The following is a 103301-nucleotide window of genomic DNA, read 5'->3' as shown; positions in this document are numbered from 1 at the left end:
AATATAGCGCCTTATCAAGTCATTGTGACGTCTCAAAGTGCTTCACAGAATATACCGCAAAGTTAATCGACTGTACATTTTGTAATTAAATTATAATGTTTAAACTGTACAATTATTCCTTCAATTTGAACGAACAATGAGGAAAGCTCCCCTCAAGCTATGATGGGTTGAATCTTGGCTGTGCATTGTTCAACCTTTACCACAGTGGATTTGGTAATATAAAATGAGTAGGATTTAAGACACAACATACAATTTATTATTTCTGTGGAGGACCCTATTGTATTTTTTTCCAGTCAGTTAGCTAACAGCCATGTTTGAGCAATGGAAATAGAAATCCTTCCAATTTCCATCAATCCTCATGACCCAAGTTGAAAATAAGAAACATACTATGTTCAATTTAGATGGTTCAATGTGTTAACTCACTGATTAGTTTTTGCCAAATCTGCTCAAATAGGTTCTACGTAGTTACTGGTTTCTGGATTTTTTTTAGAAAAAAAAGTTTAATGATAAGTCACCCATATGTCATTTACATTATAATTAAACACAACAGAATGGTAACACAAGGTAGCTGTACACAAAGACAATTATTTTAAGGCCATGTTTAAGTGGGATTAACCGAAAGGTCAACTAACCTTTATGCGATAAATCTGTGAAAATAAATTGACTGCAGAGATAAACATGAAATAACGGTTTCTCATCAGCATTTGAAGTCATATTTTTAATGAACAAGACGTCATTACAAAAATGAATACAAAATGATTAGATAAAATGACCACATTACAATACAAAAAATCTAGCTGCAATGGAATTCTCTCATGGCAGTTCTTAAAGACAGTTTTATCTGCAGTGACTCACTGTACAATGAAAATGAATTTGAAAAGAACGTTAAAAAGAGTACCTTAATGCAGACAGAAGCAAAATTGTTAAATTTGCATTTTTAATACAATCGAGTAGTATTCCATTGATTAACAATAATTATCGCTGTGTATCTGGCTTGATAATAAATTAGGAAAATAAGATTTAGTTGGAATAGATTTTTTTTAAATTAAGGGGGTGGGGGAATAAATTAACACTTCTATGCTCAAATATTTATCCAATGTACAGCAGACCAGGCAAGTAGCCATTAGCATGACTTCAAAACCAGACACTATCAATATGTTAGTCTGAGAAAATGTGCAGTCATTTATAATGGGATATTAAGTCAATTTTTACATTTTTTAAAAAAAAATCACAAGATAACTGTCACATTTTCACAGGAAAGGTTGCTCACTTATACTTGTCACCAGCTCATTTTGGAGCAGTTTGTTTCTTTTTCTGTGGTATTTGCATTCAAGATCCTAACATGGGTTGCTAGTTCCAATTCTGATGCCTACTCATCCTCTTCATAATTACTTTTCTAAGTGAAGCAATGTTGCAAGTGCTCCATCCCATCAAATAACAAATTACATTTATGTAACGCCTTTCAAGTCTTAAGGACGTCTCAAGGTACTGGATGTTACCACTCATTGAGTTCAACAGTTAAAAGCACATAAAGTGTTGTTGACTAACAGAAGTTACAATTTGGTAAATAACTGCAGTATGACCAAAAGAAATGTTGTCCTTTAAAATTGCATGAATCTCCCACTAACTCCAACTTTGAGCCTAATAGTGCTACTATTTATACTCGGATCAGATTTAGCTAAAATTTGCATCTCCCTCTGAATGGAATTTTAAATCGAAATTGTTCAACCTCATAAACATTACATTAATCATTAACTTTTTTTCAAAACGTGTGATAGAATAGCATCATTGAAGTGTTGCTTTCCTATTTCTCACACTTGAAAAGCTTACAAACTGCTTCAAAGTTGACTCTGTTCCTAAATATAGGGGTGCAACAATTATTCAAATGCTCAACCACTACAAAGAGCTAAAATGTGCATTTTGATGAGCAATTTCTAGCTTGCAAGCCAGGAATTCCAATCCATTTATCATGGTTATCAGTAGTATATTACAAGTCTCTTAAACCTGCAAATTCATTTCAGTGGTTGTAGTTAAAAATTGTGTTTAAGGATTGAGGATGTGCAGCTCTTTTAAAAAATGTTTTGACTGAAAAGACTAAAATGTGCAGCCAGATCAGTAAACTAAAGAAGGGCAGAATATTCAGCAACAGAAATAACAAAATCACCGAACACCATCAAACGTCTAAATTTGCCAAAGTGTAAAATTTAATATCCTGACAGACTAGTTCTTAATTACAACTTTCCAATGGTTATTCGGTTAATCTTTGCACTTCTGACCGAGTTTATCTTGAGCCAGAAACAATACTGTATATTGTAAGTTTGTATGGTTATACCAGAACACAGCAATATACAAATCAATGCTTAACAATAATGCCTTACTGTTGCAATGTGTCAGTATACAAATTACAATGATGTGTGCATTCACACCAGTTTTATCGTTGGAAATATTTTTCACACAACACGCAACTTAATGTCACATTCCTGCTCACAACGCAAGGGTTAGAGCCACTTTAAGCTTTCCATCACCACTCTTTTATTAAAAAAAACATGCCTTTATTAGTATAAAAAAATTCACAGTAAAACAATGCACAGCTGAACACTACTTGAACTGAAATTGCTGTAATGGTAATAAACAAGACAAGCTGCCATGTGATGTTACTATTCTGAATCTTGGTGAGCTTCAAGAAAGCTTCAGAGAAAGAAATCTGTAAGTTATATGAAGTAATACAATTTGTTGATATAAAGAAGTACACCCTCAGTAATTATCTGACTTAGCTCCTAATGTTTTTTTCACTCCAGTCCCCAATTCACCACAATTCAACTATCAAATGACTATAATCATTGGAGCCAACATTGTTTTAATTAGACATGTTTGTAATAATGGAGACTATACGTCCATTTATAAAGATGTTCCTAGCAATTCTAGTGCTGGTATTGATTTAAAACCACTGTGGCCACGAGTCATTTGGCAAAGGCAATCATTTTTAATTTCCGTAGACTTGTGAGACTAATCACTTGAATCATATGAACAATATTATAAAGTACTTTTCCATAAACTGGTTAATTTTTAGCTACAAATTGTATTACTTCCACTGCATGATTCAATGAATATGTGTCAAGCCAACATTATTTAAAATGTACAGTGTTGTGCATTTTTGGAAAACAGTCAAACGTTCCTTGAGAATTGTAAAATCACCCCCACCCCCTCCCCCCTTTTCCTTTTCAGTCATAAGTAATTTGCTTTAAAGATTGGTTTTGCAAAAATACTCAAGATCCTCTATAAACAGCATTGCAAAAAAAAACATATCCCAGTAGTTGGGGGCAGTGACTAGAAAATAGATCTGTTTATTTATACCTGTTGAGAAGACATCCATTTTGGAGAAGGTAATTTTGATAAGACACTTAATGGGGCAACAGTGAGGTGAGAATCTGAATTACCAAAACATCATCGCTGTCTAAACACCAATGATTTAATAGGTGCTCAAGATCAAATTAAATAATAAAAAAACAGCCCAATACAGAGTAAAATTTTAATGATTTATTAAGGCTATGTGAAAGGACTGGTTGAACTAAATTCAAACTCTTCCTGTAGCTGCCTTTGTATGCTGAATAAAGATTTTTACACCCCCAAATGGAGAAAAGAATTTAAAACAGCAGACCTTTACTGAAATTCTTCTGCAGAACTTCTTGTGCATATTAATCGACTAAATGGAGGAACTGGGACACATTCCCAAAGAATGATACAAGTTGTTTTGAACAACAGGAGTTTTTGTTTGCTAGATCTTCGTATCAGATCATTCTTTAGTTATGGGATCCTCTATCATTCCGTATACAATCTTCATCAAGGAATTTGACTGCTTATTTCCCATGCGAAACATTAAAGAAAATATCTCTATTAACCCGCTTGTGAATTGTGAGAAGCCTGCAAGATGCCTGGTCTCTCTCAAAGTGGTGCTCAATCACAATGTTTCACGTTTTGGGTGCGAGAATGTTTAAGGGGCTGTAGGTATGTTTTAAAGGGGCTAACATTACCAATTAATGAAGACCAGTTTGTAGAAGCGCAACCTTGAAAAATTCATCGAAGAGCAATCTCAAATTCTGTGAGGCTGGAAGCTTCCAGGAAGGTGCCTTTCTGAAATAAGCTTCAAACCTTTTATGCATCACAGGCAGCTGTTTTTATTACCAAAATCTGAATTCATGTTAGCCTGGTTTAAAAATATTCGGACCTTATTCAGTGCAATTGTTGTTCTGTAATCATACGTGCTTTCTAAGCAATAGTGCGGAATCACCAAAAGCAGTGTAAAGATTATGAAACTGGTAAAGCAAGAATGTGACTGCTCACATAATCCAGTGTGCTGATTTTTGTAATATACTGTGACCTCCACCACTTCTGAAAATATTGGAATGATTCTCTTTGTTCTTCCATTCAATTTACCCTTCAAAACCTCCATTCAAATAGTTGCAGTTTCTGTAGATAGCTACGTTGGTGAAAAACAGAATGAGTTTCACTACAATCAATTATAAAAGTAATATATCAATGGGTTGAGTTCCAGTGCTTGACAGACTTATATTAAAGCTAGCATTACAATCAATTTCAGCTATCCTAATAGCCGATGACCTGTTTTTTGGTGCTGTGGGAACTTTAATCTTTCATATTAGGACTTTACATCTTGACCGACCGGCAGCATCAAGCTTTCAGTCTGCTATTCAGAAAGTTATCCTTTAGCTTTAAATTTGTTGCAACTGACTGGTCAGTTTGGGGATTTTTGAAACACTGCTCTACTCAAAAGTAGCAGCTTTGATAGTGCAAAATATGCAAGTAGAGGAAACAGCTTATGTAATGAAAACTGGAATCTTTTAAGAACTAGAGATAAAGTAATCTTAAAGGTAAATTGAACCCACACTACAAAGTTGTCACTGCACATCTGCTAATGGTATAAGCATATTGACACTGGTATAAGCAACATTTGCACTGGTAAAGGTCCGTCATCTCCAACCATCTATCACAAGTTTGATTAAAAACCAGTCAGCATGTTTGTGTACATGCTCAATTGTGGTGCTGCATTAAGGTGCACTGGATACAGGGGCGTCCGCAGGATACTGTGATGCAGTCTTATTATATAAGGAATGTACCACCATGCGTGGGAACAGTTCAATCCAGTTGAGGACTTTTACATTTGCACCCACTGAGCTGTTGCACATCTTCATTCAGACACAATGAATGGGTTAATAAATTATGAAATTTACATTGCTTAGTAACAGTATCCCTCTTTTCTTGGTCCTATACAAAATGCATGTAAATGACCACCAAAAATCATATCTGCACACCATTTTAAATCAACGATAGCCGAAGTTGAGTTTCTATCATTCCAAATCAAAATTAAAGTTTACAGAAACCATTGCATAATATAACAACTGGGCTAATGTTTCAGAATGGAAATGTTTACAGAAGTATGTTGTAGAATGGTCATATGTAGACTCTGTTTGCTGTACTCTTTCTGGCTGGCCATCTACTGAACAGCAAGTAAGAAAGTACCAGTTCTCTTCCGACTTCTACTTTCTCCTTTAAAGGCAGTTCAGTGGCAGTCTGATCAGACAATTAAGAAAAAAAACCTGAATCAAACAGACCAATATACAATGCAGAAGAGGAAATAACCATACAATATCCATTTGTAGATCTGCCCTAAAATATGTAATATATGTTACCAGTTCCCCAAAACATTTTATAATTGGTCTGTTGAAAATTGTAGGGTTCATTTCTTCCTACTGAGGAATTCTACACTCTAATTATTTTGCTGTGAATGAATGAGCTTGAGTTTGCTTTTTATATAAAAAAAACTCACGTAGATTTTGTTCATGCAGATATACATTTTTCATACATAAAAAGGAATACTGTATTGAAAAACTGCATTAAAAAAACACCTTCCAATAAATAGGAAGGTCACACACTTAAAGAACGTAAGCCTGCGGACGTCCAAAACTGGATATGTACACTTGTAACTATGAACAACTAGGCAGTGAAAAACAGTTATGTTCTCACACACAAAGACACACCCAAAAACATACAAAAATACTATATCTTAAACTACCAAGTAAGACAATTTAATTTTTTTATCTCATGCCATGACTTAAGAGCAATACACTGAAACGAACAAGGATTTGACAACAAAAAAAACTTTTATCCCAGAAATATACCAAAATATACATCTAAGCTTTGGAATTACTGAGGTTAGACTAATGCCTGCTGGGTAATTGCATTTAATACACAATTCTAAGGTTGCGAAGAAGAAATAAATCTTTGGTATCTGCATTAGGCGAATGTTAACATTTGGATTTTGCTTTGGGATAGAGCTTGTATGATCCTACAACCCCCATGTAGTACTCAAAAAAAAATCACTGGACACAAAAAAAAACCATCTTTCTCCACACAAAAAGTACTCTGGAGTTTCTATCTAGCACAAGGTTGAGGAATATAATGCATAGTCGCACAGTGGTATTATGAAAAGAAGATGAAACCTTTGTAAGCAAGCTGCATCCTTTATAGTCCATTTTTCTTTTGCAAAATGAAACGGCAGCTTCCAGCTAGTTTTGAAGAGCACCTCAGTGTGTATTAATCCATATCACCCAGCCCACAAAGTGATGCCCCACAGAGGAGCCAACCCTACCACTGGGGTCCCCAGTCTTTTGACCAATCAAATAACACATTGGGCTCCACTTTCAGTTGTTCCCCTAATTCTTTAGAGGACAGTGCAAAGCACATTTCTTTTACTTTCCAACTCTCGTTACTGTAAGCAATTCACACTTTTGAAATAAGATTAGTGTAGGACTGAAGACTTCTTAAAAAAAATTATTTTTAGTTCATACAATCATTAGTAAGTCTTTGGTTTTATCAGCACAATGTAAGGTTGCTGGCATGTAGCAAAAGCACTGAGCATGGCAGGAACAACCATCACTAACATTTACATTCAGAGAATGAGTGCTATTCTCAGGGTATTCTTAATGATGGGCATAATACCCTACCCGATCTGAAACAAGATTGTCAAAACTGAACAGCATTTGTTAGTAACAATCACTATTTGGCTAATGATACTAATGTGCAATAGTCTGGACTTGAATTCAAATACATCTGAGGGATGAAGCCCATGGAGAATTACTCCACTAAGATTACTGTAAATGGGCACATTATGAGTTTAATGCGTTTCCCAGAGGACACAAAAAAAGCACATTAATTGCCACTTTTGCATTCAAGTGTGGCCTTTGTGGAGTTTGTGAGAAAAACAGTGAAATTCCTATTCGAAATGGAAATAATAACCAAAGTATTGGGCTGATGCCCGAGAATTTAGTTATTCAGCTGCTTTTTTTCCCCCTAAGTCAGTAAAAACTCAGCAAGTCAAATAATCAGCCTATAATTTCAGTTCTTATCTAAACAGGATTAGCGGTTTGGCTAAATTTGGAGGGGAATGATGCTAATGATGAAGGGAAAGGAAATTAAAAGAGTTAAGGGATTGCAATATGCCCATTGTTTAAGAGTTTAGTTATCAAATTTGACTGTTGTTATTCTCCTGCTGTGCCAGTGTTGATACATGCCAGATTTTTTTTCAAAAAGTACAGTCAGTGGGCAGGTTCAGCCACTCTGAGGGGGGAGAAGATTAAAGTGAGTTACTCAGTCACAAGTTAGAAATGAGGTATAAAACAGCTCCTGTACCTACAGCAAATGGTAATGACACCATTTTAAGCAAGAGGAAGAAAATGAAACAACCATGCCTAGTGACTGACCGGACAGTACAAGTTAATTCCAATTAAAAGTTTTGCAAGATCCTTGAGTAAGGAAACAAAAAGTCGGCAGACGAGGTTCACTTCTCCTTTCCCCATAATTTTCCATTAACCAAAGTCACGTGAAATCTTGCTGCACTGATTAGCCAAATCCAACTTCAGAAAAACACCATGGGAGAGGGCACAATCGTCTCTCACAATAGCTTGCGAGGCTAAATTTTTCTCCCCTCTCCTTGGTGACAACTAGAGTCAGATTCCAATACTGTATCACAATTCAGTTATCACACCATGATTAGGGGTATCCCAATCTATTGATAAAATCTGGTGGAACGCCGGTTAACTGGCCACTTTTACGGCATGTTTGACATTTCTTTATTTGGGTGACAAATCACTTCCAAACTCAGTTGAAATAAATTGCCACTCTCAATTTCCGTGGGCTATAATTAACCTTTTTTTAAAAAAAACAGTTGAAATTGAAACAGTAATTGTAATTTTTGCTAAAAATCAGGCCTGTAATAAAAAAGCAAGCAATTCTGATTGATCTATAGTAGTAGACATGATACAACTTGTCTGGATATTTACAGCAGACATGGGAATAAATTGTTATGAGATTTCATTTTCTTCCTCAGATTTCCTTCATTCATTAATTTACTGTACAACCTGATCTATGCCTTTGTTCCAAGTGCTCTTCTTACATAACTGAAATGGATTCATCAAGTTTTTTTTACATCTTTCTCCAAGACAACTTGGCTCTTCACAAAGAGAGTCCCTAAAATGAGAATCAGTTCTACCTTCACAAGCCGCTAGGGCAAAAGTCTCCTGGTTAAATCAACACTATGTGTTCACAATTCTCAACTTAGTCTGTTGCTAGTTTATTTACTTCAATCCAATATTTCACACATTCAACGACTGAGCCACCAGATTGATTTATCCCCTTCCCCATCTTCCCATACCAACCCACATTAACCCTTTCATTACTGTAGCAGTATATTGGCATTGAGTTTTATGCGAGTATAATTTTGAGATTAAAGCAGAGGTTGTTTTGTAGACTTTATGAATTCTTTGGAACAGCTATAAGGATTGATAGACAAAATATGATTTCAGAACAGAAAATATAAGAGTGTTCAAAAGAGAGAAAGGAAATACAGTATTCAAAAGGTTAATATTGGTGACTAAAGCTGCACAAATTCAGCAGCTAATCCTAACAATGAGTCAACAGAAATTTATTTTGCTTTCTTTGAGAGCTTCCCTATGAATACGAGATGGAAGCGAAAGCAATAGGTGTTTTGAAAATACCTATTGCTGTTTGCATTTGCCATTAAATGAGGTGTGAGATTGACACCTATAAGTCACTCTTCTACTTTATATGCTTATTTTACATTTATATAAAACTTTGACCAGTAGTACAAATTGCTATTCCATACCTCAGAGGTTTCCAAGGAAATAAATAGTGATGTGTGTACCAGATTTTACCGAACATGAAAACACAGAAATGAAATCCCTGTGAGTAACTGATTACCGTACAGTAATAGAAACAGTATTATCATATAATTGTAATAGTTTTTCAGGCTCCAGTATAGGCACCATTTATATATGTACCCAGTTTATAAGAAAATGCTGGGAACATGTCAAAGAAAGCATAATAAAGGTAAAATGGCTCAGACGTTCATTGCTTCCTTAAATTGGAGTAAGCTGCAACACTTTCATTGGGCGCTTCACTTAACGTATCTAGAGCTGGGCGATGTTTAAAAAAAAATGCATAAGGAATGAGCAAAACGTCTGAATATTTCAAATTTCTTCACATGATGTTGATACCTTATGGGGGAGGGGAAAAGAATGAAAATCCTTTATGGCAGATAGTTGCTACAGCAACATAGCTCTAATCTCCCCAAATCTTTGTCATGTTACCTCATATGGTATTCAAACGCATGGAACAATTTACTGGCTCGTATTTTTTTCCTGAAAAAGAAGTCCAAAAACAATGAATGTACAGATTCAGCTGGATGTGAGGAATAACAGGTATGATAGCTGTTTTTTTTAAAAAACCTATTTTGTCTATAAAAAATGAAAATACTAACAGTAGTCCAGCTCAAGAGAACAAAACCTCCTGGTGGAAGACTCAAAAATTACAAAAGCAACAGAAACATTTGTAGACAAGGCTATTATGCCTTCATAACTGGAAGAAGAGGGCGCCATCAAGCCACTAACTGGTTAACTCACTTGAAATTTGTTGGGAGTAGGCATGGGACAAGAATGATGAAAAAAAAACAGGATAAAGTATGATGTTTGAAACAGATTTTTTTTGAGTGTGCAGAAATTGAAAATCGATACAATTAAAGTTGCCTTTAAAGTCCTTAGGAACTCAACTTTTTGTTCATCCTTATACAAGTTGCAATGTAAAGCGGTTTGGTAGGCATTGCTTAAAAATCACCACGGTACGAATAAATGGATTGATATTTTTGTTGCAGCTCCATTAGTCTTCGGTGGAGAAGTTTAGTAAGATATTGTATCGCCCAACTCTAGTACTATCTTGAACTGACCATACATAGCATTAAATGTTACACTATTATTGATCTATGCAATGATATTGGTGATAATGATAAAGGGCACAGAGGTGTGGGTCGACTGTAACACTGCTGCAACCCTCAACCAGAAGTTTTAATTGCCCACAGCACTGTCCAGTCTTGCAATAACTTTGGCCATTAGCGCTGAACTATTAATGAAAATATACGAAATAGGTACGCAAATCATGGTAGCCACGTGCCTCGGAAAGCAGCCCTTCAACTGAGTGAGTAGTAACATTTAAGGTGTGCAATATAATAAAATTCTTAATATTTTACCATTGTGGCAAATAAAATTACATTTAAATGGTGAAAACACAACACTATTTCAGCATATAACCAGTTAGGTTTATGTTTTGCATGAAATTTAAAATGAGAAGTCAAAAAAAGACGAAGGCAAAAGCCCTTAAATAAACCGAACAAATAACCAAAGATCTTGTAGGTAAAAATCAGATTAACTGAATTGGTGGCAATTATATCCAGATGAGGTTACCAACGCAGTTACTATTTGGCATAAAGCTGCAATCAGTTACCAGGACTTTTCAACTAATCCTTGTACAACACTGACGCAACAGATAAAACATTAAAAAAAAATTGCACACCCTAATATTTACCATTCAAAAGTCAAATCATGCCACTGAAGATTCAAAACCACATCTGAACCCAAACTTTGGGTTTAAAATGGCTGCTGAAACCACCTATGGGGCACCACCTAGTTTGGTGACTTAAGATCACAACCAACAAGCTGCTGCAAATTCTCATTCCACCAACTGGATGCAAAAGGGAGAGTTATGATAGTCAAACTGTTATGGACCATTTACTCCAAGACATCAACCGAATGCCTGGAGCCAACCTTAACCACTTATCAATACAACTGTTCTTTGATCAGTCAAGCAGGTGCAAGGAGCAGGATATATTTTTGGTCTAGACTGAATTATTTAGCATTGCTATCAACAACAATAATAATACGAAGTTAAAAAATTACTCAACTATTAGTGTGACAAACACTACATTCAGTTTACAACACAAATAAAACATTTTCACTTTTTCCTTTTAATTTTAGAAAACATCATTTCTATAGTGGAACCCTCCCCCATCCCAGATATTGTTGATCTAACCCCTTTCTAACAAATGGCCAGTGAAACAGTACTGTACTGTTCAGAAATGTAGAAGAGCTACAATACAAATCTTTACTAGGTTAAAACAATGAGATGAGGCATGCTGAAACTCAGGCCACGTTATAAATTGATCGAGTTGCGAAAGAAGGAGTTTCCTTTGGCAAATAGAATCACAAAGTGATTGACTTTTTCTTTCTTCAGGAACCAACATCACCCTTTTTAAAAGAACTAAACCCATAACCAAAATTTTGTTTCCTAAATTTTTTTATATACAGAATATCACCCAAGAATCAACATCTACATTCTAAATCTACAATCATATCCAACAGGAAAAATTTTTGCGTTTGCAAAGCAAGCCTGTAATTGCTAAGCGATGCTGAGGTATTTATTTTTTATATGGAAAGATTGCAATGATGAAAAATTTTGCTCACGTTCTACTTATAGGGTCCAAGACCTGTCTTGTTACTTCCCAATGAAAATGTTTGCACAGCTAATGTTTCTTAGAAATTGAAGTTCATAATACAGTGGATAATATTGGTAAAATGCTGCAATGTGATTAATTTTTAATTAAATTGATTTAAAACAGATGGGCAATATAGGATTGTTTTAATCCTTAATTTATGCTTGTTCAACTGAAACGCCAAATAGTACTACATGAAGCTCAATCGAAACTCAGTGTTGCAATGGGACTGGTTAAGTTTCATCCTCTCATTCCAAAGGTGGAGTATTCTGGCATGGTGCTCATCAATGTGTTACAGTTGTGATAAAAAGTATTGGTAACAACCAACAGAATAGAGAAATATAAAGGTTATGACAATTTCTTTGTTTTGTACACTAGAGTCAAATTAATTAATCAAATCAATACATGTATAGCACTGTTCTTCTGTGTCAATGGATTTTAAGAGAGAGATGGGCATTATTTCTATAACGCTTTGATCAACAGAACTTGGGTCAATAGTGCTTTCTCATATCCTAAAGAATAAAGATGAAAATGGCAGAAGGCTGAATTCTGCAAACAACTGTATAACGTCATACAGAGTCAATTTAAGTCTGCTGCTTTTGCAATGGGTTTCAAGAGAGATTACATACTCTCCCTGTAGTTGCAATTTCAATCCAAGGTTGAATGGCCCACTGGCACTCATGGTTTGAAATACAAATTCACAGTTCAAAAATGGCACCCAGTATCCTAAGTCGAAAAAAGCAAATGGCTTTGGAGTGGAAGTAGGAGTAAGAATAGCGCAATTACTGTAATTATTTTCAGCATCACATTGATTGAGCTTAAAACGTACAAAAGCAGTCTAGTCCCAGAGGCAAAAAAAAAGTCCTGCTTGGAGTCTAAGGATCGATCGTTTGTTACAACATTGGCCTTGTCTACAGAGAAGAAGTCAAATTGAAGAGAGTTAAAAACTAAAATAACATAGACCAAAATTACCCACTGCACTGCACTTAATTTGTCAGAAACAATTTATGAATGTTAAATTCATATTAAAGATGTATGAAAATGTTAAGTATGTTTTATTGGCAGAGTTCTAAATCAAAATAACTTTTCTCAAGTCTCCTGATTATTAGCTATCAGCTAGTTTATGGTGACAAAATGTGATAATACTCTTGTATTAGAAATGTGCAAAAAAGAAAATATTATCATCCTGCATCTCAATTCTCATCCTAAAACCGAAATGTGGTGGATCTGCATGTTAATGTACACCAACATTATTTGGCTTTTAAAACTCAAAAATATATAATACATCTGAAATATGAGAAATAAAAACTTCACATAGATCAGATTCATCTAAGTGTGCGAGAGCGTGAACAGATCCTAGTTAATTTTAAAATTAGCTGTTTCTCGTTCTGTGCATCTTCAAAACATATCATTTGCACCAACAAACAGAGGACGAGTTGTGGTTATAGAGACAAAGAACTGTATTGAAATTGTATGTAGCTTTTACAGCTCCAGTATTTGGCATTCAAAGTCTTCCGACTTAGCTATATTTGAACTGATGTCTTGCAAGTGATTGGATAGCCTTTAACACAATGCTCTGATGTGGCTAGACTTTTAAAAAATATATCAATTTCAAAGTTTGGATATGTGAATTCACGACCATTATATAATCAAGCAAGGGCAGGCCTGTTTCATTTTTAAAAATTCTCTCCTGGCCAAAATGTAAATACTGTATTAATCTTAAAACAATACAAGCATATTTTGATGAAAGAACTGAAGTTTTACAAATTTGCTTTAAAAACAAAGAGGTTTAGAAAGATGGACAAAACAATCCGTGAAGATCAAATTTATGGCTAATTCTTAGTAAACGCGCTTCCAGGTATGAATTTTCAAAATGTACTTTTTCCAACAATATATCATAATAACAATCCTTGCATTTGACATAGAGTGGATTAATATCCAACTTCTTCTCACTCTTCATTCCTAGCTTTGTTTTCAAATCTTTATGAACTACAGTGAATTCAGCAAACTAAATAATATACTAATAGGTCAATTAAATGAATTACCAAATTTTAAGCCATGGAAAGATTCATAAAGGCGTTTTCTTCTACTAAACATATGGACAGTGAATGACTGTTAAATTGATCAATGTGAACTGAGGACAAATAACTATCAAACTTTGTATTCACTTGTTACCCAAACAGTATATATTTTTTTAAATAGATGGAAAATTCATCTAAATCTATCACTACCTTGTCTCACATGATCCACTGACATCCCCTCATCATTGGTGCAAATAGAATTGACCAGTTCTAATTTGTACAAGAGCATATGAAATAAAATCACATTTTCTCCCCTCACTCCAATGTCCTACCAACTAAACAATACTCTCCTTTGCAACAGATTGGTACAGATTGCCCTTGGAATAATATATTAACCCTCTGAGGACCACAGATTAGAATTTATCTAATTTCTCTTCGGTTTTAAATAAGGCTGTAATGGAGTATCAACATTTTGTTTGTGTGAACTGGTTCAATCGGGTAAAAGATTCACATCAGCTATATTTTTATTAACAAAAATCTATAGCTGAATCTCCAGACCCAGTCCAGTTCTCTACCTTGGCTGATGACTTCTTACTTTATATTCAAAATTGAAACAGTTACATCTTATATTACTTTTGTGTCATGTTTTAAAATATTTGCCATTTATGAAACATAAGTTGACTCAGAAATTATAAATAAGTCCTCAAAAGGGTTAAAAAATAAACGAATGAAACTCAAATTCAAGTCAAATTTACTCACTATTTTGACAGAAGTCCCTTATTCTGTGAAAGCTGTCAGCAACCACCATTTTCTGGGCTGTTTTCAGTTGATCTGAAGTCTGAATCATGAGACTTACTTCCAATCAGTTCTCTTTCTCTCTTACATACTATTTCCAGAACAAGACACTTGTAGGCCAACCTTGATCCCAAGTCACACTTCAATGAGTAGGAAGAAGGTGTGTGAATGCCACAGGATGATTCAGGGGAAAGACCTTGCTTCCAACCAAACAGCCAAAATAACTTCAGGAACTCCTCAAGAAGGGACATTCTTCCACTCCATGGGAAAATAGATTTAAGCACCAATACAATTCAGCATTAGGCAGCCCCTCTTTTAGATCAATTTATTTAGACAAGACAACTTTTACTGAATACTTACTGTTTCAGATATGCATTAACAGTGCCAAAGACTTAAGTTTAAACTATATCTGGTCTGGAAGCCATTAACTCTACGTGTAGAATTTATTTGCTTATTTTTAAAATATATTTGGTGGCTTTATAATAGGTTCCAAATGGAGGTATCAGTTGGACAGATATCTCAAGCATCCGACCTGAATGGTTGCTGGAAGCATACAAAAAAAGGGGAGAAACTGTATGTTTTTGCCATCAGAGAAATAAGAGACTTCATTTGTAACTTCTGATCAATCACACTTCAGAAGAATATTCTTAGGTCTAGGATAATTACAACATTTTCCAAAGTGTGTGATTACCCAGTGAGAATTCTATATTACTTTATTGTGCTGCGATACAGAACTGGTTTGCTGTCTCCAATACACATGTAACAACAGACCTAGAAGCAAGCATACAAGTCCTGCAGCAGAACACTTCTAGCAATTCCAACACAATTTGTCACAATATCTGTTCTGCACAACTTAACACTCATAGGACCTTATATCTTGAAATAAAGTCTTCAACCCCTGTGATCTCACTGCAACACCAGCCTATATTAGGTTGGCCAGTCAATTTAAATTGCCCAATGAAAACTGGCTGCACCAAACTCTTGGCTACTTTGCAACAACATGAAGTCCAAGTTTGAAGATTCCTTACCTGCAAAACTATACTTAAGTAGAAAATAGCAACAGTTTTCCTTATACGAACAGTAGCAACTAAATTACTGATGCCTATTAACTGCACTCATGCAAACAATGTCATTGGTACAGCAGCTAGGTAAAACTGACTTTGGTTCAAGCTTTAATAGCTAGCCATATTTGGTAGGCAGCCATATTCATTTTGTTTGCAGTTTGGTAGTGTAAGAGTACCAGAACTGCGATTTTTATGCCTTGAAAAGGAGATGATTACAGTTTCTGACAAGGGGAAAAAGGTGTCTGTCATTTATTTTAAGTTGAAGGAATTGGTTTAGTTGTATCTGGTTACTATTACTTATAGGAAGTACAGCACCAGTCACACAGATTTCAATTGCAAAATCAATTTAATAGCCAGTTAGCTAAAGCTAATGTATGCGTAGTCTAAATATAGCATTAAGCTTGGTTATCAGTATCACCATGGGTGGCTACCTTTCAGTAAAATGACAAACACCATTTTACTCCATATGAACTGCAATGCTCTCCTCCAGTCCTTTAATATTTGGTTTCAATACGGTGCACGCTTACAGCAATGGGTCAAGCCATACTGTGCATACTGTAAGCCTCATGTCTCAAAACAACCCTATTTTCCAATACAGATGAACAAACTCCAAACTGAGCCAACATTAGATATGTTATGAGGCTCTACGGAAAACATACATTATCCAGTTTCTATAAGTAAAGCAGTTTCTGGAAACTGGGTAATCAATTTTCCTATCAGAAGCCTATATCGCCTTTTATGATTGGCCAGTTTGGATTGCAGTTTGCTCATTACTACCATCTTCCACAATGATTCCGATTGATTCTCTAGTATTTGAGTTGACAAAAACTTCACATACGATCCACACACGATAAAGTCTCCATTTCCAGTTGTTCAGCCATGTAGATCAATATTCCTGGTGGAATCAAATTTGTTGTTATTACCCAACCACCATGTTTAGGTAGTTCAAACACTGTGATCTTAAAAACAAGTATCATTTGAAAAACCACCAGTTCGTGAATTTTTGTCTAGACTTATCTATCCTTGCATCTTTCCTACAAAATAACCGACAGTAAACCACATTATACAAACGGTGCATAAATCTACAGTGTACCCGACAAAAAAAAACAACCTTTATCTTTGAAAGGAAGCCATTCCAAGAGACGTTAGCAAGAAAAAACCCATAAAAACCTAATTTTCTTAACGGTATACACAAGAAGAAAAAAAGATGCACAAGTACAGGCCTGCCTAAACTGTACCAGTTAAAGAAACCCATGCTATTTATACATGATATAAACACCTTTATGAAACAAAAAGGCCTGTACAACAGACCCAATTAAAATAAACACACAATTAAAAAAAGAACTAATAAAATAGATACTAGGAGGAGACAGAACCCTTGCCTATGCATTGTTAATGACTCCTATATTGTTATGACCGTCTGAAACGATAAATATTCACGTGTTTTCTTTTTTGGTAGAAGTCTTTTTTTTGTCATATGTGACACAATCCTGAAAAACAAGCAGGTTAAAAAAAATTAGGCAAACATCAGTTTTGCTTTTGCTGGAAGCAGCCAAATACACATCCCATCGCTGGATCAGTTGACCCATTCTGGGAATCGCATCTCATTGAGCCTTGGTGGTGCTGGTGGCCCCGCCTGCTGAGGTCACAGTGAACGAAGAGTTCTGGCTGGAATCAGCTGACACAGAGGTCATATGGAGACTGGCGGTATGTCCAGTTGCCCCAGCAGCAGATACCAGGCTTACGGCTGGGTTGCTGGTGAGCAGGGAAAGGTTCTGTGGGTTCAAAAAAAGTGGGCCTGTAACAATGTTTGGAGTGCCCCCTTGGTGAGCTGCATTGGCAAGCAATAGATTTCCACTGGCATCGAAGGAGGTTATAGGAAGTGACCCACTGGATGCAAGTGCTGAGGAGAAAAGAAAGAAAACAGGTAAGAATGAAAAAATCAAATGCTCTGAATCAAAGGATCCATTTTTATACCATCAAAGAAATGGAGCATGAAATGTTGCTATGTAATAATAATAATCCTTACATTTGATATAGCATCTTATCAAGTCTTCAAGACGTCTCAAAAGTGCTTCACAGGATATACTGTAAAGTAATTGACTGTATATTTGGTGGGCGAAACGCAGCAGCCAATTGCGCACAGCATTGTCCACAAACAGTCGTGGATTGAGTGACCAATTTATGTACTAATTTTGCTACAGGTAAGCTGTACTGCAATGTATCTTCAGCAAAATATCTATGCAAAAAAAAGTAGATTTGGTGAAAAAGATTTAAAAAGCAGTCTCTGAAAATGATCATCAGAAAAATCAGAATGTTACGCTATAATTTATCATTCTCTCTGGCTGACACATTGGAATATGTAAATTCCAGATTAAGATGCTGTTATCAGTACAGTGCGGCACTGTTAACCCACCTTTTGTAGCACCTATTTAGTTACAAGATGGTTGTGACATTCACTATGCATGCACTAAAATGGAGGTGATTGGGTCTCTGCCAACATCACTTCCTGTACGCTGTGCAGGCACAACACACAGAAAGTTAAATTGGGGGCAAACCTGATGCCCAGAAAGGTGGCTTTTTTTTATAAAGTGCAGAAACCAGCTGGCATGCAACAACAACAAAATTACATTTGTATAGCACCTTTCACGTCAGGAGGGTGACCCAAGGCTCACGACAATCAATGCTTTGGACCCAAGCTGAGGGTCGGGATCGGAGAGGGTGGAAGGTAGGGGGGGGAAGGGGGGGTGACTAAAGACACGGTCAAAGAGGAGAGTTTTGAAACAGGTCTTGAAGAAGGCAAGGGAGAGGAGTTCCAGAAGTTGGGGGCAGAGTAGCTGAAGGTCTACTTGCCAGTGGTGGGGCTGATGAGGGGGTGGGACATGAAGCAAGCCGGAGCCGCGGAGCCTGGTGCGGGAGAAGACACGGGCTGCAGAGTTCTGGATGATCTGGATGTGAGCTGGCTTAAGACGCATCCGGCGTGAATGGCGCTATATAAATGCAAGTTGTTGTTGGCCAGCAGCATGTACCAGCAATTAAACCAACTATCACATCCTTGTTAAGAGTTGGGATTTTATGGTTAGAACGAGGGTCCATTGAACAATTTAGGGTATGGCACTGCATAAAAAGGAAATATTTGTTTTTTTTGGTAGAAGTCTTTTTTTGTCATATGTAATAATAATAATCCTTGCATTTGATATATTGAGACGACACAAAGCTCTTCACAGAATATACTGTAAAGTAAATTGACTGCGTGTTTTGTGGACGGACTTCACTCCACTTTACAACCTTGGTGTTTTGTTCGATCCTCAGCTCTCTTTCAAATCTTGTATCCAGTCCTTGAACATGATCATTTTTCTCCATCTCTGGAATCATCCATTTTCATCCACAACTCCTGCTCATTGGAACTCCCTTCCAAAAACACCCCTCTAACGATTTTCATAACCCTTCTCAAAACCTACTTATCTCTTCGAACATCCCTTGGGTCACATTTCTCCCTGCCCCTTCCTCTCAACTTGCTCGGTGATCACAAAGCACTTCACAGAATTTACTGTAACATGTAGTGATGGCTACATAATTCCAATTGAGATAGGAGTTAGCAAAGTCATAATTCAAAATGACAGTGCCGAAAATATTAATTTTCCATAAGAATGGACCTTTTTAAAGATAATGAAATGGTGATTACATTTCATTTTTCTTATATTAGCAAACCAAGATGTTTGACCAAGGGGTAGGCAATATGCTAATCACAGTCAAGACTCACACATTAATAATCTGTTGGATAAATAGACTCCAGCAATACTGACCTTGAATAGTCGCCAGTGTGCTATTACTCATTAATGCTGGGCTGAGAGCACCACCAAGACTCCCTGGATTCAGACTTAGTAAGGCACCTCTGGAAAAGTGAAAAAAAGAAGTTGACCTTGTGCCAGTCAACACAGTACATTTTTCAGAAAATTACACAGAACTGAGCAACGTCATCCTGTCCCAGACACCAGAAAGAGGCTTCAAGGACAGTGGGTAATGGGCTGGGCCAACAGAAAAGTGTCTTCCGCAGAATCCGCTGCAAACACCCACCTTCTCTACAAACTCACTGTAAATGTGGTTTCTGGCCCGGGGGCCTCCTGGCTGTTTACCTGACGTCACTTAGTATTAGCTGACGTCACTGAGTACGGGGCGACTTCGGACGTGCATGTGTGGCGCAAGCGGCATATGAGAGTGTATGATTGTATATGTCTCTCTATATGCATTTGTGAGTGTCTGTGTGAGTATGTCTGTGTCTCCCTCTCTTCTGTGTCTCTCTATATGCTTGTTTCAAAGAACAAACCAATGCCCCTTCAATATGAGAATAAGGGAGCCATGTGGGAGAAGTGCACACCAAAGCTTTTATTTATGGTTAGTTTTCTCTAAAGATGAAGCTATTGGCAGTACCGCAGGAGACTACATAAAACAGAAAGTACTGCAGCATTTGTATTACTTAGATCTTTGGAGCCAACCCTTAGAGACAAAGTTTTAGGATAAACCTGCACTTAATGGTTTGCAGTAGATTCTATGCTTTAAAAAGCAAAATATACATCAAAATCACAATCCACCTCAGTGATGAATTGCAATAACACTTACCCAGCTGCAAACTGAGGGGCTGCCATGAGGCCAGGATTGGCTAGACCTGCAGCAGCAGCCATGGCGGCTAGGCCTGGATTGGTGGCAAGCCCAGCATTAGTGGGTATCTGCGTGGCTATTCCTTGTAGCGCAGTGGCAGCTGTGTGCAGTCCGGGGGCTGATACCATGATTTGGCCCGCGCCCAGAGGGGTTATAAAGCCAGCTGAGGTTGTCTGCGTGGTATGTGTATCATTGGTGCTGGAAGCCTCCGTCACTGAGATGGATGCTGATGGCGAAGGGGTCAGGGACGGAGAAGTCACTGCCGATGTGGAAACTGACGAAGCTAGGCCGGTGATTACAGAGGCTACATTTGTTGGGGCCGTCCCTGATGCAGTTGTACCTGAAAGATCAATGACATGTTGAGAATCTCAATGTGAAGTTCAATTTGATTTTTTTTTAAATATTTTTTCTTACAATATAAGATATACAGAAGAATTGACTCAAGATAAAGGAAAAGAAAACAATTGCTTGATTCTGATTGTTTCTTTCAAGAAATAACAGTGCGATATCTTTTCTCCTTATCCATTTTAAAATCAGAGTAGATTTCACATAGAAATAAATTAAAGGTAAATTATGTCAGATTATGTAAAATGTATTGAACAAAAACATAATTGTTGCTATCATTTCACTTCATTCTAAAATGCATTAAAACAGAATTGTCAATCAATTAAGCATCAACATAAGAACCTTTGTTCAAACAACATCACACAGTTCCTTAGCTGTCATCTATAGTATTTTAAGCATCCAACAGTGTACCTGAAATGCTGAAGCTGGTCACACCAGCACTGGATACAGGCATCTGCAATGCATTTACAGCCAGAGTAGTTGGTGTACTACTTGACACGAGGTTACTAGTGCTGGCCACCTATTAAAAACAGGTCGAAAATCAAGATACAAAATCCAGCCATTTAACAACACACAATTCACAGTATTAATCTGTAGGACATGAAATAATGCAATTACACGCTGCCTTAACCCATGATCATTTTTAAAAAAGAGTTTAATCTCAAAGCCACGACAGATTTGGGGGGCTGGTGAGAGGAAGGAACTGAAGTTCCTGGATTTTGCTCAACATTGTATGTACCAGTTAAGTCATGGATAAAAGCAATCTGGTCTAGGAATGCAGGACATTCTAAATGAACAATTCTTGATTAAACAAAAACACCCTGATCCAGAAGGTTTGTATTTCATAGGCACAATTCTTACTCAGTTGCTGCAAGTGGTCAATTACCAGATCAGAAGATACAAGTCCTTGAAAACAAAAATAATAATCAGTTTTATTTCCACATAATCAAACTAAGTAAGCCAGCGCTTTCCAGTGTACTTTTTATTGAAGCTTACAACACTGTTTTATGATGGTAGATGTACTGGAATATATTGTGTGCTTATTTAAAAGAAACATTTGAGGACAAATTTACTGGTTTGTGCCTCTCAATTCCTGACATACAACAATGTGATAATGTCAATTCTAGGTGGCTAGCATTATTGGCTGAAATTGGGCTGTAAAGATGGTTTATAAAAAATATACTGTTCGTAGGCAAAACTATAAGAACACATTTTTTATGGTTAAAAAGGTCGTAATAGGTAAAGTGTAATAATAAACAAAATTAAAATTAAGAGAGAACAGGAGGAAAGGAGGATGATGGGATACGCACAAGTGTTTAAAATATTTCAATTTAATCCTCCCTACCTCTGTGATCTGCTAGCTCCATACCGCCCTGTCCGCTCCCTCCATTCAGCAGGCTCCGGCCTGCTCCTTGTCCCCGCCCTGCCCACCCCACCATCGGCGGTCGGGCCTTCAGCCTTTTTGCCCTCTCCCTTTGAAACTCCACTCTCCATTCTCCTCAACCCCTCCCTTGCCTCCTTCAAGGCCTGCTTCAAGACCCTCATCTTCGACTGCCTTCGGTCACCCTTCTACCCCCACCTTCCCTGCCCAACATCTCTCCCGATCCCAACCCGCAGCTCAGGTGCAAATCCTTGACTGTGCAGCGCCTTGGGACGTCCTCCTGACTTGAAAGGTGCTATGCAAATTTAACTTGTTGTTGAATAGAGTTATCACCTCTTGTGGTGATCCTTCTCACAAACTTGCCCTCACGATCACAATGTTTCTGGCTTTTCCCATTTGATTAATGCTAATTTGGGTACTGGTTCCTTTATATTTTATTCTCTTAATGCTCACAAGGATTCCTGTAGCTCAGTAGTTAGAGTACTCGCCTTGCAAGCGAGAGACCTGGGTTCAATTCCCAGCAACGCGAAATGTCGGGCAAGTTTCCTTACTCCACACGCCTTTGTTTACCTAGCAGTAAGTAAGAACCCGGTTGTTAGTCGATTGGCAGATCACTTTTCCAGGGGTAATAATTCCTTAAATAAAATAAATAGGTAACTTCAATCCACGACTGTTTGTGAGACATTGTTGTGCGCAATTAGCTGCCGCATTTCGCCAAAATATAGTCAATTCACTGACCAGTACATTTTGTGAAGCGCTTTGAGATGCCTCGAAGACGTGATAAGGCGCTATATCAAAAGCAAGGATTATTGTTATTATTAACCTCCACCCATGTTATCATCTACTCACTGGGAGAAATCTAGAATCCTCAAACTGTACTAGTCCAACTCATTTTCTCATTATGGCAAACAAATGATTAAACAATATACTTTAACTAGGAAAGCCACACCAATTTAAGCATTAATGTGTAGTCAACAAAACTTTGTGGTGAACTCCATCTGCTGTTTGGTGAGAGGTATGCCCAAGGTTATATTTCAAATTATGCACAAATACTAATGAATACTTGAGACTTTAGTTCTACGTAGAACAACAAATAATAATTATTGCCTTCATATAGAATCTATATTGCAGAAACATCTAAAAACGTGTCATTAGTAACTGCAATCAAATGTAGTGACTGTCTAATTATAGCCAAACTCAGTAGCCATTTCTGCAAAGGGGGTCCCTCGAACAGTCATGAAGTGACTGACCAATCTATCTAAAGGATTGTTAATCAGGAATCTGGAGAAACGTCTTTTTCTTTTCGATAATGTCATGGGATCTTTAACATCCAGCAAAACTGGTAGCTGTTGAGACATGATGATGGATTCTATTATCTTTTCATATTTAATGATACATATTTATTTCCAAAGTGGCAGTCTTGGTAATGGCTATAGCCTATTCTACCAAGGCATTGCTCAGAAGTTTAGATTGCACAAGAATGCTTCTTTAGCGAACTCTTGTCACCCCTTTTGCAGCTCCTTTCAAGGCTGGTCTTGATAATGGTCTCTTCAGCCCACATTTTATTCTGTGAAGCACTTTGAGATGTCTCGAAGACATGATAAGGCGCTATATCAAATGCAAGGATTATTATTATAGGCATCAAATCATTTTACACTAACTACCAATCCAGCTTCTTCATAAAGTGTGGAGGTATGGGGATCACTGGTGTTGGGAGAGTTTGCAGCATCTGTATGGCCTATAGTTTAGGCATGTATCATTGCATGTGGACTGCTAATTGTATTGGTGGATATGTTTAGCTTGATGCAATGAAACAGCAATAATTATTCCATGTTCTGCTGCATGTGTTGTCATCATTCTTTACGTTAAGTGTAGATTTCTCATACTGTGTGGCATGACTTCATAGTGCTTACAAATTATTGTTGTGACAAAGAGGGTTTTATGACATATTCCAGGAGGAGCTCACGTCTATCTGGGAGGGATCTGTTCCCTATGCGTGGTGGAAATCATAAAGCATGAGCTGATAACCTATCTCTGGGTCAAAAGGTTATTGATTCAAGTCAGGAGAGTGTTGCATTGTCTGAGCTGCTATCCTTTGCACGGGCTATTAAACCAAAGTCCTATCCGCCTATTCAGATGGATATTAAAGATCCCACGACACTTCAAAAGTAGAAGGGAGTTTCACCAGGTGTCCTGGCCTACAATTCTCCAGTTAAAATTGGTCATTCACACATTGTAGTGGTTTGTGGGACATGTCTATGTGCAAATTGATTGCAGCGTTCGCCTATAAATAGTCATCATATTTTACAATAAAAACTGTGAAATACTTTGAGATGTGACATGATGAGGCCCTATATGAAATGCATGGTTTATTATATAACCCAGGCTGTGTTGATTCCAGATGGGTAGTATTTTTATGGGTAATAAAAATAACTTTTTATTGAAATCAGCTAATCAGGCAAAACATCCAGTAGTGCTGAGTGCTGAAATTGTTATGCATTATTTAAGTTGCCAGTTTTATCATTTTTGAATTACACAACCTCATACAAAACATGCAGTTAAGTAAAAATTTAATTCAAAGAATACAAATGATATCACCAAACATCACTGAATGAATGTGCAAAACATAGAATATAGATATCTTAAATAAAATTGAAAAGATAAGTAACGTTAGATAGTCCTGCTTCGTAGCTCAATTACCTAAGGACGGAATCTGTGTTTTTTAAAAATTCACGTAGGTTTTACTATTACTATAACTACCTTCATGCCTCTGATATTGAGCTCTGACAAACTGTGATTTTGGTATTGGTTTGGCAATTTACCGTATTTTGACATCCTAATTGTATAATGATCTCATAGTTAGTTACAGCCGCAAAAACTTGATAAGCAGCTTATGCTGCAATACATTTTTCAAAATATAATGTGCACAGGTCCAATAATCCCCATTAACATAACTGTTTCATATTTTCAGTTTGCTTTCCCAGGACTCTCATTTAAAGTAACACTTTAAAGCTGTAGAAATATGACACAAGAGACCACATGCTGTTCTTGATTTGCTGTAGGTAAAATATAGATAAGTGCCATAAAAAACACTGCAGAAAGATCTTTAAAATTCTGTTTGCACACCATGAAACACAGCTTTTTTGGGTTAGATTTGCTTTCATTGAAGACATTCAAATCAGGCAAACCTAATGGACATTCTTGGAATCTTTCCCCTCTTTTCCAAGTCATTGCAGGAACATACTGGTGAAGAGAGAGATCGTTTTAAGTTATTTTCTCCACAGAATTTTGTTTACGTTATACTTTCCTTTGATCCAATACATCATGTAGGCAGTAGCAGATTAATTCACAACTCATTCTGAGTGATCCACTGAATTCACACTTCTTACAAAAAAGAACAAAACGTTTAACCTAATTTGTCTGAATTGTGAATTTACCTGATCACAACTATATGAGGGACGAAATTAACCTGATTCGCTATGCCATTTACATCAATGAGCTATATGTTTTTCACAGACTCCATAGGCATTGTGACCGAGGTTGTAATATCAGGACAGGGCAGTCACTGGTTTGGAGTGATGATTCTTTGGTTTGGACACTGGGAGCTGAGCAGCTGAGCTAGTTCAATATTTGTCATTAATATGGAAAAAAAAGATTTTTTAAAAATCCAACTAAACCATTAAGGCCAACTTCAAGTAAACAGGAAAGTTTTCTAAAAGTAAAAGATTTTAAATTTTATTTAGTGCCTGAATGGTTGTTAGTTTCTATCTTTCCTACACTAGGCAGAATATTTCAATACTTTAATCTTGAGTTTGTGGAACTCCCTGAAATATAAAATTATGTTTGCAACCACTAAGCTCAGTTATTTTGAAAATTGCTATTTAATAGATTGCTATTTAATCCAGGCATACCAAATCACACATATCTATTATGTATTCGACTAAAATTAAAAATTTTTTTAAATATTAACTCTCATCTAGCTTTGATATCTTCTTTTCAATTAAGTCCATAGAGAACTCATGAAATTTGACCAAGACCCCAAAGGCCCTACAGTTAAATAATAATCATATTGTTCTGTAAAAGAAAATCTTGGTTACAAAATTAATACTGTGCAAAGATACTGCAGCTTCACTGTGCAAAGAACAAACTTGTATTTGTACATCACTTTACCATATTGACTGTGCATTGACTTGTTTTTTCCTAGATAAAAATAGTAGCCGTTTACATCAGCAAGATTCCAACAAAGAGCCAGAGGTGAATGCCTAATTATTCAAGATGTTTGTTAAGCTAAGACCATGAAAGAAATATGTTTTTCTTTTTGAGTATTGTCATGGGATTTGTGTTATGGGATCTTTATCCAGCTGTTCAGGCAGACCAATCCTCAAATATTCTTTGTGAAAAATTGATCCAATGTGAAAGTTAAGTTAATGAAGCAGAATCTTAGTTTAAGCAACATATGGGAATAACTCCCAGTTGTCTCCAGATACTTTTTGATGGTGTAACTTGGGAATGTGTGTTAAGTTCCCAATTCTACAGTTTAATTTTTTACTCTATTGGATCTTGCTTAGCAGATTGTTTTAATATCACTACTGAAATAGTTCAGTTCTACTGCTGATGTAGCAGGTCTTGTTGTAGTCTCCTACAAACGAAGAACTGAATATCCGATTTTAATAGAAAAATCCAGTGAAACACCAGAATATAGCATCGGGTCTGATTGAACCTTCACTGGGAAAAGTGTCTGGCATGACTATAATTGGAAATTCTACAGAGGAGATTGTATCTCTCAATATCATCAGTCTGTCTGGGGCAAGGTGCCACAATTCTCCTTTCTTCGACAGAAAGTCTGTAGTAGAAAAACCAAGTTCAAAATCCAATTTCTGGTGGCCAGTACGGTTCAACGCACATCAGACTCTAGCTCTTCATCTTTGATGTCACCATAGGGATCAGATGAGGTGAAAAGGAACTTCCTTGGCCTAAAGAGTGCCATAGAGTCCTGTGTTCTAGAACAGCATCAAATGAATATTGAATTAATGTTATGATGCTGTACAGACATTCACAATGATGTGCAGAAATAGAGCATAGTTGCACCAATAATAATACCAAGACCTGGTGTCATTGGCTAATTTATCTCTAAACAGTTGGTTTGTAAAGTGGTATGACAATTTTAAAAGTGGAACATTTATATTTTGGTTACATTGATACATCAAAAGTATCATAAACCTTAATGCACACAATACATCTTGCAGCTGCTGTACATTGCCAGCATATAGTTATATGCAGGTTAATTTAAAGATAGCAATGAAAGCACATACTACTTACTCATTTTGGTACTGCAGTCCAAATAGTCTTATAATAGGTGTCAGAAACATACACTAAGTGGCCTCCAAGACCTCAAGAAACATATACAGAGGACTTGGTATCCTTATTTAATTGTAAGAGGATGAAAGGTGTTACGGTGGGAGATACAATTGTGCTTCTTCCACCTTCTGGTGAGTCATGTTGTGAAAAAGAGAAATAACTCGTTTTGCTTTTCTGGCCACTAAAACATCAAAATCATTATCTAATAATAATATTGATGTGCATTTCCTTCCTTATTTTTTACATTAGGGAAACATGTATTAAGTATATACATTATACAATAATATTGACTTTTTTATAGGTATTAACCAAGGGACAGAGGATAGGGACAACATGACGGACCCATTCATACAAACATTTTAGCAATTCTCTGTTTGATAAAGCACCATAATTTATTGCAAACAACAGAAGCAGCAGCTCAGCAATGCTCACTGTTGAGAGGAAAGCAGAAAGTAGCTCTCCTCGCTCACAGTTAGTGCACTCATATAGAGGGGTCACAATGGAGGAGGATGCAGCCCTTTCAATAGAAGGGGGAGAGAACCACGTAAACTAAACAAACAGGAAATGCAAAATTCAGTGCTGTATCGCTGAGAAAGTGGACCATAACAGTGCTCAAATATTCAAAACACAACTGTGAGTATTCCAGATACGAGACTGGATGTTATCACAAATCAGCGGAACTCTGTAGCAACCCGGATATTCAGCTCACTACTTAAGTAATACATTTACCAAAAGTCAAGGAGCATCTTTGAAGAAAGAAATTGTATTTTTAAACTACTTGATCGTGCGGTGAAGTGACAATTCATAACGATCACAACCACTAAGCCCGAGGCAGATCCTCTCACACAGCCAGTGAAAATTGAGCCCTGATGGAAAGCTACTATGTATGCATCTTTGGTTATGGAGGACAAGGTTTTTTTTTAAATCAGTGAGAAACTTGGTGAAACACCAAGACTTCTGGTCTAGGAAAAACCAAAGTTGAAAAGAACTGCAGAAAACAAGATAAGCAAGAAGTAATTTCATGACTCAAGACGTGCTTTGATAATATCAATATTGGGTTTCAAATATCTGCAGATTATAGGATAAAATGAAAAATGAGGGATGCAAAAAGGAAAATAATTGTGGAGGTAGCTTGATAGGTTTTGTACAACACAGCAAGGGAGCACTTGCAGATTTATTTCAATTTGCACTACGTGAAGCAGGCTCAATGACTAAAAGGAATTTCAATTCAAAACAAATTCAGCTGAATGCACATTTGGAAATCATATTGTGAGATACCAGTAAGATAGTTTACTCAAAATTTCAATATTGTGAAGGAAAAGTTTGCAGGAATACTGGAATGTTCTTTGTAGGTTCACCAGAATTCAACATTGTGATCCCAGTGATCCAGCGGGGTCTAAATAAGACTTTCAAGGAATTGCGTGAATTCGACATAATTTACTCTGCACTCTGCATAGAACGATAATGAAAATGTCCATTCACAACAATGTATAAAGTGCTTTGACCACTACAGAAAACAGTCTTTGGCATCAATCTTCACAAAAAAATGTTGCCCTTTATTCTTTCAGGGTTACATTAGTGTGCAGTATACCCAATATGAATATCCCACGTTCCGGTGAGCGGGTTTTGATCTGGACGTACTGTGAAACTGTCCACTTCACCTATACATCACCAATACAGCCTAAAACCTTGATTTAATTTTTTTTTGCTGCAGGGCTAAAGTTCAAATTTCTGCTGATATGTACAGATGACACAGCAGAGAGCACTTTAGCAAATCAATTGCGAAAAATGGCTATAAGTACATTTGCTAAGAATTGGCTGAGACTAGATTACATATATATGTTCTCCTACCATGGTGGTGGGGCTGTGAAAAATCTGTTTGGTAGAAGCGGTAGAGCTGCTGTTGCTGCTGGGTGGATTAATCCGTTTCTCTTTCTGGCGTCTATTACAGAACCAGACACGGATCACTTCCTTCTCCATCTGCAGCTGGTCGGCAATCATCATGATCTCCTCCGAGGTAGGCTTTTGGTTCTGAAAGAATTAATAATTTTGTTTTGCAACTGTTGAATAACATTTTGCTTAGGACTTACCAGCCCAAAAAAGATTGTCAAACTTTTTCTTGTCACTGTGCATTTGTGTTTTTGCACAAATTAAGTACCAAATTACATTAAAACTGGATGTGGCCTTGATGAGTTGGTACCTGGAGTCTTGTGGCATGTGGTTTTTCTCTCCCCATTTCAAAAGGAGTCAGTTGTTGCAAGGAGTGGAGCCTGTTTGTTTTATTTGGAAGGTGGGAGGGGGAGAGAAAGAGGGAGAAAGGGAGGCAACTCGATAAATTCCAGCAGTTGTAAACAGAGCTAGAAGGCGAGGTTGGCAATTTTAGACTCTCTCCCTCTAATATAACAGGTCGGACTTGACTGTGATATTTAAGATAATGAAATGTTTGAAAACAAGAGGAATGGATTATAGCTTCCAAGTAAGGTCTGAATGATTGGTGAACAAACTATACAGCCTAAACTAAGTGTAACAAAAGATAGTAATTCAGTTGTGCAATGGAGGTGCAAGTAGGTGAACTGTCCCAACATATAGGTTGGTCCAAAATATTGAGTTGACAAGCAGAATAAACCAAAATGCCTGGATTCAGACTTCTGATGTCCTGTGCCTCATGCGTTATTTTAGTCTTTCGAATCAGGACTAGAGCTCACCTTTATCGACCTCTTGTCCATTTTCTTCATATTGTGAAAATAAAGTAAAATTTGCAAGACAAAATATTAGAAATGGGATAAGACCATTCTAAATGCATAACTGTGGAACAAAAGGATTAATGATATTCCACAAGATTTTAAACATCATATTTTTGCAGCTGATTTCTCATTTCAGGCCTTGCTCAGAATTCAGAATTATTGATTTCGGGAACAAAGGAAGCTATAAAAAATGGCAAAACCACAACCACAAACTGATTTTGACTTTCGTTGCTATAGCTGGATTAAAAGAAATAGCATCGGTTGATTTAAATGAACTGTACAAACATGAAGTTAATACAATATCATCTCCCAAACAGATATTTATTCCAAAGCAGTTTTATTCTGTGTCAGTCTATTTCATAGCTTGTGACTGACCTCCAGGAAACTCTTTTCTAAGGCCACTCGAACATTGGTCTCTATGCTGGTGCGTTTCTTTCTCCTGCGGCTCAGCCCTTCAATTCCCAGACCTGGAGAATTCAGGGAACTAGGACTCGACAGCGCAGAGTCTACTGACAAATTTTCTGTGCAAACACAAATGTTTGAAAAGGTAAGAATAATATATTTGAACTATTGATATATGCATCAATTTTTCACTTAAAAGAACATTAGCTATGTAAATAGTTAAAAAAATGCAAAATATATTATAACAATCCTTGCATTTGACATAGCGTCTTATCACATCTTCAAGATATCTCAAAGCGCTTCAGAAAATATACTGTAAAGTGAAATGACTGTATATTTGGGGGCGAAACGCAGCAGCCAATTGTGCACAGCAGTGTCCCATAATCATTCCTGGATTGAATGACCAAATTATTATTTTTTTAATACCCCCGGAAAAGCAATCTGCCAATCCACTAACGACCGGGTTCCTACTTACTGGTAGGTAAACAGGCATGGAGTAAGGAAACTTGCCCAACATTTCATCCTGCCGGGAATCAAACCCAGGTCCTCTAGTTTCCGAGGCAAGTGCTTTAACCACTAAGCTACAGGATTCCGATATATAAGCATTCAGCTTATTATGCCTGTATAATTATAACAATAATAATCCTTCCATTTGATATAGCGCATTATTATGTCTTTGAGACGTCTCAAAGCACTTCACAGGATATGCTGTAAAGTGCATTGACTGTGTGTTTTATAGGCGAAACGCGCACAATTAATGCCGACTGGAATACAAACTTCAATATATTTAAACCCCTAGAAACTGAGCAAAGGAAGAAAATACTAATTCAAACCTGCATCATTCAACCACTTTTCAAGCAATGGTTTAAGCTTGCACATGTTCTTAAAGCTGAGGTTCAAGGCTTCAAAACGAGAGATCGTAGTTTGGCTGAAGTCATTCCCATAGAGTTTTCCCATGGCAAGTCCTACATCACCCTGACAAGAGACATGGAGAAAGAAATAATTTGATCTTTAATATCAAGTGCTTTAGTAGTAGTTTACATCTCTGATTATCAATGCTAAAATCTACCAATCATTACTTTTGTGAATTCAGAGACTGCAAGGTTGCTGTAACGCCCCATGTGAAAAATAAACCTTCTAAGAAAACACTTTACTATCAAATAAACTGAACTTGTCTTCCCCACCTGAGTGAACCCGAGTTTGATACGTCGCTGTTTAAATGTCTTGGCAAACTGTTCAAGTTCCTCAAGGTCACTAGGCTCCTCTATATTAGGAGTATCTACGCGCTTTGGTGTTGACTGGCTCTGCTGAACCGACTGGATAGGAGTTGTTGCTATCGTTGTGCGTGTCGGTGTTGCTGGCTGAAAGAAAACAAATCATAACTTTTATCGATTAGATGGGTTATAGAGATTTACACCACACATCAATCCTAGATTATGACAATCTATGCAATACATCTCCCAGAATTACACAATCTATTTCAGTAATATTACAATTTAAATTCTGTTCATACCATTCATGTTTAATGTAGCCACATCATAAACTGTACTTGAACAATGGAATGAAGAGTAGTAGAAATGACCTTTCTTAGAGAATTATATAGTTCAGGTTATTTTGAGTATGGGGAGCAAGGGTACTAAAGAAATTCTACTGAAGAAATTCTGTGTTTGACAAGGGTTTTAAAATATTCTTAAGTCAGCTTTATTTCGAAGTTTGTGTGATTTATAGCTCATTGTTTGATTTCCACTGATTTCTGTGCACCCAGTAAGTACACATGTTGACTGTTAATGTAAAGGAATACTGTAATAGCTTTCATTCTTTCTGTTTCAAACATATCAGTCATTTCCATGGGGAACTCAGTCTGCATTCTGAAGCTCATGCGTGACAGACATACCATCTCCCTTTTGCACACCTCATAGAGGCCAACAGTGTAGTTTCTCATCATTTTTACAACACTTTATATATATATATATATACTTTTCTTCTGAATTTTCCTCTCTTGGGCTATGATACTCCTTAATTGAATCAGTTGCAAAGGGATAGGAAGACCGAATAGAACAATGCGTGAGCAAACTGACCTTCTACCTCTGGGGCCCGGGTTTCAAACTAACCGAGACAGATGCAATGAAAAGGTTCAGACTGTCAGCTGAAAAATTCATGATTTGCTGAAAAGGGTGTCAATGCAACAATGTTCGCATGTAAAAATTGCCATTAAGGGGTGGAGGATGGAATGGTTAGAGGGCGAAGTAGGTTTCCTTGGACCAGCAGAGAATACAACAATAACTGCTTGCATCTTTATATAGTGCCTTTCAATTAAAATACCAATTCAAAGCACTTGAAGACAGGGCAGGTCGCTAAGGAGGGGAGGCGGGAGGTGACCATATGAAAGGTTAAAAAGGTAGATAAATTAATCATAGTAGTTTCCTTCCTCTCAGTGCCAATGTGAACCTGTATACAAGAGAAAATGGAGGAGGAATCACACATGAATCTTTGGCTTCATCTGTGCAAACACAGAATGTTCATTCATTCTGGGAATAAACATAAACTGTGATCAGATATATTTTAAAAATTTGAATTTAAGAGAAATTAAGAGACAAACCTTAAAAATAAGATGCTGTGCAATTTTATCTTCAAAATGCATCAAAGGCTTTTTCACTTTGGACAAGAGGAAAATTGGATGTATAATTTCAGTACTTTATATAAGCTAAATGTGAAGGTCTAGCCAGATACTCTTTTTAAAAAAAAAGCACTTTATTTCTAGAATCTGTCCCTGTGACCTTCTGTGTCCCTAGCTTAATGCAACACGAGCATCAATTAAGCCATCGTGGTATTTAGAAGGTGGGAGTCAGTTTGTTGTGGAATCAGCCGCACATCAGAACCTTGAGCTCACAGTCCAGGTGGACACTTCCATGCAATGCCGGGGGAGCACTGCATTGTCAGAGATGCTTCCTTTGGATGAAATGTTAAATCAAGGTCCCTTATAGGACATTGTTATGTACAAATTAGCTGCCACGTTTGCCTACAAATACACATTCATTGTACTTCATAATAAATCCTGTGAAGCGCTTTGAGACATTTTGACAACGAGATAAGGTGCAAGATCAAGGATTATTATTTCAGCATTTAGATTTTTATAGGGATCAAAAGCTATGAGACTTAGGATTTTAGGTTAGTCTTGATACAGATTTGTTTCCATTAAACAGACCTGCGTGCTGAAGGTGATGCTTGGCTGAGACTGCAGGAGGTTGGCTTGGCTTTGCTGAGGTAGTTGTTGTAGAAGGTTCTGGGCTTGTAGGAGACCTAATAGAATGGAAACAAATGCTTTCAAAAATTATCAATAAAAAGGCTTCTGTTCTCATGTTCAATTGAAAACCATTGATTACCCTGGAATCAATTGAAAAATCCCGAAAACAAAAGATTTTACAATCAACAACAGAAAATAATCTGGGGTATTAAGCTTTTTGTTTTGTGTCAGAAACCAATGGTCAGAAACCAAGGAGAAGAATTGACTCTACAATTTGAAGTTGCTCTGCTAAATGAAGATTTTTTTTTAGCAACAGCCCAATAGTACAAAACACAAATAATAGGATTGGTTCAAGAATGCAATGAATTGGGCACTGTATAAATGTTGTTGTTAAACTGCTGTCTGCAGTGCTGTTGATGGAGAGCAAATTTCCTGCACAGAATAGTAATTACCTGCCTTCAAAACAGATCTTAAAATAATAATATTGTGTCTATGGATCAGTTACATTTTGACAATTTCTATCCATTCAGCTTTAATGTCATGGTGAGCAGCTCCAAAATCATAATGAATTACTCTTGCAAGCCCTATGTATTGATAAAATCCTCAAAGGAGCAGAGGCTGTATGTAGTATTCACCTGATTCCTAGATCTCAAAGAACAGTGCATTTTAAAGCAATCAAAACACTTTTGTGCCACATTTCTACCATTAGAAAGGTTAGATTGGCTGCACACAATTTTTCTCTCATTCCCTCCTTGACCAGTTCAACCTCCACATAAAGAAATTAAAAGAAGTTCTCACCTTGTTGCCCCTGCGGCGATTGTGAGATGATAAACTGCGTTGGTTGCAGATTTGTGGCAATTGGATGACCTGGCTGCACCAGAACAAACTGCTGCAGGTTCAAGTTTTGTTGCTGTAACTGTTGCAACTGTTGCAGGTCCTGTCAAATGATAGAATGGTCAGTTGAATAATACAGCAACACATTAAATGAGTATCCAGCTAAACTGGCTTGCGCTTTCTGCGCACCCGGACTAGATTGGAAGCACAGTACGTCCGGCTTCTGCTGCTGACTGGCTGGTTTCCTGGGCTTAAAAATAGTCAGATTTCTGTCAAGTGAATTGGCTGTATATTTTGTGGGTGAAACGCAGCAGTCAATTGCACTCAGTAGTGTCCCACAAAGTCGTGGATTGAGTGACAACATTTTTTTTTAAGGGGATTATTACCCCCAGAAAAGCAATCCGCCAATCGATTAACAACTGGGTTCCTACTTACTGTTAGGTAAACAGAGGTGCGTGGAATAAGGAAACTTGCCCAATATTTTGCCCTGTTCGGGAATCAAACTCAGGTCCTCTCGCTTGCGAGGCGAGTGCTCCAACCACTAAGCTACAGGATGCCAAAAATCTGTACTGCCTCTCAAATCAACGTACTACTGGACTACAAATGCAGTCTGATTATTAGGCCTGGCAAGTGGTTTGATCTTGAAATTGGTCTTCAAAGATTTTACAACAGAGAAAAAAAAACATACCCCTGTGACCTATTAACTTAATTGGCTACTGTGGTTCTGGGCCTATAATTTATATTCAAAAAAAGGTTTTCACAGGTTACCAATTTGATTCGTTGAAGGAAATAAAAGAGGTTAAAGAGCATCTACTTGCTTACTTGTATTTGGATTGGTTGCGAGATGGGTATTTGGGCCATGGGAGTTGCTGCTGTAGCAGAAATGGTGGTCCCCGCGGCATTATGCTGCTGATTTGCTGAGTGTTGGACTGCAGCAGCCAGAAGCTGGGCTTGTGCTTGCTGGAGTAACAACTGCTGCTGTGCTGTTGTCAACGTTAGCTACAGAAACAAAAGCAGAACAGAAACAGATACAATTAACATCAAAGAAACAAATATCAGAGTGCATTTTGCTGCTACTATAATTATTTATTGCTCCTAACCCAATATAATTTTTTTTTAGCGCTATCAAAGAAAATGCAATTTAGTTTTTACAAAGGTTAAATGGTCTTGAATTTTCATCATTGATAATACACTCTTAGTATTATAACAACGACTAATGTTAATAATGATCACATTGTTGAAACATCTCAAAGCCCCGGAGAGTTTTCTATTTGTCTGCGAACACGGCAGCCAATTAGCACACAACAATGTCCCCAAAACAGCCATGAATTGAATGACCAAAGTAACCGTCAAAGTTACCATCAAAGTAAAAGTGGACAATTAAAAAAAATCAATTGCAATGGTTGCCAAGTTTTGTTGTTTTCACCATCGAGCTAACTGATATTTTGAGCAATTGAAATCCAAATGCTTTGTCTTGAGCAGAAATTCATTTTTCAGTTTCTATAAAAAGGAAACTCCTTGAACGATGTTTGCGGTCTTTGAGGGAAGAATGAATTTAATTTAATTACATTTTCAACAAGACCACATTTGATTAAAAAATAATTAATTGGAACAATACGATCTATCCACCGTTCCTCACTGTGCTAATGCTAAGGCTGAGATAACTGTTAACCTAGGGACATTATTCAATTGCAACTGAAAATTTCTAACTTACCCCAGTGATCTGACCTCCAGCAAGCATTAGCTGGGTCTGTGGTAGAGTGGTCTGTAAAGATGGTTGCTGTAAAGGCTGGACTATCTGTTGGGATGAAGAATCTCCTGATTCTTCACTTTTTACCTTAAGAACATCAAAATAAACTGGTAAGTTACAATATTTAGAAACAAAATGCATATTAAAGTTCCTAAATCTACACTTTATTTTATTTAAACTGAACAGCACCATTACTTTTAAATACAACTTGCGATTCTTTAGTCTTCTCTGAAGATCCAAAAGGGGAACTGGATAGATATTTAAAAATGAGTAAACTACAGGTTAAAGAGTTAAAGAATGGTAAAGGGACTGAAAGGATTGCTCTTGAAAGGGCTAGCACAGATACAATGAGCCAAATGGCCTTATGTGCTGTAAATTTCTATGGTTCTAATAGTTAATCAAGTTTATCCAGTCATTAAATGAGCGATTACAGATGAGGAAGATACCAGGTTTGATCCTCAATCTATGCTAAGACAGAAATAAGGGATCGTACAATTGGTCTCAGGCTACAGAGGGGAAAGACAGTCAGAATTGTTAGTCCAGACTGGTGGCTAACTAACTCTGCTGAAAGGTAAATGTGCATGGTTGTAGAGACAGGACAAGCAATGATGTCCTCCCACAAAACTCACTTAGAAGGTAGACGTAAATTAAGCGACGGGAATAAAATCAGTGAAGAATTTTAAAAACATAAAAAGCTTATGAGGTACTTCTATTGTCAGAAGGGTCTGATGTTTGCAGAAGCTTTCAAAAAATACCTCTTATTGAATTCAACCGTTTAGTTGAGTTTGGTTAATCTTGAATTTTACTTCAAAGAAATTAAAAATTAATAAAATACGCTTTTAGGATCAAAATGAAAGTTAGAAATGGAGGGATTGCAATAAACCAGAGAAAGGAATATTTTTATTCTTTTACTTTTTTTATAGATACACACCCACAAAGACATATATATATATATAAAAATACACACACACATATGTACACGCACACACATATATATGTATGAATATACTGAGGGTCAATGAGAGCATGCACAGAGGGAGAGGAATTCCTTTTCAGACCACTGAAACTGGAAAAGCATTCAAGGGCAAAACTATGTAGGTTCATATTCTTTCACAAAACAGATGATTTGCGACTCATCAGCGCTGAACTTTTTCTGATAAAGCGTCACATTGAAAATATTTATTACATTGAAAAGTTTTTTTTCAGTTACTATTAAGATATTATGCATTTCCTCTATCTTTGCTAATTTTTCTCCTTGCAATTTTTTTCCATTCTCTTCTTTCCTTGCTATAAATAGTATACTTCCACAGGCAACAAACACTCTTCAGACTTTGTTGAAATGACTATTTTGCCATGTGTGAGGCTGGGTATCAGCAAGGTATTGAACTACGAGAGACATTACAGCCAAGATAGATCCTGTCCGGATATCCACAAACATGCACCTCTAACAAGAGGCTACTGAATATTGATCAGGAGTGGAGTCCTGTAGCTCAGTGGTTAGAGCACTCGCTTTGCAAGCGAGAGACCTGAGTTCAATTCCAGGCAGAGGGTGAAACCTTGGGCAAGTTTCCTTACTCCACACACCTAATAATAATCCCTCCAAAACCCAAACCAATAATAAATTGGTCATTTTCAATCTATGACTGTTTGTGGGACATTGCTGTGCGTAATTGGCTGCCGCGTTCGCCCACAAATATACAGTCAATTAACTTTACAGTGTGTTCTGTGAAGCGCTTTGGGACGTCCTCCCGACGTGAAAAGCGCTATATCAAATGTAAGGATTATTATTATTATTATAGTGGTGGAGTTTTACTTTAAGGTAAAATCCAGGAGCACTGAGAACAAAAAAATACCATTATCATCCTGACACCTAAGTAGTACTTTTCTTTATTTTCAAGCATTTATGTTTTCTTCTTTTGGTCCAATACTGTTTTGTAACCTGATCCACAAAAATATTAATAAATATTCTGAGGAACAGATGACTTGGTTTTTGAGCAGCCAGGTGTCTGATATGTGCCGAAACCCTTCACCACCCTTAAGAGTATCCAAACCAGACGACCTAGTGGACAAAGACACTTCCCAGTTTAGCACTAAGGCATATAGATCAGGTTCCATGGTCAAGGCTTAGTTAATCTCAGCTAAGGCAGATTTGGGATGCAATATTTGGTTTCGAAATGCATCCTAGAAGTATGCTGATATCTTCAGGATAGAAGAGGCAAAAGAATCCGTAGGGCAATGTTGACGATGAACATTAGTGTTACATTGATCAATTTATGCAAATTATAGAATAGAGTTACGCATTATTTATCTACTTCTATCACTCTAGAGGTGGCACACTAAAATAAACATGCACCAAAAAACTTCTGTAGGCTCAACAGCACCACCAGCACATAATTAGTGGTGTTGCAGCAGTTACAAATTTGGTTGGATTTTTTGCACTTCAAAAGTATGTAATTTTACTGCCACAAATGTCACATTAACTATCCATCACTCAGCAGTACAATCAAGATTGCAAGTTCTTATCCTGCTTTTTGAAAGCTTGCCAGCTTATTAATTACTGCTCCATACACGTTATCTCCTATTTTCTGTCAAACACATTTCCTAACATTAATGTTCTCTCTACTCCTATTTTCATAACAAAAATGTATTACACATTTTCTCCAGATCCAATTTTCTGATCAGGAATTTATGCCACAAAGCCCTCGAACAGATTTCTAGCTAACTATAACTTGTAGACATTTCAGGGTCCACAGTTAAACCAACACTAAATTTTGAAGAACTTGTATTTGCACAGCACAATAACACATATAAACATTTCAAAAGAGTTTCACAAGTATCCAGCATCAAGTGTAGTTGACTTTTTTTTAAAAACAGAAAAATGCAGAAGCATTGTCCCACAAACAACTATGACATGAATGACTTAATAACCCGGAGGATTGCTGGCCAGAACGCTGGTAGAAACTCCTTTCTCTTTTTGAACAGTGTTGTGGGAATTGAACCCGATATGCTCAGTCAATACACATTACAAAAAAAACTTAATCTCTAAAATGTTTTGACATAACAAGACTCTATAGCAAATGCAAGGATTAATAACAACATACAATAATCCTTGCATTTGATATAGATCTTATCACATCGACGAGATGTCTCAAAGTGCTTCACTGGGTTTTTTATTGAAGTGTATATTGTGCATTTGTAGGCAAACACCTACAGTCTTTAATGCCTTATTATCTTTAAACATCCACCAGAGCAGGCAAAGAGAACCCTGGTTTAATTTCTTAACCAAAAGCATGCATCTCTGACAATGTAGCTCACCCAGTAATACACTGTGGAGTGTCAACCCTCCACTATAGGATCAACTCCAAAAGTGGGGCTTTTTTGGGTCAGCTTGATGTTGGTCAGGTGAAGAAAGAGTATTCAAATCAGACAAATGGAATATGAATGATATCTACACGTGGAAATATCAGAGTCTGAAATGGAAAGTGCACTCTTTTCCTCGAGGGACACACCTGGTTTACCTAATTCTAGAGAGTATTAGGCACAGGAGGGTACGGGGATTGAACCACAAACCTTCCTGACCCAGAGATGAGTGCACCTGACTAAGCCAGAAAACTGACTGTATAATTGTATTCAAGATATCGTTATCTTCTTGCTGTCCCATAGGAAGCTCAGATCTTGCATACAAGTCAAACAAAAAATCAAGCATATTTTCTAAAGAGACAACTTAACTATTTGACTGCATAACTAAAATATACAAGGTTTATGAAAAAGTAAACCTTAATTCCTACAATGTTCATACAACTGAGGTATTACAAGAAAAAAACATAAATAAAAAAAGTTTATGTTTACAGCACAAACTATAATTTTATAACAGCAGTACTGCAATCCTGTGAAACTCTTTGAGTTAAGACGATTTGATAAGACCTATATCAAATACATGTATGTTATTAATAATAATCCTTGCATTTGATACAACACCTTATCACGTCGTTGAGATGTCTCAAAGCATTTCATAGGATATACCGTAAAGTGGATTGACTGTGCATTTTTGTGCAAAATAAATGTTGACAATGATCATATAGAAGCCAAAACTGTACATCATGTGTATTGAATGCAATCAAAGCGCTAACATTTGAGGACACAACACTAAACTGAAAGCATCAAAGAATGATAAAAAAAAATGGGACTGTGCCCATCTCCTCCCATTTTGTTGTCTATCTGATGTTTATAGAACTTTTATTCTAGGATACATGGAGGTGCTGCATCTCACTGAGGACTAGGACATTAAGAATCCATGCCATGAAACATTAGCGCTGCTCAGTACCACTGAAAAGGGTAAAGAGCCTGCTGTAGGGATACATCCTGCTCCACTTTGCTGCCAATTTAAACCTGGCCAAGTGGTAAGTCACAAGCAGAGGCTGTGGAAAGGGTCTGCAGTAAATTGGGGATGGTGGTGCTGGTGGAGCAATTTGCTAGTTTTCTTAAACTGACCCTCTCTTTCTGGGTATAAGGCCAGGCGTTTGAATAAGAGAGAAAATGTTAAAGCTAAGCATAATTTACCCAAATATTCTGCCTATATGAAACACAGCTACCATGATGGACATATTTTAAAAAATCTCCCTAACTCTATTGTAATGCCTTACTTTTAAAAAAAAGGATAATTCTGCTTTACATTTTCCAGAACTCAAGCTGTAGAAAAAAAGTCAGCTAGTCTCGGTTTACTCTGCATAGAACAAACTTGCACAACATGCATTGGAGAGATGGATGCTAGTGGTCAATTGGAATAAACTATGTCTCTTGATATCTGTTACCTGGGTTCAAATATAGCCTATTTGATGGAATAAAATCTACCGCCCCATCTCTAATCTCCCTTTCCTTTCCAAAGTCCTGGAACGAGTCGTTGCTTCCCAGCTTCGTTCTTTCCTCTCCCGCCACTCCAATCACGAACCCCTCCAATCGGGTTTCCGTGCTGCCCATTGCACAGAAACAGCTTTGGTCAAAGTGACAAATTACATTTTGTTCATCTGCGACCGGGGCTCCCTCTACCTCCTCGTCCTCCCTGACTTCTCTGCTGCCTTCGATATTGTTGATCACTCTATCCTCCTCCACCGCCCCTCCTCTCACCTCAACCTTCATGGTTCAGTCCATGAATGGTTCAGATCCGACCTCTCGCACTGTCACCACTTCATCTCCACAAACAGCCTCTCCTCTAGCCCCCGCATGGTCTTGTGCGGAGTTCAGAGCTCTGTCCTTGTTCCCCTCCTTTTTGATATGTATATGCTCCCTCTTGGTGACATCATCTGCAGACATGGGGTCAATTCCCACATGTATGCGGATCACACCCAACTCTATCTCTCTGCCTCCACCCTCAACTCTAGGACCACTGCTGTGCTGACAGAATGTCTGTCAGACATCAAGTCCTGGTTGAGAGCTAATTTTCTACAGTTGAACATCAACAAGACAGAGGCTCTCCTGATTGGCTCCCGTCAGCGCCTCCTCACATCCGCGCTGACAGCATCACCATACAAGGATCCACACTCCACCTTACTAAGCCAGTCCGGTACCTTGGTGTCTTGTTTAACCCTCAATTATCCTTTCTACCTCACATCTATGTGATGTCCTGCTCTGCCTTCCCCCACCTCCCCAACTTCTCCCTCCAGAGACTGAAATCATCCAGAATGCTGTAGGCCATGTCCTCTCCTGAACCAGGCTCCGCAACCCCTCCACCCCCATCCTCGCTCGACTCCACTGGCTTCCCATCAAACAGAGGATACAGTTCAAGATCCTGGTCCTCACTTTCAAATTTTCCATGGCCTTGCTCCCCACACCTCTGTGACCTTCTAATCCCTTACCAACCTGCCTGCTCCCTCTGCTCAGCGGACTCCAGCCTGCTTCATGCCTCCGCCTTGCCCGCTCCACCATTGGCAGGCGGACCTTCTGCCACTCTGCCTCCACCCTCTGGAACTCTAACCCGCAGTCCCTCTGCCTTGTCACCTCCCTTGCCTCCTTCAAGACCCGTCTCAAGACCCTCCTCTTCAGTCACCCTCCTTCCCCCCCCTGCCCTCCACCCTCCCCGATCCCACCCCCAGCTTGGATCCTAAACACTGATTTTCCAGCGCCTTGGGACGTGATAGGCACTATACAAATGTAATTTGTTGTTGCAGTACCAGATAGCTGTAATTATTCTAATGTGAAATGAGAATGCATTTTTGAGCATTAAAATATCAATCACACTTTGGACACATATGTATGGCTGCTGTGGAAATAATTCATTGTCACATTGTGCAGTAGATGGCGCTCGACTGACAAAAGTCAAGCTGCAGTGTAATAAAATGTAAAGCTAACAATATACACTAAGAATTGAAATATTCCTCTTGCTTCACTATCCCTCAAATCAGAAATCCTTCATTTTGGTGAGCGCTAAACATAAATCTTATATCAAAACATAATTTCACTACTCCCCTGTTCTAGTAAATAAAGCTGCCCACAAATTCTGAACCCATATATTTACGTATTCCAAAATAGAGGATTTGAATATACCAAATACTATAGTTTTTCCTTTCATTACACAGATGTTTTAATTAGTGTGCTCGCAAGCTCCCAACATTTATTACAATTGAAAGTGAGCAATCTACACTGACTTTCAAAGAAACACTGCATAATACTTAATTTCCACATATTCTTTTCTGAGAGGAGAATTTTTTAAAGTGTAATTGATGAATAACTTTTTTTTGTATTGTGCATCACTAAAGGAATTATTCAGTTTCAATGTTAATATTTGGTATGCTAGTACATCATTCAGTTTTGTATGCATCTCTGGCTATTTTTACTTCAAAATGTAGAACTAGAAGTCTTGTTCAGTGGAGAACAAACTTTAAACCAGCAGGAAAAATAGTAAAATGGTCAACAGCTTTTTCAACGTTCTTGGAAGCTATTTTAAAGAGGTCAACTATAACACTGATCATTTCTGCCTAATTTCCACATCTTCCTCTCGACATTCAGCATAAAACTTCCAGCTATGGCATCATTCTAAAGCTTGGCATCAACAAATAAATTTGGAATGAAGGTGTATTTTTCTTCTTACTTTGTAAATAAGAATTTTCCTCTAGAATTTGTCGTATTTAAGACCTCAGGCATTTACAAGGATCTGGGTTAGTGCTGACAATATCAATGATCGTTAACAAAACTGCAATGATGCTTTTCTGCCACTTGAGAGCGCTCTAATTTAAATAGCTAAAGGCATTTATAAGATAAGAGGACACAACAGATTTAAATTTATTCTAGGGTACATTATGGAGGTTTTGCAACATCACACACACCCACAAATAAATCCACACAAAATACTAAATCCACAACTTACTTCTGTAATTGTCAGCATCATGACAGGCATTAATTAAGCTCCTAAATCTGTCCATGGTCAAATAAAATAACCTAGTACTTAAAATAATGTTTTTGATTGAACAAAACACTGATAAATGTAAAGCAATTACCCAAATAAATTGCTGTACTTTTAAAAACATTTTTAAAAAATCACGGCAATTACTCCGAATTATTTGGGGTGGAAAAATCCTTAACATTGAACGCTCAAATATATGGTAGCATTAACCTACTAACCAGTGATTATTTGCTTTGTCCCCAATGCCACTTTCATAAAAATGGCCAACTGATGTCACTCATTCAATCTAATCTTCATAATTTAGAGAAATGGGAAGCAATTCAATGTGCTGGAAGCACAATATTTTTGTATTTTTGGTGGGGTGATTAACATTGGATTTTTCTTGCAAATAATTTTTTTTGTGACAAACAGAACACAGAAGAAATCCCCCCAATTTTTTGTTACAGGTCTTAATTAGGTAAACTTGAACGTCCAACCTAGATGATGTCTTTACTATTTAGTAATTGTAACTTTGAAACTATCATCCAATTTCACCCAAAGACAGTAATTCAAATTAATCCATATGATGCATCACCTTCTCATACTTTTTTAACATTAACCGCAGCATTGCGGTTAGTTTTGCAATTATTACCCAATTCAATGCTTTTCCATCAATTAGCAGTGGACACAAGGATCTTGTTCATTCTACATTATGGAAACATACATGCAACAGCACAAAATAAGTCAAATATGAAACACTGCAGACTGATAAAAATGGGAAAGGCTTAAAGGTAATTAAGAACATCTTAAACAGACCACTTCAATTTCCATTTTTTTCAGCTGCAACAGTGTTTAAAGTAATGATTAATTCTGTCTATTACACCCGAGATAATTACAGTGCAGAGTTGTAAACAGCCGGTTTCTGGAGATACATTTGTTTGGTATTGTTGGTCTTGGGGATTCAAATTTGCCATGGCAACCATGGCCATTTTCTTCTGAGAAAGAGCAAAAAAAGTGATGAAAGGTCATTTCCTTGGCAGCAAATAGCTTTTAAATGTTTTTCTGATAGGGAGGCAAGATGTTCTCCTTTCATCAAATATAAGACAGCTAATTTCCTCTCTCCCTCCCACCTTCCCCCCCACCAATCCCATAGAACCACTCCCAGCACAGCTCCCAGTCTCCATTTTCTCTTATATTAATACAACAGTTCGGCACAAAAATCTACACTAAAGTTGCTCTGACTTTGTGTGGTAACAAAGCAGATTACCTGCAAATTTAATGTTTGAGAAGCAGTTGACTGCAAAGTTGTTCCAGCAAGCTGTACCTGAAATAAAATAACAGTTAAGAATTTCTCCCCACCACAAATGTGATTAGAAAATGTCTCTTCTGGCAAACCTATTGGGACTTGAATAAAGGAGAAACATTAGGATGTCAAATCATTACACACATGCTAAAACTAAACAGATTTGAATCATACACGTTCTACCTTTAAATATTGGTATATTCTCCAAAAATAAATACCTGTCTAACTTCTCATTTTTCTTCAGTATACAAATGAATGCATCATAAAATGGGAGGGGAAGGGTGTAGGAAAGACAAATTAAAGTGTTTTTTTTAGCATTAGTAGCTGCTTGGAAGCCATGATACACAGGTGCCCATGTCCCACTACCTCCACTTTGTCTCACTCCGGAAACTGTAACTGTTCTCTTGAAGGACTTAATGGTGGAAAAGAGAACAAGTTAAGAAGTTAAGAAGAAAAGGAAGGCTCAGGTTACTCTTAATTAATTTAGGGAATTGATTGGAAAGCAGAGAGGGAGAGAGAGCGCTTCATGCACTGAGATTCAATCACCACATTTTAAGTATTCTTCTTAGTTATCCTCCAACTCAGAAGTATTTCCTGTAGCCTTAACCTGTTTCTGAACCAAGAAACAAATAAAAGCTGACTCAGACACTTCATAATTAATTCAGTCTGTGATAAGAATGAAATTTGCTAAAACTTTTAGCTCAGATGAAAGCCATCAGTTTTACATCAGATGGCTTTAAAGATGAGAAAGAGTTATTAATCATACTACCCACTGGCATCTAGAACATGCGCATGCCATATTGACAGCTGATTCACATCACCCAAACAATATAGGAATTTCTCCAGCCTCCTGTTGAGAAGATACTCTCACAATCAAATCATTCAAATAAAAGTATGTATGAAACACCAACAGACTGGTAGTCATATACCCTGAGCACTAAAGCCAGTTTAATGAAATTTTGTGTCAGCACCCATTGCCCCTGCTCCTAGAAGAATTTCCTGAAACTCTAACAATAATCCTTGCATTTGATGTAGCTTCTTGTCACATCAACAAAATGCATCACAGAGTTTTCTGTAAAGTGCACTGACTGTATTTATTGGCAAATGTGACGGCCAATTTGCCAGTGTCCCAAAAACAAAACTCAAAGTGGATCAACAATATTTATTTTGGGGAATTGTTGGCCAGGACACTGGAAGAAACGCCCTTCTTTTTTTCTAACAGTACCAAAGATCTTTAACATCTATCTGAATGGCCAGATCACATTCAGACATCGACTACAATGTGATAAGGCGCTATATCAAAAGCAAGGATTATTATTATTAACCTTCAACTTCAAGATGAAAGTGGTACCAACTAAGTCAGCCTGAATGGTGAAATGCAAGTTCACCATTTTTTTATTTCAAATCCCTAGTGAATCAACAATCTATCTCTCAGCGTTTGGTAAATGACAAAATAGTGAGAATAGAGGCTTCATTCACCTCTTGATACTCTCAGTACAGAAAAGAAAACTACTTGATGGCCAGTGACAAAACTTGAGGTGTTCTCCTTATTGTGGACTGCAAGCTTGGGTAATTATTTCTGTCATTCAAAATACCGTAGTCCTTGTTGTCTATTGGGTTTACAAATCCTAATGGAATTTTTCCAGTGGTGGAGACCTCAATACTAACAGCAATATATGGGCTGTCTATAGGCTCTTGAATAGGACAGTGCTTGCAATGTTAAAGGAGCTCAGTTTGTAATCTTCTCAGCAATCCTCTCTAATTTTGGACATTAAAGGACAAAACACAAGAATACTGTATTCTGTACAACTTATTGTATTTCTTGAATGACATATCAGCTGGAAACCAATACGTGCCATCAATACAACAGTAAACTACTTTGTTGACAATGTAAGCCATATTAAAAATCTTTAATTAGACGCATGGGAAGCATCATTGGCTCCAATGGCATAGGAACTTGTGTTCAAGAATTCATAACTTTCTTGAGCTTCAAATTACACATTTTACACATTTATTTCTGCAAAGCTTAGGGCAATGTACACCGTAGTAACAAAGCAATGTTTTGCAATTTGTTCATAGCCATTATTCTGCTGTCATCTGAACCCTTTTTGTTTTCTCAATCAAGGCAAACCTAAACGTTGACACAGATTTCAACTATTGAAAGAGTTGCAAAGATTAATGTCCTTTTTCCCCTCAATGACCACTTTACAGTGGAGTCCTGTAGCTCAGTGGTTAGAGCACTCGCTTTGCAAGCAAGAGACCTGAGTTCAATTCCAGGCAGGTCAGGGCGAAACCTTGGGCAAGTTTCCATACTCCACACAGAGCCTAATAATAATCCCTCCAAAACCAAAAACAATAATAAAATGGTCATTTTCAATCTACGACTGTTTGTGGGACATTGCTGTGCGCAATTGGCTGCCGCATTCGCCCACAAAAGTCAATTCACTTTACAGTGTGTTCTGTGAAGCGCTTTGGGACGTCCTCCCGACATGAAAAGCGCTATTTCAAATGCAAGGATTATTATTATTATAGGTTATCAGCCTCACTGGAGTTAACATGATAATTTACTTAAGCCTTTCAATCCCTAATTCTTCATACTTCTTTAGAATTTTTAACAGTTGTTCCATGGTGTGAAGTTTATTGGGTAGAAACAATAATTCATACTATATAGTGCCTTTCATAAAGGAGAATGTCTCAAAGTGCTTTACAAATTCTGAGTGGGAGCCTAAGATGGGAGGAAGATAAAGGGGTAGATGGAAGGTAGTCAATATTTTTTTAGATGGATATTAATGTATTGGATAGTCGGGGAGTGGAGAAAGAGGCACAGAGAGGTATCACAGATTGAGGGCAAAATGGCAGAAACTTTGTCCACGAGTGAAGTGGATGGGGGCATAAAAAGGCCAGAGGTGGTGGGGCGAAGTGGGTGAACTGGGGAGTAGGAATATAAGAGATTGCAGGGGTAGCCTAAGGCATGACACTGAAGGTACAGGATGAGAAAGTGTCAATTATGAAGGCCTAAGCTGGTCACTAAAAAGAAAAAAATTATGTATAGCAAAATACAGAAAAGCAAAAAAAAAATCCAGACCAACACATTGCAGCCTTCACCAGAACACAAAGCTCAAGGTTATTTCCTTGTCAAAAGATGACAACAGTTGGGGCAAAATAAATAGCAATAATACCAATGAATAGTATGTGTGTGTGTGTGTGCATGTGTGGGGGTGGGGGGAGAACAAAAGAGAAATGAGAACATTATCTGCAGCATAGAAAATTATGATGGGATCAGGTTTGTGCATTCAAAAGGAGCAGAATCTTGAGAATTTTCCAGTGAGTTTCATTAGTTTTAGATGCTATGTGGAGCAGAACAAATTGGAAGGCTACTCCAGGGTAGTACATTACTGTCAAGTACTTACCCTGTGGAGCACCTCTAAATTCTTATTTCAGATTTTTCTCAAAAATAGAAAACAGCCATCTCTATTTCCAAAGATTTGAGCAGAGGCAAATAGAATGGAATGGAGCCGCTGATATGACCCTGGGCAAATGGATTCCTTTCCAATGTAGTCGTTTCAAAGCACTAGGGACAGTATTTTTTAAGGTCTATTTAACAAAATAAAGTCATTTATTTTTCTCTCACTTAAGAAAGCAAAACTAGTTTTTAACTCACATAATTTCATAGGTACATCAAACCAATCAACAAACATGTCCCATTTGGTTAGGATACAATTAAGCTTAGCTGTAATAACCTCAATCCATGCTCAACACCCTGCTGATGATTACCGTGAAGGCTAATGCATGAAGAATTCCGGGAGGTATTGGGGGGGGTGCTAACATCAGGAGAAAAAGTTGGAGGAAGAAGGATCACTCTTTTCTATCTTAGTCATCAAGGATTTGACTTCATGCATTTGATCTCCTCGTGTAAAATTCTATATAAACATTTCCTGATCCCCAAAGTGTAACCTAATCACACCCAGAATAAATATTTCCTTATCTCCACCAATCAATGCTTTCTATCTGTCCTTGACAGACAATAACTGTTCTCTTCCCCTCCTACCTGCCACACAGCACAAAAACCATTTCAACTATGGAGAAATTTGATCGATTTAGCCTGTATCAATCATGGAACTCCTACAGATATTTATCCAGGCAATTTACGTTGTTAAAATCTACCGTAGAACTACCGTAAGTACCTTTCTCCTACTACCCCATCCCTGGCAATACCCCTTTATATTTTAAAAAATGAAAATGGCCCCCTTACTCTGCAGAAGTGCCAGATTAGAATTGACGTAGGATGGGGAAGTTACTGATGTAGGATAGGGAAGTTATTATTTGTAACTCCCAGGTTAAAAATAATTAATTGAAGCCATTTGATCTCAACCTGCAGATCAGGACAAGAACAAAGTTGCAGTCCCTACTGAGGACTAAAGCCATTTGTCCAACTATGCAATTTACTGGTGCACTTTTCATGAATTTTTCAAAAGCACACCTAAAAGGAGGATATGATGCTTCAGATCAATCAATGGAGGAGACACAATGCAGTATTATCAGGCTCTCGGGTGCAAGAAGCTGCAATATAATGATGGCTATCCTTGACTACATATAGTACAAACATCTGAGTTTCTTGTTTTCCATAGTAGTATATTCTACATAACCTTTTCATACCCTTCCAACAAATCCCATTGATATTCGACCACCTACTTATGTTGACAAAATAGCAGCATAAAACTACTCATCGTCACAGCATATCAGACAATATTGAAATCAACAAAACCTTTTAACAGAAATTAGAAAAACAAAATTAATCACCCTCTATTTAAAAATGAGCCCAAATATGTTTTGTCTCCTGACTCTTCATTCTCCCAGTACAGTGCCATTCTGAACCTGCAATTCTTTTTGGTCAGTCAGGTGGCTGATTAATACAGAAACCCAACATTCTTAAGAGCATCCAAACTGGAGTTCCATATTTGCATGCCACCCACCTACACATGGAAATTCCCCTGCATCTACAATATAATAATACTTGCATTTGATACAGCGCCTTATCATGCCTTCGAGACATCTCAACAATGGAATACACACACTCTCTCCCTGGTGGAATGCATCCCATTTGTGATCTTCTGCACCACAAGTTAGTACATTTTATCAGAATATTATACACATATATTATTTTCTTTCTTTATTTATTTATTTAGACAATAGAGGGGAATAAAGAAATAGACTAGTCCTCTGTAATGCAATTGTGTCCCAATGAAGGGACCCCAAAAGTTATCAGCCAGGATTCAAAATGGTATTGCAGAGTTGAAACAAATCACAGTTAAGACAAATGTTTCTCAACAAAACTTTTCTGTTTTAGTTGACTCTCCAGGAAAATAATTCTGAAACAACAATTCACTTCTCAGAGGAAAGAAAATCCAAACAAAAGGAAAAACCAATCAATAACAAACATTTAACTCAGGAAATGTATTAGCAGAGTTTTGGGAACAGGTTATTAACTAGACCGTTGAGAAAAGAAATGTGTGAAGGGTCACTAACAAACACTAACTACTGTAACCCCAAAATATTTACAGCTTGCTATAAAATCTAATTACCACTATTATATAAAATAAACAGATGGCACCTTTTCGACTTGAAACTATTGTTTTGTGCCAATTGCCAATTTTAATTCATAAGTTATTACCATTTGCTTTGCTGGAAAACAAATCACAACTGACTGGTTCCATTAAAAACAGCCAAAGATAGGTTTCTCACAGCACGCCACTGATGGACTTTGTCTGTGCATCTGAAGCATTTGAAGTGGGATCAATAACGTTGGGAGAATATTTAACATTAAAACAAATCTAAACAGAAACCATGACAACTGTCCATTCTCCATGTCTTCTTGATTTGGAAAGAATATCTTGTGCCATTAATTTGGCCAGCAAAATCCCACAACTAACTATGAACAGTCAATCTGGAGAATTGTTACCCAGAAAACTCCCTTCTCTTTTTGAATAGTCATGCTATGTTCAACATACATTTCAACAGAAACTCAAGATTTCAGTTTACAAGATCACCCAGAAAACAACATAACAATGCAACACTCCCCCAGTACTGCACTAAAGTGTCAGCCTGGACTATGAGTTGAAGTCCCAACATGGGTCTCGAACACACAACCTTCTCACTGGAAAGTGTGAATGCTACAAACTGGCAAGGAGATGGTTAGTCCTGCACAAACCTACAGGTGGTGAGTGGCATGCATTCCCAAAATATTTCAAGCCTGTGAGAATCCACTTAAGTTAAAAAGAAAAAGCATTTTCAATTGGCAGCCAGCATAAAAGGGGGAAATCAGCATACATGCAGAGGAGGAATGAGTTGGGACATGAGGCATTGGTCCCATTTGATAATATGCCTTTGTTCCAATTTGATACTGAGAACTCGAGCAGTTATAATTGAAAAATAAAGCATTTTTTGTGCCAATTATGACCTCCATAAAATGCGCCATTATAGCCAACATAATAAGTCTTTACTTCTTTCAAGGAAAGAGTGCCAAGAACCTTTTTTTTGCAAAAGATCATTTCAGCAGGACACCAGTAAAACTTCCAGCATAACAGATTTTCACAACTAATTTTCTGGGTTCAAACATATGTCACCATTAGTAACAATTTCAATGTATAATTCATCATGATTTGATTCATTTCACTGCAGTTGCAAGCAAAAGGTTTGGGATCATGTTTTAAGGATATTCAAGGCTTTGAAACCTAAAATGAGATTTGATAGAGCCTTAACTAGAACATACACATTAAATATATAGACAATTGAATTTTAAGCACTCCTTTTTTATATGAAGTATTAACAGAAAAAAAGGGTTGTGTAAATTGCACATTAGAACAAGCATGTAGTCCCAATATCGCATTAAATATGTAGGCGTGAAAACTCACATATAAGCATCTGTTCGTCACATCTGACATGTAGTTAACCTGAAGTAACAAGAAAATGACAATACAGTATATATATGTAGATGAAAAACTTGCTAAGATGACAATTGGAAGGAACTGCCAAAAATGTGAAATTATTGTACAAAAATGGAACCACCACAACTGAAATAATTAAAACAAAATAAATTAGTCAAGAAAAAAAAGTGACAGCAAAATAGTAAGACACCTGCTCACGTACATTGAAAAAATGTTTTTTGGTCACTGCAGACATTAAAGCTTCAGCTGTTCCACAGATTGCTGTACAAACTGACCCATATAAACAGCCATTCATGTTTACAATATACAACCAGATAAACGCTCTTACTTTCCTGTCAGGACAATTCGGGAGGAAATGGGAAATATTCGGTAAAGATAAAGGCAAAATAAATTTCCTACTCTAATAAGTGTCAGATCATTGAAACCGTTTAAAATCAAACAATGAATCTTATCCATTGATGATGCCGAGGTAGAAATTCAAATTGGAAACTGGAGTTTGCTATAAAAAAAAAATGCACAAACATGATTCCAAAATTTTACAATTTATAATATAGTTCTGTTCAAAAAGTTTGAAAGTCATTACTTCATTAATAAATTTTAAAATATCATTCGTAAACTAAGAAGCACAGTAAAATTAATTAATGCTGGATATGCCACAACTGCAGTCCAAAGAATTTAAGGATTTTATGAACATATGTACAAAATTATGTACTTTTAGCGCTTCATTATTATACTTTATGTNAAAAATACACAGGGCATTAAATATCAACTATTATTATAGTTTAATTCTGCATCAATTGGTGCATTTGCAAATGTGTACCAATTGCAGAAAAGAATGATCACCTACCTTGTCAAGGCTTCATTCTTCAAATGAAGGCATCCTTCACACACCACTAAAATAAGGTACCGCCGGGAATCAAACATCAGGAAAAAGGCAAAATGGCAATATCCCTTTGAAAATGTGATGGCATAATGCCACTGTATCAAGGACACCATCCTTGTGATCTTCTCCCACTTCCTCAAGCCTTAAAATGAGAGCCTTGCCCTGAACACTTCAATTGGCTTTTATCCACCACCAACAACATGAGTTACACTCTTCCATTTGTCCATGATGTGCTCAGAGGATAGATTGGGAGGCAGTCGTTATGCCTATATGCAACTGTATAAACCTTGATACACTGGTCTGAATGTCAAAAAGCTGGTGCAATAGCTAGCCAACATACGTAATCTCACTTGGTACTAGATCAATAATGGGGTCTATATTTGGTCAATGCACAATTAGAGTAGGAAAATGTACTGAAGCACACTACCCTAAGAATATTCTGAAACTATTAACTTAAAAAAACTCTGAAAAATGCCCTATAAAAAGAAACAAATTAAACACTAACTTTACAAAAACTTGAAGAAAAAACAAAGATGCGAAGTGTGTAGTGGTAGTTTTAAGTTTGTTGTCTAAAGAAACCAAATGATTTGCGATAAGGCTCATTTCTGTAGCATGGAAATAGGAGATCATATGGATAACGTATTTGTAGCAGTACAATATCCAAATTAAATACTGACTCTCCATCTTTTTCTTGCCCATTTTTGATCCCTGGTTCCTTAACTAAATGATGTGTGGCAGATGCCTGAAATGAAGAAGAATTGGGACTTATGCACAGTTCTGTTGCTTCTGCAATTCTTTGTCAGGCAATTATAAAGCTACATACATTGTAAATGCCAAACAACAGAACTCTGGTGGCAATGAAATCCTTCGGTACGTTTGCAACTAGTTTATCAGAAGTCTCTTCCTTTTTTTGAAAACAGATAAAGGGTGAAATGCTGTCATCAAAGCAGCTGTATTATTATTTATGACTTTTTTTAAAATATGTAATCCAAATAGAAATCATTTTTGATGCAAAGATCAGTTAATAGATCACTCCTTTGTGGGTTTATATGAATTTTACTTTTTAACTTGCTGAAAATAAAATAATGTGAAATGTGCTTCCAACACATTATAGCATACCTGCTGCAGTAAGGCCTGGGCCTGTGCTGTTGTGATTTGGCCTCCTGTTGGGATGGGCTGCCGCTGGAAGTCCAGTCCATTTGTCTGAGCAACTAGAGATGGTAAAAGCATAAATGAAAGAAAAGATGTTACAAGTAGCCGAGCAATAATTGTAGAGCAACTAGGATGAGACATTTCTGTAAATTCATGCCTCAACTGTATTACTCTTTCATAACCAAATAACAAATAAAATATTGTAAAAGTCAAATAAGTCTCATCAGTCGGGACCATAACATTAAACATGACTTACGCAAGGTCTGAGTCACAGGCAAACTTCAAGTATAAGTCATATAAAATCAGATTGAATCAATAATCTACACTGCACTCGCGTTATTCATTACATCCAGTAAGTGCGTATGCGATAGTTCATTATTGCAGTGGTTCTGATAGGAAACCGAATAGTACTCTGGTTAACGACTTAGGCAATTATATGATATAGAATGATAAGACTTATACGAGTTAATTAATTTAGAATACACAAAAACAAACATAAATTGGAAAAAAATAATTAAACGCAGTTTTAAAGTGACTAATTATGCATTAATTACAGCCTGCTTTTTTTGTCTCTCATACATGAGTAAACCCTTCACTGTGCTTTAGGTTATCCAAAGTTCTACTTATGCATGCCACCTACGCAGAAATTTCCGGTGCCTAGAATGCATTTCTCTCTCTCTCTCTCTCTCTCTCTCTCTCGAACCACGCTTAACTAATTCAGAAGAACATTAGGCAGTTTGGCAAAAGCCAAGACTTTCAGACCCCAGAGTATGGTGGGGTGCTGCTGGAGTTTTACCAGCTAAAACCACGTAGGTTGTCATCGGGAGCACTGTTTGGCAAGCTTTCCATTATTTATCCAGCTTGGACCACCCTTAGGGCTTTGGCTTGTAGGGATAACAGGAGCTGAGTGGAAAGAATCCCTACAACAACAACTTGCACTTATATAGCACCCTCCACATTTTTACCATCTCTAGTCTCAGAGCACTTCACAGTGGCGAAGCCTGACTCCGACCCAGGTGGGGGGGGGGGACGGTTGGTGGCCATAAGCACGGTCAAAGAGGAAGGTTTTCAGGCAGGACTTGAAAAAGGGGAGAAAGACGGCAAGGTAGAGAGATTGAGGGAGAGCAATCCAGAGTTTCAGGGGGTAGTGGCTGAAAGCGCAACGTCTGATGGTGGGGCGGAGGGTGCGAGGGACAAGCAGGAGGCTGGGGCCAGTCGAGCGGAAGTGCCGGGTGGTGGATTGGGGAGTGAGGAGGTCGGAGAGGTAGGGAGGTGCCAGAGAGTGAAGGGTGCCAGAGAGTAGGGATTTGGCACTTGGAGTGAAGGGACTTACTGCCCTCCCTCCCTCTCCCAGGAGGATAGTCATCTTTGTCCAGGATTTTCTACTAATCATTTATCAGAACTAGCTTCTGGTTATGAATCTTTATTAATAGTACATTTTGCAATACCAACTCAAGGCACTAAGTGATCTGGATTGAAAATTGATGGTCAATGTTTGAGCTTTCTGGCATCTACACAATGATCGGGGGGTGGGCAGAGCCAGTGTCCCGTGACATTATGACATCAAAGATTAAAATTGTCTTAAAGAAATGTTCCCTTTAGATATTTTCCCAAATACTCATCCCATGATGTGGAGAGGATGCTGAAAATTAAAAATTGCATATTTTGTAAAAGGGCATAATGGTAATTTTGCACCCTAAAAGTTAAGCTGCAGCTCTAACCTGTGCTCCCTTCGCTGCCATCCAAGGAAGGCTTGATAGACTCTGACGGATTGCTCATTCTTGATTCTGTGAAAAACACAAATAGTAGAAGACTATTCATATTAGTTTTTCCCTATATGAGTTTTCATTAAAAAATCTTTAGGTAAAGAAGGCACTTCAGCCCATTTGATCTCATGTTTCTAGAGTACCTACTCTATCATCTCCCATTATACCATCAAGCTGCTTCTGAAATTAATCTATAAGTCTACGCTTTTTAACACCCTTCTTAGTAACTCATTTCTGCCCCAGCATTTTGCCCATCATTGTAATGGGATCACAGGTTAAACAGCACTGATGTCATCAATGCCACATTTCATCACTTCAAGATTAATTGTAGACTTTTGTTCTATGTATACACGATCCTCAATTAGAAGCTCTGACCAAACTTGTCATAGGGTGTTTGGGCTGCATCACATCCAGCACATATCCTTGCTTTCTGAAAGTGCACATTGCAAAATTGATCCTTTCCCAATTTGCAGAATCCACACATGCTAAAAGTAACTATTCAGTAGTATTCTTCATATTTTGACACCTTGACATCAAGAATGAAATCTCAAATGATTTTAATCTCAATCGATCTATTCATAGGAAACAGGACCTAAGAATCTGTGGCAATCCAGAATGTTTCCCTTACCAATGCCTTTATTTACCTGATTGCATACCCAAAGCAAGCAACCTGTGAATTTCCTTTTTTTTAAATAAGCAGAGCAATGAAGGCAGTTTTGTCATTTCTATCAGCTGCATTTGATCTCTTCACCTATGTGTACAAAGTTGTGTGGGGCACCCAGAGATTGCAGTTAAGGCCACTGACCAGGAAGTTGTCGCACAAATTCTAAACCTGGAGTCCAGTGAAAACCAATGATCCTCATTATAGGTGAATTTTGATAGGATATTGATACTGTTTGCACTTAGGAGCACTACAGCTGTTGCCAATGGCAGGGCCAAGAAATAATGTAAGAAGACAGTTTGCGATGATCTTATGCTGTTAAGTGGCTGACTTCAGTAGAACTTTAGTGGAATTTCTAGTCAAACAAGTCTGAGAAAATGATTGCATTTAAGTCTGTATTGCATTTAAAAACTTAAAACAAAAGATACACGCTCTTATGTTTGTCGAGAATCAAATACTTATGTATTATAATCATTGGAAGCTGCAGCAAAGGTCTCATAACACAAAAAATAATGTGGCTTACAACAGAGATCACCCATAACCATATGTTCTACATATTTTTTCAAATACTGTAACCACAAATTAACAGAAATGTTGGAAATTATGTTGCAAAGTTTATTCTTATTTACCAAATGTTTTTGTCGGAAAGAGAATATTGAAAATGTCAGTGGTTTGAAACAGTGGTATGTTTTGATCATTAAGTTCTGATACAGTAAACTCACATAAATTGTATCCGTCGGGACCATAACATTTAATATGACTTACGGGTAGTCCGAGTTGCAGGCAAACTATATTAGTCGTATAAAATCTGATTTAATCAATAATCTATACTACACATGCATAATTCAATGCAGCTGATAAGTGTACATTCGGTAGTTCATCACTGCAGCCAGTAAGTGTGCATGCAGAGATGGGTCAAGACTACCTTGCCAGCGATTCGTCGCTGCATGCGCACTTACCCGCACGCATTGGAATCACACGAAATCGCGGGAAATTAAATTCGACTACGATCAAGACTACTTTTCCCACAGTTCAATGCAGCCGGCAGGTAAGTGCACATGCCCCGACAGGTCAGGACATCATTTCCCATCATTTCCCGTTAAGCAGCCAGTAAGTACGAGATTAATGGAGGATAGGGGAGCTTCGTTACCAGTTAGCAGGGGATTAATACGAGCAGTGCAAAGTGGTTTTGATAGGAAACTGAATGGGATTCCGGTGAATGTATGACTTAGGCGATTATACGATTATAAAGATTAGACTGATGTGAGTTCACTTTATTTACCTTATGACAAAGAAAGAGAGAGAGAGAGGACCATCATAACGCCCAATTAAATCATTTTTGAGTGAGCTATCAAATGTATGCTGATCAATTATACCCATTGTTTCCTCACCAACATGAGACCAGTGCAGCTCAATTCTAATATTATATATAATGGCAATGTATATTTGGCTCTCTCATCAATCGGTTCGCCTCAATAATACAAAACCAGCAGAGGTCTTCTCGGCTCTGGCCTTTCAATGGAAGTTCTGGGCCAACAACAGTTTCATCTGTTCTAATTCACCCAAGATCCAGGAGTAGCAACTCGTGGAGGATCCTTTTGTGATAGGTCGTAAGAGTCTGTGTTCTATTATTGCGCCCGAGTACTGCTGGTTCCTCACTGATCTTCCTAGTTCCGCTCTCAGTGAGCTCCAGATCAAAACTCCACAGGCCTCAACGGGTTTCACTGGCTCCCAATGGATGGACTTCCAAGGTCCTCACCGTTAGCCATAAAATCCCATCATGCTCTAAAACATCCCCATCTCTGTAACCCTCTACTATATTCTTCTGCTCACCCGCTTTGCTCAGTAAACTTAGGCCTGCTGGGCATCACCTGCCGAGCCTTCAGTTACTATGCCCCCTTTTGTAACTCCCTCTCTCTACGCCTCTATATCACACACCCTCCATAGATCCTTAAATCCTGTCTAAAAACTCTTACGAAACTGTCTTAAAAACTCCATGCTTACGGTCATCTCTCCCTTCCACTTTGCTTGGTACAGAACCGCTTCCTTGTGTAGCCGTCAGCGATGCTGTGCTACGTGAAAGGCGCTATATAAATGTGAGCTGTAATAGTTCAATCAAACAAAATCAACAAACAACACGATTCAAAATAAGTGGGCGGACATTTTACAAAACTGTAGTATAAATCGTCATTCTACTCCAAGACAATCTTGGAGGACAAGGACGACCCCAGGCTCCTCTTCTCCATCACCAATCGGATCCTCCACCTTCCCTTGCACGCCTCGCCCATCCTCTCCTCCAATGCCAACTGTGAGGCAATGCTGGACTTCCTCGAAACCAAAGTCAAGGGATTAGCTCAGCTGCCTCTACTCTTCCGTCTATTAGCCCCTCCCCATCTCCCCCTCGCACTGCAGCCCCTATCCATCCCTCCCTCCACACCTGTAAACCTGTCTCCCATTCCTCTCTCACCATCACTATAAACCGACCACCCGGTTCCTCAACCCCATCCCTACCCTTCTCCTTACCTCCCAACTCCACCTCCTTGCCCCTCTACTCAGACATCATGAACCTTTCCCTGTTTACTGGCACCATTCCCATCCCTTTATAAACGGTTATCATCACTCCTATCCTTAAAAACCCTCCCTGGACCTATCCCTGCTTTCAAACTACTACCCCATCTTCAACCTCCCTTTCCAAGGTCCTGGAACAAGTCGCTACTTCCTCTCCCACCACTCCCTTTACGAACTCCTCCAATCGGATTTCCGTGCCGCCCATAGCGCAGAAACGGCTTTGGTCAAAGTGACAAATGACATTCTGTCCATCTGCGACCAGGGCTCCCTTCTGCCTCCCCTTCCTCCTTGACCTTTCTGCTGCCTTCGATACCGTTGACCACTCTATCCCCCTCCACCACCTCTGAATGTTTGTCAGACATCAAGTCCTGAATGAGAGCTAACTTTCTTCAGTTGAAAGTCAAAAAGGCAAGACCCTCCTAATTCGCTCCCATCAGCATCTCCACACCACAGGCGCTGACAGCATCAACATCCAAGGATGCACACTGTACCTTACTAATCCAGTCCAGAACCTTTGCATCTTGCTTGACTCTCAACTATCTTTTCTACCCCACATCCATGCCATCCCTCCTGGCCTTGCTTCCCCCCTACCTCTGCAACCTTCTATCCCCTACCAACTTGCCCGCTCCTCTGTTCAGCGGGCTTTGGCCTGCTTCACGCCCCCCACCTTGCCCGCCCAACCATTGGCAGGCGAGCCTTCAGCCACTCTGCCCCCACCCTCTGGAACTCCATCCCGCAGTCTCGCCGACTCAACAACAACAACAACAACAACAAGATTTCATTTATAGAGCGCCTTTCACGTCGGGAGGACGTCCCCCTCCCTTGCCTCCTTCAAGACCCGTCTCAAGACCCTCTTCTTCGACCATGCCTTTGATCACCCTCCGTTCCTCCCCCTGCTCTCCGATCCCGACCCCCAGCTCGGGTCCAAAACAACGCCTTGAAATATCCCCCCATAGTGCAAGGCACAATACAAATTTAATTTTGTTGCAGTTGTATAATAGAACATCCAAGATGAGCTAGGTTAACCATTAGAAACAGTGGAGCAAGAAAGTACTTTTATAGCTGGAGACAAACAAAATGCCGATCACCATTTGGAACAGAATGCAAAACTGACGAAGTACAGTCTTGCGGCCTTATCGAACAGATTTCTTCAAACAAGCTTCCTATTTCAGAAAAAAAACATTATCTACCATACTGAAATTTGACATGACAAGAGGTTTCCCGAAGTGGCTCATTTCATTTACAATTTGCTTCTTTTGACCAGTGTTTAGTTAACAGCTAGCACCCGTTTCCCCCCACTGAACATAAATACAAATTTCCTTTCATGTTAAAAGTTAAAAAGCAAAAATCACGTTCAAGCAAGATTTATATACAATTTGTTTATGAGTAGCATATTACAATCTGTTAAACTACAGTAATAACTCCATTAGCAAATATATATAGATTTCAAAAACATACTTTTTTGTAAATATAAAAGTTGTGTAAATCAACGTTGGATACATTGGGAGTCCAATAAAATAATTACCAAACCCCACTTTTACATTAGAGCAGCAAAATATTATCTGTGAACCATCCATAATTTAGATTCTATGACTACGAGGAGTGCATTTGTAATGAAAAGTGGCCAGACATAAAAGGCTTCCATGACAAGATGGAGCATTGTTCAAAAACCTTATTGTGTATCATTAGTATATTCATTACAATAATACAGAATAGATTAGGCTTCTTATGGTTCAAATTTAAGCCACCGACATGAATGACACACAACCAGCAACAGATCTTAGCAGGTTTTCTCAGTCTTATCAAGTTGTGGGTGGTACCAACAAACGTAACTAAATAAGAACACAATTAACATCCAACCATATCTAATCGTCTTTACAAATGGATTATAGCAAAATAATAAAAAAAATTGGTTCCAGCACATGCTTAAGATTGGTTACTTTTAATTCCCAATCTATACACAATCATCTCTAATTTCCATTTCTTATTTGATTAAATAAAGTTGTACCCACCTACAGCAAATTCACTGCAGTCCAACATGGCAACTTCAGTTTACTCACAGTAGAGGGAAAATATCATCCGAATCTCTATCAAGATTTAAACCATCTTGGTGTTGGGGACATAATCAAACAGCTTCAGCTGCTCAGAGTGCCTGGGTGTTTCCAAGCTTGACTAGCTTGTTGCTGCCAGGACAACTGAACCGTTAAAGTTCCCCCTTTTTGTCAGGAAATGAAAACAAAGATTGCAGCTGGCAGTTTCTACAATGAAACTTAATCAGCGTTCGCATGATTCATGCCTTATGCAAATCTCAGCTCTATTAGCAAACTGGCAATGCCTTTGAAGTATTGAGCAAAACTCATTTTGCAGCACATTTAAGTTTTCTGCACAATTAGTCACTACATAAATATTTATCAGTACATTTGCATATTAATTGCTCCATGCAAACATGAAGCTCTACAAGACAGACTGACAAATGAATAAAACATAGATATTGCTTACTCGAGTCAAGAGTTGCTCTACATTTATTCTAATTTTTAAAAATATTAGTTATACGATTTATACTGCAGTTTTTGCATTTCAGTTATCTTAGAAACCTGACCAGTAAAATATGTTATCCACCATATGATTTTCTGCACATCAGCTGAACTGGAATTATAACAGGAAAATGAGTAGCACAGTTCTTTAGCACTCTGACCTTTTCCTTTTTGGACTTGGGTTTAAATTCAGCTGGACTAATTGAAAGTCTCACCCATCTCTTGGTTTTAAGCATCCTATGTCAAATATATTTGGGCAGACCCACCTCAGTTCCTAGAGAGAACTTGGTTTAACATATCATCCTGACATTATCTCCAACAGTGCAGCAAACTCCTAGCACTGTATTGGAATGTCAGCGTAGACCTAAGAATATACAAATTCCAAGGCCTGACCTGGGATTTGAACCCACAACGTTCTGACTCAAAGGTAAAAGCGCTACCAACTGAGCTAAGCTGACACTTACCCTGTCAAACTCTCTTTGTTAAAGACCTTGGCTGCCTTCTCCAATTCCAGAGTTCCACTCTACTCCATCATACTTTGCTTTGAGTCCGTGAATTAAGGTCATTGTCTTCGAGCAGTTGTATGTGCTCCAGTACCGTTTCCTTAGATGACCACCGGGGTAGCTCCACGCAGGGTAGCGTCTCAGAACACTTAACAGTGGTGGAGCCTGACTCCAAGCTAGGGGGAGGGGGGGTGACCATAAGAACGGTCGAAAAGGAAGGAGGGAGAGTATTCCATAGTTTTGGGGCTCTGTGGCTGAATGCGCGACCTCCAATGGTGGAGCAGAGGGTGTGAGGGACAAGTAGGAGGCCGGTGCCAGTCAAGCGAGGGCGCTGGGTGGTAGACTGGGGAGTGAGGAGGTCGGAGAGATAGGGAGGTGCCAGGGAATGAATGGATTTGAACACAAGTATGAGGATCTTGAAGACGATCCGTTCGTTGATGGGGAGCCAGTGAAGCTTGGCCAGAACCGGTGAGATGGGAGTACGGCGTTTAGTCCGGGTAAGTATGCATTAGAAATCCAGTTAATAACCAATTAGAAATCCACATTTTACCCCTAGATACTCAGACAGTTTGTAAAGAACTCCCTTGTGTTATACTTAACAAAAGGTTTTTGGAAGGTTCAATACACTATACCATATTACACTGTTAATCTGGGATGTCAGGTACTCAAAAACATCTCAGTTAGTCAAGTAGGACTTACCATTTCTGAAGCCAATTCACAGTTCTTTATGTTTTTCATACAAGTACTTTGGTTCTAAAATTATTCATTCAATTAGTTTCCAAGTTACAGTATTGAGGTAAGGTTATTGAGTTTGCAATAACGAAGTATGCCTTGAAATCTTTCTTGAATATGGAACCTTTACATTGTTCATTTAGTACCTAAAAGGAACTAACTGAGCTTCCCAAATCCTCATTGTCAAGTCAAGAGTATATTTCACCCAGGAAATTATTGATTTTCAGCCCCTTGCGTCAATCTAGAGCTTCTAATTTGCAAATATCCATTGTCCTTTCATTCAGTACATATTTTAAATGTTGAATGTCAAATTTTATTGTGAACAAATGTTATTGTCCTCCCTGGAAAAAGCTTCAAGTAATTCTAATAGTAATCGTCATTTAACATACAGTATCTAAATTACATCCACTTGGGAGCTCCATTTCATCAGTTCAGTTATCTCCTCAATGAATTTCAGATTAGTAATACATTCCCTATTATCCAATAATCCTTCATTGTGAATCAAAGATAACTTCCAAACTCATTTAATGGGACTCACTGTGGTTTATTTATGCCATTGGATTGACTGCAGACACATTTATCCCCACAAGAGTGCAGTCAATCGTTCCCCCTTGAGGAAGCCAATAACAGAACATAATTCTCATGCTTTCTCCATCTGTTCCCCACCTTTATAAAATGGATGAGTAAGGTACCTTTTGTTGGCTGGCTAATACTCAAGATATCCTCTCCTCCCCAAGTGACTGGAAAGATCAAATGGTGAGGAGACCCTCCAGTCATCTGCCAGCAGTTGACAGTTCCTAAACAGACGTTCTAGAAAGTCTCAACCTCCCCGACACTGCTTTCCACTGTACAATTATTCTATACCCAATTCCTGGGTATATTATTCTGCTTCTGCATTCCATATATCAGACAGTATTCTGAGAATCTTGTGTGAACGACCACAGTTCCTCCCGTTGGTAATTTGAAAGCCATAATACAGTGTAGCTCCATTATAGCACGGTAAAACTGGCCCATAAAATCTTATTGCAACGGGTCCCAATGGTCAAGAGTTTCCACATTCACTGTGGATGCAGCAGAAAGCTTACCTCACAAAGACATGTGATGTTTGCAAGTGATGTTTGTACCGTTCTGTTGACCATTAAGTCAGCCTTTTATTAGCACACCGTAAGACAACGAGCACAATGGAAGCCAAAATAACCAACTTCCAGGTCATTGCCGTTATCATTTCCTGCGCACAACTCGTGCACCTGGAAGTCAGCTATCTTTTAGTGTGTAAGAAGTCGGCTGGTGTTTTCAAGCTAGCCAATATGATTTGAAACCTGTGGGCCTTCAGTGTACATTTTGAAATTTTTGTTGTCAACGTCCACTCCCAACATAAACATAACCCAAAGCCGTCGTAACAGAGTTCAAATGAACAACAATAACTTGCATTTGTATTGTGCCCTTCAATCTGGCCTGGTTACTCTTAAGCATGGTGATGGGTTTCCACATGTATCAGAACCTCAGCTGCCCCAAAAAAGTACAAAAGAGCGGTTGAGACCCATGGTGTCTATTATAGGTTAGCACTACAAGAAGGAAAAATGGAAATAAAAAGTTGAATCTAATCTTGAACAAACAGCTTATTATGAATGTTGCTAAAATTTCTCCAGATACTTTTTCTAAGATCAGTGCTCCACTTATCAATTGCCCTCTTAAACCAAAAATTATTGGTTATTTTGGCTTCCATTGCGCTCGTTGTCTTACGGTGTGCTAATAAAAGGCTGACTTAATGGTCAACAGAACGGTACAAACATCACTTGCAAACATCACATGTCTTTGTGAGGTAAGCTTTCTGCTGCATCCACAGTGAATATGAATCTTAACCAAAAACAATAATAAATTGGTCATTTTCAATCTACGACTGTTTGTGGGACATTGCTGTGCGCAATTGGCTGCCGCGTTCGCCCACAAATATACAGTCAATTCACTTTACAGTGTGTTCTGTGAAGCGCTTTGGGACGTCCTCCCGACGTGAAAAGCGCTATATCAAATGCAAGGATTATTATTATTATTATTACAGTACTTCAAGTTTCAGTTGTCCACAATGACGTGTGTGGGGCTGCCAGTCTTCAAGGACTTGCATTCTTGCTTTTTAAAAATGTTTATAATTGGCTTTGTGATCGTTTTAACTGCTTTATTTGCCTTTTGTGATCCAAGTCTGCGTAAATATGCATCACTTATACTAATTTTTTTAAAAATGTCTGCCATTTCCACCTGGAACATTTCACCAAATGCTTTACATATTTTTGGAATATTTCTCCCACTTGTGCAAATACAAAGTACTATAGCTACAGCCACAGCATGCCGAAAGCTAAAATAGTCATACTGAAGCGTCTGAAATCCATTTTTAGTTTAGAAAACAAAATACCTATATGGGTAAAAAAATTTAAATAGGAGAGTTAAACTTCAAACTAGTAATAAATAGAAAATTCATCTTTCATGAATTTGAAAAGGTGCTTTGTGAGCAAGTCACCGTTGCCAGCTTTGAAGTTACCAAAAACATTCTGAATACGCGTTTAGCTATTTAAAAAAAACAGGTAGAGCCCCATTTGACATTAATCTATACAAGGACACTGAGTTACCATAATTATATACCAGATGTCTTTGCTGGAGATCATTTTCACATCTGATTAGTTACAAAACATGACCACAGAGAAAGCAACACCAATTATGTTTTTTTTAAATAGAAGGAACTACAGAAGGAACTAAGCAAAAAAAAAATACCCTTCCTCTCATCAGCAGATCTCAAAGCTATGCAGATATTTGAGGACTATTTTCCACTGGTTGGTAAAATTTACTGACCTTGGCAGTGCGTGCTTAAAATGAGATTTTCTTATAAAGCACAAGTTGCCAATGGTGGTAAATTTACAAACTGAAAAGTCTAATCGCTTATCCTGAGTTTTTTGTTACTCTGACCTACAGTTATCCGTGAAATGTGCAGAATTAGACACGCTTGTTAACATTTGTCAGAATGTTTTTCTTACCAAGACCATGAAATAAGTTGTAGATGATACGGTGCAAGCCTGGATCTTGACAATTTAGTATGTCGGTAATTGCCAACTGTTAGCCAACATCATACTTCCCTTTTAATTTTCACATTGGGATGAATTTAGCTCTCATAGTTCCTTAAGGCATTATTCTATTGATCATAGGTAAATGTAAAGCCTTTTAAATGTTGACATGCTTTTATCAGAATTTGCTAAGGGAATGGAAGGCGCTCTCACAAGTTGCACCACAAATTTGGAAGTTATTTTCCTTTCTGCAGCGAAAAGAAGATAAGGATTTAAGGGACACAAAACTCATATGAATTTTAACTATGCATCCAAATCTACTACTGGATCATTGTAATTAAACGTCAGCTCCTACTGCAACATAATACCAGATTATCAACTGCATGGAAAAGGGGTGAAAGGAGCTACTCAAATAATTTTCATATTGTGTACCCAGGTTCCGCCTGTTCCTATTCAGGTAAACATCAAAGATCCCAGAATTTGATTTGAAAAGAGAGGCCATTTTCCCCAGTGTCCTGGCCAATAATCCCCCAGATATAATTGGTCATTGACTTCATGGCTGTTTGTGGGACATTGCTGTGCGCAAACCGGCTAACGTTTTCACCTACAACAACAACTTGCATTTATATAGTGTCCTTCATGCGGATTAACATCCTGGAGCGCTTGACAGTGGCAGAGTCTAACCCCGAGCCAGGGGGAGAGGGAGGGGGAAGTAACCATAGGCATGATCAAAAAGGAAGGTCTTTAAGGGGGGATTTGAAAGTAGGGAGGGAGGGGGCAAGGCGAAGAGATTGAGGAAGAGTTCCAGAGTTTCTGGGGATAGTGGCTGAAGGCAGAGCCACTGATGATGGAGCGAAGGGGAGGAGGGATCGAATAGGATGCCAGAGCCAGCCGAATGGAGGCAGCGGGTGAGGGAGTGGGGGTAAGCAGATTGGATAGGTAGGGAGGGAGGTGCGAGGGCATGAAGTGACTTGAAAATGAGCTGAGAGGATCTTGAAATCAATCTTCAGTAATTGGGAGCCAGTGGAGCCTGGCAAAGACTCGCGTGATGGAGGTACGGAGTTTTAACTTTACCTACAAAAATAAAGTTACTGCACATTACAATGAATCCTGTGAAGCACTTTGAGATGTCCTCCAGACGTGAAAGGCATTATATCAAATGTAAAGGTTACTTTGTTTATATTAGTCCAGTCCCATAGCTTTCCAGGATCTTGATTTTTACCATCTTTCCCTTTTAAGTGCCAATCAATGTTTCTGTTGCATTTAACGCTGATTTGCTTTATTCTGTAGGTGAAGATCTCAACATCAAATGTAGATTTTGAATACTTTTAAATGGTAAAAAAAATAAAGGTATGCTGACAGGGGTTCTACATGAATCTGATCCAAACAAATCATTAAAAACATCTAACTTGTCTTGCAATCAGCCTGATTGAACATCCAGTTGTGTCGGGCAGCTACATTTTCGCTGAACAAGTTTACGAATCAAAATGCCTTCGTCCACATTACCAACCACTTGCTAAGATACCCATTAACTAGTAAAAACTGTTGTGTGTGTGTGTATGTCAGGGCTTGTAAACCTAAAAGTTTACCATTCACTCCTGATGCTAGAGCATCAACCTGCTATAGAATGAGTGTGTGGTGTGTGTCAACCTGATTCAGTTGATAGCACTCTCGTCTCCGAGTCAGAGGTTGCGGGTTTAAGTGAAGTGTCACGACTTGGGAACCTTACCATTCACTCCTGAGGCTAGAGCATCATCTTGTTAGAGTTGAAATATATTTAAATCCACAGTTCATCAGGACATTTTATAGCATTCTTTGGCTGGGAATAGAGGTAACCTTATCACAGGCCACTCCCAACCATACAAATTCTAAAATTGGATAAACATTTCAGTTACCATTTTCTGTAAAACTTTCAGTTACATAGAACTTGGTCTTGCTTTTATAAAAGTGAACCCACGTTTCATGCCAAGGCATGGTCACATCCATACTGACAGAGATTGTTTGATCTTATTTTTTTACAAAACTTTCACAAAAACTAGGCATGGGGACTATTTTTTCCCTCACATTTTCAAGTAATACTTTGGGGGAAAATTTGACCAATTTTCCTATAGACATGCCTGAATAATCAACTAATGAGAAGTTGTGGGTAAAAGCCAAATTTACCAGTTACGAGTAGGTCAAAGGGTCTTTTTTCCCTTTTAATAATAAACAGTCAAGAGTCTACCTTTAACACACACCAAAAAACAAGATACAGCCTGAGATATATCCTGCAAGGTCAGATATTTCATGTCTTTGACCCTGATAATTAATAGACTACAGAAAGACTTGCAGAAAATGGAATTGGGACACTGCTGTGCACAACTGGCGGCCCCACTTCGCTCACAAAAATATGAGTCACAGTATATTCTGTGAAGCGCTTTGAGACATCTCAACGATGTGATAAGGCACGATATCAAATGCAAGGACTATTATTGTTATTATTTATCAATAGTTTGAGTTAAGAATGAGATGTTCCAAAACTTTCTAAGTTAGAAAGAGAACCAAATGGCAGAAGGGGAAAGAGTTTTGTAAGTCAAAGAATGAGGAAGACTATTTCTAGATTAATCAAATGTTCTTCTGCATTGTTTAAACTTTAACTAGAAATAATATGTTACCAAAGAAGGTTAGTTCCCCATAGTAGGTTGGGGAAAACAACGCAAAGGGCATCTGTATGTTCCCCTCTGATATGATGAATAATCATGTGTGCATTGAAACTAAAACCAGGAAGATTTCTTTTAGTTGCTGTGTGAAATGCACAACCCAAATGTAACCTTTCCTCTTTAGGTGTAATATTTCCCATTTAGGTTATTAAATTTTGTGCTTTGCACTACAAATGGTGTGTTTAATAGATGTCGCTTTCTCCCTCAGTGTATTTTTTAAATTTTCTGACAGTTTGGGAACACAGAAAGCATTTGGGAACAAGTAAACAATTAAGAAACAGCTAAAATTCCCTTGTTCTGGACTACGGTCCAGTTGCAAAGAGTTTTTAAAAACATACATTCAGATCATTCATGTTGAAAATCTGCAAAATAGGTTGGTCTGTGCTGTTCAAAGCGACAATCAAAAGCTATTTCTGAAGACTCACAACCCCTTCTCCCCCTCCCCCATTTCAAATGTTTGATGGCCTACACTTGATGTATCAGCATTAACATTAGCCTTAAAGATCTTCCTTTTTGATTGTGCTTACAGTCATCTCCCCCCTCCCTCTTCCTCTGGCTCTGCATCAGTCTCCGCCACTGTCAAGTGCTCCGGAACGCTACCCCGTGTGAAAGGCGCTATATAAATGCAAGATGTTGTTGTTTAACCTTTTGGAACAATACACATGCCAACTACAAAATCAAAGGGCAAATACTGTAATTGTTTAAACTATAACATGAATTTCAGAATTTAAAAGTATTCTAAATTGTTCGTGCAGAAACAAGAAATTATATGCTACCATTTTTATTTTAGTGTACTAAAATTCCAAGGTATTCCAGAAAGCGGGGTCTCCTTGGAGCTGAACTGGCTCCAAGATGACATGTTTGGCAACAGAATGTCGGAATTGAGTCTGCCCTCTATAACGGTCTCAGTCATCTGGTTTCTGAGACGGGCAGTACCGCAGTAGTCCAGGGCACTGCTGATTAGCCCAGGCAGCCTGTCTCAATGGCAGGACCTGGAAGGGCAGACCAGTCACTCAGCCTATTGCTAACACTGCATCCAAAGCATTAATGCTTAGGGTCATCCTAGCTGGACAAGCACCAGGAAAGTATGCCAGACAGTGATATCAATGGCAAGCTATGTAGTTTTAGCTGGTCGGACTCCAGCAGTACCCCAACACGCACTCTAGGGTCCCCAAACCTTGACACTTGCCAACCTATACCTCATATTTTCCAGAATTAAGCAAACAGAATATGTCCCTCAAGAGAGTGAGAGAGAGCGCGCGTTCCATTAACAATCTATCTCTGGGATTTCCATGTGTAGATGCGATGCTTGGAAATCTTAGTTTAGTTTGGATACTCTTAAGTGTGATGATGGCTTTCCATATGTAGCAGACACCCAGCGGACCAAAAAAAAAGGTATTCTAGCCCCTTGTTTCACTACCATCCTAAGTTTAAGGCTCTAACTTTCACAAAATCAATACAGCTCTGATCCCAGTTAACTGTAAAGCTGTTGCAATCAATAGATGAACTAAATTCTTTTTTAAATGTGAGTTTCTGTGAAGAGCCTTTTGGTTGATATTTCTTAAAAAGTTACCGATTGAACAGGTTTTAATTCAGAGTCCCCTGAGGATGAGATAGATGAGTGATGGTAATCAGATATCTTCCAATTTGCCCAGGGTTAATAATGTCCCAGGAATCTTTGTTGTATTCGGTTGTTTAATACAGTACTGCAATTTATTTCTATCCTGTTTGCTCACAGTTCTATTTCAGTTACTTACTGCATGATCAGTGCATCCTTTTTAACACAGTTATCAGTTTCAGTTATTACTGTTTCTGTTTGCGGTTTTGGTCTAAAAAATGTAAATCCAACCCTTATTTTCCACGTGCTAAAATAACAGTAGTCTTCTAAACTGGCAGAGAATTCTGCTTCATGGGGCATTATTGATATCTCAACAAAAAAGGATTCCGCTGTATGCATCCAATTTCATGTATAATACAATACAAAATTACATTTGTGATGCGTCTTTCGGGTCGGGTCGGGGGGGGGGGGGTGGGGTGGGGGAAGAGGGTGTTGGATCAGGGATGGTGGAGGGCAGAGAGGGTAGCCGAAGGCACAGACAAAGAAGGAGCGGTCTTGAGGCGTGCCTTGAAGGAGGCAAATGAGGGAGTGACGCGAATGGAATGTGGGATGGAGTTCCAGAGAATGGGGCAGAGAGGCTGAAACCCGTCCGCCCACGGCTTGGGCCTTCAATCTTCATAATATATGTGCAAGTACAAATGAGCAGAAAACAGTTTTAATAGGCATATAAAGCAATTGTAAAATTGAACCGTTGGCCCGTATTTCCTTTTATAAAACTGTAATAATTCTGCCATTTGGTTCGACTTTCTGCCATTTGGTTTGACTTTTTGAACGATGAGTCATGAGATACAGGGATATGATTTGATCAGCTTTCAGCCGTGGACTCCTGTCATTTTGCCATAGAACCCTGTTGCACTGAGGAGTCGGACCCCATTATAACAGCCCATGTATACAGCGGATCTGTGTGAAGCACAATTGCACCATGTTTTAGAGATTGCTGTAATTTGCAGCTGAAGCTAGTAACTGACCTTGGATTACTCGATGCTGACACTGAGTGTCCAACATTGGAAAGCATTCTACAGTACACTCCTGATAACTCCACCCCATTTTAACTTGTCACAACTACTTAAGTCACCATGCCTTTAATATCCTGCCCATTTCCCATGCAAAATGTTAATAAGGTACTCCCCTTAACACGTAATTGGTCGCATTAGAAATTCTTACAATGTAAAATAGATCAGAGAACTCGTCTTATAAGATGGTATCTTGCAAAGCAGAGGTCTCCTCCATATCCTGTGCCTGGTGAGGCGTCTCGGCGGAGGTTGGGCGCGAATGCTTAGATGCATCATAGAGGCCTCTAATCTACTGGAGGGCCTATGACAGGAACATACGGGATGCCGTGATGCAGCCCTCCAATAGACCTGAGGTCTCTGCAATGGATACGAGCGTGCATGCCCAACCTCTGTTTCCTGCCCCATATAACAACAACAGAATTATATTTGTACAGCACCTTTCACGTCAGGAGGATGTGAATACAGTCACAAACACTCCTGAATCACACAAGCCCCTACTCTATTGGAGGCCTTGAGATTGTGACACAAAATGACCATGGAACGGTCCTACCAATAAACCAGAAACTTCTGCGATGCATCTGAGCATGTGTGCCCATCTTTATCGAGCATATGCACCAGTCCAAGCACTCCCTTGCGGCCTGGAAGGACTTGTGCCTAACTCGCCACTCCAGATAACTCATTGCTGAGCTCTTTTCAGAGTTGTTGTTTTCCCCTGGAGTGAAAAATTATCTGGAGTTTACTGTATTTCCTAGTATAAATACTTTCACCATGACCACAAAATAAGTGTCTCACTGAGAAAACAAGACATTGTTTAAGGTCCATCTCAAGACCTACCTCTTTGACCATGCTTTTGGTCATCTTTTTCCTTCCCACCCCTAGCTAGGGTAACTAGTCATTATTGTTAAGCACTCCCGACATGAAAAGTGCGATACAACTTTGTATTGAATTTTACTACACTTTGAATATAAATTGATTAAATAAGCTCAATTAGAAAACATACATCAAAATGCTAATATAGTTTAGCAATAAACTACTGGATACTGAATGTTATTGAATTATTATTGAGATTAGCCGAATCGACCAGTGATCTCTATTGACTATGTGTCATTATGAAAAGAGAGAACACACTTAATTATTGCCCACTGCCCAAGTTTGTCAGCCTTGTCGGTGCAGAATATGTTACACAGCATGATCAACATAGAAAGCATATACACTTATTTAAAATGTTCCAAACTCAGCATTTGTGAATATTGACAAACTACAAGTCAAATAAGATGTATTTTAAGAGCCCTACAAGGTTCCATTAAGTATATCCATAATGTACATTACTAGTAAGTAAAATATAATATTTGAATACAACTGGACATAAAATTGCACTTATACTAGGTAAAGTTTGCTGTGGATTCTTAATACATTTTTTCTGGTAATTCAAGAGGTTCACTAGAATTCAGCATTCCAGAAAACTAGCTTGGAACTAGTAACTAAATGTATTTGCTACAGCTAACCGCATATTTTCAAAGGTTTGGGGCTTTGATGCCAAAAGTACTCAACAGTACAATAGCTTCAATCACTTAGAAATGTTTGTCACTATATGCTGGAAGGCAAATACAGCTCCAGAGTCAAAGAAAATTCAAACATTTTTGAAAGAATTCTTGTGTGGCACTAATAAACTTTTCTCAGTAGCACCCAGGCTCCAGATCAGATAACTCATCAGGCCTAATGGTACACCTCTGTTTGACACAAAAAATGTGCAAAAGATTAACCTGATTGCATTTGTGTATGTATTATATGACCATGTCAATCTTCGGAGTTCTAGGTTGCAACTAATTTCCAACTGGCTAGATTTCAGCCGTTTGCATACAAATACTGTCACTGCACTTGAGATGTTTTGACATCGTTTAGCATTGTGTCAAATGGAAGGATTATTATTACTGTATTAGAATCATCAGAATATCAAAGCTAATTTGTTCTTGTAGCTGCCTGCACCAAAATGGACAGGAGACCTACATGGCAGTGAATAAAATGCAAAATATTTGCAAAACAGAATAGATAAACAAAATATATGAAAATTGAAAGTAGGGAAAAGAAAAGAGAAAGGAAGACCTAACAAACAGAAATGTTTTAGTTCTATATCACAATAATTGGCCCAATCTGAGGAATGAGGAATTATTACTGTAACATTATGATCTGTTTGTGTCAGATTCAAACTGAAAACCCCCAAATGATTGGCCAAGAAACACTAATATCCATTGACCTGAATGCGATTCAAGGCTAATTCCTATCTGCAGGACTCATACTTAATAAAAATGGATAAAGAAAATGCCAGCAGATTTTGAGTTTTATTGTTCTATATTCCAACTCATAACAATAAATTGGTGGTGAAATTCACAAGAAGCTGTTCTACTATTCCAACCAATGTTTTGTCCTCATTTTGTCACTTTTTTTGAAAATAAAACTGGGTAATGATAGTTACAGTTGAATCACTATCAAAACAAAGATGAAAAAGAAATCTAGTTTTCTAAAACTACAAAAACAGAGCATGTTGAGAACTTCAATATCTGAACACAGGCAATATGGTTTATCCAAGGAATGGTTTTGCTGGAAATGAAGGTTTATGGGAAGGAACTGTTGGCATTGAGTGCAACAAAACGAGTCCGCCTCCATGCTTTTCCTGTCTTTCTCTCCCTCATTTCCAGTCTTGTTCCCCTCTACATGTGTCTTCCATCTCCCGGTGGGTTTGTTAGCTCTGTGTCTCACTGTTCATCTTTCCCTTTCAATCTCTTACATTCACTTGCTCTTTCCCATCTCTTCCCTTTCACACTCAGTCACACTTTATATCTGTCTATTCCCTGCATCTCCTTTTTTTGCAAAATTCACTCTTACTATTAAGCTCATGATTACCTTCTCTATTCCCCTCTCCGACCAACCATCCTTCTCCTGTTTTCCCATACACACCACATTTTAACAAAATGAAAATGTTGTCCACTGCTGGCACTTATTGTGCACATGCAATTTCAGAGTGAGCATGAAGCACAGCTGTAACATCTTATCCTTTCAAAATAGACACCACTAAAAAGTCACTTCCCTGCACACTGCTCATGTCACAGTAGGTAGGAAGCACTGCTTATGTCAGGTAAGCCAAAGTTCTTCAATGACAAATGCATGGCATTGGGCATCAGGTCTCTTGATATTGATACCGATATCGAAAAAAGAGAGCAATGAAAAGAAATGGTGTGCATGTAAAAGCGAAAGGATGCTTTTATATGGTCAGTGATTTTTTTTTCTAAAAAACGACAGGATGTTTCTTCAAGACAAATTGAATACAACAGTTTCCTATAAATACAGTCACTACACTTTAAAGTTAAATCCTGTGAGAATTTTAGGATGTCTCAAAAAAGTGATGAGGAGCTACATCAAATGTAAGGATTATTATAAACAAAGAAAATCTGAGTTTAAAAATGGTATCTTGGCATCAGTTTAAAAACAGGTTAGTTTTCCAACCTGCTAATTCAAAGTGGGCAACCACAGAAAATTACTTTCCCTACTTTCTACACACAGCCACATCTCTTTACAGTATATTCTGTAAAGCACTTTGAGATGTTTCAAAGATGTGTTAAGTGCTGTATGTGGTAAGGACTGCACAATTGGCTGCCGCATTTACAATCAATTCACTTTACCGTATATTCTGTGAAGCGCTTTGAGACGTCTCGAAGACGTAGTAAGGCACTATATCAAATGCAAGGATGATTATTATTATGTAAAATGCAAAGATTATTATTATTTTCAGACTTCTTTTTCAGGTGTATGACAGCTTCTGAAACTGATCATCATGCTTAAAGAGCATCTAAACCAGACTGAGTTCCACATGTGTATTTCACACATGGAAATTTCCCTAGCTGGAATGGAATGTGCACTTGCACCCTGGAGGGACTTGCCCTGCGTACCTTATTATGAGAGTGCAGGATGGCGAGAGCCAAAATTTCAGGATATCAGAGTGTGTGTTGGGGGTACTGCTGGAGTTCCACCAGCTAAACTTTGCCACTGAGAGCACTGTGGCAAGTTTCCCGCTACTTGTCCAACTTGCGCAATCCAGCCATTGAGCTAAACTGGCTTGTTTTGTTATCAGCAATACCTAGAGTACCATAGACCCTGGCTTAGGAACTGGAATACTGACACTGCCATGGTGAGCAGCACAGCTCAAAATAAAATGTGCGAGAACACTGACACAATCTTCCAGCTCTCAGCTCCAACACTCATCCCTACCCATTGAATGAGGGTTCTACCAGTGAAGCTGAAGAGCTCATCGGCAGCTGCTTACCTCTCTGCATATCAATGAAGGTGAATACCGAGCCCTGATTATATGAACATATGTTCGCAAACCTGGATTCCAGGTAACAATTTCTGGCAGATATCATTCCAAGTCTCAAAGTTTTCTCATCAGCTGCCCATTGATAATGATATTACGATCTTGGATGCAAAATCCAGATTTTTTTAAAAACTCTGTATTGTAGCGTTAATCTCATAAACATCACAGACAAATTAGCTTTTTTAAAGTATTAGAATAGTGATAGTATTAGAATACACTAGAAATAGTTTCCATAGACCTGCGGGCAATCTAAAAGTTTGCCTGCCTCACAGTTGCTTTTTAAGCATTTTATTTTTCTCGATTTTATAGTATTTTGCTTCACAAGAACTTCACTTACCTACAATTTGGCAGAGATCTGCACATTCACTACTCTGCTGCTACTTATTCTCATGTAATTCAAAAATTATTAGACCCCAACCCCCTCATTTTTAAAAGTCTTACATTTGTATTTGAAGGCAAGCTAAGACCTGGGACAAGAAGTTTTAGGTGTAAATGTTTCAAATCTGTGAATAGAGGTGTAATCTTACAAAGAATCTTACAATTACAGTGCACTCCGTATAATTGCATGGAGTTGAAAACAGACAGAAGCCATTGCAATTATACTGGGTATGCAATTATCAATTCATCAGTGGCACCACTTTCCTTTCACTCTCCTCACTAACTGTCTTTATACCTCTCGCTCCTTCACTCTTCCTGTCGCTCTTTGTGCTGCCTTTTGTAATATACACAAAAAGGTGCCATACCTGCACCTCACATGGTCATTTCCTCAACCGTTACAATTAGACAGGTGTGCATGAAATCAATTATCTTTCATTCACTTAAGCAAAGTTATGCAATTACCTGATATGCATTGTGAGTCCTGTAGTGTATTCATCACACCTAGGCTCGACTATGCCAACTCCCTGCTTGTCGGCCTGCTTCATGTACCCCGCCTCGCCCGCCCCACTATTGGGGGCGAGGCTTCAGCCACTCTGTCCCCACCCTCTAGAACTCCATCCCGGAGGCCCTCCACCTCGCCCCCTCCCTTGCCTACTTCAAGATCCGTCTCAAGACCTTCCTCTTCGACCGTGCCTTCGATCACCCTCCTTCCCCCCCTGCCCTCCACCCTCCCCAATTCTGACCCCCAGCTCGGGTCCGCAACACTGATTGTCCAGCGCCTTGGAAGTTCCTCCTGATGTGAAAGGCGCTATACAAATGTAATTTTGTTGTTGTTGGATACCAAATGCAAGGATTATTATTATTATTGAGCAGAGTGCAATACCATGCAAACAAATAACAAATTTTCAGTTCCTAGAAATTGCTATACAATTAAATGGATATCCAAAATGCAATTAGGTACAAAAATTGGCATTGCTCCTTCTACCCACTAGTAAACCCCATTGTTTTTTTATTTCTGGGCAGCCAGGAGCCTACGACTCTTAAAGACTCCTGTTTAAGAGTCTCCAATTTCAGATTCTGACAACTCAAAGAAGCAGTTCCTGTTTGCCAGTTTTGGAGTGCACAATCCTTTCACTGGGTGGTGCTTGTTGCTGTGGAAGAGAAGCAATAGAATATCCCATTTGCGTTTGACTGAACTGAATTGAAAATAGGTGCAAACTGCATAGGTCAAAGCAATGAAAGATTCCATGGTGCACATTGGGCTACTTGTAATACTCCTATTGGAGTGTGGTATTACATTGGCATTGCTCCTTCTACCCACTGGTAAACCCCATTTTTATTTTTGGGCAACCAGGAGCCTACATGTGGAAACCATCAATTAAGATGTTTACAAATAGCTTGGAAAGTTTTCAACACCCAAGTGGGAACGAGACATACTGCAATCAACAACCCATGAGGTGTCAGCCTGGCTCAGTTGGTAGTACTGCTTCTGCATAAGAAGATTGTGTTGGGACAACACGCGGAGGTTGAGAATCCATCCTTGGCCGCCTCCTCTTTCTGATCTACATGCTCCCTCTTGGGGATGTCATCCGCAGACATGGGGTCCATTTCCACATGCACGCAGACGACACCCAACTCTATTTTTCCACCTCTCTTTGGGAACCCCAGTCCCCTGATGTTCTGTCAGTCTGCCTGTCAGATCTCAGGGGCTGGATGTGCGCAAATTTCCTTCAGCTGAACGTTGACAAGACGGAAGCCATACCCCTTTGGCTCTCGTCAACGTCTAAAATCTCACGGCTCTCACCTCCTCCACCTACCCGACCTCCCCTTAAAACTCTCCGAACCCGTACGCAACCTTGGCGTCAGGTTCGACCCCCAATTATCCTTCCTCCCCCATATCTGATCCCTCACCAGCACCGCCTTCTTCCACCTCCGACGCATCGCCCGCCTCCGCCAATACCTCGCTGAAAGGAGCTGAAACCCTAGTCCATGTCATTGTCACTTTTCGGCTGCACTATTCTAACGTCCTCTTCGCCGGTCTCCCATCCACTGCCATCCATAAAATCCAGATCATTCACAACTCTGCCGCCCGCATCCTCACCCACACCAAACTCCGCTCCCCGATCACCCCAGTCCTTGCCAGACTGCACTGGCTGCCTGTCCCAGAGAGGATCGACTTCAAGATCTGCACCCCCCTACCTCTCTGACCTCCTCTCTCCTCAAAACAGTATCCGTTGCCTTCGTTCCTCCGGGTCTGGCCTACTCCTCATCCCCCGCTCCACCCTCGGTGGCCGTGCCTTCAGCCACTATGCCCCAAGGCTCTGGAACTCCCTTCCTCACTCCCTTCGCCTCGCTCACTCTCTTCCTATTTTCAGGTCTCTGCTGAAGACCTTTCTCTTGGACCGCGCCTTTGGTCACCTTCCTCCCCCTCGCTCGGCGCCGGGATCCGTTACTATAAAGCACTCTGAGACGCCGTCCGGGGTGGAGGACGCTATGTAAATCCAAGTTGTTGTTGTTGAGCTGAGAGAGGCAGTGCAGGAGGATAGAACATTCACACTGCCACCCCCCTCCCCCCATCCATGTTGGGACTTTGAACTCAATCGTGACACTCCAGTGCAGTGCTCGAGGTCGTTGCATTGTTGAAGTTGACATAATTTGAATGAAATGTAAAATTGAGGTCTGTCTGCTTGCCCAGATGGACGTTAAAAATCCCTGGACACATTTCAAAAAGGGAAAGGATTTACTCATGATATCCTGGCCAACAATCCCTCAAACGTAATTGGTCATTCACTTCTTGTGGGGCATTACTAGTAGTTCAGTACCACAAATTAGCTGCCACCTTCACCTATAAAAATACAGTTACTGCTTTACAATAAAATCTTATGAGGTACTTTTGAGATTTCCCCAAAGTGAAAGGGACTATACAAAACAACTATGTTTTCATTTATTTATTAATTCCCCGAAGAATAACTTTGTCTCTTGTGTGTTATCAAGTCTCCCCAAAGAGAATTGACTCAAGATTCCATTCCATTTGACCCACTTTTCTTTCTCCATAGATGCTGCCTGGCTTGCTGAATGTTCTGTGATCTCTGTTTTTGTTTCAGATTTCCAGCATCTGCAGTATTTTGAGTTTCAGTTTCCATTCTTCCCTTGCCAGGAATGTGACTCAGAACAAGTCTGACAAAACAAAGTGTCGCAGCTTACCGCCTCTACAAACAGACCAGTCAAATGTTTGTCATCAGTCAGTGCAGGTCATCAGACATTTCCTACAACATTACATTTGTATAGCGCCTTTCATGTCGAGAGGACGTCCCAAGGCGCTGGGCAGGATAGGACTCACCAAGGATCTACAAAATCCCATTCAGCCTTATATTACTAGTCAGCGCTTCTACATCGTAATGTCAATCACAACTGGCGACTTCACAAGGGCGAAACCTTGGGCAAGTTTCCTTACTCCACACAGAGCCTAATAATAATCCCTCCAAAACCAAAAACAATAATAAATTGGTCATTTTCAATCTACGACTGTTTGTGGGACATTGCTGTGAGCAATTGGCTGCCGCGTTCGCCCACAAATATACAGTCAATTCACTTTACAGTGTGTTCTGTGAAGCGCTTTGGAACGTCCTCCCGATGTGAAAAGCGCTATATCAAATGCAAGGATTATTATTATTATTACACAGATGCGCAGTAAACCTCCCACACTCTAAAAAAAGGTTAACTTCTTCGTCATCAGATTTCCGCCATTCATTTCCTGCACACCCAGGAAATGGTCGCCTGATGACCCAGAAGTTGGCCTTTACCCTGTGGGAAGCTGGCTGGTCTGCATGACTAAACCGAACTCGGGTCTATAGGAAACTCACATTATAAGCAAACCAGTGTTATAAGGAGATGCTGAAATATCTGCACTTAATGTGCGAGTTACTGGCTACAGTACTCCCGACCATAGTCAGGAACACATACTGTAACCTATCAAACTATGATACCACTAGTTGGAGCTGTGAAGCTTTAGCAGTTGCTCCTTAGCATTCCACAAACTAAACAGAGTACCCGCAGAATCCAGATATGAGAATAGGTTGGCAAACTCTCACTTCAGGTACTGCCTTCCAGCAACTCACAGCTTCAAAATTTCGCAATCAGTCTTTTAACTCAACGTATGGCTATACCAAACCGAGCTTTTGATGGCTCTGAAGCTTTGAAAGTTTCCTTAACCAAAGGTTTCAAGGAGTGGGAACCTCTGCATTCGGAACAAAACTGGAGCCGATGTAAATAAGAACTGCGTCCAGTGTAAAAACTTCAAATGTGTTTTCAGGTATCAGAGCAAAAAAAATTGACCTTCACACAGCCTAAATAATTTAATATTTTAGATGTACTATAGTTCTTGTCTGTTATTAAAACTTAAATGTTTCTACAGTAGCTGTCACTCTATTACCAGTTATTGCCACACAAAAACAATCTCAGCTTCATTCCTGATTAAGTGAAAAATCCAACGATCTCACTGCGATTCAAAAACTAAAATATGAGCCACTCAGAAGTTAATTCCTCACAAATGTACTGCCATGTTAACAGGTTAGCAAATTTTAACATATTTCAGAGAACATTATTTTAAAAGTATTAGTAAATGCAGCAGCCTATAGTTAAAATGGATATTACAGATTATCCAGACAACCAAATACTGTAACACTTCAATGAGAGGGAATGCAAACTGCATTTGAATGAAACGCATCAAGTGAAGTAAAAAGATAATGTTAATATTAAACTCGGTCACCATATTACTAGCTTTGAATAAAACAATATTGAATGCATTAAGCTGAAAAAGACAAAAAAAAGCCACAATCAACAAGAGGTTACTAATTCTTGCAATGATCGATTTACTATATCAATTCATTTTTAACTTTCATAAGCAGAAAAAGTTAAATTCTCAGCAAAAGCTAAAAATTACCCTTTACTTCAGTCGGTTGCCCTAGCTGTGAAAGCAGAGCTGCTGTCTTCTTATCAAGCCCAGGATCAGGTTCTAAGTTGTCAGTCAGGAAAGCTGTTATTCAAACAGGATGAACAACATTTTGCAGGTTCCTTTTCTCTCTCTGTTTTCTACCCCCCTCCCATGCAACTCAAACCATTTCATATTTCAGTTAAATTAAATAATGGGCCACATGCATGCAAAGCTCAATGGCAGGCTTGTGAATATCTGTAAAACTATACTGCAGTTTTTTTTAAAAAAGCACTAGGATACCTGGAAAGAAGGATTAGGACCTGGAAAATATGCATGTTGTACCCACTTGTGAAAAAATATCCAGTGCAACAATTCTAGATCCAAACTCCTGTTTGCAAAAAATCTTGAATTATTCAATATCAAATCAGTGATGGTTGGAGCAGTTTCAGATGTTAAGAACACAGAAGAAATGTCTTTGTTTGAAAAGCATGGTTTCTTCACCACCAATTTAGCAGGTTGGTATTAACACACTACAACTATTGCAGCAGTCTATATGAACTATTTTGGCAGATGAGGCAAGAACGAGCAGAATATCTCCCCTCTTTAAATCAGACACCTTGAGATTGGATTCTGATGACAGGAGAGCCAGAGATATTATAGTCCAGCTGGACTTCCCAGGAGGGGAACATAGGATTTAAAAAAAAACAATACTGCAAGTACTTTCTTACAGAACAAATATGTCAACAATTTCAATTAAAACTGCAACAGAAAATATTCTATAGAGCGCTTTGAAAACTGTATACACTGAAGTGTTTAGTTTCAAAACTGAAGCTGTATCAATTATACTGACACCAATGCCTTTAATTTACCGGTACAATAACAGTACCAGATTGAAAATCCATATATAAACAGTCAGCAAAACAATTTTGCGTCAGAGTTTTCTACAACACATTATACATCACAACGTTATGCTATTTTTTCAATCAATCCCCGAGTTAGTTAGGTTTATAGGACTATTCAACAACGCAACTTTAGAAGCAAATATCAACTTGCCCCACATCCCATTAAAAGAAGCCATTTACAAACACATTCAGCACAACCAGTCTGAATGCCCAGTTATCTCCGAGAGCGTGAATCATATGTCACAGTGAATCCGATCTCCTGAAACCCCACGTATAAAGGATTGCCGAATGGTTCTCGGTAGGAAGTTTTGTCCTGTAGCTCAGTGGTTAGAGCACTCGCTTTGCAAGCGAGAGACCTGAGTTCAATTCCAGTCAGAGGGCGATACCTTGGGCAAGTTTCCTTACTCCACACAGAGCCTAATAATAATCCCTCCAAAACCAAAACCAATAATAAAATTGGCATTTTCAATCTACGACTGTTTGTGGGACATTGCTGTGCGCAATTGGCTGCCGCGTTCGCCCACAAATTTACAGTCAATTCACTTTACAGTGTGTTCTGTGAAGCGCTTTGGGACGTCCTTCCGACCTGAAAAGCGCTATATCAAATGCAAGGATTATTATTATTATTATTATTATTATTAAAACTTTCTAAAATGCTGCGCGTTTCGTCCGCGTTAGAGAGAAGATTTTATTTCTTCCAAATAAACGGAATGCGCCAGGAAGCCTCCCCACAAATCAAGCGAATGAGCCCAAAGCCCCCGCAGTGTGAAGGCGTTTGGTTAGCAACACAGTAAAACAGAACGCTGCGCCAGTTAAGTTATTCACCCACAGCCCCGATTCGGTTACACAACTCAATTTATTTACAAATGGAAATAACTTGAGAGCGAATAAACAAAAAGTGCAGCAGCAGCAGCAACAGCAGCAGCAGAGTAGGGATTTGCAAAATCACTCAGAGGAGGTCGGGTCGCGCGTTTCATAACCGCTTTATTACAAGAAGAAGAAGAAGAAGAAGAAAAAAAGAATAATTCGAGGCCTAGACAGCTCATTAAAACCTCGGAGCGGATTTTAATAAGCCTTCCCCCCCCCTCCCACACCCACACTGCCGACAACCCCCGTCGTTTGCGCTCAGGGCAGCGAAACAGCAGCGGCGGGAAAGAAAGTAAGCGATGAGGAGGAGGAGGATGATGATCCCCCCCCCACACACACACACACACACACACAAACTCCATCGGGAAAAAAAATGACACCAAACGCACACCTCTTGTTATCACATCGATTCGCGGCTAAACATGAGGGGCGTTCCTTCGGCGCTTTAAAAACAAACCCTCTCTTTCGTCGTATTCAGATTTTAATCCCCCGCTCAAAACCAGCAGCACATTTTTTTTTAAAAAAAATCAACATGTTGGCTTTTTTTTCCCCCCCCCCCACCCCCACCCCTCCTCGGCCGTTTTGTGACCGGACCGCATTTCCCGGTCTCCTCCTCCCCCTCCTTCTTCTTCTTCTTCTTCTTCTTCTCCTCCTCAACAACAACAAAAAAAAACCCTGAAGAAGAAAACATTTTCCTCTTTCTTTCCTCTCCCCACCACCCCCCCACACTCGTCTCTCTCTCTCTCTCTCTCCCTCCCCGTTTCTCTCTCTCTCTCTCCCTCCCCGTTTCTCTCTCTCTCTCTCCCTCTCTCTCCGTCTCTCTTCCCTTCGGGGGGGAGGGGGAGGGGAGGGGGGTCTTAAAAAAAATCCCGAGGTTAATATTTGATCCCGAATTAGCATAGAGCGGTTTTGCATCGGTAACAGTGAGGAAGAGAGGAGAGAGAGAGAGGAGAGTGTGTGTGTGTGGGGGGGGGTTGGGGTGGAGGGGAAGAGAAAGACAATTTTATATCAAATAAAATCTAAAACGCCGGGGTTTACTTTACACACACACACACACACACACATATATATATATTTTTTAAAAAACAAAGTCAAAATCGTCCTTGCTCTCTCCTTTCTCTTTCTCACTACGGCCCCTCTCTCTCTCTCTCTCTCTCTCTTTTTCTTTTTTTCCTCTCCGTCTTTCCCCCCCTCTCTCTCTCTCTCTCTCTATTTGTATTATTATTATTATTATTATTATTATTATTTTCGGTGAGGAGAGAGCGAGAGAAAAAAAAGAGTAGCGTTCTTGTCCTCCGCGTAACGTCTAAGTGTCGTCGGCGTGTGTTGTGTATGTATATATATATCTATATATCTATATAGATATATACGCGCGTGTGCGTGTGTGTGTGTGTGTGAAAATATATATATATCTATATATGTGTGTGTGTGTGTGTGTGTTTTTCTTATAAAAAATTTTCTCCCCGGCGGAATGCGCCTCTCGTCGAAACGGCCGAGCCCCCTCGGCTGGTTCCCCGAAGCAGAAACGCGTGCATTAAAGTTTTCTTTTCGCTGGCCCCGCAATCAAATACAGTAATAAGGCAAAATAAATTATGCTAAATTGAAATATGAATATGTAAAATTAGAGCCATTACCTGGCTTTTCATCTTTGGACGCTCCATCCGCCATTTTGAATATCAATTCGCTCGACCCGAGATCCCTTGCGTGAGAGAGCGGGCGGAGGGGGTGAAGGAGGGGGGGGGAGGAGGAGAGAGGGAGGGAGGGAGAGAGAGAGAGAGAAGGTGGGGGAACGCACACACAGAGAGAGAGAGAGAAAAAGGGGGGGGAGGAGTAGAAAGAGGAGGAGGAGGAGGGAAAAAGACTGGAAAGAGACGAGAGGAGGAGGAAAAGAGTGGGAGTGGGTGGATGGGAGGGAAGGAGGGAGGGAGGGAAAGAAAGAGGGGGAGGATGGGGAGGGGAGGGGAGGAGGAGGGGTGGGGGGGGGGACACAGAGGGAAGGGGGAGAAAAAGAGTTGAGGAGGAGGGGGGGAGAGAGGGAGGGAGGGGAGAGGGAGGGAGGGAAGAGAAGGAGAAAAAGAGGGAGGGAGGGGAGAAAAAGAGGGAGGGGGGAAGAGAGGGAGGGAGGGGGGAAGAGAGGGAGGGAGGGAGGGGGAAGAGAGGGAGGGAGGGGGAAGAGAGGGAGGGAGGGAGGGAGGGGGGAAGAGAGGGAGGGGGGAAGAGAGGAGGGAGGGAGGGGGGAAGAGAGGGAGGGAGGGGGGGGCAGAAGAGAGGGAGGGAGGGAGGGGGAAGAGAGGGAGGGAGGGAAAGAAAGATGGGGAGGGGGAGCCACGCGGAGGAGGAGGGTGGGGGGGGGGGGGAGACAGAGGGAAGGGGGAGAAAAAGAGTTGAGGAGGGGGAGAGGGAGGGAAGAGAAGGGGAGAAAAAGAGGGAGGGAGGGAAGGAGGAAGAGAGGGGGAGGGGTGGAGCGAAGAGTGAGTGAGTGTGAGTGAGTGAGTGAGGGGATGATGGTGGAGGAGAGGAGGGGAGAGGGCCGACGCCGCCGCCGTTTTGCTTTTAAGTTTTAAACGGTTTATAAATGATGTTTTTTCCTGTGTGTGTGTGTGTGTGTGTGTCCGTCTCCCTCTCTCTCTCTCTCTCGGGCGGGAAAGGGGGGGAAAAAAAAGCCAAACACGTTTTTTTTTACCATCTCACACGGGCCCGAGTGGCCGAACCGTCATTTATTGGAGGTATTTTTATTTGTTCGTTTTTGAAAAAAAATAGCACGAGGTATTATTTATTTTTTTTTACCCGCGAAAAAAAAAGACATTTAAATCTTTTTTCTATATCTATCCATAGATATATATAATATATATACAATATATATCTCTATCCATAGATATATAATATATAATATATATCTATGCGTATCTATACGGATATATATATATATATGTGGACGTGTGGATATATACAATATAATATATATATCTATATGGGTAGATAGATATTATATATAATAGATATTATACATAGTGTGTCTAAATGGCCGCTTTCAGTTGCTCGGACTTGAAATGGACAAGGAGGGTTTTCTTTTTACATGTCTTTAATATGATGTCTCTGGTCTCACGCGCGCATACGTCACCCGAAATAAACTTTTGTGCTCGAACGTGATCCCGTAACGGTTGCCGCGGGGGCGAAATATCTGCTGTTTCGGGTGATGCTGTTCGTGCGTGCGAGGAGAGGAGAGGAGCTGCTTCATCTGGACATTGCTGGGAGAGGAACCTTCTCTCCTCCCCCCACCCCACCCCGCCCCGCGCCCCCAACTCAACGCTACTGCTTGTTCGCACGCCGCGAGTTTAGCTGTGGTCCAAGTCCGTCGGTTGTTTCAAATCGTTATTGATAATATTGACCCCCTTATTTCCTTCTGCAGAACTCGCTCTTCCCCCTCCCCCCCCCCTCCCAACACCACCCCATCCCACCGCCTTGCCCCTCCTTCCCCGTGCCTTCACCTTCCCTCTCGACTCTCTACCCCCTCCTCGCTCCCTCCCTTCCCTCCCCTCACCCTGACCATTTCCCCCCTGCTCGGGTCCTGACCCAACTGTCCAGCGCCTTGGGACGTCCTCCCGACGTGAAAGGCGCTCTATAAATGCAATCTTGTTGTTGTTGTTCCCCTCTTCTAGATCACGACTGAAGAACTTCCTCTTGAGCCTTGCTTATGGTCACCTCCTCTTCCTCCACCCCACTTGGAGGGGAGGGTGATGAGGGATTGGAGCTGGTGGTCAAGTTATGGTGGGTTGTGCAGCCAACACTCATCGCGCTCCCTCTATCTCTCTTGACTGTTAGTTATCCAGGAATTCCATCGAGTTGATGAGGAGGGCAGCGGTGGAAGAATGGGGCTACCAAATTTTGACACATTTCTCATCTTGAATTAAGTCAGGAAGCTTACATGTCCTTACCCCCAACCACCTGCTCCATTAGCTTCTACGTTTCTCCCATAAAATACACAGTCAATTCACTTTATCACATAACAAGAAGACACAGATTTAGAGATGCAAAGGCCTACTTCAGGACAGATACCAGATTTTTTCCTTACCTGGAAGGTAATTAATGCTTACAGGATATCCTGTTAAGTGTTTTCAATGATGTGCTAAGGTGCTATATCAAATGAGAGAATTATTGTATTGCTCCTGAATGAAGCTGAGGTAATGTTGGGAAACATACATAACCATCTTTTTTTCTTGTGATTTCCCTTTTATATTATGTATTTGTTTCATCCTGTTGTTGCAGGCCCTGTTACTGCTCCTGCTGGTACTTTGAAAACCTTTTTTAAAAAGTACAACTACCCTGATTATTCAGTGAGTAAAGGCATACCCGACAGTAGCACTAAGCCATACAGACATGACAGAAGGGAAGAAATGATCCTGGGCTACTGATTCCTGTTCAATGATTCCCTAGTGCAAATTTGTGAACGTGGGTGTTGGTTAAAGACCTAAAAAATTTGCCTACACTTGCTTTCTTGGCATGGATATGAACAATGGATGCTTTGGTGAATTTCTGGAGCGCTGCCAGGACTTGTTCAACATAAGTGTGGAGAAAATTGGCAAAAACAAAATTGTGGGTACTGAATAAGCCAGTGACATGACAAAGCCTGTCCACAAGATAATAATAATAATAATAATAATAATAATAATAATAATAATAATAATAATCCTTGCATTTGATATAGCGCTTTTCACGTCAGGAGGACGTCCCAAAGCGCTTCACAGAACACACTGTAAAGTGAATTGACTGTATATTTGTGGCGAACGCGGCAGCCAATTGCGCACAGCAATGTCCCACAAACAGTCGTAGATTGAAAATGACCAATTTAATTATTGTTTTGGGTTTTTGGAGGGATTATTATTAGGCGTGTGGAGTAAGGAAACTTGCCCAAGGTTTCGCCCTGCCTGGAATCATAAAATCAACTTGGATAAAGAAGACCCTTAGGCCCACTTGATTTCATCACTCCAGAACACACCCTACTGTCTTAATGTCGCAATATCAAGCTGCTTTTTAAACAAGTCCCTGTTCTGGCCTCAACCCCCTTCCTGACAACCAATTCGTGGAGTCCTGTAGCTCAGTGGTTAGAGCACTCGCTTTGGAAGTGAGAGACCTGAGTTCAATTCCAGGCAGGGCGAAACCTTGGGCAAGTTTCCTTACTCCACACAGAGCCTAATAATAATCCCTTCAAAACCAAAAACAATAATAAATTGGTCATTTTCAATCTACGACTGTTTGTGGGACATTGCTGTGCGCAATTGGCTGTCGCGTTCGCCCACAAATATACAGTCAATTCACTTTACAGTGTGTTCTGTGAAGCGCTTTGGGACGTCCTCCCGATGTGAAAAGCGCTATATCAAAATGCAAGGATTATTATTATTATTTAATTCCAGTCATTAATTACCTTCTGGGTAAGGAAAAAACCTTCCCTGATCTATCCTGAAGTTGCCCTTTGCATCTCTAAATCTATGACCCCTTGTTGTACTGTCTTGGTGTTGTGTAATATAGCATCAGTGTTGAAAAGAGTAAGAGATAACAAATAATTAGAGTTGGGTTCATCACATTTCGGTTTTAAAAGCCTGTAAGGAAGGTGAATGTAGGAGGTAAGAAGATTCGTAGTTTTAGTTCAGTGAAAGAAAGTTTGATTTAGTGATAATGTTTTTTTATTTGAATGGCAGGAAATGAAGAGCTTGTAGGACAACATATTTGAAGCTTGGGGGTAAAAGAGGAAATTTCAAATAATAATGACCATTGTATGATTAACAAAACAAAGACCAAGAAGTTATGATAAGAGAGTGGGAGGTTGGAGGCCAAGGTTGGGAGAAGGATCGCCTACCAAATGGCAAGTCTTCTTCAGTCCTATGTTGGAATGCAAAGGAAATGGTAAAAAAGCTTTCGAACATGTCAGTGCAGTGTTGACATCTCTAATGAACTTAGACTTTATGCAAAGGTAAGAGTTCCAGAGGAAGAAGTATGTTATTAGCAGGAAAGAGCACAACTTGTTTCTTGGAAGCAGCTTCAGCAGTAGGGAAGATGCAAGAGTTTCATTTGTGATCAGACAGATAGTGAATCCAAGAATATTAATGCATGAAGGACTTAAAGTGAGAGATGGAGGCTGTTTGTCTTTATGAGTGAACCAAACAGTTGAAAAAAAACATTATCTTGTTAAAGGTGAAGGTGATGTATTGTGATTATTTATGAGAGTCTAGAAAGTTTGGTATTCTTCCTGTTGGAGCAGAGAAAGTTGAGGAATGAAAGGGCTTGTGAGACTCATGAAAAACTTTCTGTTGGTAGGGATTCAAGGACAAGTTTGTCTCTTGGGGAGTCAAAGGAGGTGTTCAAAACAATTTCTCCCAGTGGGTTGTCAGAGTATGAAATGATTTGACAGGGATGACTGTTAAAACAGTTAATTGGGCTTTTACAATAATAATCTCACATTTTATATAGCATCTTATCACATCATCGATGCTTCACAGGATTTTAAAGTAAGTGTTGTGACTGTGTATTTGTAGGCAAACATGAACATTATTGGACAAGTGCAAATCAGAGGAAGGTATTAGCAAATGAGGAAAGAGCAGGGAATTGGGTTTAGGTTGGATGGATTCTTGCAGGAGCAAAATAATGAGCCAAACGGCATAATACGTTGCACATTTCTGTGGATCTTTGGAACAAAGGTAATTTCAAATAATATAATCTGTAAGTGGTTGAATATGTAGTGATTCATCAATACATTTCAAGAACTGTGCCAAAATGTAAAGTTACTCATCTTAGCCAATTTTACAAATACTGTACTGGATCATCTGCAAAATATACTGCAATTACACTTTACAATAAATCCTATGAAGTGCTTTGAGATGTCCTCCTGATATCAAAGGCAAATGCAAGCATAATGATTATAAAAAAATAATTTCAAAGAAAAACACTTGCACACTAGATACTCCTAGTTGCCTTCTACAATTCCTGAATACAAGAAGAAGATTACATTTGTATAGTGCCTTTCACATCGGGAGTTTGTCCAAAGGCGCTGGACAGTGTACAGCATTTCAGACCCGAGCTGGGGTCAGGGAGGGGAAGGGGAGTGACCGATGGCATAGTCGAAGAGGAGGGTTTTGAGGCGGGACTTGAAAGAGGCTAAGGAGGGGGCAAGACGGAGTTATTGGGGGATGGAATTCCAGAGGTTGGGGGCAGAGGGGCTGAAGGCTCTCCCGCCAATGGTGGGGCGGGTGGGTCGAGGGAAGTGGAGCAGGCCAGAGCCAGTTGAACGGAGGGAGTGGGCGGGTTGGTAGGAGGTCACAGAGGTAGGGTGGGGCGAGGCCATGGAGGGCTTTGTACGTGAGGACCAGGATCTTGAACTGGAGTCTCTGAAGGATAGAGAGCCAATGGAGTTGGAGAAGATGGGGTTGTGGAGTTTGATGCAGGAGAGAACATGGGCTGCAGAGTTCTGGATTATCTGCAGCCTGTGGAGGGAGTAGTTGGGAAGGCCGACGAGCAGGGTGTTTGCATCGTCGAGCCTGGAGGTGATGAAGGCATGAACAAGAGTTTCAGCGGCCTGAGGGGCTTCCATTCATAGATGGAATACATGGCTTCCATCTACGAAATTTCAAATTACCTGCAAAGTTTTGATAATAATAATAATCCTTGCATTTGATGTAGTGCTTTTCACGTCTTCTCGACATCTCAAAGCGCTTCACAGAATAGACTGTAAAGTGAATTGACTGTATATTTGTGGGCGAAATTTGATGAAGGCTACAAACATCTATTTATTTCATACTTTGAAGTTAGATCTTATATAGGCTGTATATAGTACATACATTGTGTGTAGAATATTAAAAGGCCTAAAAATGTATAGTGTTATTATTTTACACAGGTTTTTATATGCTTCCAGTTTTCAGCTAATTTGTAGCAAGCTATAACTTTTTTAATACTCTAAAGTGCACAAACATTTCAAGCACTTTACCGCTGCTTGTGTTTCTGCAACTATTGTGGATATTACTTATTGATTACTAATAAAAACAGTATAAGGATTCTACAAATGGGGATGAAAGCAATTTATAGCAATACATTTATACATAATTTTTTACATGTCCATTAGAAAAATAGTTTTTAAACTAAAAAAAACTTGTAATCTTTTGGAATTGTGAAATTACATTGTTGTGCACAAATTGGCTACTGCATTCGCCACAAGAGACACATCACTTCACAGTATATCCTGTGAAGTGCTTTGTGATGTTTTGACGACATGATATGGCACAATATCAAATCCAATAATTTTTACCTTGTAGATTCCCGCTATTTTTGAACTCACAGAAAAAGACTGACATTTATGTACAAATGGCCAGGTGAATTCAATAACTAACAAAGAAATAGGAGGGGGGCGGGGGAGTCTCAGTCAAGGGGCCGCTTGCTGATTGTTCTGTGTGATCTTTCTTTTAAATTCCAGCTCAGAAGTTGCTTTTATTCCCATTTAAAGTAAGTTAATTGGAAGCGCGGTTGGGTAACAAGTTTATATGCCACACATTTGTAGGACATGGGGTCACTGCACAATTCCAAGCATAACAAATTCTCAATTTTAGCTGAGTAATCCAGGAAAAGCTAGGTACAGTACTTCCCATGGAGGAACAAAAAGGTCAGTCATTCTTGGCCATTGTTATGCACCTCCTAATACCTGGTTAAAAATAGCATTGGGGTTCATTTGATTCTGACTGCCTTTTGAGCCATAGAATGAGGCATAGTACTTTATTACTGTCAAGAATACAAGAAAAAGTCTCCTCTTTCCCTGCCCTATTCTAAATTGAATACAATAACAAACCACAGCCTGATACCTGTTATGTGGAAGTTTGTTTTACAGCACAGTTTGGAATTCTTAAATTGGACCAAATTGAGATTTAAAAAATAAGAAGACATTGTGATCTACTAGTCGGGGAGAAACAGACAACATATGTTGGGTGGAGTACCACATACCAGGTGAAATCACCAGAATGACAAAGAAATCTGGGGATAGCTTTTGCTGAAATACAGATTAGTTCATCATTCATTGTTGATACAACAACCCATTGTCAATATTTACTAATATATACAAAATCTTTATGTTGATCCACAAGCAAATTCCCACCATTGAGATGAAAAACAGTAAGCATTACCTGCTAACAGCAAGACAACTTAAAGTGTATGTTCCATGATCTATGCAGGGAGAACATTTCTACTGTGAAACAATGCACAATTAATCTTTAAAGTGTAATATTTTGCATTAATGTACCAGTATTAAATTTCGAGGAACAAGTGGCATAATAATATTTACTTGCATAAATCCAGAAATAAAAAATACTGTAATTGTCTATACTCTTGCATTCTTTTTGATCTGTTCATTCTACAATAATCACCTGCTCTTCTATTTTGATTTGCATCTTTATCAACTTGTAAGAAATATTCAAATTCAAAGATTAAGTCAATTAAATGATATTTGCATAGTGATTAGAAACAATTGGATTGTACTAAATGGTGTAAGGGCTTTTGTTTTTTGAATGGAATAAAGTTGATTTTTCTTTCGCAGATAACATTGGATTTGATTCTTTTCTCAATTGAATATGTAAAAAAAAGTTTATACATTTTTATCAGCAGCTAGATATGGAAAATACGTAACTGCTCTTAAAAACAATTCTTAAGGTTAAAATAAGCATGCTCACATCAGCCTTTGCAGTATTCTGATCACCAAATACTTTAATGCAAACAATTAATCAATGAATGTTTGAAATTTAAACAAGTGAGATAACAAATAAATAGGCATGAGGTAAATTGTGAAGTAACCTTGATGAAACGTTTCTATAACAATTTCGTCAATGGGATGAAAATGTTTGAATGGAGTTACGGAATTGCTGTGTGAGGATAATGTTTTTGCATAAAATTTTAAATATCTGTTTTATACCACGGGAACAACTCAGCCAGCTCAGTTTTGCTTGACAATTGAAGGAAGATTTGCAAGTAAAAAGGAAGTTCCAAATTAATGAATTGAGGAGCTGTATTTGGACAATGCTTTTTCCACCTACAGCCCCCCCCCCCCCCCCCCCCCCACCTGCAGAATACAAGTACAACAACTTGCAAAAATAAAAATCAACTACAAACAGAAACCTATCAAAAGCTGATTTATCAATCAGATGGGACAGTGTATACAGTTACAATAAATAATTGCCTTTTTTGCTGTCATGCTCATACTACACAATCAAATGGAGGGATTATCATATTTATTGACAAAAAAACATACATAAAAATCAAATAATTAGCCTTTGGAATGAAGACTGCTACCTGTTTTTGTGTTCCACTTTGAGGTTACACCTGTGGGACTGGTTATTGCTGCTACCCCAATAAAATGTTTTGGGGACTCCTGAAGTGCAGAATGATTTGTGGGTTTTTTTGGCAATTTGTATCCCAATTTCTGCTTCTGTTGATGCTTCCTGCTTCTGGAGATGCTGTAAGCTCTGCTACATCTCAGCTGTTTCATGCATATTTATAAGTTAAATGCTATGTTGATCCCAGGACTGGAACTTGGAGTTCCTCCTGAATGCTCTGTATTTCTTGGATCACAAGTAAACCTTGCAGTATTACAGGGCCTGTTGCATTCAGGTTCTTTGCTTTCTATCACTGATTTTTTTGCCTCGGACAATAACGAGTGTATCTGCCTCCAGGCTGGGCAAGCATTGAGGAAATGGGGGAAATTACCCTAATCCTAGTTATTTATCTGCCACACTGCCTACTGTGCAAGTAGGGTGACCTAATGTATAGGAGTCTGGTGTACCTTTTGAACACCAACATTTCTTCCATCCTGTCTTATGGTTCCTGCTATAAAGAACGTTAACAAGCGAGTGGCTGTTCTCTGGCTTTAAATAGCTGCAGTCCTACAAATTTGTTTCAAAAATGTTTTTTTGGCACCATCCATGGCTTAAATAATTTTTTATCATAAGTTTATTGCTGGGCTACAATTCCTATTAAATGGTCATGCAAGTTCAATTGTTTAATGTTAACTTGCCAACTTCTTCGAGGTGATCTTTTGTTTGAAGACGCAAATTGTTTTTACATTATTACTTTTATTATTTTCATCACTGTTTCCTTACCTTAAGTTTGGTCCAAAAGCCTTCTCTCCTATTATTCTTTTCTTCGCTTACGTTTTTCTTTTTTACTTGTTCTCTCTTTATAGCACCGTTTGGTTTGATGATATGTTTTCAACGTTGCTTTGAAACTTCTATCATTTTATTCTTTGTTTCTTTATATTCTTTTTTTTAACTTTGTATCTTTATTTTTACTCCACCTAACACTTCATAGCAATCACTTTGTGAAGTCTCTTGTCTTGTCCAATTGGTTGCAATTATCTGCTGTTTAATGAGCAGCTGCTTCCCAGGGAATAGAGCTTTCTCCAGTAGGAAAGCAATCTGACTGAATCTAGTACACATCAAACTACTAGAGGAAAAGCTGAACCTTAGAAGTGAATTGACAATACATATCCTACGCAAGTCCATTGCATTTACTTGCACACCCTTAATTATTGTGGTGCACACTTGCGTATTTGAATGATGAAAGGCGCTATACAAATGTAATCTTGTATTGATATAATGTTTTAGCTGTATCTTATTTTACCATTGTATAATTCATGGTCCGGATCCTTAAAATACGGTGCGTATAAAATCTTCAAACAAAATCATGAAACAGTTGACTATTAAAAAAAGATGTGCAGTAACCAAACTTTCTAAACAGCAGTAAATACTTTTTCTTTTAATGCTTTTGTTTCTCGAAAGTTATCTCCACTTTTCATCCTCCTAAAGGGGGTTTTGACTTTTTTTTCATCAAGTGGAAGCACGGTTCCACTCCCAAGAAGATATCCTGTGGGTAGGGTGCTGTATAAATGCAAGCTGTTGTTCCACTTTACTAGTTGCCCTTCAGGTGTTTGTTTATGTTTCCATTATGTATGTGTGAGCTTTAACAGTGGGTATCAACAAATTACTTGAGTGGGGCCATCAAGACTGAACCCAAACCTGTTCTTACACAACATCCACCCAGATGCTGTCCTATGATAGGCGTAGTTATCTCGGCTGGTTTACTTACCGATTCAGTTTAATTAATTCAGTTTAATCCGGGATCTTCCCAATTTGTATAGTTCACTGTATCAACTCACTGATCCATTAAAGGAGCTGACATTTAATGAATTGCAATCATTTTAGATGTGTTTTTATTAATAGATTGTCACACAGATACCAAGTTTCACTCATTGCAGAAAGATTGGAACTAACTACAGTAGTCAAGCTGGTGAATCAGTGAAAATGGTTTGTAAAAATCATGTAAGATGTTTCAAGTGTGAATTTATCTGTGTAATCTTACCAAAGGCTCTTCTTTTGTCAGCAATATACAGTCAATTCACTTTAGACTATATTTGAAGCGCTCTGAGACGTCTCAAAGATGTGAAAAGGTGCTACATCAAATGCAAGGATTATTATTATCAGGATGAATAGAATGTGACATTTTATGTTATAAGTGAGTGATGAAATAAAGAGGGGGCTGATCTAATTCACATTTTGATGGGAAACAGTCAGGATATTGATAGCATAATGATATAAGTCATGTGATGATATAAACCAGGGTCATATTATCAGGAGTTCACTGTACATCAAAAGTTGGTTGATTAGAGTTGGTTGATGAATATAATTCTTTATGGATCTGGCCAGTAATCAAGAGATGGCTTTGAAAAATTGGACAAGGTGAACGAATGGTCTCATTACTCTGATGAACATCTCCACGTCTCGGTTTCACATTAAACTTATCAAATGCGCCATCAGAGGAGCAGTCTGCTTATATTTGAACATGAAGTCTGTAACCCTATAAGACATATTAAAATGACATTAAAAGCCATCTGTTGTTTCAGTTGTCTCTCTGTTCTAGTGGGAAAACAAAATGATCCACCACCATGTGGAAAACAGTTGTTACCTGGATTGCAGATCACAATATGGTGAACTTCTGTCTGAAGCCTTAGAAATGACCTACAGGGGCCTGAAAGATACCAACAAAATAGCAGCTGAGGCCAGCTGTCACCTTCACTCTCACTGCCAAGGCTGAGCTCACTGCAGAATCGCAACTCAACTCTCTGGATACAGAACAACATACATTTCTAAAATCCTCCAGCCCCATTAACCACACAAGAACACTTCATAGTTAAGAGTAGAGGACTAGTTTGGAAATTGGAAGGCATTAAAGATGGTGTCAGAAAAATCAATTCATAGAAAACTATTTGCTAGCAAGAAAAATCCAAATATTGACAGTCTTTTGGCACTGTTTGCTACAATTTTTTAATGTTCTTTGGGGATTTTATCATATCTTTTGTGCAATTTTTGTGAATAGTTTTGAGGTTTACATGTGAATTGTCTAATTCTTTGATGACTCCGAAAATCTAAGTCTGCTGTTTTGTTTCCTATGGTATCTCGTACCTCTGAAAAATATGTTTGCTAATCTCATTTCTAACTGGTTTTGCTCTTAAAATTGAGATGTCCTGCAGCTGAGTTTGAGGTTACACAACTATGCAAAAATGTATTTTATGTTTACTAACAACCTAAGTGCATGTTATCCCAGACTCTATGCTCATCTCATGCACATGGAATAAACATAATTTTCCATGTGAATAAGGCAACAATTTACTTTATGTTGCTATTGCAAAGGCTACATTTGTTACATAAAGAGTAGTGAACAATCCCTGTAATCTTTATAAATTTGTTCTCAAATCCTACTAACCATTAGTTAACACTACATTAAGGAAAACAACTTCTGGATTTTTTACTGCATAAAAACTGTATCGGAGGAGAGGGTAGAGGAAATGGATAGGATAAGTATAAACAGAGAGGAAGTACTGAAAAGGTTGACTGGGTTGAAGGTAGATAAGTTGCCCGGTCTGGACGGGATGCAACCAAGGTTACTATGGGAGGCACGGGTACAAATAGTGAAGGCTTTGGCTACAATTTTTCAATCTTCGTTGGACATAGGAGTCGTGCCAGAGGACCGGAGAGTGGCCAATGTGACTCCCTTGTACAAAAAGGGACAGAAGGATAAACTTGGGAACTACAGGCCAGTCAGCCTAACATCAGTAGTGGGGAAACTCCTGGAGTCTATAAATTCCGGGACAGAATAAATCTTCACTTAGAAGAATATGGGTTAATTAGGGGCAGGCAGCATGGATTTGTTAAAGGCAAATCTTGTCTAACAAATCTAATAGAATTTTTCGATGAGGTAACGGAGAGGGTGGATAAAGGTAGTGCAGTTGATGTAGTTTATATGGACTTTCAAAAGGCATTTGACAAAGTGCCACATGAAAGACTTGTAAGAAAGATAGAAGCCCATGGTATAAAAGGGACAGTGGCAGCATGGATCCAGAACTGGCTGGGAGACAGAAAGCAGAGAGTTGTGGTGAACGGCTGCTTTTCTGAGTGAAGGGAAGTGTACAGTGGTGTACCCCAGGGATCGGTATTAGGACCACTGCTCTTCTTAATATACATAAATGATCTGGACTTGGGTATAACAAGTACCATCTCCAAGTTTGCAGATGACACAAAGTTAGATAGGGTGGTAAACAGTGAGAAGGATAGCAGCCAACTGCAGGAAGGCATAGACAGAATGGTAAAATGGGCAGACATATGGCAGATGAGTTTCAATGTGGAGAAATGCGAGATAATGCATTTTGGTAGAAAGAATGAGGGGAGGCAATATAGGCTGATAATACAATCTTAAGGGGGGTAAAAGAACAGAGAGACCTGGGGGTGCAGGTAAATGAATCCTTGAAGGATGCAGGACAGGTAGATAAAGCTGTAAAAAGGGCATATGGGATACTAGGCTTTATAAATAGGGGCATAGAGTACAAGAGTCAGGAGGTTATGATTAACCTATATAAAACACTGGTTAGGCCTCAGTTAGAATACTGCGCCCAGTTCTGGGCACCACACTATAGGAAGGATGTTAAGGCATTGGAAAGGGTGCAGAGGAGATTTACGAGGATGGTACCAGGAATGAGGGACGATTATGAGGAAAGGCTAGAGAGGCTGGGATTATTCTCATTGGAGCAGAGAAGGTTACGAGAAGACCTAATAGAGGTCTTCAAAATCATGAGGGGATTTGATAGGTTAGAAAGGGAAAAACTGTTTCCACTGGTGGGTGTGTCGGTGACTCGAGGTCACAGATCCAAAATAGTCTCTAAAGGAAGCAGAGGGGAGGTGAGAAGAATTTTTTCACGCAGCGAGTTGTTCGAATCTGGAACGCATTACCTGAAAGGGTGGTCGAGGCCGATTCGATAACTACTTTTAAAAAGGCGGTGGACGGGTATTTGAGGAGGACGGGTTTGTAGGGTTATAGGGAAAGGGCTGGGGAGTGGGATTGACATTAATTGCTCTTTTCAAAGAGCCGGCACAAACTTGGTAGGCCGAATGGCCTCTTTTTGTGCTGTACGATTCTATGATTCTATGAAAAGAAAGCTTATTGGATATAAAGGGCTAACTATTCTTTGTGGTAGATACTTTAGTTGTCTTCTGAAATGTAAATACCATCAAGCATGTACCAAGCAAAAGGGAACTAAACGTATTTGCTATAATCAGAAGCATATACAGTAGTTCCAAGTGCATTCATTTATTCTGATATACCTTAATGTTCTAAATGGCCTCATTCTGTGCTATAATTCCGGGGTTAATAATCCCTTAAAAAAAACAAAAATGGTGATTTGATCACTCAGTCCACGACTCTTTGTAAGACACTGCTGTGCACAATTGTCTGCTGCATTTTCACCCACAAAATATACAATCAATTCACTTTAGAGTGTGTTCTGTGAAGCGTTTTGAGACGTCTCGAAGGGGTGATAAGGCGCTATATCAAATGCAAGGATTATCATTATTATCATTTTTCCTTTTGGTCATGCCATTAAGAGAAATCTTAAAGCAGAGTAATAAACTGAAGTAACACAAAAGAAACAAAGATGAAGTTCCTTACGTTTGGCATAACCTTGACATTACTACAGATCTGAAGAGCTCTACTTTAGCTGTATAACCCTGAATAGGAGTGTGTAATGCTTTTTGGGGGTTGAATCCTTTAAATGTAAAAAAAGGAAAAAACTTCCATTCCTAGCATTGTCACCCATTATTGTGTTTAACTGAACACATCAGAATACACTGAGTGAAATCCAAACGTATTGCAAAGTGTGTGATGCAAGGGAGATTTGATACAAAATATTGTTTTTCGGCATAAATATTACCAATGTATGTGTGAACTGACAAGATAACAAAAAATGTTTTTGCAAACCCATAACGTATCTTATTTATCTTTCATCTAATCTAATTTCTATCCTAGATGAAAGGCTGTATATAAAGTTTATATAAAGCATTATCTTACATTGTCATTCCTTTATTTATTTATCTTTATGCTGCTTTAACACCACCTTAATTTTCTCTTGCTTTTGTGTTTCTCGTTGTAATAATTTTATTATTGTTGTTGTCCTTCTGCTCTCTCCATGTATTTGTCTATGGTGTGTGGGCTGGAGTACTAGTGATGTACAACCATCCTGACTATCCACCAGTAGATGTGACTTGAATACATTATTGAATCTTCCTTTAAAGTCCATGGAAGATCTATCCTTTCGACCACACTTTTGGTCATTTTTTTCTCCTTCGCCCCCCACCCCCGGTTCGGGCTGCATTATAAAAACGTAAATTGGTACCTTTGTGGGCCAATCCTCCCATTGTTCCACAGATCATCCTGAAAGACAAAGTGAGCCCCACACTCATCATTTCCAGTAGCAACCACCGCCTATTCACCTTATCCTCATCTCAGTCAGATATACCTACCCTTTTCTCCCTGAGCTTTTTCTCTTACCAGATTTACCTAACAAAGCCTACCAAACTTGATCTGATGACTTTGCCAGCATCTGCCTATCCTGAGAAAGTGTCCTACCTCATTTCAAAACTGCTGCCTCACCCCTATCTTAAAAAGCTCGCACTACCTTCTCAATCTATCACCCTATTATTAACTGTGCCTTTCTTGCCAAGAAATCGGAAGTTTTCATTTCCACCACATGCACACTTCTCACCATTTCCTGTTTAAGACAATTAGGCTTCTCAACAACCCACCGCACCAAGACTAGTCAAGGTCACCAATGACCTTCTGTCTGACTATGACCAGAAGCTCACTGCCCTTCTCGATTTCGTTAACTTCTCTTGACTTAACTTGCCTTTGATAGTATGAATCACTATCTTCTCCTCTGTTATCTAGCCTTCAATTGTACTGGGCTTTATAGTTCTACTACGCCTTGTCGCATTGCCATAATTAAACCTCCTAAACAACCAATCCTTTCACCAACTTCTTTGAATCTCTGCCCGACTCGGCCACTGCCTCACCCCTCAGGCCACCGAAACCCTCATACATGCCTTCATTGTACACCCTGCTTGTCGGCCTTCTCAACTCTTCCCTCTACAAGCTGCTCATCATCCAGAACTCTGCAACTTGTGACCTCTCACACACCAGGCTCCATGACCCCATCACACACACCCTCGCCCGGCTCCACTGGCTTCCCATCCCTGAGCAAAATTCTTGTTCTCACCTTCAAGGCCCTCCATGGCCTTGCCCCCAACTACCTCCATGACCTGCTAACCCCTTATCAACCTGTCTGCTCCCTCCGCTCAGCAGGCTCCAGCCTGCTCCATGTCCCCCGCCCCAGCAGTGGTCTTCAACCTCTCTGCTCTCACCCTCTGGAACTCCATCCCACATTCCCTTTGCCTCGTTCCCTCCCTTGCCTCCTTCAAGGCAAGCCTCAAGACGCTCCTCTTCAACTGTGCCTTCGGCCACCTTCCGACCCCCACCCTCCCAGCCCTCCACCCTCCCTGATCCCAACAGCCACCCCCCACACACTCAGGTCCTAATCCCTGACTGTTCAGCACCTTGGGACGTCCTCCCAATGTGAAAGGCGCTTTACAAATGTAATTTTGTATTGGATTGGATTTAGCTGCTTGGTATTCACGATTCTATTTAGTACATCCTTTGAGATGGCTTTTTATGTGAAAGGAGATGCATTATACATAAATGCAAGTTATTGCTCCTTTTCCTTTGCAACTTTTTCTTAGTTTCTTTATAATTTTTTTGCATTTTTATTCAAGATGAAGTATTTCATTTGATACTTTTCCTTTTTTAATTGTATCTTTTTTTAAAAAAAATTGTTTTACTTTGTTATACTATTAGTCCTTTACATTTTATTCCTTGAATAGAAAAAAAATTGTTCTTCCTAAAACTGTGGTGTGTTTTCCTTCAGTTTCTTTAGGTATTGTTATTGTATTCTTGCTTTTTTTAACTTTTTTTTTACCGTTTATCTGTGTATGTGGAGCCTCCTTGTGTAGCTGTTCTTGTCAAAGTTTTAAAAATAAAACCTTTTTTTGTTACTTTCAAGCAAATGAAATCCTGAATCAAATCTGGTTGAACCTGGAGATTTGCTGCCTTTCAGCCTTTCTTGTGATGGTGAGTGATGAGGTCAGTATGCAGGTGACTGCCTAACCCTTTGAGATGTCTCTGCTTTTCAAATGCTTGTTGCATACAGACAAGTTCTTGTTATGACAGTACACACATGTTTTGTTCATGTTATGCCAGTTGTCATCTACTGAAACATCTTTGTCTGCTTCCCTATCCTATTATCATGTCTGCTAAACAAGCAAAAGTAAATTGGCCCTTTAGAGTCCCACTCAGCTCAGATGATATCTTGCAGTTTTTGATCTTGGAATTTCCATTTCGGACCAAAAAAACCTTTGATATGTTGAAATGGCAATTTCAGTAAGATATTTGAATCATACCCAAACACCAAAGTGCAATGAAGTTTGGATAAGTACAGATAGTGTCATACATTTGGAATAAGGCATTCTTGAATGGTATGAATTGTCTTGTGACTTTCATTTCTTTGTGCTGCTGTGTTTTTGCCACACATTGGCAGTGTATTTTCTCTCTCTCTCACTTCCATAGCACAAAACACGTTTTGTGGTTGTAGGATCTGTCCCTGAGATGCAGTCAATGTCACTCTTGATTTAACCTCAAGAAAGTTCACTGAGTAGCAGAGATTATCTTGATTTTACCATTCATTCCTCTTGGAAATCAACAGCTTCATATCTGCACACCTATGTACTGTATGATAATCCTTGCAGTACCATATCTTGTCTTTAAAACATCTCAAAGCACTTCATATGATTTACTGTAAAGTGTAGTGACTGTGTATTTGGAGGCAAACACAGCAGCCAATTTGCACACAGCAAGGTCTCACAAACAGCCATGAAGTGAATAACAAGTTTTATCTGGAGGATTGGTGACCAGTACACCGAGACTGCCTTCTCTCTTCAAATAATATAATAATAATAATAATAATAATAATAATAATAATAATAATAATAATAATAATAATAATAATAATCCTTGCATTTGATATAGCGCTTTTCACGTCGGGAGAACGTCCCAAAGCGCTTCACAGAACACACTGTAAAGTGAATTGACTGTATATTTGTGGGCGAACGCGGCAGCCAATTGCGCACAGCAATGTCCCACAAACAGTCGTAGATTGAAAATGACCAATTTATTATTATTTTTGGTTTTGGAGGGATTATTATTAGGCGTGTGGAGTAAGGAAACTTGCCCAAGGTTTCGCCCTGACCTGCCTGGAATTGAACTCAGGTCTCTCGCTTGCAAAGCGAGAGCTCTAACCACTGAGCTACAGGACTCCATATGATGTTTAACGTCCATCTGGACAGGAAGTCGGGACCTCAGTATAACACCTGATCTGAAGGATGGACCGCTGACAATATAGCGCTCCACCAGCACTGCACTTTAAGCCTAGACAGGTAGTGGCCAACCTTTATGGTCAGACAACAAAATACATTTTCTTGATTGAATATTTCTTGATTTATGCCACCACTGTGTGAGCTCAAATCCCAAAGCCGGGCTTGAACCCACAACCTTATGCGTCAGAGGCGAGAGTGCTTCTGACTGAGCCAGACTCTGTGTACGTTACATCACTCCAAGGCACAGTATAATGGAGCTCCAAACAGCTTGAGTTTTCTCAATGCTATAATTGGGAATGTACCTATGGTTCATTGAATTATAGTATATAGGAGAGTAACTGCTGCCTCCCTTTTAGAAGATTTAGCATTTGAAGATTTATGATAACATAAACACAAATATTTGCCACTTGGAGAATTAGAACTAATAAAAATAAGTATAGCTTTATTCTCCATCCAACTGACAATTTATGTAATCGTAATATACAGATGTCTATGGTGTTACACAACTGTAATCTGCTCTTGTTATGATGATGGATTCCTAAACCTGTAGGAAAGCTGTGATTAGATTGTTGTCATTGCACTCATCATACCACACAATATTGAATTTCTTATTAACGATGTTCATGCCTAACTAAGCAAGGAGGTGAAATAGATTCTTTCCATAATAAATCACATCAGTGTTTGAACACAAAGAAGGGAAGACTCATCATTGTCCGT

At 38.9% G+C, this 103301-nt stretch overlaps 1 protein-coding gene and 1 non-coding gene across 9 annotated transcripts; both read right to left on the bottom strand.

The window, feature by feature from the left end:
• Nucleotides 1–17219: 17219 nt before the first annotated feature.
• LOC103180154 (POU domain, class 2, transcription factor 1) lies at nucleotides 17220–84488 on the bottom strand. 8 transcript variants are annotated; one of them, XM_007895828.2, is made up of 18 exons: nucleotides 84390–84488; nucleotides 55887–55952; nucleotides 54133–54224; nucleotides 52098–52136; nucleotides 45151–45207; nucleotides 44780–44878; nucleotides 36473–36595; nucleotides 35581–35757; nucleotides 34723–34861; nucleotides 33886–33980; nucleotides 31865–32041; nucleotides 31514–31655; nucleotides 30654–30799; nucleotides 29386–29565; nucleotides 21207–21315; nucleotides 20412–20790; nucleotides 19598–19686; nucleotides 17220–17694 (listed from the first exon to the last, which is right to left on the bottom strand). In XM_007895828.2, exons 1-18 carry the CDS (start codon nucleotides 84421–84423, stop codon nucleotides 17396–17398), a joined length of 2442 nt encoding a protein of 813 aa, XP_007894019.1. In that variant the 5' UTR covers nucleotides 84424–84488; the 3' UTR covers nucleotides 17220–17395. The 8 variants fall into 8 exon arrangements, with proteins under 8 accessions (XP_007894019.1, XP_007894020.1, XP_007894024.1 ...); XM_007895829.1 differs by lacking the exon at nucleotides 84390–84488 and adding an exon at nucleotides 61173–61200; XM_007895833.2 differs by lacking the exon at nucleotides 44780–44878.
• Nucleotides 31199–31271, bottom strand: trnap-cgg. The gene has a single exon. It is a non-coding gene; the product is annotated as a tRNA-Pro (tRNA).
• Nucleotides 84489–103301: the final 18813 nt, after the last annotated feature.

The sequence above is a fragment of the Callorhinchus milii genome, unplaced genomic scaffold (genome assembly GCF_018977255.1).
Source record: "Callorhinchus milii isolate IMCB2004 unplaced genomic scaffold, IMCB_Cmil_1.0 Scaffold4, whole genome shotgun sequence".
In the NCBI taxonomy this organism is placed as follows: Eukaryota; Metazoa; Chordata; class Chondrichthyes; order Chimaeriformes; family Callorhinchidae; genus Callorhinchus; species Callorhinchus milii.
This window is presented reverse-complemented; position numbering and strand designations above follow the sequence as displayed.

Bases quoted from the DNA above. Each gene is read 5' to 3' on its own strand.
- LOC103180154 (XM_007895828.2), bottom strand. From the start codon at position 84,423: ATGGCGGATGGAGCGTCCAAAGATGAAAAGCCAG. The intron at 54,225-55,886 runs GTTAGAGCTGCA...TACCATCTCTAG, and splicing joins TGGCAGCGAAGGGAGCACAG to TTGCTCAGACAAATGGACTG. The intron at 17,695-19,597 runs GTCAGTATTGCT...TTTTCTCCTCAG, and splicing joins CACACTGGCGACTATTCAAG to CACTTGCATCCAGTGGGTCA.